This window comes from Hypanus sabinus, chromosome 18, assembly GCF_030144855.1.
Source record: "Hypanus sabinus isolate sHypSab1 chromosome 18, sHypSab1.hap1, whole genome shotgun sequence".
Classification (NCBI taxonomy): Eukaryota; Metazoa; Chordata; class Chondrichthyes; order Myliobatiformes; family Dasyatidae; genus Hypanus; species Hypanus sabinus.
In genome coordinates this window covers 71,503,567-71,637,326 of record NC_082723.1, presented here as the reverse complement: position 1 = coordinate 71,637,326, position 133,760 = coordinate 71,503,567, and the positions used below count along the sequence as shown (strand labels likewise).

Here is a 133,760-nt window from a genome sequence, read left to right as displayed (position 1 = left end):
TGATGGGAACGGCCACAGGGGTGCTCTATTCTTCTTGTCTATTCCCCTTCCCTCTCCTGACAGTCACCCAACTACCTGTCTCCTGACTCCTAGGGGTGACTATCTCCCTGAAACTCCTGTCTATTTCTGCCTCCCGAATGATCCGAAGTTCATCCAGTTCCAGCTCCAGTTCTCTAACACGGTTTGTCAGGAGCTGCAGCTGGATGCACCTTTTACAGGTGTAGTCATCAGGGACAATTGTGCTCGCCCTGACTTCCCACATACTGCAAATGGAGCACTCGACTGCCCTAACAGCTGCCTCCATTACCTACTAAGTTAATTAAATTAATTAAAGGAGCTCACCCGGCCTTACCTCACTTGGAGCAAGCTCGTCTTCAGCCTCTGCTTGCCGAAGCCTCTTGAGCCAAAGCCTCAAAGCTCCACTCCTACCCTGAGCCACTCACACCACTGGACGTTCCTCGCTGGCCACTCCTCTCAGTAACCCATCCTTTTATTTGTCCCTGCCAATGACCTCACAAGCCCTTCACTCCTCCTCTTCCTCTTGCAACGGTTTCTCGATCACACTGTCCCGAGTACCCGCTGTGCACCTTTTTAAAGCACGCTCACCTCAGATGCTTCCCAGCACTCAGCGACCCATGAGCCCTTCACTCTTCCTCTTCCTGCTGCAGCGGTTTCTCAATCATACTGCAGATGTAGTGTATATGGATTTCAGCAAGGCATTTGACAAGGTACCCCATGCAAAGTTTATTGAGAAAGTAAGGAGGCATGGGATCCAAGGGGGCATTGCTTTGTGGATCCAGAAATGGCTTGCTCACAGAGGGGAAAGGGTGGTTGTAGATGGGTCATATTCTGCATGGAGGTCGGTCACCAGTGGAGTGCCTCAGGGATCTGTTCTGGGACCCTTACTCTTCATGATTTTTATAAATAACCTGGATGAGGAAGTGGAGGGATGGGTTAGTAAATTTGTTGATGATACAAAGGTTGGCAGTGTTGTGGATAGTGTGGAGGGCTGTCAGAGGTTACAGTGGGACATCACTAGGATACAAAACTGGGCTGAGAAGAGGCAGATGGAGTTCAACCCAGATAAGTGTGAAGTAGTTCATTTTGGTAGGTCAAATATGATGGCAGAATATTGCATTAATGGTAAGACTCTTGGCAGTGTGGAGGATCAGAGGGATCTTGGGGTCAGAGTCCATTTGACACTCAAAGCTGCTGGACAGGTTGACTCTGTGGTTAGGAAGGCATATGCTGCATTGGCCTTCATCAATCACGGGATTGAGTTTAGGAGCCGAGAGGTAATGTTACAGCTGTATAGGACCCTGGTAAGACCCCATTTGGAGTATGTGCTCAGTTCTGGTCACCTCACTATAGAAAGGACATGGAAACCATGGAAAGGGTGCAGAGATGTTGCCTGGATGTCCTATGAGAATAGGTTGAGTGAACTCAGCTTTTTCTCCTTGGAGTGAAGGAGGATGAGAGGTGACCTGATAGAGGTGTATAAGATGATGAGAGGCATTGATCATGTGGATAGTCAGAGGCTTTTTCCCAGGGCTGAAATGGCTAGCACAAGATGGCACAATTTTAAGGTGCTGGGAAGTAGGCACAGAGGAGATGTCAGGGGTAAGTTTTTTTACGCAGAGAGTGGTGAGTGTGTGGAATGGGCTGCTGGCGACAGTGGTGGAGGCGGATACGACAGGGTCTTTTAAGAGACTCCTGGACAGGTACATGGAGCTCAGAAAAATAGAGGGCTAAGGTAAGGACATGTTTGGCACAGCTTTGTGGGCCAAAGGGCCTGTATTGTGCTGTAGGTTTTCTATGTTTCTAAGTATCAAGAACTTGAGTTTAGAGCCTTTAAAAGTTGTGGAATTAGTTCATTGCTGGGGTGAGTGAAGTTATCCCCTCCAGTTCAAGAGCCTGATGGTTGTGGGGTAATAACTGTCCACCTACATTCCAATCCACGTCGTTAGGATATATCACAAAGACGTCCCAGCACTGAACGCTGGCAAACCCCGCTGGTCGCAGATATCCTTTCAGGAAAAAATGCCCTCAGCCATTTCTCATGGCCCAGCTGGTGTTGGGACCAGTTTACAACTCACCATGGATGTGATGTAGCTGAACCTTCAGGATCAGGCAACTTGTCAAATGCATTTTTTGAATCTGCCCACTGGCCTATCGTCAATTCATCTTTGACACTCTCAAAAAAACTCAAATTTGTAAAATTGAGTTGGTGGGGGGGGGAGTCAGGAAGGAATAAAATGGGAGCTGAGGCCAAAAATTCAATCAGACACAATCTTATCGATTGGAAGAATAGGTTGAGAGTTCAAAGTACATTTATTATCAATGTATACAGTATACAATCTTGAGATTGGTCTTCTTGTAGACAGCCGTGAAATAAAGAAACACTATAGTGTCCTTTAAAAGAAAACCCCCACACTGGACCATCAGACATGGGAAAAATAGAACATAACATGCAAATAACAAAAAGCAAACAACTAACATTAAACATCAAAACAACAGAATCCCCCAAAATGAGACGACAGCCACGATCTACTGTGGTGAGCAAGAGGCTACAGCCGTAGAGTCCCTCAGTTCAGTGCTGTGTTGATGGCTGCAGACCACAAATAGTAAAGCATGTTCAGCACTGAGGACCTTAAACGTCAAACCGCAGCCGAACTCAGTCCACAGCCGTGAGCCACCGAGGGGCCTGGGGCTCCTGCAGGAGGAAGACTGGTCAAACGTAGGCAGCAGCACTGAACACCTCTACATTTTCCACTCTTGCCTTGTCGATTTCAATCTTGATCAAGGCTTCCACTGCTGCAGAATAATGGAGCCAATCACAGGTTTGTGTTCCGCCATTAAGAATCGGTGCAGTGATGGCCGTGGTTGCATTCCATGCCAAACCCCCCAGCAGATTGCACAAGTGCCAGATCATTCAGTCGATCCAAAAATACATTCTTAAAATGGCAATTGCAGGCTGCAATCACTATCCAGTAATATTGTAAACTGTCTGCAAGATATTGCCATCTTGCCGGAAGGTCAGACAGCTGCCTATTCCCGTAACATATGTACATGCATTTACACACATATAATACAAGGCGGCGACATCCATCATTAAGGACCTTTCTCAACCAGGACATGTCTCTTCTCATTGCTACCATTGAAGTGTACAGGTGCACACTCAACGATTCAGGAACAGCATCTTCCCCTCTGCCATCTGATTTCTCAACGGACAATGAACCGATTTTTTCTGACCTCTTTTTACATTACTTACTTAAATGTTTTATTTCTTATTGTAATTTATAATTTTTTATTGCAATGTACTGCTACCACAAAACAAAAACAAATTTCTCAACATACGCTAGTGATAATAAAACCGATTTTTTCATCCATATGCCTACTGAAGAGTCATCGGGTATATTTAAGGCAGAGGTTGATAGGTTCCGGATTGGTCTGGGCATGAAGGTTTACGGACAGAAAGGGATTAAGAGGGAAATGCATCAGCCATGATGAAATGGTAGAGCAGACTTGATGGGCCAAATGGCCTAATTCTGCTTCTCTATCTTACGGTCCTTAAATATCCCTAATTGTATCTGCCTCGACCACAAGTTTTGGTGGTCAGATTTGTCAGTTTACACACAAAATCATGTTCATGGTTTGACATTCTTTGCCTAATGAAATCTCAGGGTGGCACGGTAGTGTAGTGGTTAGCACAAAGGTTTACAGTACCAGTGACGCGGGTTCAATTCCCATCACACGGTAGTGTAGTGGTTAGCACAACGCTTTACTGTACCAGTGACCCGGGTTCAATTCCCATCGCACGGTAGTGTAGTGGTTAGCACAACGGTTTACAGTACCAGTGACCCGGGTTCAATTCCCATCGCACGGTAGTGTAGTGGTTAGCACAACACTTTACTGTACCAGTGACCCAGGTTCAATTCCCATCACACGGTAGTGTAGTGGGTAGCACAACGGTTTACAGTACCAGTGACCCGAGTTCAATTCCCAACACACGGTAGTGTAGTGGTTAGCACAACGCTTTACAGTACCAGTGACCCGGGTTCAATTCCCATCACACGGTAGTGTAGTGGTTAGCACTACACTTTACAGTACCAGTGACCCGAGTTCAATTCCCATCACACGGTAGTGTAGTAGTTAGCACAACACTTTACAGTACCAGTGACCCGGGTTCAATTCCCATCACACGGTAGTGTAGTGGTTAGCACAACACTTTACAGTACCAGTGACCCGGGTTCAATTCCCATCACATGGTAGTGTAGTGGTTAGCACAACGCTTTACAGTACCAGTGACCCGGGTTCGATTCCCATCACACGGTAGTGTACTGGGTAGCACAACGGTTTACAGTACCAGTGACCCGGGTTCAATTCCCATCACATGGTAGTGTAGTGGTTAGCACTACACTTTACGGTACCAGTGACCCAGTTTCAATTCCCATCACACGGTAGTGTAGTGGTTAGCACAACGCTTTACAGTACCAGTGACCAGGGTTCAATTCCCATCACACGGTAGTGTAGTGGTTAGCACTACACTTTACTGTACCAGTGACCCGGGTTCAATTCCCATCACCCGGTAGTGTAGTGGTTAGCACAACACTTTACAGTACCAGTGACCCGGGTTCAATTCCCATCACACGGTAGTGTAGTGGTTAGCACTACACTTTACAGTACCAGTGACCCGGGTTCAATTCCCATCGCACGGTAGTGTAGTGGTTAGCACTACACTTTACAGTACCAGTGACCCGGGTTCAATTCCCATCACACAGTAGTGTAGTGGTTAGCACAACGCTTTACAGTACCAGTGACCCGGGTTCAATTCCCATCACACGGTAGTGTAGTGGTTAGCACAACGCTTTACTGTACCAGTGACCCGGGTTCGATTCCCATCACACGGTAGTGTAGTGGTTAGCACAGCGCTTTACAGTACCAGTGACCCGGGTTCAATTCCCATCGCACGGTAGTGTAGTGGTTAGCACAACGGTTTACAGTACCAGTGACCCGGGTTCAATTCCCATCACACGGTAGTGTAGTGGGTAGCACAACGGTTTACAGTACCAGTGACCCGAGTTCAATTCCCATCACACTGTAGTGTAGTGGTTAGCACAACGCTTTACAGTACCAGTGACCCGGGTTCAATTCCCATCACACGGTAGTGTAGTGGTTAGCACAACACTTTACAGTACCAGTGACCCGGTTTCAATTCCCATCACACGGTAGTGTAGTAGTTAGCACAACACTTTACAGTACCAGTGACCCGGGTTCAATTCCCATCACACGGTAGTGTAGTGGTTAACACTACACTTTACAGTACCAGTGACCCGAGTTCAATTCCCATCACACGGTAGTGTAGTAGTTAGCACAACACTTTACAGTACCAGTGACCCGGGTTCAATTCCCATCACACGGTAGTGTAGTGGTTAGCACAACGGTTTACAGTACCAGTGACCCGGGTTCAATTCCCATCACACGGTAGTGTACTGGGTAGCACAACGGTTTACAGTACCAGTGACCCGGGTTCAATTCCCATCACATGGTAGTGTAGTGGTTAGCACTACACTTTACGGTACCAGTGACCCAGTTTCAATTCCCATCACACGGTAGTGTAGTGGTTAGCACAACGCTTTACAGTACCAGTGACCAGGGTTCAATTCCCATCACACGGTAGTGTAGTGGTTAGCACAACGGTTTACAGTACCAGTGACCCGGGTTCAATTCCCATCACACGGTAGTGTAGTGGTTAGCCCTACACTTTACAGTACCAGTGACCCGGGTTCAATTCCCATCACCCGGTAGTGTAGTGGTTAGCACAACACTTTACAGTACCAGTGACCCGAGTTCAATTCCCATCACACGGTAGTGTAGTGGTTAGCACAACGTTTTACAGTACCAGTGACCCGGGTTCAATTCCCATCACACGGTAGTGTAGTGGTTAGCACTACACTTTACAGTACCAGTGACCCTGGTTCAATTCCCATCACACGGTAGTGTAGTGGTTAGCACTACACTTTACAGTACCAGTGACCCGGGTTCAATTCCCATCACACGGTAGTGTAGTGGTTAGCACTACACTTTACAGTACCAGTGACCCTGGTTCAATTCCCATCACACGGTAGTGTAGTGGTTAGCACTACACTTTACAGTACCAGTGACCCGAGTTCAATTCCCATCACACGGTAGTGTAGTGGTTAGCACAACGTTTTACAGTACCAGTGACCCGGGTTCAATTCCCATCACATGGTAGTGTAGTGGTTAGCACAACGCTTTACAGTACCAGTGACCCGGGTTCGATTCCCATCACACGGTAGTGTAGTGGTTAGCACAACGGTTTACAGTACCAGTGACCCGGGTTCAATTCCCATCACACGGTAGTGTACTGGGTAGCACAACGGTTTACAGTACCAGTGACCCGGGTTCAATTCCCATCACATGGTAGTGTAGTGGTTAGCACTACACTTTACGGTACCAGTGACCCAGTTTCAATTCCCATCACACGGTAGTGTAGTGGTTAGCACAACGCTTTACAGTACCAGTGACCAGGGTTCAATTCCCATCACACGGTAGTGTAGTGGTTAGCACAACGGTTTACAGTACCAGTGACCCGGGTTCAATTCCCATCACACGGTAGTGTAGTGGTTAGCACTACACTTTACAGTACCAGTGACCCGGGTTCAATTCCCATCACCCGGTAGTGTAGTGGTTAGCACAACACTTTACAGTACCAGTGACCCGAGTTCAATTCCCATCACACGGTAGTGTAGTGGTTAGCACAACGTTTTACAGTACCAGTGACCCGGGTTCAATTCCCATCACACGGTAGTGTAGTGGTTAGCACTACACTTTACAGTACCAGTGACCCTGGTTCAATTCCCATCACACGGTAGTGTAGTGGTTAGCACTACACTTTACAGTACCAGTGACCCGGGTTCAATTCCCATCACACGGTAGTGTAGTGGTTAGCACTACACTTTACAGTACCAGTGACCCTGGTTCAATTCCCATCACACGGTAGTGTAGTGGTTAGCACTACACTTTACAGTACCAGTGACCCGAGTTCAATTCCCATCACACGGTAGTGTAGTGGTTAGCACAACGTTTTACAGTACCAGTGACCCGGGTTCAATTCCCATCACATGGTAGTGTAGTGGTTAGCACAACGCTTTACAGTACCAGTGACCCGGGTTCGATTCCCATCACACTGTAGTGTAGTGGGTAGCACAACGGTTTACAGTACCAGTGACCCGGGTTCAATTCCCATCACATGGTAGTGTAGTGGTTAGCACAACACTTTACAGTACCAGTGACCCGAGTTCAATTCCCATCACACAGTAATGTAGTGGGTAGCACAACGGTTTACAGTACCAGTGACCCGGGTTCAATTCCCATCACACGGTAGTGTAGTGGTTAGCACAACGATTTACAGTACCAGTGACCCGGGTTCGATTCCCATCAGACGGTAGTGTAGTGGTTAGTACAACGGTTTACAGTACCAGTGACCCGGGTTCAATTCCCATCACACGGTAGTGTAGTGGTTAGCACAACTCTTTACTGTACCAGTGACCCAGGTTCAATTCCCATCACACGGTAGTGTAGTGGTTAGCACAACGGTTTACAGTACCAGTGACCCGGGTTCAATTCCCATCACACGGTAGTGTAGTGGTTAGCACAACGCTTTACCGTACCAGTGACCCGGGTTCGATTCCCATCACACGGTAGTGTAGTGGTTAGCACAACACTTTACAGTACCAGTGACCCGGGTTCAATTCCCGTCACACGGTAGTGTAGTGGTTAGCACAGCGCTTTACAGTACCAGTGACCCGGGTTCAATTCCCATCACACGGTAGTGTAGTGGTTAGCACCTTGCTTACTGTACTGGTGAAACAGGTTCAATTCAAGCCATTGCCTGTAAGAAGTCTGCACATTCTCCGCCATGACTGTATGGGTTTCCTCCCACAGTCCAAAGGTGTACCTGTTGGTAGGTTAATTGGTCATTGTAAATTGTCCTGTAATTAGGTTACAATTGGGGGTTTTCTGGGCGACGTGGTTCGAAGGACTGGAAGAATAAATGAACCAATAAATAAATTTGTAGATCAAGTTTCAGTCCAAATCCAATTACTGGTTCTCTTCCAAGGTTTCCACAGAGAGGATCAGGCGCATGTAACTGTGCCTCACCTGACAAAAAAGGTCAGCAGCTGCCAACATCTGTGTTTATGCACACACTTGCCTGGTTTAATTAGCATGGCAGTAGGAGATAATTTACTGACAAAATAGGGATGGTGGCTCAAAAGGGCAGTAAAAACACAACAGTATTCTCAGCTTCTGCAACCTCATTAAAAGGAAGTAATGTAAACAACCCTCCATAACAAGCGATCATTTGGTGGCAACCGTTTAATAGAAATAGGCCCATTTGTTAGCGCTGAAGTCCCAGTGAGAATTCTATTATCTTTGTGACCTCATTAAGTAATTCATGACCTACAACTAACAAGGAGATTTTGTTATCGAGGCCACATGATCACCAATTTGTTCTTCAATCCTTAAATGAATCATAATTTACAATCTAAACAAAAGACTTGCTAAGAATAAAAGGACACTCATCTAAATTGCTTGCAAGTAATTATGTCTTAAATAAACACTATTAGACAACTTAATTAACACGCAGCTTAAACTGTTTCTCCGAAGTTCATAATGAGATTTCAAATTAGTGCTGCTGGGTGCTAGTTAATGGGTTTCTACAGAAAACTATTTGAAATTGATCTACAAACAGTAACACTTCCCACCTCCTTATTCTGGCTCCTACCCCCTTCCTTTCCAGTCCTGATGAAGTGTCTCGGCCCCAAACGTCGACTGTTTATTCCTCTCCATAGATGCTGCCTGACCTGCTGAGTTCCTCCAGCGTTTTGTGTGTGTTGCTCTGGATTTCTGAAGCCTGTACTCACTGAAATTCAGATGAATGGGGGTGGGCAGGGAAAGAGGATCTCACTGAAGCCTACCAAGTGTTGAAAGGCCTTGATAGAATGGATGCAGGGAGGATGCTCCCTGTGCTGGGGGAGTCTGGAAGAATTCCTTTATCTACAGAGGGGTGAACCTGTGGAATTCGTTGCCACAGGCGGCTGTGAAGGCCAGGTCAGTGGGTACATTTAAGGCATAGGCAGAGAGATTCTTGATTAGTCAGGTCATGGTTACAGGAAAGCAAGAGATTGGGGCTGAGAGTGAAATGGCAGAGCAGACTCAATGGGCCAAATGGCCAAGTCCTGGTGAGGGTCTCAGCCTGAAACGTCGACTGTACTCTCTTCCATAGATGCTGTCCGGCCTGTTGAGTTCCTCCAGTATTCTGTGCATGTGGCTTGGATTTGCAGCATCTGCAGAATCCCTTGTGACCATGATAAACTGGGCCCTATTTGTCTCTCAATCCACAACACTGCAGATCCCAGGAAATTCCTCAAATCTGTATTCAGAATCAGGTTTAATATCACCAGCGTATGTCACATAATTTGTAAACTTAGTGGCAGCAGTACAATGCAATACATGATTATATAGAAAAAATATAAATAAGTAAATCAACTACTATGTATATATATGTATATTAAATAGTTAAATTTAAAATTGTGCAAAAACAGAAACAAAAATGTGAGGTAGTGTTTATGGGTTCAATGCCCATTCAGGAATCAGATGGAAGAGGGGAAGCTGTTCCTGAATTATTTGAGTGTGTGCCTTTAGGCTCCTGTGCCTCCTTCCTCGTGGTAGCAATGAGAAGAGGGCATGTCCTGGGTGATGGGGGTTTTTAATGATGCATGCTGCCCACCCTTCTGGGGCATCACTATTTGAAGATGTTCTGGATACTTGGATTAGATAGAGCTGACTGGTTTTACAACTTTCTGTGGCTTCTTTCAAGTCTGTGCAGTAACCTCCCTATACCATGCAGTAACCTCCCTATACCAGATAGTAACCTCCCTATACCATGCAGTAACCTCCCTATACCAGACAGTAACCTCCCTATACCATGCAGTTACCTCCCTATACCATGCAGTTACCTCCCTATACCAGACAGTAACCTCCCTATACCATGCAGTTACCTCCCTATACCAGACAGAGATGCAGTCTGTCAGAATGCTCTCCATGGTATATCTGTTGAAGTTTAAGAATTTAGGTGACAAATGAAACCTTATCGAACTCCTAATGAAATATAGCCACTGCCCTGCCCTGCCCTCTTTATAGCTGCATTGATATGTTGGGACCAGTTTGCATCCTCAGAGATATTAACACCCAGGAACTTGAAACTGCTCGCTCTCTCCATTTCTGATCCCTCGATGAGGATTGGTTTGTGCTTCCTTGTCCTACTCTTTCTGAAGTTCACAATCAGCTCTTTGGTCTTACTGACACTGAGTGCAAGGCTGTTGCTGCGACACTATTCAAAACAAGCCCGTAGCTTTGTGAATTCCACATCTACTTCTGGCAGCTTCCTTTCACATTTGCAGTTCAGCTGAAGCATTAATGCGCTGTGCGTATTTAAGTTGGGAGTAACGGCGATGGTCAAAGCGATTAATATTTCCTGCAACACTAACAATTCTTGTAATCCAATTGGAATTCAAGATAGCACTCTGTTGGGAGATGAATGCCCTCTGTTGGGTGAGGTCAACCATGGATGTTGCATCCTAGCTGTCAAAATGGATACCAGGGCAGTACGATATGGAGAGCAAGCTGTTGCTAAATCAGCTGGTTCCCCCCCCCCATCACACCAAAGATTGACAGTTTGGCAGGAGTTGCCAGTCAGCATTGAATTCAGTGTAGCCTTAGACACTCCAGCTCTTTCCTCAGGGTTTCCCCCAGGAGCGGGAATCACCGCAAGGCAGCGGAGGTTTGAGATCAGAGTCTTCCTTCTCCTGGCTTTTTGGGCTAGTTCAAAAATGTCTAATTATCCCAGGGGTTCCCAGCCTGGGGTCCACAGTTAATGGCATTAAGAAAGGTTGTTTTATCCTCATATGGAGTATTGTGTGTAGTTATGCCCACACACTTACAGAAAAGATGTCAATAAGATTGGGAGCTCAGAGGACATTTACAAGATTGATGCTGGGATTTGAGGATCTGAGTTATAAGGAAAGGTTGAATAGGTGAGGTGTTTATTGCTTGGAGCATAGAGGGATGAGGGGTGATTTGATAGAATTGCACAAGATTGAGGGGTATAGACAAAGTAAATGCAGGCAAGCTTTTTCCACTGATGTCGTGTGAGACTAGAAAGAGGTCATAGGTTAAGGGTGAAAGGAGAAATATTTAAGGAGAACCAGAGGTTCTCCTTCACTGAGGGTGGTGAGAGTGTGGAATGAGCTGCTAGGAGTGGTGGATGTGGGATTGATTTCAACACTTAGAGAAATTTGTATAACCACATGATGAGAGAGCTATATTGGAGTATAGTCCAGGTGTGGGTTGATGGGACTAGGTTCAGCACTGACGGGATGGGCCAAAGGGGCTGTTCCTGTGCTGTAGTGCTCGGTGACTATAATATTTCCCTTTTTTAAAATAAATTAGCCATGAATCTGAAGGTAAATGAGTATTTCCCGGCAAAGCTGCAAAAAATTGTTATGTACATTCTTGAACACACTGTACATTCCTTCTACTTACTGTTCTTGGCAGATTTAATGGAGATAATAACCTTAACAGAATTTAGCCTCATTAGCAGTTGTTTCAAGCCAATAAATTAATGCTGCCAAAATCTAGTAAACTGTGGAGAGCATGGAACATAAAAAAGTACAGTGCAGGAAGAGGCCACTTGGCACACTGTGATGAACCAGCTGAAAAGCAAATCAATATCTTCCAAACACTAATCCCGCCAATCTACACTGTGTCCACGTCCTTCCATCTTCCTCACATCCACGTGCCTATCCAAAGGTCTCTTAAAAGCCTCCAATGTATTTGCTTCTACCTCTACATCAGGCAGTGCATTTCTCATTCCTCTTGAACCATTCCCCTCTCACCTTCAATGCATGCCCTCTGGTATCTGTCTTCTAAAAAGCAAGGTAGTAATATTCGTCCTGACGGAAGGTCTCGGCCCGAAACGTCAACAGTGCTTCTCCTATAGATGCTGCCTGGCCTGCTGCGTTCCACCAGCATTTTGTGTGTGTATTGTTTGTAGTAATATTAATTTCATCTGCCATACCTTCCCAAAAGCCACAAGATGGATGGAAAGTTTTGGTGAGGAACTATTGTGTACCAAGTCCATAAACAGATACACCAAGGTGATCAACATTGGGCATATTGGTTAAAAGTACATTATCAAAGTGTGTATATATTGCATAGTTTTGAGATTTATTTCTGATGCACCATCAATAACTCACACTGAGACGTAAGGCAAGATATCGGCTTTTATTGACTGGAAGAAGGAACCAGGAGTGAGTGTCCATCATACTATGTCCTGGAGACTGAGGCCGAGCGTCAGGCCTCAGATCGCCTTTATACAGGGGCCTGTGGGAGGAGCCACAGGAGCAGTCAGCAGGGGGTGTGTCCAGACAGGCACATAGTTCACCACAATTTCCTCACAGGTAGCCACAAAAAGAAACCCCAAAAGAACCCATTATATTAAAAAAAAGTCAAACACCCAATGCACAGACAAGGGAAAAAAACACATAAACTGTGCAAATAAAAGTAAGCAAACAGCAGCCAGAACTGAAGTTTTATGAAAGACACGAAGCCAGGTGTCACCACAGCCAGAATAGGTCACAGCCTCAGTTCACTGCAGAGCCAAACAAATGTCATGGGACCACAGGCATCACCGCAGCCAGAGCGGGCCACAGCCTCAGTTCAGCGCAGAGCTAAGTAAATGTCACAGAAGTGAGCAGAAGTGGCCCATCCCTCACAGGTCCTGACACCCTGACCTTTTCGATCTGGCCCAGCATTTAATCAATCCAAACATCAGGTTATTCCTTGCTCTGGGACCTTGGACCCTGTCGCCCTGATGCGGCCTGTACCCGACCTTTTCAATTCAGCCCAGCACTTAAATCGATCAGCCTTGCTCCCACCTTCATTCACCTCCCTCTCACCTTCTTGCTCCTTTGTTTGTAATGATTGTTATTAATAAAGTGTTTAGTAGTTTTCTTTGTTTTGATAAGTAGTTGCAGGGCATCACTAGTGCCCTCTTAAACCATAAGGGACATTTGAGAAATTCTTAGATAGGCACATAGATAATAGAAAAATAGAGGACTATGTCGGAGGGTAGGGTTAGATTGATCTTGGAGTAGGTTAAAATATCAGCACAACATTGTGGGCTGAAGGGCCTGTACTGCATTGTACTATCTTGATCCATGTTCTAAGACCACTCCGAAAAGACAGCATGCCAGTGACAGTCACTAAATTCACCATTATCCACTTTCATTAAAGAGCCAACTGTAACCAGTAAAGAGTATTTAGCTGAATGATTAAACCCACAAGACAAAGGAGCAGAATTAGGCCATTTGGCCCATCGACTGGGCTCCACCATTTCATCATGGCTGATCCATTTTCCCACTCACCCCGTCTCCAGCCTTCTCTGCATAACCTTACACACTCTGACTAATCAAGAACCTATCAACCTCCACCTTAAATACAACCATTGAATTGGCCTCCACAGTTGCCTATGGTAATGAATTCCAGGTTCACCACCCTGTGGCTAAAGAAATTCCTCATCTCTATTCTAAATGGTCATCCCTCTATTCGGAGGCTGTGCCCTCTCTGGTCCTAGACTCTCCCACTATAAGAAACAACTTCTCAACATCCACACCAATTAGGTCTTTCAACATTCGATCGGATTCAATGCGATTGCCCCTCATTCTTCTGAATTCCAGCAAGTACAGGCCCTGAGCCATCAAACGTTCCTCACACAATAACCCTTTCATTCCTAAGATCATTCTCATGAACCTCCACTGGGCACATACTTTCTTAGATAAGGGACCCAAAACTGCTCGCTATACTGCAAGTGAGGCCTCTCCAGTGCCTTACAGAACATGGATCTGCATGATAATGTGATTAATTGGATCATCAGACTTGCAGATGACACAAAGGTTGGGGGTGTAGTAGACAGCAGGGAAGGCCATCAGAACTTGCTGTGGGATTTCACCCACCCATGGTTTGAAAAATATCAGATGGAATTTAACGTAGACAAGTTCAAGGTGTTGCTCTTGGGTCTTACACAGTGAACGGTAGAACAAAGGGATTTGGGAATACAGGTCCATAATTCTTTGAACGTGGCGTCACAGGTAGATAGGGTTGCAAAGAAAGCTTATCGCACATTGAACTTCATAAATCGAAGCACTGAGTACAGGAGCTGGGATGTTATGTTGAGGTTGTACAAGATGTTGGTGAGGCCTAATTTGGGGTGTTGTGTGCAGTTTTAGTCACCTACCTGCAGGAAGGATGCAAGTAAGGTTGAAAGAGTATAGAGAAAACTGACAAGGATGTTGCTGGGACAGGACTTGAATTACAAGGGAAGATTGAATAGGTTGGGACTTCATTCCTTGAAATGTAGAAGATTGAGAGGAGATTTGATAGAAGTATACAAAATTATGATAGGGTAAATGAAGCAACTTTTTCCTCTGAGGCTGGGAGGGATTACAACCAGAGGTTATGAGTTAAGGGTGAAAGGTGAAAAGTTTAAGGGGAATATACGAATAAACTTCTTCACTCAGAGGGCGGAGAGTGTGGAATGAGCTACCAACACTAGTGGTGCATATGAGCCCAATTTCAATGTTTAAGACAAGTTTGGATAGGTACATGGATGGTAGGGTTATGGTCCTGGTGCAGGTTGATTGGAGTAGGCAGTTTAAATGGTTTGGCACAAACTAGATGGGCCAAAGAGCTTATTTCTGTGCTGTACTTTTCTATGACTAACTCCTGACAACCATGATTTAACCTTCACCTAAGTTACAATAAGCAACTAACCTATCTGGTACGTCTTTGGACTGTGGGAGAAAACTGGAGCACATGGAGAAAACCCATGTGTTCCACAGGCAGGATATACAGGTACCTTTTGTAAGATTTGGTTATTTAATTGATTTTACAAGGTCAATGGCACAGACCATGATATGGATACCCATATCATTTTTATGTTCAGTTGGTGATTTTTTTTTATGCAAAAACTTTGTTTCACAGAGCATCTCACTTCAGTTTATTTATTTAATGAGATATAGCATGGAACAGGCCCGTTCGACCCTTCCAGCCAGCAATCTCCCGATTCAATCCCACTCACGGGACAATTTACAGTGACCAATTAACCTACCAACCAGGTACATCCTTGGACTGCGGGAAGAAACTGAAGCACCCGGAGGAAACCCAAGTGGTCACGGGAAGAATGCACAAACTTTTTACAGGCAGTGGCAGGGATTGAAGCCGTGTCACCTATACTGTAAGGCGCTGTGCTACCCACTGCACTACGAGTCCTTGAAACTAAAAAATTTGAAAGTCACATATTAGATCTAAACAGTACATTACCTATTCAGCTTAAAATAAAGGTAAGTTCTTCCTGCGCCTCATTTGGCTCATCGTAAGACCATAAGATTTAGGAGCAGAAGTAGGCCATTCAATCATGGGCTGATCCACTTCATCCAGTCATCCCCACTCCCCTGCTTTTACCCCATACCCTTTGATGCCCTGGCTAATCAAGAACCTATCTATCTCTGCCTTAAATACACCCAATGACTTTGCCTCCACAGCTGCTCGTGGCAACAAATTCCACAGATTTACCACCCTCTGACTAAATAATTTCTCCACATCTCTGTTCTAAAAGGAGGTCCTTCAATCCTGAAGCCATGCCCTATTGTCCTAAAATCCCCTACCATGGGAAATAACTTTGCCACATCTAATCTGTTCAGGCCTTTTAATATTCAGAATGTTTCTATGAGATCCCCCATCATTCTCCTGAACTCCAGGGAATACAGCCCAAGAGCTGCCAAATATTCCTCATATGGTAACCTTCTCATTCCTGGAATCATTCTCATGAATCTTCTCTGAACCGTCTCCAATGTCAATATATCCGTTCTACAATAAGGAGCCCAAAACTGCACACAATACTCCAAGTGTGGTCTCACCAGTGCCTTACAGAGCCTCAACATCACATCCCAGCTCTTATATTCTATACCTCTAGAAATGAGTGCTAACACTGCATTCTTCACAACCGACTCAACCTGCAGGTTAACCTTTAAGGTATCCTGCACAAGGACTCCCAAGTCTTTCTGCATCTCTGCATTTTGAATTCTCTCCCCATCTAAATAATAGTTTGCTCGTTTATTTCTTCCACCAAAGTGCATGACCATACACTTTCTAACATTGTATTTCATTTGCCACTTCTTTGCCCATTCCCCTAAACTATCTAAGTCACTCTGCAGGATCTCTGTTTCCTCAACAATATGCGCTCCTCCACCTATCTTTGTATCATCAGCAAATTTAGCCACAAATCCTTTAATACCATAGTCCAAATCATTGACATACATGGTAAAATGTAACGGTCCCAACACCGACCCCTGTGGAACTCCACTAGTAACCGGCAGCCAACCAGAATAGGATCCCTTTATTCCCACATTCTGTTTTCTGCCAACCAGCCAATGCTCCACCCACACTAGTAACTTCCCTGCAATTCCATGGGCTCTTATCTTGCTAAGCAGCCTCATATGTGACACCTTGTCAAAGGCCTTCTGAAAATCCAAGTACACCACATCTACTGCATCTCTTTTGTCTACCCTGCTTGTAATTTCCTCAAAGAATTGCAGTAGTTTTGTCAGGCAGGATTTTCCTTTCAGGAAACCATGCTGGCTTTGGCCTATCTTGTCATGTGCCTCCAGCTACACCATAATCTCATCCCTAACAACTGATTCCAACAACTTCCCAACCACTGATGTCAGGCTAACAGGTCTATAGTTTCCTTTCTACTTAAATAGCAGAGTAATATTTGCAATTTTCCAGTGATCCAGTACAATGCCAGAATCTACTGACTCTTGAAAGATCACTGTTAATGCCTCCTCAATGTTTCCAGCTACTTCCTTCAGAACCCAAGGGTGCATTCCATCAGGTCCAGGAAATCTATCCACCCTCAGACCTTTAAGCTTCCTGAGCACCTTCTCAGTCATAATTTTCACTGCACACACTTTAGTTCCCTGACGCTCTTGAAAGTCCAGTATACCGCAGACATCTTCCACTGTGAAGACTGATGCAAAATACACATTCAGTTCCTCTGCCATCTCTGCATCTCTCATTACAATATCTCCAGCGTCATTTTGTATTGGTCCTATACCTACCCTCAACTCTCTTTCACCCTTTAGATACTTAAAAAAACTTTTAGTATCTTCTTTGATATTAGTCGCAGGTTTCGTCTCATAATTCATCTTTTCCTTCCGAATGACCTTCATAGTTTCCTTCTGTTGGTTTTTAAAAGCTCCCCAATACTCTGTCTTCCCACCAGCTTTGGCTTCCTTGTATGCCCTTTCCTTTGCTTTTACTTTGGCTCTGACTTCATTTGTCAGCCACGGTAGTGTCCTTCTTCCCTTCAAAAATTTCTTATTTGGAATATATCTGTCTTGCAGGCAGCAACTTCAGTGTTTCTGTTTTATGAGGCCAAGCAACAAGTTGAATTGAATGCTCAACGCAGCACGGGTGGAACTTGTACAAGAAGCTGCTGGATTTGAACTCACCACCTTTTTGCCAAAAGTCCAGTGTGGATGCCACTAAACCACCGGCACAGACACTTACTCAGAAGCAAGTCAATACCCCGTAGAAGCTGAAGTAAAGACAGGTTCAGAATCTCTCATGAAGTTTATGGTCTTTATTTTATAAATGATTTCTGGTTTTGAGGAGCATTGTTTTGCAGGTACTTACAGAAATAGAAATCACTGACATTTTCAGTTGAAACAACAAGGACAATCTCTTTTGCAAATAAATCACTGAACACATTTCACATTATACAACACGATTTTCAGCTAGTTAGGAGTAACCAGTGAACTCTGGTTCATTTAAAAACCACACAATTTTGCTTTCTAAAAATAATTAATTTTTTCCAGGATTTTATTATTCTGGAACGATCTAATTTATTGTCAAAATTCAACATCCACCTAATCCAGGGGGTTCCCAAGCATGGACCCCTTGCTTAATGATATTGGTCCATGGTATATAAAAAACAAAGGTTGGGAATCCCCTGATCTAACCCCACTCCGAAATCAGTGCCCTTACTTCTACTGTGCTTTAACTAAACAACAATGCATATTTTATTGCAGAAAGTTAACAGCTACATTTCTAGTTCAATTTCTATTTCTACATGGCTGAGAAGATCAGGACATCACTGCCTGAATGTGTGCAACTATTTTGCCTTTATTAAAAAAAAAAGGATCAAGTTATTTAATGTTATTTGCAAACACCCAGCGACCCAATTGTTTTTGTAAATGACTGATTACCATGCCAAATAGACTATATTAATGTGCCTTTGGAACAGTGTACTAGACTGACTGCAAAGGGGAAAGAATGTGCCCTGAGATGCTCTAAGTAGTGAAGCCTTCAAAGACTGCTTCCAGACAGCATCCGATAAAATCCAACACTACTTCCTTTGGTCCAAGAGTTTAAAACAAACCAATCCAGGTTTCCAAAGTAGTTAACATAGAACTATCCTGTAAATGCTACCTCGTAATAAAAGTTCAACGTAATGCAGTGTCCAATTTATTCTGTCTGGATCAGCTGGTATGTTAAGATTGCTTTGTTATAGGCAAAGTTACAGTGCAAGGATTTAAAGACCACCGCAAAAAAAGTGTTAGAAAGAACCCCATCATTCAGATACATGCTCACAATCCTAAAGAGAAGTCCAAATTTAAATTTGGGCTCAGAAAGCAATATTAGTGCGACTGCTTACAACCTAAATCAGGTTGGAACAAGACCCTTAAACTTCTCTCCCAGGGTACCAGCCAGTGCTTTTACAAACACAGTGGATAAAGTGCAAGACACATCCTGGTTTGTTTAACCAAATTATTTCATTCCCAGTCCAATGAAGGGTATAAAGACTGCGATCATTAACGCCTGCTTGCCATGCACCTATGTAAATAAATCAAATTACACATCCCCCCCCCACATCAAATCAATAAATCAAATTATTCATCCCCCAGTTAGAAAAGACCTGTAATTGAATTTTTAAAAAAATGCCAACTTTGTTCAATAACCATTGCATTGAAATAGAATGCTAAGTTTAAAAGGATTAGAATGTGGATGAAGATTTTAGCTCGTACTTAAAATGTATTCCCAATATTTATTTGGGAGCTAATTGTTATATACTATGATTAAATGTCGCTTAAAATGGACATTTCCTTCAGAAAGATGCCTCACAGCTCCAGTAACTGGAATTTAACCCTGATCTTCAGGCTGTGTGGAATTCTCCCAGTGATTCCATGGGTCTCCCCTAAGTGCTTCAGTTTAATTTTTCATTTATTATCAAAGTATGCATCCATATAAAACTCTGAAATTTGTATTTCTCCGGATAGCTATGAAACAAGGAAAGAACATGAAAGTCATTCAAAGAGAAACATCAAATCCCCATGTACAAAAAAAATTGCATCCTGATCAACAACACCCCCCCAAAAAAAACCTACCCCCACACAAAAAAGAGTGATTAAAAATATTTATAAAAACCCCAAGTCTGAAAAAGTCCACAGTCCATAAGCACAGAACCATGACACCATCCTATGATATAACCGACGTTTATCAAAAGAGAGGGACACCACATGAGGCAGAGAGGCCTACCCGCCTGACAGCCAAAGGCTTGTCACAGACTGGCAGTGATCAAAAGGCAGGCTGCTGGTGCCAAACTTCTCACTCGCCTTCTACATTCGACTTGATGTCTCAGTCTTTCTCGATGCTTTAATTGGCAATTAATGGATGCTTTAAACATTGAAAAGGAGTCAAACATCGGCTCATACCCTGTGTCTCAAAGTTTCTTTGCATCGAGGCCACCCAAGTATGCGCTCATTTCCCGAGATCGCGGAGCCAGCAAAGCGCAGGATCACTCAAACGATCTCCAAACTGTAAATCACAGGCTCTAACAGTCCAGAGAAACATTTAAGGTGAAAAATAGACATATAAGTAAAAAAAATCTATTTTTGAAGATGTAGACCAAAGGTATTGCACACTGATGCATCTTGACTGGAGCTCCCTCCATACATCAATAATGTAATAATTAGTTAGTAGCCTGCCGTAAACTTCCCCTAGACTTCCTGCACATCCTTTAAACCTGTAAATTTAATTCTTCAAATCTTTACACTCTAGTACACATATTCATATAAAGGGATAAGAGTAACTATAAAAGTGCTCTGCTTAACTCCCAATTTAACCCTGGATCATTTAATATCAACAAAAAGCAAGACTAAAGGACACGTCCTCAGAATAGAGGGGTGTCCTTTTAGAACAGAGATGAGGAAGAATTTCTTCAGCCAGAGGGTGGTGTATCTATGGAACTTTTTGCTATAGGCGGCTGTGGAGGCCATGTCATTGGGTATATTCAAGGCAGAGGTTGATAGATTCTTGATCGGTTGGGGCATGAAGGGATTCAGGGAGAGGCAGGAGATGGGGGCTGAGAAGGTAAATGGATTAGCCATAATGAAATGGCAGAGCAGACTCAATGAGCCATCTGGTCTAATTCTACTCCTATGTAGAAACTGTGATTCCCTTCATTTAACAGCTCTGGGGTACAAACAACATCCAAGTGTTTGGATTTATTCTGAATTATTTCAGTTAAAAAAATTAACCAAAAATTGAAAATCTGGTTATTATGATTTGAACAACTAGTTCTTTAGTGACATATTTCAAGGAGGTGGAGTATGAAAACCTTATCCAACTGGACAGCAACCTAAAATTATAATTGCATACTGCTTCAAGACCCTCAAGCATATCTAGAGGATAAAATGCTAAATAGTTAGCAATTACAAGTTCCAGGTAGTCACAATTGCATAGGAAGTTACAATGTTATTTCATCTTCAAGTACTTTGAAATAAAGAGGGAGACAGCAAGTTAATATACATGGTAGCACATGGCAGCTAAGAGGCAAATAGCCAATGAACCCTGGAGCTTCCAAGCACAGTTTAAACCAGCCCAACTTGTTCCGAAGTCCCTCACAGCCGTGAATAATAATGCATTATCAATGCGATAATGAAAGAATCAGGATTTAAATCTCAAGACACTCAGTGACATGTCCGTAATTGTTTGAGTTGTTTTGCAGAGCCGAAGGCATTAATCAGTCTGCCGCTGTTGACTGCTGACACTGGAGGTTGGGAGGGTGCCTGGTACTGAAATACCATCCAGACAATGACTCCAAAATTGCTGCCAGGAACCAAGTACTGTCGCCTTCTGTGAACGATTTTATTTTCAGTACTATTGTGGACCGCAACGAATCAGCAGGGAGTACTCGCTCTGAATTTTAAAAAAATACACAACACTGTGTGGCCTTAGTCGACAGCAAGGGCTGCTTTGTGTAACGCTGCTTGTAGCATCAGGGATATCGCTGCTCCATACTGGAGTTTCACATTTAACCCCAATCTCTCCACAAGTTCTCTTCTGCAGTGCTCAGAGGATCCCTGAGAGGCTCTTGTTCCAAAGTATCTCCTGTCACACCAGCTTGCAGTTCTTCAAACAGCATCATTCAAAAACTAACTGGTCAAGCATTTTACAGCCATCTGCCACGTCTGACCACACATTCTGAGGTACTCATCAGTTGCAAAAGAATTCCGAAGAGAGGTGTTGCACTCTGTAGCGTTTTCCAGGTGTGCACACCACATAGAATTTGATACCAAATCCATTTCAGCATATTTCATCAACTTAAATTTTGCTTCATAAAATTATATTTCCATAGTAGTTGATTTGGATTTTGATAGACTGAAATTAGCAAGCCCAAATAAAAAAATCAGAAAACAATTCTCCAAAAGAGTGCAGCTCCAACGAAAGGCAGTCAAATTTTCTTTGCAGAGCCAAGAAGGGTTTTAAGAATGGCCAAGGGACCAAACCAGAACAAAAAGATGATCCTAAGTATACTTCCAGAACTCAAACGTTCATTTATTATCAAAGTATACATGTCTAAAATTCTTCTCCTCCAGATAGCCACAAAACCAAGAAAGTACAGCAGCACTATCATCAACCCCTAAATCCTTCCTCCCCGCACAAAAAAAAACCGAACAGGTACATTGACCCCAAAATCCTTCTCCCCCGCACACAAAAACATGAGAAAGATCGGGCTAAAATCGCAGTATAGCTCAAGTCCATATCCAAAACACAGAAAACCCGGTTAACATTCGCCAGGTACAGTGGCAGCCTCTCCCCTCTCCAGCAACAGAGCAATCCTCCAGTGATCAAAAGACAGGCAACTGGTGCTCACTTCCCACAATCACCTGGATGTTTCTATCTCCTTTGTTGCTTTAATCTGCAGACAATGGAACCTTTAAGCAGCGAAATGGAGTCGAACATCGCTCATGCCCCATCTTGTAGTCTTCTTGCCACAAGGTTCATGCCTCTGACTCCTGGAATCCTCTCGGAGACTGCAGAGTGCTAGAACACCCAAATAATCTCCAAACTGCAAATCATAGGCTTCAATAGGTCCAGAATCACATTCAAGGCAGAAAACAAAAAGACATAAAAGTGGAATATATGGTTTCATGATCTGTCCGGATATTGACCGAAGGAGTGTTGTATGCAGGCGCCATCTTGACCAGGAACTCTCCAGTCTTCTTTGGGGACCTGCAGCTGTTATGAATGCATCTTCTCCCTTTTGGCTTGAAGGTATTACTTTAGCAGTAAATTGTCTGATCTTTGTCTGATTTCACTGAACACAAATATTTTGTTTCCTGAATACTTTTGAGTGCTTCTTATGGATTTATGGCTGTTAATCATGAAAATTACTGAAATTTTCCTACCACCCATGATTTTAAAAAATAGCCTATATTTTGCTATTTCAATTCATAATTCAAATTAGAGTAACTGATGCCAAGATTAGGAAAGGCACTTTTGTTGGTCCACAAATCAAACAGGTCATCAATGACAGGCAATTCATAGAACTTCTTGTAGGACTGGTGAAAATCACATGGAAGGCAATCAAAGATGTTGAAAATTTTCTTGGCAACTACAGTGCACTAAACTACATGTAGCTGATTGACAACATGTTTCAAGCACACAAAACTATGATGTGCAACATGTCACTAGATTCATTTTCTGCATTCCCAATTCTTCCCTGAAAATCTTGGCACTGAGTGATGAACATGACAAAAGGTTTCACCAGGACATTGCAGTCATGGAGAAACGTTATCAGGGCAACTGGAATCCATCAATTCTGGCTGATTATTGCTGGACACTGAAGCAAGAAGCCTCAGATACTGAGTACAAATGAAAATCATCAACAAAACAATTTTTGCTTAATTTAACTTTTGCAACTGTCAGCACCATTATGTAGTTAAGTATATATTCAATAAAAGTTGATTTCTTGTTTCTCCAAATTCCTATGCAATACAAGTAATCTGAAATTATATTTGTGTTCAGCTTCACGCGGTCTATCATCAACAAAAAAAAAAATCTGAGAAAGCAACACTTTCAAAAAAATTTGTTGTCCAGTGTTTCTGATACTTTGTCTTGGAACTTTGAAAGAAAGGTGATGCAGGAAATCTCAGTTTCCAAATGCAGAGCTATAAATATTGGGCTGAAGGGAGAGAGGATTCATAAGATAGCAATGTGACAGAAGGAAAGTGCTCACGGTTGGAAACCATGAATGGGAAGGCTGCTGATCTAGGAAGGGAAGAGACGAGGAGACACATAAGCAAGAATTCTAAATCTAAGATAACGATGGGCAGTGATGCAGCAGAAATTAGTACCAGGCGAGATGATTTTGGATTGATGCTGGCAGAAGATGGAAGAATGGCCTAGGAAACAGGACGAGATGAATCCAGCCAACTACATTCTGGCATCCACATCACTCAAGACAAAGCATTTGAGAGTTTTCTCAGGATACAGTGATACTATTTTCAGAAAGCCTGGTTAAATCAAATCTCAAGTGCATGGCACCAGACAATTTATTGTTAAAGTGGTGACTTCAAGCCAAAATGTAAACTCGATTGGACCTTGGCTGAACATGCATTTATAACAGCTACAGTTTCCCAGAGTTCTGGAAGTGCTGCACTTGACACAATACTAGGACTAAAAAGTCAACACTTGGACAATGGGTTGAATGGTTTTGTGCAATGCCAGATTCTATACTGGAACTGTACCTGTGATTGTTAGAGAATGTTTCCTGCAGTAGGGGAGTCTAGGACCAGAGAGCGCAGCCTTCAGAATAGAAGAGCATCCCTTTAGGACAGGGATGAGGAGAAATTTCTTCAGAGAGTGGTGAATCTGTAGAATTCATTGCCACAGAAGGCTGTGGAAGCCAAGTCATTGAGTGTACTTAAAGCGAAGATTGATAAGTTCTTAATTAGTCAGGATTCAAAGGTTACAGCGAGAAGAAAGGAGAATGGGGTTGAGAGAAGAAATAAATCAACCATGATCAAATGACAGAGCAGACTCGAATAGCTTAATTCTGCTTCTATCGTGGATGGTTACAGCAATTTAGCTCTATCATAAGCTCCTCATATCTAGGAATTCATCAGTATAGAAACAGATCCTGGCACCCATTAACCAGCACCTGACTCATAATTTATACACCGATTCAAGTGCTCGTCCAGATATTGCTTAGGTTTGCCTCTTTACAATATGGCTTAAAATGCACAGAATCCTTATTCACTTAGGAATTGGAATATGCAGCAATCAATATTAAAATTAATAGAAAGTGCTGAGGCAGTCAAATTAGACAGAAACTCACAAAATACTGAAGGAACTCAGCAGGTCAGGCAGTATTTACAGAAATGAATACACACACACATTTCTACTGAGGTACTGTGGTGAGTATTCTAACTGGCTGCATCATTGCCCGGTAATTGGGTAAGGGTGAACACCACACGGATAATAGTCTCCCCAGCATCCAGGATGTCTTCATGGAGCAATGCTTCAAAAAAAAAGAAAAAGAAAAAAGACAGCATCCATCATTAAGGATGCTACCACCCAGTACCTGCCCTTTAGTATTGCTACCATCAGGGAGGTGGTACAGGATCCTGAAGCACACAAAGATTCAGGAACAACTTCTCCCCATCTGCTACCTGATTCCTGAATGGACATTAAACTCATGACCACAACTTCACTATTTTTATTCCCCTCTTTTTGCTTAACTTCTTAAATGTACTGTAATTTACAGTTTTTATTATGTATTGACATGTACTGCTGCCACATAACAAATTTCATAGCATATGCCAATGATATTAAACCTAATTCTGACGGTCGACTTTTTGGGTGGAGACCTTTCTCAGTCATGGCCCAAAAAGTCGACTGTTTATTCCTCTCCGTAGATGTTGCCTGCTGAGTTCCTCCAGCATTTTGTGAGAGTTGCTATGGATTTCCAGCATCTGCAATGTCGCCAGCTTAAAATTAGGCAGCATCTGTGGAGGTACGAGTGGGTAACATTTCTGGTAGATGACCCTTCATTAACATTTCCAGCATTTTACACTATATTTTAGATTTACAGCATTTGATGTATTCTGGTCTTCCTGTTGTAGGTGCATCGTATCTGAATTTTCTGCAATCAGCATTTCTTTTCTATCTCAAGACTTCCAGCTCTCCACATTCTGTTCATTTGGCTTGTGCAGAAGCTTTGAAATCTGTTCAGTGAATATCAAATCAAGTTTAATTATCATTCAACCATACATGGATACAGCCCAACAAGACAGTGTTCCTCTGGGGCCAAGTTGCAAAACATACACAGCACTTTCAAAATAGTGAATAAAAAAAAGTCACTCAAGAAAACATAAATAGTCCAAGACCCTGAGTGACATGTCCCATAAACTGATGACACAGATCCTGGCAATCCAGCCTGTCATTCCACTAATCGACCACTGGAGGGCAGCACCAACAAGAGAGGCCAGCTCCCAACCAAGCACGGATGCCACGCTACACTGCCTCTGGTGTCTACTGACCTAGACTGCAGCAGCAGGCAAGCCTGTGGCTTGAGGCCTAGTCCCTGCTACAACCGAGGCTATGCAACCCCCTTCCTGTCAAGGTATAAACTGAATAAGAACTAACAACCTGTGGGGATTGAAAATTGTGAATTCCTAAGCAGAACACTGGATGTAATGCTCACTTCCACTGAACACCTTGCTCAATCATACTGGATAGTTTTTTTTTAAAACGTAGATTTGAAAATGGATCTCACTTAACTGCTTTTAACAAAAAGCGTAAAGTAAAAGAAGCCAGTCTAGTTGTGTTTATGCAGCATTGAAAAGACACCACAGAGCTTGAAACTTTGCCAATCTGTGCAGCGCTCTGCCAGAAGAATCAACACCTTCATATTCCAGAATGCAGGTTCAAAGGCAAGTCCAGTAACACAAGTGGGCAAATGACTAGGGTGCCAGTGAACATAAGGGGGGTGTAATCAAGGCAAGATTGAACAGCTAAATTGGTGGCCTCTGCTGTTAGAGATGACCAGTGCCAACCTATCAATGGAGATTCATACAATAAGATAATGAAGTGTTTAAATTCTCTCTGAGAGGGCCACAATCTTGTCACGGTTTGGAGGCTTGCATGCCTCAATGATCCAGAGAGCTACGCTGGCCGGAGTCAAACCTTGTCCTTTGACTCTTGGTAGGGTCACTCATGTCAAATAGATCAGACTAAGAGTGGTCCACTGGTTCTCCAAGCTCAGGGCTAACAACCCCGACTGGTCAAAAATAAATGATACCGAAACATAAATGAAAAATCCTTCTACAACTGTGTGCGAAGGTATTCCTGAGTCTCCACTTGCATAACCGACAGTGGCGAAAACCTAGAGGAAGTCACTGATGTGATGAAGAAAACACCGAACACTGCCGGAGATGGAGGATCTTCATTGCTGCCCTACACACCAGCAGTGTAACAGGCAGTAAGAATGCTCGTGGAGGCTGGTTGCTTATGCGTTTATTTGGAGATACAGTGCAGAACAGAAAAGGCCCTTCCAGCCCAACAAGTCGTGCCGCCCAGCAACTCACCTATTTAATCCTTAACCTAATCACAGAACAATTAACCAGTACGTCAACCAGTATTCTTGACTAGTCAGGGTGTGCAGGGATATGAGGAAAAAAGCAGAACATTGAGGCTGAGAAGGAAAATGAATCAGCCATGATGAAATGGCCTGAACACTGCCAAGACCAAGATGCTCCACATGTTCTGGCCAAGAAGACCATTACCCTACTCCTTCACCGTCATCAAGAGGACATGTCATAATCATCGTGAGGGAATGCTGGAGATGGATTGGGCACATGACGAGAAGAGAGGCCAGCTCCGTCATCAAAACAGCACTTCACTGGACCCCGAAGGGTGGAGAAAACGTGGGAGACCAAACACAACTTGGCAAAAATAAGGACCTGAACAGCACATGGGGCACAATAGAGAAGATGGCCAAGGACAGAGAGAGATGGAGGACCTTCATTGTTGCTCTGAATGCCAGTGGCGTAACGGCATTAAGAGTGAAATTCATGAAGGTAACAAACTACAACCTTTGGGACACAAGGGAAGTGTACAAAACTAACAGGAAGTTTGGGAGGAAGCTTAGTGACAATAATCACAAAGAAGGCAGGGATGGATAGAGGCAGAGCAGGCAGATGGAATTTAATGCAAAGAAGTGGAAGAGGATTTATTCTTGAAAGAACAAAATGGTAAAGGAAATATTCGTAACACAATGGAGAGGTGACACAGGACGTCAGTTGTCTTGCAGCTGAAGAATTGCGTTTTTTTAAAATAAAAATTTACAATTTTGTCGCCAATTGTTGTTCCTTTCCACGCCTCGTGGCACGTTGGGCGGCAACCTTGCTGTTTCTTTAGCATTTTTGTCTGTTTTTTTTCCCCCGAGGCCAAAATGCTAGATGGGACCCAGCACAGATGGAAAGTGTGCAAGAAACCAGCCGGATTCAAACCCCGACCTGTGGCCTCCAAGTCCGATGTGGGCAATGGATAAAACAAGGATAAAACTGTAGGAAAAATGTTGGGAATGGGAAGCTCTTTCAAATAACTGGTACAGCCACACTGGGACAAATACACCCCTTTGCTTTATGATACATAAACCATAGGGTTATTCCTTTTCAGGGCTTTGTTAAATAAAACCAATATTGCATTTATGGAACTTCCTCAGAGCCTAGATGGAGGGGAAATCAGACAGATTGGTTCTTCCACAACAACTCCACCATTTACAGTCTCAAACCTGGCTGCCGAAAGGGGGGGGAGGGTTGAGCATGGGCCAGCAACCCCCATTCCAAAAAAAACAGCGCTACAGAAACACCAACAGAAGCTCGGAAGACCCTAATGCTGGGAGAGGAAGGATTACACCAAGAAGATGGGCCAAATCTGGGGTCAATGTGAAAGACTGGTCCAGGAAAGAGGACTCTGGTAAGCTACTGTTAGTGGCCTATGCTCCAGTGGAGGTGACAAGCTTAGTTAAGTTCTTCCATAACGAACCCCCCGCCCCACTATTGTTCTGCCACTTGACACTTGTCTCATTTCTAACTTTACCCAGGTCTGACAAAACGTCATCAGCCTGAAATATTAAAATGATGCTGAAATAGCTCAGAGGTACACTGTACAGAATTCGGTTTCCTCCTGACAGTGACATGCTTTTTTGGGGATCAAGCTCTAGTAACTTAGGCACAAGGTTTTAATGAGGTCTGCTTCAGTTAGGCCACATATGTTGTATTGTGTACAGTTCAGGTTGCCCCACTATAGGAAGGACGTTGAGGCATTGGAGAGGGTGCAGAAGAGGTTTACCGGGATGCTGCTTGGTTTAGAAGGTGTGTGCTGGATAAACTTGGGTTGTTTTCTCTGAAGCGTCAGAGGCTGAGGGGAGATCTAATAGAGGTTAATAAGATTATGAGAGCCATAGGTAGAGTAAACAGGGAGTATCTGTTTCCCAAGGTGGAAATGTCTAGTACCAGAGGGAATGCATTGAAGGTGAGAGGGGGGCATATTTAAGGGAGACATGGGGGTAATTTTTTTTAACTCAGAGTGGTGGATACCCAGAATGTGCTGTCTGGTATGGTGACAGAGGCAAATACATTAGAGGCTTTTAAGAGATGTTTAGACAGGAACATGAACGTGAGGAAGACGGAGGGATACAGACATTGAGTAGGTCAGAGGGATTAGTTTTTGGCCCACAATGTTGTGCCGAAGCAGCTAAAAAGCAAATCAAAAGCCCCCAAAGGGTCTGTCCCTGTAGTGTTCTATGTTTGATGTACTGGTCCATCCTAAGTTAGATCACAGCCAACCCCAAAACTGTTTTTGGACTTGGTGAACAGGATAATTTGCCTTCATTTCCTTGGTTCACAGTAGTGAAATCAACTACAGCTGCAAGTAACCACAATCAGCTCAGATAGGATCCCTCTGAAGATGGCAGAAATTGCGGAGAATGAGGAGTTGATGCAGAGCCTTATGAGTTGGTAAGGACAAGTGCAAATCTGATGAGTGTTAAGGTGGCTGGAAGATGGTTGAGTGCTGAGCGTTTGGAGTGTCCACTGGTAATGGAAATAATGTTTTCTGCCTCTTCAACACTTCTCTTGATCTCTTTACTCTCTCCATATCCTGGACTGGATGAGGAGAGATTTCATCTAACTAAATCTCAGGAAGACTTTAGAATTATAGTGTTCAGTGCTCATTGAAAATTTAATCAACTGCTGTTCAATTTTTCTCTGTACAAGATTTTGGCCACAAGGCCTATGTCACTGATAGATCACTAAAGTTTCTTAAACCGAACAAGTTTATTTGGCAAGTCGCTGAACCTAGTGTGGAATCCTCGTTTTTGGGCTAATTTGGCGATAGCTTGCCACGAATTATTACATCAGAGTAAGACCATTTAGGTTACAGACCATTTGAGGGATATATAGATCTGAGTTAATGTGGAAAGGATTGCAGGAGAATGAGGGGAGATCTGAGACAGGTATACAAAATTATGAAGGGTATAAATAGGGCAAATGCAAGCAGGCTTTTTCCACGAAGGAGGAACTTCTTCACTCATAGCAGGGGCTCCACAGCCCCCTTGGTTAATGGCAAGGCTCCACTGTATACAAAAGGCTGAGATCCCCTGTCTCAGAGTGGTGTGATTCTGGAATGAGCTGCCAGCAGAAGTGGTGGATGTGGGTTCAATTGCAGTGATTAAGAGAAGTTTCAGTAAGTACGTGGAAGGGATAGGAAGGGCTATGGTCCAGGTGTAGGTCAATAGGACTAGGCAGAATAATAGTTCAGCCTGGACTGGATGGGCTGAAGGGTGTTTTCTGTGCTCTATGACTCTCTAATAAACTCCTCTAAAAGTTGTGAACACTTGAGCAACCAGAGCTTTCAAGACCATGATTTATTATTTCTTGCCGAATGCGGCAAGGTAAATAGAATCAATTGTTAGCATTGACATTGTGGGCAGAAGGGTCTGTTGCTGAGCTGCAGGATTCCCATCAGTTATAATCTAGAGTAAGCATGTACTTGATCTGAAATAGCCTCAGCTTTCTCTGTGGTTAGAATCCTGGACGGAGTCAGCCAAGGTTCCCAATCATTCCCAGTGTTAAGATGTCCATCACCCAGGACACGCCTCCTCATTGCTACCGTTCAGCTGGTGGTGCAGGAGCCTGAAGACACACTCAATGTTTTAGGAACAGCTTCTTCCCCACAGCCATCAGATGTCTGAATGAACCGATGTCCTCGAGCTCTTTTTTTTGCTCTCTTTTTGTACTCCTAATTTAAAAAAAAATGTACATTTCTTATTGTAATTTATAGCTTTTAAAAAATTAAGTATTGCAATATACTGCTGCTGCAAAACAACATTTCATGGCATATGCCACTGACACTAAACCTGACTGATTCCAGACATGTTTGAAGCGTAAGAATTTCCAGTTGTATACTGCATACATTCTTTGATATCAAGTTAAACCATTTGAACATCCATGTCAATTGAAGATTCATTCAGATGTGACTACAAGACTCTCATAAAAAGCCCACTGACACTCACTAGCCAGTGGCTCCTTAAAGCATGATCACTCCAACAAGGAGTTGGTGCCTAACACACAAAGGACTAGCTCAACAAGGAGATCTCAAGACAGGATTCTAAACTTGGAAAAACCCTGCAGCAAACAATTCACAATGACTTTCTTATGGAAGCTGTGGGAGAAGTGTGCCTTCAGGGAATGGGTACAAGAGTATCACCTCCCCCACATTAAGTCATAGACCATTCAGCCAATCCATTAAAATGCAATAAAAACAGAAGATTAAGTGCAGCTAGCAGACAAATTCTCCTGCACAGGTTTACTCTAACAACCACAGATCTGACCCCCTTTACCTATGATCGGTGGCCAATATTAATTACCCCGTCAGTGAGCAGTCCCTGGAAATTGAACTTCCGGGGCTGCCAAATTCTAAACATTTAGGATGCCTGCAGGAGAAAGACGAGTGCAGTCAGGAATGAAATCATCTCCCACACAGCAGTCCATGGGAATCTTCCACTTAAAATACTTTGATGAAAATCAAATCTTTACAAGCTCAGTTTCTACAAAAGACGTTGAAGAAGTACTTCTGGGCGGTCACCAGAATGGACATGAAATTATATGTTCTCAGTGCCTTAACTATTTTGTAATGAATATCCCTGGAATCTTGCTCAATAAAAGCAACAATTTTAAAAGATGCATCTCCAGTTCTTCTGTTTTAAATTAAAAAAAATTATATTCTTATATTAACTGCACAGCAGTTTCAAAACAAGAATTAATTTTATGTGGAAAACGTGACATTACAGTACTAGAGTAAATACTTGCAAGCCATACTCTGAAATTGTGTGCTGTGCATCTTTAACGTAACCATTTTCATAGCTCTAAACACTATGTTCCTACCACAGCAGAAAAATGGGTGAATTTTGTACCGGCTGGTCGATATCTTGCCCTTTCATCTTTTAGGTATAAATTTTTACAATGCTCCAGAGCCTCATAAGTTTGTAGAAAAAGTTTTCTAAAGACCATTTTTAAAGTTCAGATTCATTCAATCTTCATTCTCTAGGAGCTGCAATGGCTTTGACATCGAACACCTTCAGTGCTTGAAGCGAGTTTGTTCACAGATGTGGTTAAATTTCCTGGAAGAAGAAAAAAATGAAAATAAAATGGCTGGATTTCACCAAAACGTTTCCCAGTTAATACCAATTCAGATGATACTATTCAATTCATACAAAACAGATAAAGAATTTAAACATGAAAAAATCTGTAGATGCTGGAAATCCAAAGCAACACACAAAATGCTGGAGGAACTCAGCAGGTCAAGCAGCATCTATGGAAATGAAATAAAACTCGCCATTTTGGGCTGAGATCTTTCTTCAGGATGGGAAAGGAAAGGGGAAGATGCCAGAATAAAAAGGTGGGAGGGGAGGCAGCCAGTTAGAAGTGATTGGTGAAGTTAGGTGGGTGGGAACGGTCACAGGCTAGAGAAGGAGGAATCTGATAGAGAAGAGTGAACCACAGGAGAAAGGAAGTAAAACCACAGGAAGGAGGGGACCCAGGGGGAAGTAAAAGACAGGTGAGAAGTACTAGTAAAAGGTCAGAGTGAGGAATAGAGAAAGTGAGAGGGGGAGAGAATTTGTTTACCAGAAAGAGAAATCAACCATTAAACAACACACAAAATGCAGGCTGGGCAGCCTCTATGGAAAAGAGTAAACAGTCGAAGTTTTGGGCTAAGACCCTTCACCAGGACTGGGAAAAAAGACGAGGTCAGGGTTAGAGGAGGGGTGAAGTAAAGAGCTGAGAAGCCGATTGGTGAAAGAGATAAAAGGCTGGAGTAGGGGTATCTGATAGGAGAGGGTAGAAGACTATGGAAGAAAGGGAAGGGGGGAAGACCATTCCAGAGGAGGCTATGGGCAAGTAAGGAGATAAAATGAGGGGGAAACAGGAACGTGGTCGGAGGGAGGGGTGCATTACCAGAAGTTCAAGAAATTGATGCTCACACCATCAAATTGGAGGCCACCCAGATGGAACACAAGTTACTGCTCCCGCATCCTGAGTGTGGCCTCATCACGACAGTAGAGGTGGCCATGGATTGACATGTCAGAACATGAATGGGAAGTGAAAATGAAATGGGTGGCCACTGGGAGATACCGCTTCTTCTGGTAGATGGAGCACAGGCGCTCGATGAAGCAGTCCTCCAATCTAGGCTGGGTCTCACTGATATACAGGAAGCTGCACCGGGAGCACCAGACTCAACAGACTCACAGGTGAAGTGTCGTCTCACCTGGAAGGACTATTTGGGCCCCTGAATGGTAGTGAGGGAGATGGTATAGGGGCTTGTTCTGCTTACAAGTACCAGGAGGGAGATCAGTGGGGAGGGACGAATGGACTATAATCAGATGCCAACTTCAAACATTAAGGGAGTAGTACTGACTGCTCATTTTAACAGATGCTGCCTGACCTGCTGAGTTCACCCAGCTTGTTTGTACGTCTTGATTTGACCAGAGCATCTGCAGTGTACTTTGTGTTCACTGGTGCTACACAAATTGCTGTGAAGTTTCTCAGCCAAAATAACAAACTTATTTTAGACCATTTCTTGTATTCGACAACAGATCATCAAATTTCTGCTTAGGTTCAATAAAAAAAAAATCTGTAGTCCTAAGGACAAGTTACTAAATCCATTCCTCCATGGCTACAGTCAACCCTTCATAAATCAGTTCTTATGAAGACACGCAAGGCTTTAATATATCGATGGGAGGGCACAATGATGCTTTGTAAAGGGAGATCTAACTCACTCTCAGCACTGCTATGGCAGAGCCTCTCAGTTTGTGGCCTTTATTATTCAAATTACTAAGTAACAGTAGCAAATTGTATTGAATTCATGCCAGACGAAAGGCCAACTGGAAAGTGGCAGACAACACGTTCAAAGGATCCACAATTCAAGCAAGGAATTAATTAACCTCTTGTGGTACTTACATAGCATGATGTGCTTTAACCTGTGTTCGACAGTTTCGACCCCAGTAACAGTCTGGACGTGCGGTTACAGAGCCTGCAAGATCAATAAACCGCAATTTAAACTAAAAATTCCTCAATTGAATTCTATTATCCAAATTCTACCAGTCAGAGACTATTCTGACAGGCTGCATCGCCGTCAGATATGGGGGGGGGTGGGGCTGCTACTGCACAGCACTGAAATAAAACTGCAGGGAGTTGTAAAGTTAGTCATCTCCATCACGGGCACTATCCTCTGTAGTATCCAGGACACCTCCAATGAGCAATGTCTCAAAAAGGCAGCGTCCATCATTAAAGACCGCCATCATCCAGATCATGACCTCTTCTCATTGCTACCATGAGGAAGGAGGTACAGAAGTCTGAAGACACACACTCAATGATTCAGGAACAGCTTCTTCCCCTCTGCCATCAGGGAGGAGGTACAGGAGCCTGAAGACACACACTCAATGATTCAGGAACAGCTTCTTCCCCTCTGCCATCAGGGAGGAGGTACAGGAGCCTGAAGACACACACTCAGTGATTCAGGAACAGCTTCTTCCCCTCTGCCATCTGATTTCTTTTTGGATGTCAAACCCATGAACACTATTTTACTACTTTTTTTTGCCCGACTTATTTAACCATTTGATATACATGCATATACTTACTGCAATTAAGATTTTGTCTATTATTATGTACTGCATTGTACTGCTGCTGCAAAGTTAATTTTCATGACAAATGCCAGTGATACTACACCCAATTCTGCAGATCGGTTGTGTAGGAGGGAAGGGCGTGGAGTGAATTTATATAGGTCAGCACAACATTGTGAGCTGAACGGCCTGTACCATGTTCTAGAAGCCATGTTGTATCCACATCAGCGGCATTATGCCTGTTATGCCACTGGCATTAGGAGAAGCAATGAAGGTCCTCCATCTCTGTCTGTCCTTGACCATAGCTTCTCTATTGTGCCCCAGGTGTGGTTCAGGACGCTCATTCTTGCCTCTAAGGTACAGAGCCAAGTTGTCTTTGGTCTTCCACATTTCCTCCACCTTTAGGGGTTCAATGAAGTGCTGTCTTGATGATGGAATTGGCCTCATGGCGCAGCTAATCCATCTCCAACGTTTCCTCATGAAGATTACGGACCTACGCACTTGGTGACACTGAGGGAGCAGGGTGTAGTTAGAGATCCTTCTTGACCAGAAAGATCAGAGGATCTGCTGGAGGCTTGTGATATGGAATGACAACAGCTTGGCAAGGTCATTCTCTGTCATGCACCAGCATTCACACCTGTACAAAAGAGTGGATAGAACAAGCTCTGGTACAGCTTCACCTTGTGGACGCTGTACTTAGATGATCCCCATAGGTTGCTCAATGATTTGAAGATGTTTCTAGCTTTGCCGAGTCCGCACTGGATGTTGTCCTTGGTTCCACCATCCTGCCACCCAGGTGGATGAAACTGCAAGTGCTGTTGTATCCACTTGCTGGATCGTTATTGAAAATGACAGCACTTTTTTTTGTTAAATGAGTAAGATTGGAATTTCTTAACAGTTGATGAAGTGTTACTTATGGCACGGTATTGTAGCGGTTAGCACAAAGCTTTACAGACCCAGTGACCCAGGTTCAATACCCTTTACGGAGTTTGTACGTTTTGCCCATGACTACAAGGGTTTCCTCCCACAGTCCAAAGCAGTACCAGTCGGTAGGTTAACTAATCATTGTAAACTGTCCTGCTGATTAGGCTACCAGGGTTAAATAGGAGGGGAGGTGGGGGGGGGGGGGGTGGAGAGGGGTTTGCCCTGTGGTGTGGCTCGAAGGGCCTGTTTGGTGCTGTACTTCAATAAGTAAATGAAGCCTACCTGGAAAGTCCTCCTTTGGAATGTTCTGCCTGTACTGATAAGCCAGCTCACGGAAGTTATGTAGTCCACAGCAGTAACAGAGGACAGCATTTGACGAAACATTATAATCTGTTTAAAAATATAGGATTGTTTATGCAGTTAAGCTTGTAATAAACAGACTGGAACAATTGTATATGATTTTGATACATGTCCAACTCATAGGCAAGCTTTTTCATTTCCAATTCAAAAAGTTCCCACAAGGTTTATACCATAAAATCATAGGGTATAAGAGCAGATTTGGGCCATTTGGCCTATCATGTCTGATCTGCCATCTCATTATGCTGATCCATTTCCCTCCCAGTAACCCTTCCTGCCCAATTAATCAAGAATCTATCAACCTCCGCCTCAAATATACACAATGACTTGGCCTCCACAGCTGCCTGAGGCAATAAATTACACAGATTCATCACTCTCTGGCTAAAGAAATTCCTGATGAAGGGTCCTGTTCTGGAACCTCAAGTATTTACTCTTTTTCACAGATGCTGCCTGGCCTGCTGAGTTCCCCAACATCTGTGTGCGTTGCTCAACTCCATTCTAAATGGATGCTTCTCTGTTCTGAGGCTGTGTCCTCGGGTCTTAGACTCTCCCAGCACAGGAAACATCCCATGCACAATAAAGTCAGCACTGGAAAGGAGCATTACTAATTGATTGCATGAAATCCATTGTAATATCAAGTGGGTTAAGTAATTAACATTGCTAAAGTAAGAGCACTTGAGAAATTAATGGAATTAAAATGCCAACAAATCCCTTGGACCAGAATGGCCTACATACTAATTGAAGAGACTGAAGACTCATGAATTTACTAGCTCTGAAGTTTCAGGATTTCTTCGACTCTACAACAATCCCAATGCTTCAGTTTAATATCAGAGAATATATAAGGTATACAACCTGAAATCCTTACTCTTCCCAGACATTCACGAAACAGTTGGCAAAAACTCCAAAGAATGAATGACAGGAAAACATTAGAACCCTCCCCCCCTCCCATGCACAAACAGCAGCAAAGTATCAGCCCCCTCCCCCCCCCCCCAATTTGGTCTGGTATCTATAAACAGAACAGAACAGTATCTATACATTGCAAAAAGAACATCCCACAATCCTGATTGAGAAGTTGCAGAACCTGGGCCTCTGCAATTGGACCCTCGACTTTCTAAACGGAAGACTACAGTCTGTGCGGATTGGTGATAATGTATCCTCTTCGCTGATGGTCAACACTGGCACACCTCAGGGGTGTGTGCTTAGCCCACTGCTCTACTCTCTATATACAAGTGACTGTGTGGCTAATCATAGCTCAAATACCATCAATAAATTTGCTGACAATACAACCATTGTTGGTAGAATCTCAGGTGGTGACAAGAGGGCGTACAGGAGTGAGATATGCCAACTAGTGGAATGGTGCCGCAGCAACAACCTGGCACTCAACATCAGTAAGATGAAAGAGCTGATTATGGACTTCAGGAAGGGTAAGGCGAAGAGGCACATACCAATCCTCATAGAGGGATCAGGAGTGGAGAGAGTGAGCAGTTTCAAGTTCCTTGGTGTCAAGATCTCTGAGGATCTAACCTGGTCCCAACATATCGATGTAGTTATAAAGAAGGCAAGACAGCGACTAAACTTTATTAGGAGTTTGAAGAGATTTGGCATGTTAACAAATACACTCGAAAACTTCTATAGTTGTACCTTGGAGAGCATTCTGACAGGCTGCATCATTGTCTGGTACGGAGGGGCTACTGCACAGGACTGAAAGAAGCTGCATCTTGGACACCAGCCTACAAAGTACCCAGGACATCTTTTGGGAGCAGTGTCTCAGAAAGGCAGCATCCATGATTAAGGACCTCCAGCACACAGGGGCCTCCATGCCCTTTTCTCACTGTTACCATCAGGAGGGAGGTACAGAAGCCTGAAGGCACACACTCAGTAATTTAGGAACAGCTTCTTCCCTCTGCCATCAGGGAGGAGGTACAGGAGCCTGAAGACACACACTCAACGATTCAGGAACAGCTTCTTCCCCTCTGCCATCAGGGAGGAGGTACAGGAGCCTGAAGACACACACTCAGTGATTCAGGAACAGCTTCTTCCCCTCTGCCATCAGGGAGGAGGTACAGGAGCCCGAAGACACACACTCAGTGATTCAGGAACAGCTTCTTCCCCTCTGCCATCAGGGAGGAGGTACAGGAGCCTGAAGACACACACTCAGTGATTCAGGAACAGCTTCTTCCCCTCTGCCATCAGGGAGGAGGTACAGGAGCCCGAAGACACACACTCAGTGATTCAGGAACAGCTTCTTCCCCTCTGCCATCAGGGAGGAGGTACAGGAGCCTGAAGACACACACTCAGTGATTCAGGAACAGCTTCTTCCCCTCTGCCATTCGATTCCTAAATGGACATTGAAGCTTTGGACACTATCTCACTTCTTAAAAAATATACAGTATTTTTGTTTTCGAACATTCTTTTATATCTATTCAATATATGTAACTGATTTTGTTATGTTTTATTTCATTTTTTTTTCTCTCTCTGCTAGGTTATGTATTGCATGCATTGAACTGCTGCTGCTAAGTTAACAAATTTCACATCACATGTTGGTGATAATAAACCTGATTCTGATGAAAAACACTGTAGCTTTAAGCATAACACCTTAAGACATGGGAGCAGATTGACGCCATTCAGTCCAAGTCTGCTCTGTCATCCAGTCATGGCTAATTTATTATCCCTCTCATTCTTCTGCTTTCTCACCATAACCTTTGACAACCTTAACAATCAAGTACTGATCAACCCTCGTTTAAAACATACCAAATGATTGGCCTCCACGGCTGTATAAGAATGAATCAAAGACAAAGAATAAACGGCCATTTTCACATTTCACTAAAAGCAAAGACTTAAATGTGATATTTGCTGGTATTAAGTTAGATAGGAAGGTAAATCATGGAAAAGGTAAGCAAATTTAGATTAAATAATGAAGGGGCAGAAGGGGCGAGGTCACACAGTTGGAGGGAGGAGGGAGGTCACGTGAAATCTTTCACTTTGAGGGGAAGAATTTATAAGCAGGAATAAAAAATGTGTAAATGTACAACAAAATGCATTGTCATAATCATAGAAAGGCACAGCACAGAAACAGGCCCCTTGGCCCATCTAGCCCATGCTGAACCATTTAAATTGCCTACTCCCATCAACCTGCACTGAGACTATGGCCCTCAATACCCCCACCATCCATGTATCTATCTCAAACAATGAAAGCAAGCTCGCACACAACACTTGCGCTGGCAGCTCATTTCACACACACGGCCCTCTGAATGAAGCTCCCCCTCATGTTCCCCTTAAACTTTTCACGTTTCACCCTTGACTCATCACTCTGTTGTAGTCCCACCCAACATCAGGGAAAAAAGCCTGTATTTGCCCGATCTATACCCCTCATAATTTTGTATACCCTCTATCAAATCTTCTTTCAATCTTATACGTTTCAAGGAATAAAGTCCTAACCTATTCAATCCTTCCTTATAACTCAGGTCCTCCAGACCCAGCAACCCCCTTGTAAATTTTCTCTGTGCTCTTTCAACCTTGTTTATATCTCTCCTGTGGGTAGGTGACCAAAATTGAACATAATACTCCAAATTAGACCTCACCAACATCTCATACAACTTCAACATAACATCCCATCTTCTGAACTCAATATACTGATTTATGAAGGTCAATGGACCAGAAGCTTTCTTTAATACTCTATCCACCTGTGGCATCATTTTCAATGAATACTGGACCTGTATTCCCAGATCCCTTTGTTCTACCACACTCCTCAGGTCCCTACCGAAGTGCATTAAATTCTATCTGCCATACTTCTGTGACAACCACCAATACAGTCCAAAATGTCACTATGCTTCTGGCGACACATAGTCTGCCCACAATTTACTAACCCTAACCAGTACATCTTTGGAATATGGGAAGAAACCAGAGGATCCCACATAGTCATTGGATCTCATAACCCAAATGGGTGAAAGATACTGGATCAATAAGCACATTCAGACATGGAAATTAAAACCAATGCAAAATTTAAGCCACAATAATACCAGATGACAGCTTTGTGGCCCAAGTGCCCTCCACCTCTGCTTCTTCTATATACAAGACCTTTGTGTAGTTACTTGGGAGGAAAACAACTGTGTGGGTTTATATTTCTACAAGTTTTAAAGTGAACAGAGATTTCTAAAGCTGAAGAGAGCTGGACTATGCACACCTATCCATGTAATATGTCATTCTACAATGCACAGTAGAGAGCATCCTAACATGCTGTCTCACTGCTTGGTATGGCACTGCACTGTGGCACACAGGAAGGCGTTACAACAGGTAGTCAAAACTAGCCTACCCACCGCCAAGGGCATATGTACATAAAGGTGCTGGAAAAGGAGCAGTAATCACAAGGTCGTGACCGTCCTAGCATGCGAAGTTAGCTCTGATGGACTGGGTGGATGAGATCTTTAGTGAGATCCAATGGGCAGGAAGGCGGTACTGCAAAGCTCCATAGAGAGCGAAGGGCATGACAAGGCACAGAGAACGTCATGGTCACTTCCTGCAACCCAGGGAACCCCAGTTTGTGAAGCTTGTTCATACCACCGGACTGGACTTCTGAGGTCGAGAGACTGGAACTACCCCAGTGCAATGGCCTTTTCACTTTAAAAACTCTCTTGTAGAGGTTTCCCATCATCGTTGGACATGATGGACAACCAATGAATACAAGTTGTTCTGATTTTTTATTACGTTCTTCATCTTAATGTGTTTTTTTTTGTGCTGTATCAGAACTGGTGTAATAAAATTATTTGATTCTCCTTTATACCTGTGTACTGGAAATGACAAACAATCTTGAATTGGAAAACTCACTCACAATGAGAGAAACTGGAAGGAAAATATCAGAAATAGGAGCTGGAGTGGGTCACTAGAGTTGCTCCCTCAGTTAAAGACACAGCAAATCATCTAAGTCCAACTTTATTCCATTGCCCCCAAACCATTATTCTCTTAGCACCCAATAATTAGCCAATCTTATTTTATGACTAAGGTCAATAGCTGAATGTATCTACTGACCTCCGAATAGAGTATGAAGGGTATTCTCAGTGGGAATCCTATCTCCCTCAGCCCAGATCTTTTTGGTCTCTTCTATCAGATTCCTCCCTCTTCAGCCCTTTACCATTTGTTACCAACTTCTTGCTCCTTCCCCCCCCCCCCCACCACATTATTGTTTTCTTTATTTTATTGTGGGTTTTTTGGGGCTACATCAGAACCGGAGTAACAATTATTTCATTCTCCTTTTCACTCGAATACTGAAAGTAATATTAAACAGTCTTGAATCCTAAGAAATGCCTGCAAAATCCAGTTTAGTCCTCCAATTCAGAACCAAGGCACTTTCTTTTAGATGAAACATTAACCCAAGTCCATACACTCAGGTATTTTGATGAACAGCTGTCTGGTTTAGAGGGTGTGTGCTATCATGAGAGGCTGGATAGACTTGGGTTGTTTTCTCCGGAGCGCCAGCGGCTGAGGGGAGATCTGATAGAGATTTACAAGATTATGAGAGGCATAGACAGAGTGGAGAGAGAGTATCCATTTCCCAGGGTTGAAATGTCTAATACCAGAGGGCATGCATTAAAGGTGAGGGAATAGGTTCAAGGGGAAGAGGCAAGTTTTTCCAAGGGTGGATGCCTGGTGTGGTGGTAGAGGCAAATACCTCAGAGGCTTTTAAGAGACATTTGGATAGGAACAAGCATATAAGGAAGATGGAAGGATATGGACCTGGTGTGGGTAGAAGGGATTAATGTCCAGGTGTTTTTGATTTGCTTTTTAGCGGACTCAGCACAACACTGTAGGCCAAGCAGCCTGCTCCTGTGTTAAGTTCTATGTTCTAACATTTACCCTTCAGTCAGTGTGGGGAGAAAAGGATTTTATAGATATTTGTGGTACCTTGCCGAGTGTAAACTGGCTGCCTATGTTCAAAGTAAATTTATTACCAAAGTACAAACAAGTACCATATACAACCCCGAGATTTGTTTTCTTGCAGGCAAACCCAGTAAATCCAAGAAACATAACAGAATCAATGAAAGACTGCACAGAACAGGAGGGACAACAAAATCAATACAAATGTACAAAATCAATAAATTGCAAATACAAAAACAAAGAAACGATAATAGGCAATAAGTATCAAGAATATTTGTGGTGGATTTTCTGTTCAAAGGCACTGGTGTTTCCATACCAGGCAGTGATGCAATCAGTCAATATACTCTCCACCACACATCTACAGAACTCTGTCAAAGTTTTAGATGTTATACCAAATCTTTGCAAACATCTAAGGAAGCAAACACTGCTGTGCTTTCTTTTGTAATTGCATTTGTGTTGGGCCCAAGAGAGACCCTCTGTAGTAATAACAACAAGGAATTTAAAGTTGCTGATCTTCTCCACCTCTGAATCACTAATGAGGACTAGCTCTGGTTTCCTTCTCAAGTTAATAATCAGCTCCTTGCTCTTGCTGACATTGAGTGAGAGGTTACTGTCGTGACATCACTCAGCCAGATTTTCAGTCTCCTTCCTATATGTACCTCACCTACTCACAGATTACCAGTGAGTACATTTTGAGAAGTGCTTCAATGCTTCCTTCACGAAGTAAAAAGTTAGTTTTAGCATGATTTTAAGGTTTGAATTGTAATTAAACATACCTGTCAGAGCAAATGTTCCTCTCTGAAGAGCTAAAAGACTTTCCTGCAGCATCTCTTTCCAAGTAAGGCCTCTGGATGCAAGGTAATTCTGAAAAATATCACATCACGAGAGATGTGAGAATAATCACAAGTGAATTTCTGACAACTAGTTCAACTGATGATGTGGTGTTCACTGAGCTTGGCAATTAGTTTGCAGATGTTTCAGCACTAGTCGAGGTGAGATCTCCAAGCTTGCTGTTCGCTTGCCTTGGCCCTGATTCGTAGACGTCAACTTTCCTAAGAGCCAGCGAACCCCTAAGAGCCAACAGAATTCAAAGGTCAATTGAAAGGGGTAGCCAATCAGAACTGAAACAAGAGAATGGGGTGGGGGGGGCCTATGTAAATGTGAGCACTCCCAGAGAGGAACACCAACAAATGTGCACTGAGGATGCCACCTTAACTGGTGATGAAACATCTGTAAGCAGATTACCAAACTTGAAGACCACAACATCAAATTCCGTGCTAATGTTCACCACCATCTTGTTCAAATGTATATTCTGCTCATGTGAACATCAGATCTAATGATTTACTGGGTTAATACTAGCATAACGATTTACAGTAGCCGCCAATAGGGTTCAATTCTTGCCGCTGCCTGTAAGGAGTTTGTATGTCCCCCTCCCCCATGGCTGCGTGGTTTCCTCCCACAGTCCACAGCATACCGGTTGGTAGGTTAATTAGTCATTGGAAACTGTCCTGTGATTTGGCTATGTTTAATTGGGGAATTGCTGGACGACGCTGCTCAAAGGACCAGGAAGTCCATGTTGCATCTCAATAAACAAACAGACTGGTAGACAATTTGTTAAACCATCATAGATGGATTTACTCTTCCCTGATCAAAGGTTAAAAAACTTATTTTTAAAAAGGTGAAGTTTATATTCAAGTTTACAGAAAAGATTTTCTGTTTACACATTACCTTCAGGATATCTGATTCAAACGTGTTGTTGTTCAATATTCCATCCAAACATTTTTCTCCAAAATTTATATCTGCCAAAAAAAGTCACATAATTGATTAGGATCATCTCAACTCTCAGAAAAAAACTTCCAGTCCTGAGATCATATAAGGTACCCTTCACCAGCCCTGTAGCTCAGATCCCTGAACTAACTTAGTGTAACAGGGCTTTGGGAACAATGCAATGAGACCAAATGTGAACCATCCTTTAGGGAAAAAGGCTTTGGGGAGGCAAGAGGCTAGACAATCACTGCTGGAGATCCTACCTCTGAACTGAACTGTTCCTACAACCTATGGACTCACTTCCGAGGACAATATTCCTGATGGTTATTGCTTATTTATTTATTATTTTTTGCTTTTTGTATTTGCACATTGGTTGCTTGTCCATCTTGTTTATGGTCTTCTGTTGATTCTATTTTGTTTCTTTGTATTTACTGTGAATGCCCTCAAGAAAATGAGTCTTGGGAGAGTACATGTACTTCGATATAAATTTAATTTGAACGCTTTTGAACTCTGATCTGCTGTTGGGGCCGGTTTCTTATCAATGGTGACCCTTCCACCAGATTCAAAGTTCAAAGTAAAGTTTATCAGAGTACATGCATGTCACCACATACAACTCTGAGATTCTTTTTCCTGTAGGCAAACTCAGCAAATCTCTGGAATAGTAACTGTACACAGGATCAGAGAAAGATCAAGTAGAGCATAGAAGACAACTGAGCAAATGCAAATATAAATAAATAGTACTGTATCGAATTATCAGAACATGAAATAACAAGATATAGTCCTTAAAGCAAGATCTTTAATTGTGGAAACATCTCAATGGATGGGCAGGTGAGTGTAGTTATTCCCTTTTATTCAACAGCCTGATGGTTGATGGGTAGTAACTGTTCCTGAACCTGGTGGTGCAAGTCCTGAGACACTTGTGAATTCTACCTGATGGTAGCAGCGAGAAGAGATCTTGGCCTGGTTGGTGCGGGGTCTCTGATGATGATGAGAAGAGATCTTGGCCTGGTTGGTGCGGGGTCTCTGATGATGATGAGAAGAGATCTTGGCCTGGTTGGTGCGGGATCTCTGATGATGATGAGAAGAGATCTTGGCCTGGTTGGTGCGGGGTCTCTGTTGTTGATGAGAAGAGATCTTGGCCTGGTTGGTGGGGGATCTCTGATGATGATGAGAAGAGATCTTGGCCTGGTTGGTGGGGGATCTCTGATGATGATAAGAGATTTTGGCCTGGTTGGTGCGGGGTCTCTGTTGTTGATGAGAAGAGATCTTGGCCTGGTTGGTGGGGGGGGGGGTCTCTGATGATGATGAGAAGAGATCTTGGCCTGGTTGGTGGGGGATCTCTGATGATGATGAGAAGAGATCTTGGCCTGGTTGGTGCGGGGTCTCTGATGATGATGAGAAGAGATCTTGGCCTGGTTGGTGCGGGGTCTCTGATGATGATGAGAAGAGATCTTGGCCTGGTTGGTGGGGGATCTCTGATGATGATGAGAAGAGATCTTGGCCTGGTTGGTGCGGGGTCTCTGTTGTTGATGAGAAGAGATCTTGGCCTGGTTGGTGGGGGGTCTCTGATGATGATGAGAAGAGATTTTGGCCTGGTTGGTGGGGGATCTCTGATGATGATGAGAAGAGATCTTGGCCTGGTTGGTGCGGGGTCTCTGATGATGATAAGAGATTTTGGCCTGGTTGGTGCGGGGTCTCTGTTGTTGATGAGAAGAGATCTTGGCCTGGTTGGTGGGGGGTCTCTGATGATGATGATGAGAAGAGATCTTGGCCTGGTTGGTGCGGGGTCTCTGATGATGATAAGAGATTTTGGCCTGGTTGGTGCGGGGTCTCTGTTGTTGATGAGAAGAGATCTTGGCCTGGTTGGTGTGGGGTCTCTGATGATGATGAGAAGAGATCTTGGCCTGGTTGGTGCGGGGTCTCTGATGATGATAAGAGATTTTGGCCTGGTTGGTGCGGGGTCTCTGTTGTTGATGAGAAGAGATCTTGGCCTGGTTGGTGGGGGGTCTCTGATGATGATGAGAAGAGATCTTGGCCTGGTTGGTGGGGGATCTCTGATGATGATGAGAAGAGATCTTGGCCTGGTTGGTGAGGGATCTCTGATGATGATGAGAAGAGATCTTGGCCTGGTTGGTGGGGGATCTCTGATGTTGATGAGAAGAGATCTTGGCCTGGTTGGTGGGGGGGGGTCTCTGATGTTGATGAGAAGAGATCTTGGCCTGGTTGGTGGGGGGTCTCTGATGATGATGAGAAGAGATCTTGGCCTGGTTGGTGCGGGGTCTCTGATGATGATGAGAAGAGATCTTGGCCTGGTTGGTGGGGGGTCTCTGATGATGATAAGAGATTTTGGCCTGGTTGGTGCGGGGTCTCTGTTGTTGATGAGAAGAGATCTTGGCCTGGTTGGTGGGGGGGGGGGTCTCTGATGATGATGAGAAGAGATCTTGGCCTGGTTGGTGCGGGGTCTCTGTTGTTGATGAGAAGAGATCTTGGCCTGGTTGGTGGGGGGTCTCTGATGATGATGAGAAGAGATTTTGGCCTGGTTGGTGGGGGATCTCTGATGATGATGAGAAGAGATCTTGGCCTGGTTGGTGCGGGGTCTCTGATGATGATAAGAGATTTTGGCCTGGTTGGTGCGGGGTCTCTGTTGTTGATGAGAAGAGATCTTGGCCTGGTTGGTGGGGGGTCTCTGATGATGATGATGAGAAGAGATCTTGGCCTGGTTGGTGCGGGGTCTCTGATGATGATAAGAGATTTTGGCCTGGTTGGTGCGGGGTCTCTGTTGTTGATGAGAAGAGATCTTGGCCTGGTTGGTGGGGGGTCTCTGATGATGATGAGAAGAGATCTTGGCCTGGTTGGTGCGGGGTCTCTGATGATGATAAGAGATTTTGGCCTGGTTGGTGCGGGGTCTCTGTTGTTGATGAGAAGAGATCTTGGCCTGGTTGGTGGGGGGTCTCTGATGATGATGAGAAGAGATCTTGGCCTGGTTGGTGGGGGATCTCTGATGATGATGAGAAGAGATCTTGGCCTGGTTGGTGGGGGATCTCTGATGATGATGAGAAGAGATCTTGGCCTGGTTGGTGAGGGATCTCTGATGATGATGAGAAGAGATCTTGGCCTGGTTGGTGGGGGATCTCTGATGTTGATGAGAAGAGATCTTGGCCTGGTTGGTGGGGGGGGGTCTCTGATGTTGATGAGAAGAGATCTTGGCCTGGTTGGTGGGGGGTCTCTGATGATGATGAGAAGAGATCTTGGCCTGGTTGGTGCGGGGTCTCTGATGATGATGAGAAGAGATCTTGGCCTGGTTGGTGGGGGGGGGGGGGGTCTCTGATGTTGATGAGAAGAGATCTTGGCCTGGTTGGTGGGGGGTCTCTGATGATGATGAGAAGAGATCTTGGCCTGGTTGGTGCGGGGTCTCTGATGATGCTGCTTTCCTACAACAGCATTTCACGCAGATGTGCTCAATGATTGAGAGAGTTTTTTTCCCCGTGATGTGAACCCTGGGCTGAATCCACTTCCTATTGTATGACTTTCCATTCAAATTATGATGGGGCTTGTGATGATAACACCATTGGATGAAGGGTTGGTGGATAAACATCTTGTTGGAAAAGTTTTGTCCTGCCACTCCTCAGCTCAATCCTGAATAGTTCTTGCTGCAAGCAGATTCAGTGATTCATTTACCAAGAACTAGAATTTACTAACAAGTGTGTATCTGAATCAAACAGCAAGTGATTTAACACACAAAATGTTGGAGGAACTCAATGGGTCCAACAGCATCTATGGAGGGGGAATAAACAGTCGACATTTTGGGCTGAGATTCTTCATGAGGACTGGAATAGAAGGGAACAGAGCCAGAATAAGGTGGTGGGGGTTGAGTACAAGCTGGCACGTGTTATGCAAGACCAGGTGAGAGATACAAGTGATTTATTTATTTATTGAGAGACAGTCCTTCCAGCTCTTTGCCCAGCATTCCCTGTATTAATCCTAGCCTCTAATCACAGGACAATTTACAATGACCAATTAACCTACCAACCAGTATGTCTCTGGACTGTCGGAGGAAACCCGTGCACCTGGAGGAATTCCACGCAGTCATGGGGAGAATGTAGAAACTCCTTACACGCAGTGGCAGTAATTAAACCCAGATCATCTTCACTATAGACCATTGTGCCAACCTCTGCGCTACCATGCCACCCTTTGATGCCAACGATAACAGAAAGCCTTTTAAGTAGAAATGTTTAACAGAAACTTTGACTTACCACAAAACCTTGCCAAGCATCCTGAACACCCTACTCGAGAGCAGCCCCAGTACATGTGGCAGAAAGGCCGTAAACAAACTGTGCCTGCAATAAATGAGATGTAAAAACACATTACTTCATTTTTACCTGTTGACCAGACTGTTTACCTATAATACTAAAAGGACTAATTAAATAAATAGTCTCTCTAATTCAGGGAACCCCCCTGCTTAATGGTCTATGGCATAAAAAAGGTTGGGAACCTCTGCTCTGATACAGGTGGCTGTGCAGGTCAAGTCATTGGATATATTTAAAGCAAGGGTCGATAGGCTTTATTTGCAGAGATACAGCTTGGAACAGGCCTTCCTGACCCTTCGAGTCACATTGCCCAGTAATCCCTGATTGCTAATCATGGGACAATTTACAATGACCATTTAACCGACAAACTGGTATGTCTTTGGAAACTAGAACTGGAGCACCCCGAGGAAACCCACACATTCACCAGGAGAATGTACAAACTCCTTACAGGTAGCGGTGGGTCGTTGGTACTGTGTGGCTAACCACAACGCTATTGTGCTGCTCCCTTGATTAGTAGGAGCAGCAAAAAATATGGAGAGAAAGCAAGAGACTGGGACTGTGAAGAGAAAAATAAATCAGCCATGATTGGATGTCAGAGCACACTCAACAGGCCGAATGGTCTAACTCCTCACTCTGTCTCACTGTCTTGCTAAGAAATGTAAAAAAGGGTAAAAAGTTACAAGACCTTGGGGATTAAACAGAAACTGACCAGCTCTGAAGAGCTGGTGCTTGCAGCATGAACTGAGTAGCCTTCTGAAGTGTTGTTATATAGGGTTCTCTCAAACTAAAAGCTGAACTCCAGAGCCACCTCATTGAAATCTCACCACTTCTAATTGAAGCATTTGCAGTTCACTGCTTTTCGATCAGATGAAAATTCATTTCTTTAGTGAGCCCCAGTTTTATAATTTTGTACTTAAGTGCTACAGCACAGAATCAGGCTCTTCAGTCCACCTAGTCAATGCTAACTTGCTATTCTGCCTAGTCCCACCAACCTGCAACTGGACCATCGCCCTCCATACCCCTTCCAAGCATGTACCCATCCAAACTGTTCTTAAGCATTGCAATCAAATCTGCATCCACCATTTCTGCTGGCAGCTCTTTCCTCATTTCACACCATCCACTGAGTGAAGACATTCCCCACCAGGTTCCCCACTTGGGGCCTATGGACCCCTTGCTTAATGGTATTGATCCATAGCATAAAAAGATTGGGAACCCCTGCTCTAAATATTTCACCCTTAACCTATAACCTTTAGCTTTAGTCTCACCTAACCTCAGTAGAAAAAGCCTGCTTCCTTTAACCCTATCTATAAATCTCTCATTCTCCTCTACTTCCGGGGAAATAGGTCCTACCCTATTCAACCTTTCCATCTTTACATGCAATATTTTCATTGTGTCTCTTTGTGTCTACCGTGAATGCCTGCAAGAAAATGAATTTCAGAGTAGTATATGGTGAGAGGACCACAACCTTGCCATAGAGTTTAGAGGCTTGCATGTCTCAATGACCCAGAGAGCTACACTGGCTGGATTCAGGGCTTTATGCTTAGGGTCACTCATGCCAAAAAGGACAAAGGGTAGAGGCCAGACTAAGAATGGTGCACTGGTCCTCCAGGTTCAGGGGTTCACTCAGGGCTAGCAACCTTGACTGATCAAAAACAAATTGTTACGGAAACGGCAACGATTTCTCCTACATCCGAGTGCGACGGTATTCTTGATTCTCCAGCCGGGACTTAGGATTGAGTTATGAAAAACAAGAGGAAGCTACTGACGTGAAAAAGCCCTGACCGCCACCAGAGATGGAGGACCTACATTGCTGCCCTGAATGCCAGTGGCTTATTGGGCAGTAAGTAAAATGGTGACATATATGTGCTTTGATAATAAATTTACTTTGAACTCAGGACCTTGAATGAAACCTAAAAGTAGTTAGCCAGTTAGTTCTCCTAATTCACATTAGTCATACAGAAATGGTATAGTGGTGGAGCTGGTAGAACGGCTGTCTCCAAACTCGGCATCAATCCCAACTTCCAGTGCTGTGTCACACTAGAACTGCAAGAAATACAGGATTGACACAGATTTATTGATTGAGATACAGCACGGAGAGGCCTTTCTAGCTCTACAAGCTGCGCCACCCAGCAACCCCCTCAACTGGGGTGGAGTTTGTTAGGTGTGTTCAGGAAGTTTCCTGACACAATATGTAGATAAGCCTGCAGGAGGAGAGCCTGTACTTAATCTGGTATTGGGAAATGAACCTAGTCAGGTGTCAGGTCTCTCAGTGGGAGAGCATTTTGGAGACAGTGATCACAACTCAATCTCCTTTACCATAGCATTGGAGAGGGATAGGAGCAGACAAGTTAGGAAAATGCTTAATTGGAGTAAGGGGATATATGAAGCTATCAGGCAGGAACATGGAAGTATAAATTGGGAGCAGATGTTCTCAGGGAAATATACAGTGCTAATGTGGCAAATGTTCAGGGGATATTTGAGGGGAGTTCTGTAACTTGTGTGGAGTCCAATGAGACAGGGAAAGGATGGTAGGGTATAGGAACCATGGTGTACAAAGGCTGTTGTAAATCTAGTCAAGAAGAAAAGGCTAAAAAAAAATCCAAGTAATGATAGAGATCTAGAAAATTACAAGTTTGCTAGGAAGGAGCTTAAGAATGGAATTAGGAGAGCCAGAAGGGGCCACAAGAAAACCCCAGGGCCTTCGACTAGTATGTAAAAAGCATGAGGATAAGACGTGAGAGAATAGGACCAATCAAATGTGAGAGTGGAAGAGTGTGTATGGAACCAGGGAAGATAGCAGAGGTACTTAATGAATACTTTGCTTCAGCATTCACTACAGAAAAGGATCTTTGCGATTGTAGGGATGACTTGCAGTGGACTGAAAAGCCTGAGCACGTAGATATTAAGGAAGAGGATGTGTTGGAGCATTTGGAAAGCATCAAGTTGGATAATTCACTGGGACCAGACGAGAGATACCCCAGGCTACTGTAGGAGGCGAGGGAGGAGATTGCTGAGCCTCTGGCAATGATTTTTGCATCATCAATGGGGATGGGGGAAGGTTCTGGAGGATTGGAGGATTGTAGATCTTTTTGTTGTTCTGTTATTCAAGAAAGGGAAAATAATCCAGGAAATTATAGACCAGTGAGTCTTACTTCAGTGGTTGGCAATGGAGAAGATCCAGAGAGGCAGGATTTATGAACATTTGGAGAGGCATAATATGATTAGGAATAGTCATCGTGGCTTTGTCAAAGGCAGGTTGTCCCTGGCAAGCCTAACTGAATTTTTTGAGGATGTGACTAAACACATTGACGAAGGTAGAGCAGTAGATGTAGTGTATATGGATTTCAGCAAGGCATTTGATAAGGCTTATTGAGAAAGTAAGGATCCAAGGGGACCTTGCTTTGTGGATCCAGAATTGGCTTGCCCACAGAAGGCGAACAGTGGCTGTCGATGGGTCATATCCTGCATGGATGTGCCTCAGGGATCTGTTCTGACACCCCTTCTCCTTGTGATTTTTATAAATGACCTGGACGAAGAAGTGGAGAAAAGGGTTAGTAAATTTGCTGATGACACAAAGGTTGGGGGTGTTGTGGATAGTGTGGAGGGCTGTCAGAGTTTACAGCGGGACATCGATAGGATACAAAACTGGGCTGAGAAGTGGCAGATGGAGTTCAACCCAGATAGTTCAAATGGTTCATGAGGTGGTTCATTTTGGTAGATCAAATATGGTGGCAGAATATAGTATTAATGGTAAGACTCTTGGCAGTGTGGAGGATCAGAGGGATCTTGGGATCCATAGGACACTCAAAGCTGCTGCACAGGTTGACTCTTTGGTTAAGAAGGCATACGGTGCATTGGCCTTCATCAATCATGGGACTGAGTTTAAGAGCCGAGAGGTAATGTTGCAGCTATACAGGACCCTGATAAGACCCCATTTGGAGTACTGTGCTCAGTTCTGGTCACCTCACTACAGGAAGGATGTGAAAACCACGGAAAGGGTTCAGAGGAGATTTACAAGGATGTTGCTTGGATTGGGCAGCATGCGTTATGAGAATAGGTTGAGTGAACTTGGCCTTTTCTCCTTGCAGCGATGGAAGATGAGAGGTGACCTGATAGAGGTGTGTAAGATGAGGAGAGCTATTAATCATGTGAATAGTCAGAGGCTTTTTCCCAGGGCTGAAATGGTTAACAGGAGGGGGCAGAGAGTGGTGAGTGCGTGGAATGGGCTGCTGGTGACTGTGGTGGAGGTGGATACAATAGGGTCTTTTAAGAGACTCTTGGATAGGTACATGGAGCTTAGAAAAAAAGAGGGCTATGGGTAACCCAAGGTAATTTCTAAAGTACGTGCATGTTTGGCACAGCATTATGGGCCGAAGGGCTTGTATTGTGCTGTAGGTTTTCCACGTTTCTATGATTTAATCCTAGCCTCATTACAAGACAAATTACAATGACCAATTAACCTACCAACTGATAAATCTTTGGACTGTGGGAAGAGACCAGAGCACCCAGAGGAAACCCACGCATTCACGGGGAGAATGCACAAACTCCTTACAGGCAGTGGCAGGAATTAAGCCCAGGTCATCTGTACTGTAAAATTTAGAGCAGGGGTTCCACTATACTACCCACCCATCACTACCATGTAGATAGGTAGCTGATCATTGATACAAACTCAGCGGGTTGGTGGATATGTTACCTTTGCTGTGCAACTGTGGTTGGCCACCTGATTATGGAGGCCAAAATCACAATCACCATTTACAACTAAGAACAGAAAGCACTGAACTTTCAATTGTCTAAAGTGTTAAAAGTTAACTTCAGTTAAGAGCAAATTGAAGTCCTGTTCAAGGCATGTTTAACCTGGACAAAACTTGACAAGGAAATTGTCAGGTACCACAATTGAAGATTAGCTTTATTTGTCACAGGTACATTGAAACATATAGTGAAGTGTGTAGCTGTGTGTTAACAACCCACGGCCTGAGGATTTTCTCAGGGCAGTCTTCAAGTATTACCATGCTTTGGGTGCCAGAGCATGTCTGAACTTCCTAACCCTAAGCCGTACACCTTTGGAATGAGGGAGGGAGTCTGAGCACTTGGAGGAAACCGATACAGTCACGGGGGAGCACACACACAAACATCTTACAAACAGCAGCAAGAATGAAACCATAATCTACTGATCACTGGTGCTGTAACATACTTTCTGCCACTGGCGTTTGGGGCAGCAATGAAGGTCCACCATCTCTGGGGGTGGTCAGGGCTTCCTTCATCATGTCAGTAGCTTCCTCTCGGTTTTCACTAGTCAGTCATAGCTTCCAGGTGGAGACTCAGGAACATTGTCGCACTCAGATGTAGAAGGATTCTTCATTGCTGTTTCCATAACAATTTTGTTTGACCTGAGTCAGGGTTGTTGGTCCTGACCTGAACCCCTGAACCTGGAGACCACTCAGTCTAACCTCTACCCTTTGACCTGTTTGGCATGGCTGATCCTAACAAGAACCGAAGGACAAAGCCCCGACTCCAGCTAACACAGCTCTCCAGGTCATTGAGACATGCAAGTCTCCATACCCAATGACAAAGCTGTGGTCTTCTTGGACAGCTGACACTGTAAAGAGTTACGCTAATTGCCATACTCTGTGCTGCCCCAATTACCAACCTCTAACTCAATTCCTTCTTTACTGAAGAGCAACAAGTGAGTGATGATGCAAAACAAGATTAAACTAGCCACTCGGAACGAGGACTGACAATACTGCAGCTAACCACATACATTGTTGAGGTGTAATGGTTGGATTCTGTTCACGTTCCACCCTCCGGTCAGGCATTGGTTGGAAACAGCAAGTGCAAATCGTATGAGGACCCCGGACAGGGCAGGTGTACTCTTGGGCAGCTTTTTTAAAAAATTTGAGAAACAACAAAGATGGTTAGAACATTTGTACATAAAATTAGTTACACCAAGACCAGAAAACATGGCTTCTCCATACAAATCATTGTTCTGACTGTTGATTATCTGAGGAAAAGTTTGGCACTGCAACTGATCACTCATTTCAGTGCAAGAAATTATTCTTAAATTAAGTATAATCCAAATTGAAGTATTATTTAAATGGTGTAAAAATAAGATAGCAATCTACCATCACTGCAGAACTTGTACAAAGAAATGACAGCAAAAATAATTGCAGACATTACCCACCCTGTAAACTATTTTCCAAAAGCTCCCTTCTGGGAGGCGCTATAGGGCTATTAAACAAAAACTTCACACAGTCAAGTTTCTACCCCCCCCCCAGCAGTTAATCAGATCAACTATTCTAGCAAGAACCCCCCCACAAACCACTGCACTGTCAACACTTTAAACTGCTTTTTCCTAATGCTGTTTACACTGTAAATACATGCTGATATTTGTGTAGTTAAGCAAATTTTATTATTTTTAATTGTTGACTGTTGTTTTTTGTTACATGTTATGCCCAGACCAATGTAGGAGAGAGAGGAAAGAAAAAGCAAATCTTGTAAACAATAAAAAGCATTTAGAATGAAAGTGAATCCTCAGGCACGAAGCCCAGAGCAGCTGCAGCAAGCCCACAGCCTCAGCTCACCACATAGCAGAATAAACATCTCAGAGCAGCAAGTAGAATCTGCACAACTCTCGTGTCTGGTCCTGACACTCTGCCTTTTCAACCCGTCTGACCCAGGATTTAAATTATCCAAACATTGGATCGCTCCTTGTTCAAAGATCCGGGCCCTGTCGCATCAATATACTCTGGACCAGGACCCCGCCGCCATGTGTTGGCATGTACCTGACCTTTCCAAATCGGCCAGACACTTAGATTGATCAAACCTTGCTCTTGGTTTAGGTGGACTAGCTCTGAATCTCCTCCACGTCGACTCAGTCTTGAACATACCTCACTCAACCTTGCTCTTGCACTCAGCCTCTTCATTGTTTGCAGTCATTGTTTACCTTAAGTTTTAAAACAGTGTTATTAATAAATTTAGTTCTATTTCTTGCGTGCGCAGAATGTGTGCGCACATACATACATACACGCTCCACTGGAGGCAGTGTGGCACAGCATCAAGACTGGAGTCAGTGCTGTCCCCAGTGCTCACTCCTAGAAGACAAGCTGTATCGTGTTTGAATGCAAACTGCTGCAACATTCATGCACTCAGACTTGACTATATATTTTACTGATATCTTATACCTGATTGCTGTCTTATGTGCCTTGTGCTGTGCATGACTCCTTGTACTGTTTTGTACCTTGGCCCAGGAGTAATACTATTTTGTTTGGCTATACTCATGGGTATTCATGTATTGTTGAATGAATTATATTTGAACTTGAAATTACTAAAATAACAATTACCTTAACAGCTTAGCTTTTATAGTTCAGTTGTGTCATTTAAGGTAAAATTGGATAGGTATATGGACAGGAAAGGAGTGGAGGGTTATGGGCTGAGTGCGGGTAGGTGGGACTAGGTGAGATTAAGGGTTCGGCACAGACTAGGAGAGCCAAGATGGCCTGTTTCCGTGCAGTGATTGTTATATGGTTATATAATGATAAAATCTTAGTTGTACGCTGAAGGCACAGCCCATGATTGACTCCTCTGCTTCTCTCCAGTTGAGAGGTTGAGCAAGGTAGAGGTTGGCAAAGACAAGAGCGTAGGACAGCTGGATGTTTGGAGCCATCTCTCGCTAGCTGCCGTCACAGGAAAGTGCAGGAGTCTTGGGATCCACATTGCCAGAATTGATTGGCGAGGCAGTGGGGGGCTTTGAGTTTCAAGTTGCATGTGTTTCTGGATTCTGGTTACATTTTTTTTGCTGTTATTGAGTGGTTTGATCGGGCAATCCATGTGAACTGGTGAGCTTTGGCAAAGAATGGTACTGTGGCCTGCATGGGCTAGCATTAGCACTGTGCTGAATGGACTAAACTGAATACCATCGGTTTGATGTTCCACATTGTTTGCTCAATTTTTGCTGCTTGGGAGGACAAGTCTCGGAGCTGTATTCTTCAAACATACAGTCAGCCTTCCTTATCCATGAAGGATTGGTACCGGCACCCCTTGTGGATACCAAAAACACGGATGCTCAAGTCCCTTTTTCAAGCTGTCTCAATTCGGTGGACCTTAGGACCCAGCGGAACCCTAGACCTTACTTAACCTGTCTCCGTGCGGTGGACATTAGGACCCAGCTGCGGAGCTCTGAACCTGCAGTGTTTCTGTTCACGAAAATGATCATGATTGAAAATAAAGTGGAAATAATAAAGCGATTGGAAAGAGGCGAAACAACATCGGTCATTGGAACGCTACGTCGGTCAACAATCGGAACAATTTTAAAGGATAAAGTGAGAAAGGCCCTGCCCCAATGAAAGCTATAATTATTACTAAGCAACACAGTGGTTTAATTATTGGGTTTTGATCCTCCACATCAACCCGACATGGTGAAGAGTGCACTCGAGAGCGGTCCGTCACTGGATCGAACTCAGGAACTTTTGTTCCCGAGCCCGGCGCTGAAACATACGTTCTTAAGCATTTTATATGTATAGAAAGGTAATATACTATATACTACGACAAACATTTGACTAACTGACGCTAAATAATACCAGATGTACTTGTTCCAACTTACTCAGTAAGAGAACTTCCAATTTTTTTCGATCCCAATCGACGATAACCTACGCACATCCTCCCGTATACTTTAAATCATCTCTAGATTACTTATAACACCTTATACAATGTAAATGCTATGTAAAATAGTTGTTATACTTCATTATTTAAGGAACAATGACAAGAAAAAAAGTCTGTACATGCTCGAACAACAAGCGCTGGAAGAGCACTTGTTTGTTCTGGGTTCGCTCGATTCGCGGTTGGTTGAATTCGCGCATGCGGAACTGTATAAGGAGGGCCGACTGTACTGTAATAAATATATTTTGAATCTTGAAATCACTCTAAAATTGATTAATGCATTTCCTCCAAGGAACACAAACCCAAATGCTCAGGTAACACTTAAGAAAAGGGAAATTGAGTTGAGAAAATGACAGACTGTGACTGACAACAGGAAGTTAGTACTGACCAAAAAATCAGCTGCACCAATCTACCCACCAACAATAACATACAGTACTGCGAAAAAGTCTTAGCTTTAATATAAATTTTTTTAAAATGTTTATTTTTTTGTCGTCTGCATTTTTATGTCAGTAGAAAAGAGCAAACTTTAGACTTCCAGACATTCATTTTGCAAAATATTAACATAGAAACATAGAAGACCTACAGCACAATACAGGCCCTTCGGCCCACAAAGCTGTGCCAAACATGTCCTTACCTTAGAAATTACCTGGGGTTACCCATAGCCCTCCATTTTTCTAAGCTCCATGTACCTGTCCAGGAGTCTCTTAAAAGACCCTATCGTATCCACCTCCACCACTGTCGCCGGCAGCCCATTCCATGCATTTACCACATTCACCATTTAAAAAAACTTACCCCTGATATCTCCTCTGTACCTACTTCCAAGCACCTTAAAAACTGTGCCCTCTCCTGCTAGCCGTTTCAGCCCTGGGAAAAAGCCTCTGATTATTCACACGATCAATGCCTCTCATCATCTTACACACCCTTATCAGGTCACCTCTCATCCTCCATCACTCCAAAGAGAAAAGGCCGAGTTCACTCAACCTATTCTCATAAGGCATGCTCCCCAATCCAGGCAACATCCTTGTAAATCTCCTCTGCACCCTTTCTATAGTTTCCACATCCTTCTTGTAGTGAGGCGACCAGAACTAAGCACAGTACTCCAAGAGGGGTCTGATCAGGGTCCTATATAGCTGCAACATAAAGTTGCTATAGCCAGGGGGTGGTAATGGGGACAAGCTCCCACTATCTATTAAATGCTCTAATGACATCGGTCACAAATAGCCTCTGACAACCAATCCACCTCGTGGCCTTCATGTGTGGCTTAGCTACTAAGCCTAGCAGAGCTGTTTCTACTGATCAGAGAAGGGGAAAAGGTAGGTTACTGGCATCTGAAAACCAGGCGCTTGGGGCAGATGGGGTTTGTCAGCTGTGATTAGCAACTGATCTAGAAGAAGATCTCTGATCTCCATGAACGGGTATAGCTGCAAGGCAGTAGAGGTTTGAGAAGGCTTTCGGAGTAAACTCCCAGGGGAAAAGTCTGGAGCTGGAGTCCATAAGACAGATCCTACATTGAGGTCAATGTTGACTGGCAACTCCTGCAACACCGATGGTGCCAAACTGTATCGGTCTCTGCCGTTCCTTAGGGTTCATCAGCTGCGTGGAAAGGGGGAAGCCTGCTCTCCATATCGTACTGCTCTGGCTTGTGTATCTAGACAAGGTCACAATACCCATGGTTGACCCTGACCAACGGAGGCCTCAGATTTCAGCCAGTGCATGATTAAACAAAGATAACAAGCAGGATGCTAATGATCAATGACATAATGAGTTGAATGAACTAAATTGATTCACTAAAACAGAAACAGGTGTCGAAGGAGTCAAACTGGGAGAAGGACAAACAAACTAACAGGCGAAGGTATGGTAGATGTAACAGATTAACCTTCCAATCATCAATTCTTACACTATGGCAAGAGTGAGTACAGCAACAAGACAAGGTGTCATCATGCATCAGCAAGCTCTTTTAAAGCAGAAAGTTAGTGGCAGACAGGAGCTTCAAGATGTGCTGACCAAGGTCTTCAGAAGAAGCAGAAAAAAAAACAGGCAAGTTTGAGGACCAGAAACAGGTCAATCACGAAAACTGAGAACAGCAGATGAGAAATAGGTCAAACTAATATTCCTTCTAAATCTGAAGTCCAGCACAGCTATCAGCTCTGAACTCAGAAACCACTGGACCCAAATAGACATCTCAACAGTCTGGACAAGCCTTGTCAGAGGTAGTTTTTGTCGGAAAGTTGCTGCCAAAAAGCCATTCCTCCAATGAGAAAACAAAGCCAAGTGACTCAGCAATGCAAACATAAAATCCCAATACAGCAAGTGCTCCGGCCTAACGAGTCAAAATTTGAAATTTCTAGCTCAAATAGGTGGCAGTTTATCTGAAGAGCTAGAGTGTTTTGCATGGATGAGCGCCTGCAGCCAACAGTGAAGCACAGCGGAGCTTCCCTGCAGGTCTGCAAAAGGAGTTGGTGATCTGGTTCGAATTAATGGAATCCTCAATGCTGAGAAGTACAAGCAGAATCAGAATCAGGTTTACTATCACCGGCATGTGACGTGAAATTTGTTAACTTAGCCGCAGCGGTTCAATGCAATACATAATTTAGCAGAGAGAAATAAAACATAATAATAAACAAGTAGATCAATTATATATATATATTGAATAGATATTTTTAAAATGTGCAAAAACGGAAACACTGTATATTAAAAAGTGAGGTAGTGTCCAAAACTAGATGTCCATTTAGGAATCGGAATGGCAAAGGGAAAGAAGCTGTTCCTGAATCACTGAGTGTGTGTCTTCAGGCTCCTGTACCTCCTCCCTGATGGCAGAGGGGAAGAAGCTGTTCCTGAATCACTGAGTGTGTGCCTTCAGGCTTCTGTATTTCCTACCTGATGGTAACTGTGAGAAAAGGGCATGCCCTAGGTGCTGGAGGTCCTTAATAATGGACGCTGCCTTTCTGAGACACCGCTCCCTAAAGACGTCCTGGGTACTTTGTAGGCTAGTACCCAAGATGGAGCTGATTACATTTACAACCTTCTGCAATTTCTTTCGGTTCTGTGCAGTAGCCCCTCCATACCAGACAGTGATGCAGCCTGTCAGAATGTTCTCCATGGTACAACTATAGAAATTTTCGATGTACTTATTGACATGTAAAATCTCTTCAAACTCCTAGTAAAGTATAGCCACTGTCTTGCCTTCTTTATGACTACATCAGTATGTTGGAACCAGGTTAGATCCTCAAAGACCTTGACACCCAGGAACTTGAAGCTGCTCACTCTCTCCACTTCTGATCCCTCTGAGGATTGGTATGTGCTCCTTCATCTTAGCCTTCCTGAAATCAACAATCAGCTCTTTCGTCTTACTGGCGTTGAGTGCCAGGTTGATGCTGGGGCACCATTCCACTAGTTGGCATATCCCACTCCTGTACGCCCTCTTGTCACTACCTGAGATTCTACCAACAATGGCTGCATCATCAGTAAATCTGTAGATGGTACTTGAGCTATGCCTAGCCTTGCCATATCCTCATCCATCAACAATACCATCAGGGAGAGGTCTGATCGGTCCCAACTGCATTCTGTACCAGGACAATGACCCCCAAACACACAGCCAAGGTCATAAAGAACTACCTTCAGCAAAAAGAACAAGGAGCTCTGCAACAGATGGTACGGCCTCTATAGGGCCCTGATCTCAACATCATTGAGGCTTGTCTGGGATTACTTGGAAAGACAAGTGAAACTGATCTGGCCTCCACAGCCACCTGTGGGAATGAATTCCACAAAATTCACCACTTTAAAGAAATTCCTCATCTCCATTCTATTCTGAGGCTGTGTTCTCTGGTCTTAAGACTCTCCCCCCCCCCCCCCCCCCACTATAGGAAACATCCTATCTACATCCACTGCTTTGAATTGAATTGACTTTATTACTTACATCCTTCATATAAAAGAGTCATTGTTACGTCTCCATATGAATGTGCAATTTATAGCAATTTGTAATAAATAATATGTACAAAAGGACAGTCAATATAACATGGAAATACAGTTTTGTATTAAGGCTTTCCAACATTTGATAGTTTTTCAACGAGGTCACCCCCCCCCCCCCCGCCCATAGCTCTGAAATCCAGTGAATACAGGCCCAGAGCCAAACATTCTTCATAAGACGAGCCTCCAATCCCAGAATAATTTTTGTGAGCCTCCTTCAAACCCTCTCCAATGTCAGCACATTCTTTCTTAAATAAGGGGCCCAAAACAGCTCACAATACCAAGTGAGGCCTCACCAGTGCTTCATAAAGCTTCATCATTATGTACGTGCATTTATATTCTAGCTCTTTCAAAATGAATGTTGACATCGCATTTTCACTTTACAGAATTTATTTTTACAATTTTTGCACAGTATTGTATATACAGAATGGTGTTGGAAAAAGGCCAGCAATATTCCTATGGACTGTTTGCCCCACTCCCATCAGGGAAAGGGCTACACAGCACCATCAGGACCACTAGACTGCCTTCCCCCACCCCCCAGGCCGTCAGGCTGATCAACACCTCCACCCAAATTCTTTTTTTACTTGTGTCACTTTATGTACAACGTACAGTATATAAACTCATTTATATAAAGCACAGGTGAGGATGATTGAGAGCAGTTTTGGACCCCTTATCTAAGAGAAGATATGCTGACATTGGATAGGGTTCAAAGGTTTACGAAAATGGTTCCAGGATTGAAAGGCTTACCATGAGGAGCGTTTGATGGCTCTGGGCCTGTACTCACCAGAATTCAGAATACTGAGGGGTGACCTCATTGAGACCTAAGAAATGTTGAAAGGCCTTGAGACAGTAGATATGAATAGGATGTTTCCTATGGTGGGGGAGTCTAAGATCACAGGACACAGCCTCAGAATAGAAGGACATGCATTTAGAATGGAGATGGAGGAACTTCTTTAGCCAAAGTGGCTAATCTGTGGAATTCATGGAGGCCAGATCTTTGGGTACATTTAAGGTAGAGGTTGTTTGATTCTTAATTAGTCAGAGCTTGAAGGAATATGGGAAGAAGGAAAGAAATTGGGGCTGAGATGGAAATGGATCAGCCATAATGAAATGGTGGAGCTGTCTCGATGGGCCAAATGGCCTCATTCTACTCTTTTGGTTCAAGAATCTGATGGTTGAGGGGTAATAACTTTTCCTGAATCTGGTGGTGCGAGTCCTGAGGGTTCTGTACCAGCTTCCTGATGGCAGCAGTAAGACAGCATGGACCTGGGTGGTGGGGGTCCCTATTGCTGGATGCTACTTTCTTGGCCATACTCAAGATACTTGTACATTCTGCTTTTATAATTACACTCGTTGTAATTTCATGCCAAGTGTTTTAACACTGCATCAGATCTGGAGTAACAATCATTTTGTTCTCCCTGTACACTTGTTTACTATCAGGGAATTCATACAGTATATAATCTGAAATTCTTACTCTTCACAGACATCCATGAGACAGAAAACCCCAAAGAATGAATGACAGAGAAAAATTATCCCCCCCCCAAACACACAAGCACCAACAAAGTATCAACCCACCCCTCTTGCCCCACCTGTTCCAGCAGAAAGCATCAGCCCACTACCGCCCAGCAAACAAGCATTGGCAAAGCTCCCAAAGACAGACCATGATCTGCAATTGTTTGTCCAAAAGTATGACATGGCCCAGTCTGTTTCCCTCTCCTCTCTCTCTCTCTCACACAAGGACCACTGCAACAAACCTGAAAAACTTAATTGCACGTCATTCCACAGATATCACCCAACCTGCTGATTATTACCCTAAAAGTAATATCGCTCATGCTTCATCTCCTCCTTTGATATCAGACTTGTAAATGCAATATTATCCTAACTGTGACAGCCACTGCGGCTCATGGACACTTACCGACAAGAGTACTGGTAGAGGTTGAGGGGACGTCACCAGTTGCTCTGAAGCCTGGCAACTCACAGGCTCCACTGTGCTGACTTGGTAAGAAAGTAGTCTGATTGTTGTCGGCCCTGTATCCAGGACACTGTCGGCACACAACGTATGGTTGACTGAAAACAGACAAAATGAAAAATGAAGCAGCAAGTGGAATTCTACACAAAGCATTTCAGAATGAGAATCGGGTTTACTATCAGTGGCATACATTGTGAAATTTGTTAACTTTGCAGCAGCAGCACTTAGTATAATGAAAAAACTGTAAATTAAGTATATGCATTTTTAAATTGCAAAATTAAATAAATAGTGCAAAAACTGAAATAAAAAAGTAGTGAGGTGGGGTTCATGGGTTTAAGGTCCAATCGGAAGTCGGATGGCAGAGGGGAAGAAGCTGTTTCTGAATTGCTGAGTGTGCCTTCAGGCTTCTGTACCTCATTCCTAAAGTTAACGAGAAGAGGGTGGTGGGGGTTTTTAATGACGGATGTCGCTTTTCTGAGGCCTAGTGCCTGTGATGGAGCTGACCGAGTTTACAACCCTCTCCAACTTACTTTGATCCTGTGCAGTAGCCCCCCCCCCCCCCCCCACCAACAATACCAGAAGGAGACGCAGCCAATTAGAACGCTCTCCACAACACACTGAAAATGAGCAGTGGTAAAGTTATGCAAAGACGTTTTTTTTAAATCATCGCCGACTACAACCCTGAGCAGCTGGTGCATATCACAAGTACTGGTTATGCGACCTCTGAGGCCAGGCAGACAAGCTCTGAACAGTTTTGATAATTGCTAGGGTCATCCATCTTGTAAAGACACTGTCCAGAGGGCAACGGCAGATCACTTCTGTAGAAAAATTTGCTGAGAACAATCATGGTCACAAGAGACCTTGATCACCTATGTTTGTTGATGATTTAAGTTAACAAGGGAGATCAGTGCATGGAACTACAACACTGGTCATTACAGAGACTTGGCTGTCACAAGATAGTCTGCTGGATGTTCGCTAAGTTCAAAGAACATTTATTATCAAACTATACTTTATACAACCTTGAGATTCGTCTCCTAACAGAGAGCCACAAAGGAACCCAAAAATTACTTGTGTAAAGAAAAACATAGCATGCAAACAATAAACATAAACAAATTAAGTTCTGAATGGAGTCAGTCCCTAGACCGTTAGTTCAGGGCAGAGCAGAGCAGCGAACTGAATTAGCCTGTCACTCACCTCGGGTCCTGACACCCTGAACTTTGCAATCTGGCCCTGCGCCTAAACCATTGTCCAAGCATAGGGTTCTGCCACTTCGAAACACTCTGGGGACAGGAACCGCTGTCTCCATTCTGCCTGTACCTGACCTTTCTGGTTTGGCCTGGCACTTAAATCGATTGAATCTTGGGTCTGGGCTTTAGATGTTTCAAAAGGGACAGGGAGGGAGGTAAAAATTGTCAGGGAGAGGCATTGCTAATCAAGGATAGTATCACAGCTACAGAAAGGGAGAACATTGCAAAGCAATCGTCTACTGAGTCAGAGCGGGTGGAAGTCAGAAATAGGAAGGAGCAATTGGGAGTATTCTCACTCGCAACAGAGACACTGAAGAGCAAATATTGGGGAAGTGCCAAAATAACAAGGCTGCTGTCATGGGTGACTTCAACTTCCACAACATTGATTGGTTCCTACTTAAGAGAAAAGATTTGGACCAGTTGACTAAAGGGTAGGCCACAATGGATCTGGTAAGAGTTAGAATGATCTCAGAGTATAATAGAAGATTGGCACAACAGCATGGTCCAAGGGGCCTGTACGTACTACTCCACATTCTATTACCGCACAGAATTTAATTTTGTCTGCAACTCCTGAAAATTGAGCAACCCACATTTGCATCAGCAAGACCCAGACAATATTCCAGCACAGTTGACATTCAAAGTCATGACCACTAGCCAAATCCATCAACACCTCGGGGGTTACTGTCTTACCCGACGTGGACATCCTCTTCCTACAGATAAAGTACAACACCCACCTAATGTCAGATGATTCACTGTCCACGTCTGACAGTTCCAGAAAATCCTCAGAGCTGACCTCTTCATCGGAGAATGACCGCTTAATCTTTGGCTGTAACATGTCGTGGGTAATTTTATTTCTAGCATCCATGCTTTGGAGTTCATCTCCACTACGACATTTCTCTGAAATAATGAATTGAGTGTAAAAAATATCACAAGTTTGATTATTACAACGCCTACATGGCTCAATGTCACTTTTGATGAATTCCTTTCCATTCCATCTTGGACAAACAAATCTTAAGGCAACTGAAGCAAGTATATAATATTGCAGCAAGATGCATGACATCTAAAACTGTGTCAAACTTCTATAGTTGTGTAATGGAGAGTGTACTGACTGGCTGTATGGAAACATCATTGCCTTCGAATAGAAAATCTCACAGAAGGTAGTGAATTCAGCCCAGTACATCACATGTAAAGCACTCCAAACTATTGAGCACATCTACATAAAACACTGTCATAGGAAAGCAACATCCATCAGAGATGCCCACCATCCAGGTCATGCTCTCTTCTCACTGCTGATATCAGGTAGAAGGTACAAGAGCCCCAGGAGTCACACCAACAGTTACTACCCCTCAAGCATCAGGCTCTTGAACTAAAGGGGATAACTGCATTACTTGCCCATCCATTAAGATGTTCCCACAACCAATGATCTTATTTGTTATTTCATGTTTTCATTAGTTATTGCTATTTATTTATATTTGCACTTGCACGGTTTGTCATCTCTGGCACTTCAGTTGATCCTGTTAAACTTATTATCCTGAAGATTTGCTGAGTATGCCCAGAGGAAAATCCCAGGGGTTGTATGTGATTGTATATATATTACACACACACACAATTCATAAATAAAATGAAATAATTGTTCCAATCTCAGAAAGACCAATATATGCAATTAATGATTAGCTTTTGTGATGTTCTTTGAATTGTACAGTGAAATACATCATTTGTATCAAATCTGAGTTCAAAGTAAATTATTGAAGTGCATACGGTATGTATCACCAATGACAACCCTGAGATTCAACGAGCTGCAGGCATACTCAGTAAATTCATTGACAAGTAACCATAATGAATCAATGACAGACCACACCGACCAGAGTGCAAAAGACAATCCGTGCAAATACAAAAATTAAATAAGCATTAAATACTGAGAACTTGAGATGAAGGGTCCTTTGAAAATTGAGTCCATAGTTGTGGGAACATTTTGGTGAAATTGAGTCAAATTATCCCCTTTTATTCAAGAGCCTGATGGTTGAGGGAGAGTAATTGTTCCTGAACTTGGTGATGAGTCTGACGGCAGCAGCAAGAAGAGAGCATGCGTCGGGTGGTGGGGATGATGATGATGGATGCTGCTTTCTGTTTTGTATAGGAAATGTAAACACAAATGAAACCAGCAAGGATAGTGACGCCACAATTCTGACTAGAACTGTGAGGCAAAATCTTGAATTGACATTTATTTGCCAATGTACAGTTGCAAGAAAAGTTTGTGAACCCTTTTAATTTCCTAGTTTTCTGCATCAATTACTCAGAAATGGGGTCCGATCTTCATCCAAGTCACGATAATAGGCAAACCAAATCTGCCTGAACTAATAACAAATAATTGTAGTTTTCATGTCTTTATTGAACACATTGTTTAATCATTCACAGTCCAGTTTCAAAAAAGTACCTGAATCTCTGGGGTAATGCCTTCTACAAAAGCTATTTGGAGTCAGGTATTCAAATCAATGGGATGAGATTGGAGCTGTGTGCTGTAGAGGCGCTCTGCCCTATAAAAATTACAAAGTCAGGCTACCGACAGAGCCTGCTCTTCTCAAGAAAGATCTGTTTATGTGCACCATGCTTTCATCAAAACAACTTTCAGAGGACTTCAGAAGAAGAATTGTAGAGATGCATGAAGCTGGAAAAGGCTACAAGAACACTTCTAAGAAGCCGAGAAGTCGCCTGCAAATGGAGGAAATTCAGTACAGTTGCTACTTTCCCTAGGAGTAGGCATTCTGCAAAGATCTCGCCAAGAGCACGAAGTGAAAAAGAACCAAAGGTAACAGCAAAAGATCTGCAGAAATATCTAGAACTTGCTAGTTTCTGTTCAAGTGTCCACTTTAAGAAAAACACTGAACAAGGACACCACTGCTCTCCAAAAAAAATGTTGCTGCATGTCATAAATTAGCAAAAGACCATCTGGATGTTCCACAACATTTCTGGGACAAAGTTCTGTGGACAGATGGGACAAAAGTAGAACTTTTTGGTAGAATGCACACCGCTATGTTTGGAGGAAAAAGGGCACCACACACCAATAACTCATTCCAACTGTGAAGTATTGTGGAAGAAGCATCATGGTTTGGGGCTGCTTTGCTACATCAGGGCCTAGACAGCATGTAATCACTGAAGGAACAATGAATTCAAAATTGCATCAAGACATTTTATAGGAGAATGTCAAGGTAGCAGTGTGTCACCTGAAGCTTAATAGAAGTTGGATGATGCAACAAGACAATGATCCAAAGCACAAGAGTAAATCAACAGAATGGTTTAAAAACAATACATTTGTATTTTGGAATGGCCAAGTCAGAGTTTAGACGGTAACCCAATTGAGATGCTGCACCATGACCTGAAGAGGTCTGTTCATGCAAGGTATCCCAGAAAAATTGATGAACTGAAACGGTTTTGTAAAGAGAAATGGTTTAAAGTTCCTCCATGTTATTATGCAAATCTGATCTGCAGCTACAGGAAACATCAGTTATTAAGTATCAGAGTTCGCTTATTTTTTCCAGCCCGGACTGTAAATAATTAAACAATGTGTTCAATAAAGACATGAAAAGTATAATTGCTTATGTATTGTTAGTTTAGGGAGATTGTGTTTGTCTATTATTTTGAATTAGATGAAGATCAGACCACATCTTATGAGTAATTAATGCAGAAAATCAGGTAATTGTAAAGAGCTCATACTCTTTTTTTCTTGCAACTGTATGTCATTTCTAATTAATTGTAACTCCTCCATCACGACCATTGATCATTTCACTTATTCTACCTCAAAGGGAAGAAAGATGAGTTCATATTAGCCATCTTAGTAATATCTGAAGTATTCAATCTTTAAACTCAACAAATAAAAGGCTTCTTAATTTTATGGGAAAATTCCTTAAGACCACAAGACAAAGGAGCAGAATTGGACCATTATGCCCACTGAGTTTGCTCTGCCATTTAATTATTTTTCCTCTCAGCCCCATTCTCCTGTAATCTTTGATGTCCTTACTAATCAAGAACCTATCAACCTCCGCTTTAACTGCACCTAATAACTTGGCCTCCACAGCCATCTGTGGCAATGAATTCCACAGATTCACCACCTTCTAGCTAACGAAATTCCTCATTTCTGTTCTAAAAGGACGTGCTTCTAAGCTGAGGCTGTGCTCTCTGGTCCCATGCTCTCCCACTAAAGAAAACATCCTCTGCACGTCCAGTATCTTGACCTTTCAATATTCAGTCAGTTTCACTGAGATTCCCCCTCCACATTTTTCTGAGTACAAACCCAGGGCCAAAGCCTCCTCGTACACTAAACCTTTCATCCCTGGAATAATTCTCCCAAACCTCCTCTGGGCCCTTTCCAATGCCAGCACATCTTCCAAATTCAAATCAAGCAAATTTGAATTTAAATTCAAAAGGCAAACAACCTTGAAAAAAGCGCAGTTTCATAGTTTGTACCATTCAGTGACAAGGCATCATAAGCGTGCAATCCATAGATTCCTCCTTACCAACCACTATTAATCAGGAACCTATCAACCTCCACTTCAAATATACCCAATAACTTGGCCTCTACAGCCACCTGTGGCAATGAATTCCACAGATTCATAACAGCAAATGATAGAGGAGCAGAATTAGGCCATTTGGTCCATCGGGACTTCTCCATTTCATCATGGCTAATCCACTTTCCCTCTCAACCCCAATCTCCTGCCCTCATCCCATATCCCTTCCTGCCCTGACTAAGCAAGAATCTATCAACCTCTGCCTTAAATATACATAAAGACTTGACCTCCACAGCTCCCTGTGGCAACAAATTTCACAATTTCACCACTCTCTGGCTAAAGAAATTTCTCATCTCCCTTCTAAAAGGACTCTCCTCTATTCTGAAGTTGTGTCCTCTGGTCTTAAGATTCTCCCAGCACAGGAAGCATCCTCTCTACATCCACTTTATTGAAGCCTTTCAACATTTGAATGGTTTCAATGAGATCATCCTTCATTTTTCTGATTTCTAGTAAATACAGGCCCAGAGCCATCACATGCTCTTCATAAGACAAGCTGTTCAATCCTGGAACCATTTTTGTGAATCTCCTATGAACCCTCTCCAATGTCAGCACATCCTTTCTAAGACAAGGGGCCCAAAACTGCTCACAATGCTGTAAGACAGGCTTCAGCAGTGCTTTATAAAGCCTCAACATTTCATCCTTGTCTCTTTTTTTAAAAAAATATTCTAATTCTCTCAAAATGGATGCTAACATTGCATTTGCCTTCCTCAGCACTGACTCAACCTACACATTAACTTTTACAGAATCCTGCACAAGCATTTTGTGGCTAAAGAAATTCTTTAAATCTCTGTTGTAAAAGGATGTGTTTCTATTTGGAATACACAAACATCTTTCTCAGACAGTTGGAATGCTAACACATTTTCTGCTGAAATTTAAAACAGAGCACTGGAACTACTTGCCTGGATGCTGGAGGAGATAAGCTTCCACAAGATTATTCACCATGTGATTCTTGCTAATGCGTTCAACAGGACAACGGCAAGTTGGGCAGAGTGATGACCGCTCCATCCACCCTGAATAACAGGCTGCACAGAAAGAGTGCATGCATGGTTGAAGGCTGAAATATGACAGAGATTGAAATCAGATCCAACTGTTTTAAAATTAAGCCCTGAAGCATTCACATCTTGCACTATGCTTTAGCATTTTATCCAATAATTTATTTCTCACAAACACCACATTTGAAGAAGAGTATTTTCCAATCAACCAGGCAGCCAAACATATCAATGAGATTTATTGGTTAACTCCAGCTTGACATACAGTGCTGTACAAACTTCTTAGGTGGATATATAGATAGATAGATAGATAGATAGCTAGGATGCTTACAACGATTGCACAGTATTTGTCAATGTGGAGCAGAGAATGAGTTTGTGAATTTGGTGTGAGCAAAGGATGCTGGGAATGTTGAGAGTAGAGCACTGCAGGAGGTGTGGGTTGGGTGGCAGAGAAAGAGTGCCAGAGGCCGGGGGGGGGGGGGGGGTGAAGAGGGGGAGTGGGGAGAGATGTCACCACCCTGAGACACCAGGCAAAGTAATCTGATTCCAAACAATTAGTTTATTGATCACTACAGAATATCTCTCTGATGCTTCCCACTCCTTCCCCTCTCCCTTCCACTTTTCCCAACCATGATTCCACTCTTCCTGCCCCCTTCCCACTCAGTCCACAATAGAAACCCATATCAGAATCAGGTTTATCATCACTCATGAAATTTTCAGTGCAATACATAAAATTACTAGAGTGCAAAAGTCTTGGGCACCCTAGCTGTATATATGTGCCTAAGACTTATTCACAGTACATGGAGCTCTTCTTGCTGGAGCCCTGGTTTCTGTGTCAAGATTGTGGTGGTTGTCTATGGTGTCCAATGACAGGAGACCTTTTAAAGGTGAAAAGCCATTGACCCAGGGCAGTTCCACTTTCTTGATCTCAGAAGTCCAGATCCAGTGGTACCAAGTGACAAAAACTGGGGTCTTGGTTGCAGTGGATGACCATGGCATCTCCTGTGCCTTGTCATGCCCTTTGCTCTCCATGACGCTTTGCAGTTGGATCTTACTGTAGATCTCATCAGCCCAGTCTGCAGCATTGATTTCGCATGCTAGGACAGAAATGTTCCCATCTCACTGGGGTAGGAGGCCTGTCTGTCTGCACACGTATACATATGCATATGTCATGCCTATAAGAAGTATTCATCCCCCTTGGAAATTTTCATGTTTTGTTTTACAACATTGAATCACAAATTTGGCTTTTTTTTTAAAACACTGATCAACAGAAAAAGTCTTTGTCAAAGTCAAAAACGATCTCTACAAGGTGATCTTAATTACAGATATAAAACACAAAATAATTGATTGAATAAGTATTCACCCCCTTTAATATGACACACTAAATCATCACTGGTGCAGCCAATTGGTTTTAGAAGTCACATAATTAGTTAAATGGAGATCACCTGTGTGCAGTCAAGGTGTTTCGAATGATTGTAGTAAAAATACACTTGTGTCTGGAAGGTCCAACTGCTGGTGAGTCAGTATCCTGGCAAAAGAACACTCCAAGCAACTCCGTGAAACGGTTTTTGAAAAGTACAAGTCAGGAGATGGATACTAGAAAATTTCCAAGTCACTGAATACCCTTTGGAGTACAGTTAAGTCAATCATCAAAAAATGAAAAGAATCTGCCACGGCTGTGAATCTGCCCAGAGCAGTCACCCTCAAAAACTGAGTGACTGTGCAAGAAGGTGACCAGTGAGGGAGGCTATCAAGAGACCTGTGACATCTCTGGAGGAGCCACAAGTTTCAGTGGCTGAGATGGGAGAGACTGCACATACCACAGCTGTTGCCCGGGTGCTTCACGGGACTGGTTTTACAGGACAGTGGCAAAGAGAAAGCCATTGTTAAAAAAACTCACATGAAATCTCAGCTATAGTTGGCATGTGGGAGACTCTGAACTCAGCTGGAAGGTTCCATGGTCTGATGAAACCAAAAATGAGCTGTTTGACCATCAGATTAAGTGTTATGTTTGGCGTAAGCCAAGCACTGAACGTCATCAAATACACACCTTCGCTACTGTGAAGCACGGTGGTGACTGCATCATACTGTGGGGATGCTTCATTCCAGCAGGCCCTGGAAGGCTTGTAAAGGTAGAGGGTTGAATGAATGCAGCAAAACAATGAACCCCAAGCATAAAACCAAAGCTACACAGGAATGACTTAAAAACAAAGTTAATGTGACCAAGTCAAGAGTCCAGACCTCAATCCAATTGAGAATTTGTGACTACTTGAAAAGGGCTGTTCACCTCTGATCCACATGAAATCTGATAGAGTTTGAGCAGTTTTGTAAAATAACAGGGCGAAAAAATTGCAGTGTCCAGGTGTGCAAAGCTGATAGAGACCTATCCACACAGACTCAAGGCTGTAATTGCTGCCAAAGGTGCATCTACTAAATACGGACTTGAAGGGGATGAATACTTATGCAATCAATTATTTTGTTTTATAATTAATTTAGATCACTTTGTAGAGATCTGTTTTCACTTTGACACCAAAGAGTCTTTTCTGTCGTTCAGTGTTAAAAAAGCTAAATTAAATCCACTGTGATTCAATGTTGCAGAACAACAAAACCTGAAAACTTCCAAGGGAGTAAATACATTTTATAGGCACTGTACATACATACTGTATATATACAGTACTGTGCAAAACTGATTCAGATATGAGTCTCTATTGTGAACTGAGAGTGGGAAGGGGCAGGGAGAGAGGAATCATGATTGGAAAAAGGGGAAGGGAGAGGGGAGGGAGCGGGAAGCATCAGAGAAACATTCTGTAATGATCAATAAACCAATAGTTGGGAATCAAATTATCCTGCGCTATCTGTGCCACACTCCTCCCATTCTCAACAGCCTTTGCTCCTGCCATATTTATGAACTCACTCCTTGTTCCACAGGGGCAAATACAGTACTGTGCAAAAAGACTTTTGTATAGTACTGTATCATGCAAGTTGTCACAAGAGATGGACTATGAAAATCCATGATGTTACAGATTTGAGGTTTTGGAGCTATTGCTCATGCTATGGAAGACTTTTCATACCTGACACAATCGTGCAACAAGTCCTGACAGATGATACAGGTGAGTGTTTCCTCCATCTTGTCTGGCTGTTTTCCCTCCAAGTTCCCTTGATCCTCGTGCCTAACATTTGAACTCTGACCTTCACCGAGCTGAAATGGTTCTGGAGTTCCATCATTCTCTGATTTATTTTTGGAAAAAAAAATAGCAAATTGTCAAACCTACCACCTTTGGTGAAATGAAAAACAGAACAGAATCTGAGAAACAGACTTAATATAGAATACTGAACAACACACACAAAATGTTGGGGAATATTCAGCAAGTCTGGCATCATCTATGGAGCAAAATAATAGTGGACGTTTCAGGCCGAAACCCGTGATCAGATCCAGAAGAGTGCAGAAGTCCCAATGAAGGGTCTCGTTTCAAAACACAGAGAGTTTATTCCCCTCCATTGATAATCGCTGACGAGGAATTCCTCCAGCATGTTCATCTGCAAAGTGTTGTGCTTATAACACAAAAATAGTCTTTCAACATTTGAAAAAAAAACTCTGGTGGAAGCATGACGAGCTGCAGGGTGGCCCTGGGCAGCAAGGTATCAGGATTCTTGGTTAGTGTTTTAGGTTTAAACCTTTGGTAGGAGAGAAACAGAAACAGGCTCTTCCACCCAACATATCCATCCCCATCTCAACTAGTCCCATATCCTTCTAGGCCATGGGTTACCAACCTGGGTTCCACGGTACCCTTGGTTAATGAGAAGGCCCAAAGCACTCCTCTAAGCCATTACTGTCCACGTAGCTCCTCAAATATCTTTTAAATATCATAACTGTACTTGCCTCTATCACTTCCTCTGGCAGCTCATTCCACATACCCACGGGAACAGCTGCCCCTCAGAATGCCTTTACATCATTCACTCTCTCACAATACATCTAAGCCCTCTAGATGTAGACTCCCAAACCGGGGGGGGGGGGAGATGATCAAACAATTTGACCCAACAACATGAAAAGCAGAATTTCCTGGTAGGCACCCTTTTCATTTCTATTTCCCATTCAAACATGTCAATCCATGGCCTCCTCTGCCACCATGAAGAGGCCACGGTCAGTTTGGAGGAGCAACACCTTATATTCTATCTGGTAGCCTTCAACCTGATGGCATGAACATCAATTTCTTTAACTTGCCCCTCCCAACATATCCCATGCTAGTTTCTCTCTCACACTTCTTCTCACTTGCTCATCACCTCCCTCTGTTGCTCTTCCCCCTTCCCTTTCTTCTATGGTCTGTCCTCCTTCAGATTTCCCCTTCGAGCCCTTTATCCCTTTCACCAATCAACTTCCCAGCTCTTTGCTTCACCCCTCCTCCAGTTTCACCCATCATCTACCACCTTGTATTTCCTCCTCCAACTCGCCACCCTCCCCCCACCTTACTTCTCCTCCTCCTGTCCAGTCCTGATGATGGGGTGGGCTCAAATTGTTGACTGTTTACTCTTTTCCATAGATGCTGCCTGGCCTGTTGAGTTCCTCCAGCATTTTGTGTGTTACCCACCTGTCCTTTCACTTCAGACACAGTATATGAACACATTACACTTAATAAAATAGATCGAGTGGAAAGCCTGAAACCATTCCCCAGGCAGGAATACCTAACATGAGGGAGCATTATTTACTTATTTCCTTTTTAAAACAGTGTGCTAGGTGCGTGGAACATGCTGCCAGGGATAGTGGTCGAGGTAGATACATTCAGGAGATTTAAAAGAATGTTAGAGAGGCAGGCACACCGATGAAATCGATGGAGGACTACGTGGGAGGGAGGGATTAGACTGAACTTGGTTAGATATTGCCTGTTATGCTGTTACTGTTTAGGGCAGCAGTGAAGGTCCTCCATCTCTGTTTGTCCCACAGATATAGGATTCTTCATAGCTGTTTCCATAACGATTTTTTTTGACCAGTGATGCACTCAGTCTGACCTCTACCCTTTGACCAGTATGGCATGGATAACGGCCGAGAGTCAAAGCATAAGGCCCTGACTTCAGCCAATGTAACTTTCCGGGTCATCAAAGACAAGCTAACTTTCAAACCCTACAACAATGTTGTGGCCCTCTTGGAGGAGATCAAACATGAGAGTTGGTTAAAAGGCCAACACAACATCATGGGCTCAAGGGTTTGTTCTATGTTCTATGTCAGCCAGAAGTCGTGGTCCATGTGGTCAATGGCATGGGTAAGATGAGAGACGAGGTTCTGCATAGGGAGTTCAGGGAGTTAGGTGCCAAGGGCAGGACTTTCAAGCTGTGATCTTAGGATTGCTACCCATGCTACTTGCTAGTGAGGTCAGAACTATGAATATTATACAGTGTAATGTGTGGCTAGAGAGCTGGTGTAGGGGGGAGGGCATAAGATTCTCTTCCAGGAAAGGTAAGACGTGTATAGAAGGGGCGGTTTGCACCTGAACTGGAGGGAGACTAATATTGTAGCGGGAAGGTTTGTTAATGCTGCATGGTGGGGTTTAGATTTGAGTTGCAGAGGTATGGGAACCAGAGTGTCAGAACAGGTAGTGGAGAGGTTAGTGTCCTGATCTGCATATATTTCAATGCAAGTATCATAGGAAAGGTGGATAATACTGCTGAAGATGAAGTAGCTGATTTTCAAACACAGGCAATGTGTAGTGAGGAGAGGTTGTTGATAGGGCAAAATTGCAGTCAACAAGATGAGCTGCAATGCAAGACAGACAAAATTGAAAAGGGTGAATACAGGACTGAGGATGCTGCACTTGAACGTGTGTAGTCTATGGAATAAGGTCGATGAATTTGCAGCGCAGTTGTAGATTGGCAGATATGATGCTGTAGGCATCACTGAATCATGGCTGAAAGATTACAGCTTGGAGTTTAATGTCCAAAGATACACATTGCATTGAAAGGACAGGCAGGAAGGCAGAGGGGGCTGCATTGCTCTGCTGGTAGAAAAAAAATGAAATCAAATCATTCGAAAGAGGTTCATAGGGTCAGAAGGTATTCAATCATTGTAGAAAGAGTTAAGGAACTGTAAGGTAAAAAGACCCTGATGGGAGTTGCATACAGACCCACAAACATTATAAAGGATGTGGCCTACAATCAGAACAGGAGATAGAAAATGCATGCCAAAAGGGCAATGTTATAATAGTCATGGGGGATTTCAATATGCAAGTAGATTGGGAAAGTCAGGTTGGTGCTGGATTCCAGGAGGGGAATTTCTGGAGTGCCTACAAGACGGCTTTTTAGAGCAGCTCATGGATAAGCCCACAAGGGGATCAGTTATTCTGGATTGGGTGCTGTGCAATGAACCAGAATTGATTAGAGAGCTTAAAGTAAAAGTACCCTTAAGGGAAAGTGATCATAATATGATCAAATTCACCCTAAAATTTGAGAAGGAGAAACAAAACTGAGATGTATCAGTGGAGTAAAGGTGATTACAAAGGCATAAGAGAGGAGTTGGCCAGAATTGATTGGAAAAGAACACTGGCAGGGATGACGGCAGAGCAGCGATGGCTGGAGTTTCTGGAAGCAATTCAGAAGCCACAGGATATATGCATCCCAAAAATGAAGAAATATTCTAAAGGAAAGATAACACAACTATGGCTAACAAGAGAAGTCAAAGTCAACAAAAAAAAAAAAGCCAAAGAGATGGCATATAATAGAACAAAGATTAGTGGTAAGTTAGAGGATTGGGAAGCTTTTAAAAACCAACAGAAGGCACCGAGAAAAGATGGAATACGAAAGCTAGCCAGCCAATAATATTAAAGAGGATACCCAAAAAGTTTCTTCAGATACGCAAATTGTAAAAGAGGCGAGAGTGGATAACAGACCGCTGGAAAATGATGCTGAATAGTAATTGGGACAATGAAATGGCAGACGAACTGAATAAGTACTTTGCATCTGTTTTCCCTGTGGAAGACACTAGCAGTATGGTGGAAGGGGTCATGTAGTGTGTGAAGTTACTATAACCAGAGAGAAGGTTCTTGTGAAACTGAGAAGTCTGATAAGTCATCTGGACAGGTGTATATCCCAGGGTTCTGAAAGAGATGGCTGATCTTTCAAGAAACACTAGATTCTGATATGGTTTAGGAAGTCTGGAAAATTGCAAATGTCACTCCACTCTTCAAGAAGGGAGAGAGGCAGAAGAAAGGAAATTATAGGCCAGGTAGCCTAACATCAGTGGGAAGATGTTGGAGTCGATTATTAAGGAGGCGGTCTCAGGGTACTTGGAGGCACATGATAAAATACTCAGCATGGTTTCCTCAAAGGAAAATCTTGTCTGACCAACCTGTTGGAATTCTTTGAAGAAATAACAAGCAGGATAGACAAAGGAGAATTGGTTGATGTTATGTACTTGGATTTTCAGAAGGCCTTTGACAAGATGCTACACGAGGCTACTTAACAAGCTAGGAGCCCATGGTGTCACAGGAAAGATTATTGCATGGATAGAGCACTGTCTGATTGGCAGGAGGTAAAGAGTGGGAATAAAGGGAGCCTTTTCTGGTTGGCTGCCAGTGAGCAGTGGTGTTCCACAGGGATCTGTGTTGAGACCAATTCTTTTTGTAATATGTCAATGATTTGGATGATGGAATTGATGGCTTTGTTGTAGACAATAAGAGGATAGGTAAAGAAAAAGGCAGTTTTGAGGAAGTAGAGAGGCTACAGAAGGACTTAGATTAGGAAAATGGGTAAAGAAATGGCAGATGGAATACAGTGTTGGGAAATGTATGGTCATGCACTTTGGTAGATGAAAGGAAAAGGTTATGTTCTAAATGAAGAGAAAATACAAAAAGCTGAGGTGCAAAGGGACTTGGGAGTCCTTGTGCAGGTTTCCATAAAGGTTGAGTCTGTGGTGAGGAAGGCAAATGCGACATTAGCATCATTTCAAGAGGATATAAAAGCAAGGATGTAATGTCTAGATTTCATAAAACACTGGTGAGGCCTCACTCGGAGTATTGTGCACAGTTTTGGGCTGCTTATCTTAGAAAGGATTTGCTAAAACTGCAGAAGGTTCAAGAGAGGTTCACAAAAATATTGCAGGATTGAATGGCTTGTCACATGAAGAGTGTTTGATCACTCTGGGCCAATATCACTTGAATTCAGAAGAATAGGGGTGGAGAACCCTCACTGAAATCTATCAAACAATGAAAAGTCATTTCTTGGTAACTGTGCAAGTCTTTATCTACATTTAAGGCAGTGATTCATAGATTCTTGATTGGTCAAAGTATGAAGGGATACAGGGGATTGTGGCTGAGTGGAAAATTCAATCACACATGATGAAATGGTGGAGCAGACTCAATGGGCCAAGTGGCCTAATTCTGCTCCTATATCTTAAGATATTATGGTTTTGTATTAATCTTACCTAAATATTTTAGAAATTGAATTTTTATTCATTCAAATCTGGGACAATCCCTTAACTTCTCCCAGATTTATTTGTTGTACTCATTACTTGTAGCCCACTTATGCAAGCCCTTTTCTTGTGAAGAAAGGGTCTCTGCAATAGTTCAAACATTGGTCAATACCCATGTTACATGCAGGTGATTATTTTCCATACATGGCATTTACACAAACACAAGCCATTCGTGAGCAAATAGAAATTAAAACAATATCTTATGTTTCCACCTTTGCGTAGGCTTCCTGAAAAAAAAACACAAGAAAGACCCAAAGACGTATCTTGGCCAAGAAGGTTCAGTCGCTCACCATTCAAGATGAGGTTGTAAATTGGATTAGACATTGGCTTTGCAGGAGAAGCCACAGAAGGGTAGTAGATAGTTGCCTCTAGGACTGGAGACCTTTTGACTTGTGGAGTACCACAGGGATCGGTGCTGGGTTCACCATTGGCATCTATAACAATCTGGACGATAACTGGTTCAAATTTGCGGAAGGCACGAAGATTGGATTTCCACGGAGCTTGAGTGGATCTACAACTAGAGGTCAAGAGTATGAAAAGTTTAAGGAGAAGTTGAGTGGAAATTTCCTCAGAGGGTCATGAGAGTGTGGAGCATGCTGCTAGTGCAAGGTGAATATGAGAATGAATTCGATGTTTAAGAGAAGTTTGGATAGGTACATGGATGGTGGAGGTATGGAGGGCTCTGGTCAATGGGAGTAGGCAGTTCAAAGACTTGGTAAGGCGTAGATGAGCCAAAGGGCCTGTGTCTGTGCTGTACTTTTCTATGGGATAGGCATCAAATGGGTCAGACTTTTTTCCCCACCTAGTGGTAGATATGGCAAGATACATGGAAGCAACTTTGATCAAGACAGTCAACTCCAGAAATTAAAAGGAAAACCTTTTAGAGAATATATACTTGCCTCTTTTCTGTTTCTTTTTGGCTGGTTCCATGTCCTTTTCTTTGGCCTGGACATCAGAAACAGTGTACTCTAAGGTTTCAAATCCTGGTGCGTTTTCCGTGCCTGCCCAAGTCCGTGAGGTTGCTGGAGGAGGACTGGACGGCCTTGGACATGAAGTCCAAAGCGCTGCCGAGCAGCCAGTTTCTTGTGTGAGTGCAGAAGGCCCGGTGGTGGACACTGGCCCCGTTGAGGAAATGCATGGTTGCAGAGTAGAGGCAGATGGCTGACTAGCAATAGAATCCATTGCAGAGGTACAGAAAGGATTGTAGTTGGATGTGCATGGTTGTGGATCCTCTCGGGAAGGGTGCTCCACTTGCTTGGGACAAAGGGGATTGGCAATTGACGTTTGGTTGGAGCTGCTGTCCAAACTTGAGGTTTCACTGATGATCTGCTTAACCCGATTGCAAGATGATTCTGTCAATTACAATCCAATAAGCAAATACTTCAGATATTAACTCAGTTTATTCCATTACGAAACAAAATTGCACATTACATTTATAGCTCCGATGAAGATGAATGAATAATGCAGGACAAAACTCCAAAATCTTTTAGCACAGTCCAACACATCCATGCTGACTCATGACACAAGAGCTAGCTGTCCACCCATTTCTGCATATGTATTCGACAATCTACATAGGGACTTGATTCTAACCCTTCCTTCATAGAAGTGCAAAGATGATGAGGCATAGATCAACCAGAGACCTTTTACCAGGGTGGAATTGACTAATACAAGGGAGTATAATTTTAAACTGATTGGAGAACAGTACAAGAGGGATGTCAGAGGTAATTTTTTGGAGAAGTAACACCCGATGGCATAAATATAGATTTCCTGAACTTCCGGTAATTGCCCCCACAACAATTGTTGTTCCCACCCCCCCCCCCCCCATACTTCATTTCCCGTTCCTGTTTCCTTATCTCCTTACCTCTGGTGCTCCTCCCTCTTCCCTTTCTTCCATGGTCTTCTATCCTCTATCAGATTTCCCCCTTCTCCAACCCTTTATTTCTTTCACCAACTTCCCAGCTCTTTATTTCACGCCCTTCCATCTCCCAGTTTCACCAATCACCTACCACCTTGTACTTCTTCCCCACCCCCACCTTCTTACTCTGACCTCTCCTTCCTGTTCAGTCCTGAAGATAGGCCTCGGCTCAAAAAGTTGACTGTTTACACTTTTCCACAGATGCTGCCTGGCCTGCTGATTTTATCCAGCATTTTGTGTGTCACTTTGGATTTCCAGCATCTTCAAATTTTTTTTAAAAAACAAGAGTATTCAGGTTCTTGAACCAAAGAAGGTAACTCCACTTTACTTCACTTGCCTCATAATTGAAATGTTCACACAACCAACAGATTCACTTTCAAAGACTCTTCACCTCATGTTCTCTATTTATTGCTTTTTTTCCCCTTAAAATTGTTTGTTCCTTTCCTATTTGTACAATTTGTCGTCTTCTGCACTCTGGTTGAACGCCAGAGTTGGGTGGTCTTTCATTGATTCTGTTATAGTTACTCTATAGACTAGTTGAGTACGCTAACAAGAAAATGAACCAGGGTTGTATATGTAGCTTGATCATAACATTTATTTGGTGGGTGCATTGAACGACACTGCGGTGGTGGTAGTGGGAGATACATGAGGGATATTTAAGAAAACCTTAGACAGAGATGGATGATAGAAAATGGAGGGAACTGATGAGACTCAGCTGGGAGTATTATGAGCAGTTTTGGGCCCCTTATCTTAGGAAAGATGTGCTTGAATGTGGAGAGTGTTCAAAGGAGGTTCACAGAAATGACTCTGGAATTGAAAGGCTTGTCAAATGAAGAACATTTGATGGTTCTGGATCTCTACTCACTGAAATTCAGGAGACAAAGGAAAGGATTTCATTGAATCCTACTGAATGTTGAAAGGCATCAACAGAGTGGATGTGCAGAGGATGTTTCTTATGGTGGGGGAGCCTAGGACCAGAGGACACAGCCTCACAATAGAGGGGTGTCCTTTTAGATGAGGAGGAATTTCTTTAGCCAGAAAATGATGAATCTGTGGAATTTGTTGCCACAGGCAACTGTAGAAGCCAAGTCATTGAGTATATTTAAGGGAGAGGTTGAGAGATTCTTGATTGGTCAAGACGAAGGGATATGGGGAGATAGGGTTGAAAAAGGAAAATGGATCAGCCATAATGAAATGGCAGAGCAAACTCGATGGGTCAAATGGCCTAATTATGCTTCAATACCTTATGTAAGGGTTACATTCATTTTAGAGTATACTAAAAGGTCAGCAAACGTCACAGGCCAAAAAGCCATAACTGTGTTGTTATTTTATGTTCCATCCCTTAGGTGGAAGGGAAGAGTTGTGCTGGTGGTGGGGGGGAGCTTCAAATATTTCTGAGTTCTTAAATTTGTATATTTGAGTTGCTCCCTGACCCTAACATTTACATTAATGTACATAAACCAAACTCACCATCCTGAATACCTTCAATGGATTCCCTTTTAATCAAATGCTAATGAAAGAAAGTTATTCATTCAAGAAACACTACAGCGCCACACAGAAAATGGCTTCTCAGTCCCATCCACCCATGCTGAACAAGACATCCACTAGGCCAGTCCTATTTGCCCACATTTGACCCATATTCCTCTAGACCAGGGTTCCCAGCCTGGAGTCCACGGACCCTTCCGTTAATAGTATTGGTTCATGGCATAAAACATTGGGAACCCCTGCTCTAAACCTTTCCTAGCCACATAGCTGTCCAAGTGACTTTTAAATGTTAATGAACCTATCGCTCTCCTTTGGGTTCACGAGATTTCCCAATGTATTAAATCAATTCCTAGCTCTGTTGGCTACATCAGTGGTAGTCACTCCCTTCACTGAAGCCCTATCAGCATTCTCTCCTTAAAATTTTACAGTTGGCCCTCCTTATCCGCGAATTCCGCATGCGCAAATTCAACCAACCACGAATCGCAAAAACCCTGAAGTGCTCTTCCAGCACTTGTTGTTCGAGCATGTACAGACATTTTTTCTTGTCATTATTCCATAAACAATGCAGTATAACAACAATTTTACATAGCATTTACATTGTATTAGGCATTATAAGTAATCCAGAGATGATTTAAAGTATACAGGAGGATGTGTGTGGGTTACCGTGGATCGGGATCGAAAAAATCCGAAGTTCTCTTACTAAAAGTAAGTCAGAACAGGTACATCCAGTATTATTTAGTGTCAGTCAGTCAAACATTTGTCTTAGTATATAGTATATATTTTACCTTTCTATGCATATAAAACACTTAAGAACATATGTTTCAGGGCTGGGCGCAAGTTTGATCGAGTGACAGATTGCTCCCGAGTGCGCTCTCCATCTGCGCCGGGTTGATGTGGAGGATCAAAAACCCAAAACCCAATAATTAAACCACTGCGTTGCTTAGTAATAATTGTAGCTTTCATCGGGGCAGAGCCTTTCTCACTTTATCCTTTAAAATTGCTCCAATCGTCGACTAACGTAGCCTAGTGCTTTTCCCATGACCGATGGCGTTTCACCTCTTTCAGATCGCTTTATTATTTCCACTTTATTTTCAATCGTGATTATGTTCGTGAACAGAAACACTGCGGGTTCAGAGTTCCGGTGCCAGGACCTAAAGACCACTGCACTGAGACAGGTTAAATAACGTCTGGGGTTCTGCTGGGTCCTAAGGTCCACCGCATTGAGACAGGTTGAATAAGGGACTTGAGCATCCATGAATTTTGTTATCCGCGAGGGGTCCTGGAACCAATCCCTCACAGATAAGGAGGGCCAACTGTATAAAATTAAGAGTCACAGGTCAATCAAAAGCACCGAGCCAGATTGAAAAGGTCAGGGTGTTGAGGCTCTAGGAGAGGTATGGCCAGTGCAGAACTCTGTAGGAAGGTGTAGGACCTTCTCGCGGACTTTAGTTCAGAAAAACTATTTTGTTTGAGGTTACTAACTGCACGATTTTGTTTCAGTGCATGTTGGCTGTTTGGCAGTAGTTTTTTATGTGTTACTTTTTTCTTTTATTTTTTATGTATTTATTCTGGCCACGATGTGGTTTTTAATTCTCTGCACATTGGGTGTTAGACAGTCTACTTTATGTGGGTTTTTGGTTGGGGGGATTGTTTCATGGCTGCGACGAATCTCTGGGTTGTATAATGCATACACACTTCAATAATAAAAGTACTTTGAACTTTGAAAAGCTTGTTTTTATTTTACATCTTTTGCACCTTCAATCCACTGCTAGAAAAAACAAGTCAAATACAATCAATGGTCCAATGGTTTCATTTAATATCAGAGAATGTATAGAGTACACAGCCTGAAATTCCTTTTCTTCACAAACATCCATGAAAACATAAGACCTCAAAGAATGAATGACAGTAAAATGTTAGAACCCCAAAGCATCCACCTACCCCCTCCCACTTATTTCTAAAGTAATAGACATTGAAATAATTACCCAAAGTATCCTCCACACTCTCCTCTTCAGAATTCAGTGCTTTGTATAAATAGGCAACATCTGAAAATACAAACAGAAAAATTGTTTTCTTTCACTACAAAATATAACACCAATGAGCAAAAAGTATACACAAAATTTAACAGCAGCTCTTTCAATTCACTTCAGAATCTGCCTCCAAATTGCAGTGGAGAGTTTATCCAAATAAAGTACCAGGGGAAATAAGTCAAGATACGCCTTTACCAGATGTGTAAAGCACTCCTTTCCTCCACTAACCTACAAGTCACCCCTGAGCAAGGTGTAGCACCTGCTTAGCCTCCCCATCCCTGATTGGGGTCATGTGAAGCCATGGGAACAACATATCACCATGCATATCAACAAGTTCTCGTTATGCGACCGCTGATGCCAGACAATCTTTGAAGAGTATTGATAATGGCTGGGGTCACCCATCTTGTAAAGAAGTTCATACATGTGACCATATACTAACCTGAGATTCATTTACTTATAGGCATTTACAGGAAAATAAAATACAATAGAATCTATGAAAAACCATACATAAATGACTAACAATGTGCAAAAGACAAATTATACAAATAAAAAAATACAGAATAGTAAGAATTCTGTTTCAGTTGCCTTGGGGAAAGGATTGTGCATTCACCCCCATCTATGCTCCTCATGATTTTATATATTACCCTCAGTCTCCAACACTCCAAAGAATAAAGTCTAGCCCCTCCAACCTCTTCCAACAACTCAGGCTGGAGTCCTCACAATGTTCTCATAAATCTCAAAGATTCAAAATATAGTTCGTTATTAAAATAGATATGCAGTACAACCCTGAGATCTGTCTTCCCCAAACAGCCACGGAACAAAGAAATCCATGGAATCCATTCCAAGAAAAACATCAACACCCCCTCCACGTGCAAAAACAAACACAGGCTGTGCAAACAGCAATTAAAAAAAGTGAGAAACATCGAAAAAAACATTAAAATCAAATTTCATTCTCATTTCAGCATTCAGTATCTGCAGACCATCCCATTTCAAAATCACCCAAAATAGCAACAAGAAAAAAGGAACAACCAGAAACTAGAAACACATAACATGAACTAGAGTCCAATCCACAAAGCAGGTCAATTAAACCTTGTTCAAGACTCAACACTCTGGCACCATTGAGGGAGGAAGAGACAACCCGAATAACAGCAAGCTTCTTTGCAGCCTTCTTATAACGGCTAGATAAAAATGTACATAACACTCCGCGTCTAGCACAACTGGAAGTGACAAGCTGAAAGTTAACAAAAGCAAGGATCAGCTCAGCATTTGTACACATCCAGTTTAACCCAATCCCATCACAGCACAGTAGTGTAACAGTTAGTGTAACATTTTTCAATTCCCACCAGTTTATAAGGAGTTTGTATGTTCTCCCTATAAACAAGTGGGTTTACTCCCACATCTAAACATGTATGGGTTAGTAAATTGTGTGCAAGCTAAGTTGTCACAGGACTGTAGTATCTGTATGTACTGCACTGTATTGCTGCCACAAAAATAATCAAATTTCATGGGTCTCTCCTGTGAACTGAGAGTGGGAAGGGGCCAGGAAGAGGGGAAATCTTGGTCAGGAAAAAGGGAAGCAAGAAGAGAGGGAGCGGGAAACAGAGAGACATTCTGTGATGATCAATAAAACAATTGTTTGGAATCAAATCACCCTTCCTGGTGTCTCAGGGCTGGGTGTATCTGCACTCGTGCCACCACCCACCACAGCACTCCTCCTCTGCCACCTGCTCCACACACCCTTACCGCGGTGCTCAAACCTCGCTATTCCCAGCATCCTTTGCTCCTACTAGATCTACAAACTCACTTTCCGCTCCACATTGACAAATACAGTATTGTGCTAAAGTCTTAGGCTCATTAGCTATACGTATGTACGTGTAACAAATAGTCAAAAAGCTAATCTCTTATTTACTGATTTATGACAGGAACCAAAAACAACAGATTATCAAGCACATGCAGTACTTTTCTGAGCAATATCCTTACTCTGATCTGGCTCATTCTTCCTGTAGACAACGTAAATTGCATCTCCATTTTGCAATGGATAGGTCTGTTTCTTCACCACTTTGGATTTGTTGATGACTGTTCCATTAGTACTGCAAAATTGAAGCAACAAGAACATGTTAGTCTGCATAAACAATCACTGGAGGCAAATTAATGATTCGCCAGAAGTACCAACTGAAAATGAAACACTCCAAAGTTTAAGGCATTTAGCTTACTAAAGAGGACCAATTTAGAGTAAAAACTCAAGTATAATGCAAAATTTTATTGCCTGACACCCTCAACAGCCACCAGAGCACCACCAATAAGCTCCAAGACCTTGGCCTCAATACCGCTTGTGCAATTGGATCCTGAATTTCCTCACTTGCAGATCCCAGTCAGTTTGAATTACCAACATCTCCTCCACAAACTCCATCAGCACAGGTGCACTACAAGGTTTGTGTGCTTAGCCCCCTGCTCAACTCGCTTTATACTTATGACTGACTGTGTGACTTAGTTCAGCTCCAATGCTATATTAAAGTTTATTGATGATACCACTGTCATGGGTTGAATCAAAGGTGGTGATGAATCAGCATTTAGGAGGAGACTAAAAATTTGGCTGAGTGCTGACATAACAACAAATGTCAGTAAAACTGAACAGCTGATTATTGACTTCAGGAGATTCAACAGCCAGTCCTCCTCGGCGGATCAGAGGTATAGAGGGTCAGCGACTTTAAATTCCTCGATGGTGTTATTTCAGAAGATCTGTCCTGGTCCAAGTACAAAGTGCAATGTCAAAGGAAAACACAGCAGCACCTCTACTTCCTTAGGAGTTAGCTGAAATTCAACATGATATCTGAAACTTTAACAAGCTTCTATAGATGTATAGTGGAGAGTACACCAAATGACTGCATCACAGCCTGGTATGGAAACACCAGCGCCCCTGAACGAAAAACAATACAAAGAGTAGTGGATTCAGCTTTGTCCATCGTGGGTAAGCTCTCACAACCACTGAGCACATCTACATGAAATGTTGTCGCAGGAAAGCAGCATCCATCATTGGGGCACCCCACCATCCAGGCCATGCTCTCTTCTTGCTGCTGTCATCAAGCTGGTGGTACCCATACTACCAGGTTTAGGAACAGTCATTATCCCTCAACCATCAGGCTCGTGAACAAAAGGAGATAACTTCCCCCATCATTGAAATGTTCCCACAACGAACAGATTCACTTTCAAGTTCTCTTCATCTCATATTCAATGTTTATTATTTTTTCTTTTTTTATTTGCAGTTTGTTGTCTTCTGTGCTCTGCAAGGGGTGATTGATAAGCTTGTGGCCTAAAGTAGGATTCAATTTTATAAAAACGAACACATTTATTTTTCAACATAATCCCCTCCTACATGTACACGCTTAGTCCAGCGGTCGTGGAGCATACAGGTCCCGTCTTTGTAGAAGTGGTCCACAGCAGGGGCGACTGATAAGTTCATGTCCTAAGGCAGAAGGAGATGAGTTATTAACTTCAAGCTTTCTGCATTCTCACTCAAAGAATTGAACTGTACGTGCATGTAACGAGAGCATCTTAGACCTCCAGGTGGTCCACAGCAGGGGTGATTGATAAGTTCGTGGCCTAAGGTAGATGAGTTATACAGCTCTCATTACATGCACATGCAGTTCAACTCTGACTGAAAATGCAGAAAGTTTGAAGTTAATAACTCATCTCCTACCTCAGGCCACGAACTTATCAATCATCCCATGCTGTGGACCACTTCTGGAGGTCCAAGATGCCAACTTCTACAAAGAAGGGACCCGTATGCTCCACGACCGCTGGACTACGTGTATAAATGTAGGAAAAATAAATGTGCTAGGTTTTCTAAAATTGACTCCTACCTTAGGCCACGAAATTATCAATCACCCCTCGTAGTTGAATGCCCTAGTTGGGTGTTCTTTCATTGATTTTGTTTTGGTTATTATTCTATAGACTTATTGAGTATGCCCACAAGAAAATGAATCTCAGGGTTGTATACTGTGACATATGCACTTTGATAGTACATTTACTTTGAACTTTGAGCATTTCAACTGGCTATTGCTTGTGCCTCGCTGCAGGATTGATGTTGTTTCATTGTTAATGGCATATAAACAACCTAGGCACAGGAACACAAGAGATTTTGCTGATGCTGGAAATCCAGAGCAACACACACAAAATGATGGAGGAACTCAGCAGGTCAGGCAGCAGGACCTAAATAAATAAACATAAAAAAAATAAAGTAGCTCAATAAATAAAAAGGGAAGGATAGGCAGTTAAGAAGAGGTAAGTGGCAAGAATGGAGAAGAGAAGAAAGGGGGAAGGAAAAAAATTAGCAGAAGGAGAAATCAATGTTCAGGTTGGAAGCTACCTAAATGCAACCTAGTTGGGTATTACAGATTTTCAGCTATATACGTCTGTAAAGTTATCAGCTATAGGAGCTCTGCAGCCACCTACTGTCAAAATGCTGCAATTACAATAAAAGAGCAGTCTCAAAAGAGCCTATTAGGCCTGCCAGCAAGTTATTATGATGCAAGTTGTGAAATCTGTTGTCTTGTGGCAGCAGGACAATAATTTTTTTAAAAAAAAGTAGGGCAAAAAGAATGTAAAATAGTGAGCAACACAAGATGCTGGAGGATTTGGTGAGGAAGTGTTCATGGACCATTCAGAAAGCTGATGGCGGTGGGAAAGAAGCTGTTCCTGAAACTGAGTGTTTCTCTTCAGGCTCCTGTACCTTCTCCATGACGGTAGCAACGAGAACAGATTGGTGAGGATCCTTAATGATGGATGTCGCCATCCTGAGGCATCATCGTTGAAGGTCACAAACATGAAAAATCTGCAGATGCTGGAAATCCATAGCAACACACACACAATGCTGGAAGAACTTAGCAGACCAGGCAACATCTATAGAAACAGTTGACAATTCGGGCTGAATCCCTTCATCTTCGTCCTAATGAAGGGTCTTGGCCTGAAACTTTTACCATTTACTCTTTCCCATAGATGCTGCCTGGGCTGTTGATTCCCCTTTCCAATCACTGCCAGATTCTCACCAAAAAAAAAATCACAAAAACTGCTGTCATCATAAATGCTGGTTACTGATGAGTGGTTAGAACTTACTAATGGCAAGTTACCCCCCCCCAACTTTGAAGAAAGAAGGAGCTATTCAGAAAATTAACATTACTTCTTACCTTGTGTCTTCTAACCACACCTGCCCAGTATGCTCACGAATTATTTTACAGTGGTCTCCTGAAACAAGCTTATTGCCAGGAAATGATAAATCACAACCTAAAAATAACAAGAAGCACAAGTTAAGAGTCAATGAATTTTGACAAAAGCACCATTTATTTTATCACTTAGCTAATATGCTTTTTGGGGCCAATTAGTTAAAACACTTCTTTTAAATATATTGTCTGACCCCAAGTAAGACTTTACTCAATGAGCCGTCTATTAAGGTGATGAATGCTTGTGCAGAAGGACATGGCTGCAAGGGGAGAAACAAGGTTAAACTTTCTTTTAGCTGGGACTTGTATTGACTTTCCTATTAGTGGCTTAAATCAAATAGCTGGACAGCAGCTCCTCACCACTGGGACTGCACTTCCTCACAGGGCCACAACTCAGGAAAGAAAAGTGGACATTTTCCCTACCAAATCCAAATTTTACCAATTTCATTTATAACTGTGATTTTATAAAAACACGAGGTTATTACAGTCGTGGGTGACAATGGGGAAAAGCTCCCACTACCTATTAAATGCTTCCAATGGCGTGTGTCTCAATTAGCCTCTGACAAACAAGTCCAGCTCCTGGTCTTCACATGTGGCTTAGCTACTAAGCCCAGTGGAACCATTTCTACTGACAGGAAAAGGGGCAAAGGTGGGTTACTGGTGCCTCAGAACCAGTTGCTTCGGGTAGATGGGGCTTGTCAGCCATGATTGGCAGCTCATCCAACTCCAATCAAAAACCTCAGCTACTTTGCGGCTCCACACACTCAGAGGGAAGGCTTCCGGAGCAAACCCAAACCCAACGACAGAAATAACAAATGGTGAGGCTCTACTTGGAATATTCTGAGCAGTTTTTGGCTCCTTATTAAAGGAAAGAGGAGGTTCACAAAAATGATTGTGCAATTTGCTCACTTTTTTCCGCAATTGTTCTTTTTTTTGTGCATTGAATGTTGCTTTTCTTTGAATAGCTTCCATGGTTTTCTTTGTTTGGTGACTGTGTGTGGGAAGACAAATCTCAGGTTTGTATACTGCATACATTGACAATAAATGTACTTTGAATCTTCGAGGAATTATTTTCTTTCAAATTTCTCTACAGAGATCTGTAGGAATCAGCATCATTAAACATTCAGTATTAAGACTTCACTCTACCTCCCCTCCCCATTATAGAGTAACAGTTATAGTCCACAGACAAGAAGAGGGAGTTCAGGCCAAGATCAGAGAAGTCAGGATGTCAGTTCATTCACTGGACCACACAGAGCTTGAAAGTGTGCGACAGAAACACCAGTTTTCTTTAACAGGTTCCCATAAGACAAGGAATGGAGATGAATAATAGTTGGGAGAAAAATCTCTTAATAAGTGCTCATTCGTATTACAGTGAAAAGGACTGAACAATCTTGGCATTGTGTATTCAGGAAATATCTTGTATTGCAAGTCCCTCAAATCTCTCTGGGGACATTAGTTTGGCAATTGTAGAATAAATAGCGCAGTGCAAACACCTCCCCGGGGAGAGGAGATGCACTCCATTAACTTTAATGACTGGTTTCCACAAAATCTGGAGGCTGACACCTGAGTGATTCTGCACAAAGACTTCATTTACAACAGGCTTGTAAGAGTGGAAAAGTCACAAAAGTGTCCTTTAAAAAGAGCAGTCCATTATACAGCAGCCTGGGAAGACAGACAGATAGCTACTTTATTGATTCCAAAGGAAATTACAATGTCACAGTAACATTACAAGTGCACAGATATGCAAAGAGTCTCCTCTAACAGGAGGGGTGTCACCACTTTCCCAGGTATAGGTTGACTCATTATAGGTCTGAAGCATGGACCTTGGGGGATCAAATCGAGCATCTGAAGAACGACGCTGGTGCACAGTTGAAACTGTGGTATTTGCGTGTGGATGCAGCACACTAAAATCAGTCACCTACAGCAATCGGTGAGAATGAAAATGTCAACATCTGTCAAACAAAACTAAAAGTTCCTCCCCTCAATAAAGTTGGAAATTCCATCCCACTGGGAACAAATTAATTTCCTCCTCCAATTAAACAAAAAAGGCAATTCCCAATTTCCAAACATCATGTCTACCTGAGCAACTCCACAGCTTCACTATTTCAGCCCTAGCTGTAACTAAACACAACTCCACACCCTACGAACCCATTAGAGAACAGGATTGTCTTAAGGAAAAAGATTTGCTTTGTTACATGTACATCGAAACACTGAGTGAAATGTGCTGTTTGAGTCAATCAGCAATACAATCCAAATGCATACGGGGGACAGCTGGTTGCCATACTTCCAGCACCAACATAGAAAGCCCCCGATCTACTAACCCAAGTATTTAGAATGTGCGAGGAAACTAATGCAAAGAGGGAACATACAGTAACTCTATGCATTGCACAGTACTGCTGCTGCAAGAAAAACAAATTTTATGACATATGTGAGTGATGATAAACCTGATTCTGATATGGGTCTCTATTGTGGACTGAGAGTGGGAAGGGGGAAGGGGGCAGGGAGAGGGGAATCATGGTTGGGAAAAGAGAGGGGAGGAAGCAGGAAGCACCAGAGTGACATTCTGTAATGATCAATAAACCAACTGATCAAATAAATCAAATGACCTTGCCTGGTGTCTCAGGGCTGGGTGTGTCTGCACCCACAACAACCAACCCCCCCCCCCCCCCCACCCTGGCTCTCCTCCGCTTAGAAATTTGCAATAGAAGCCATACTCACTAAATGGATAGAAGTTACTCAGAGTATTCTATTTATACACAATCTATGGCAAAGGTGATATGAAGAGTTATAAATAGAATATACATTTTATATACTTGAATAGCTTTGTAATAGCAAATACCCCAAGATTTTGTTCTACATCTTGTTAATCTTGCAGCTGGGAAGATCACAGAGTTGGGTCACATAAATTTAGCCCAACATTTTTGTTCAACTACCGAGTTCAATGTAAGAAAGTTTCTGACGGGACAACAGTGTGGTGCCTAAGTTACATTTAGCACTCAAATGAGTAATTCAAAGATGAGAGCTCAAATTTCACCATGACTGCTTAAGTTTAGACTAAAAAAAATCGTGAACAATTGGACTTCTATAAAACTACAATTATTAAAACCTACGGAAAGGAAATCCACTAAGCTTATCTGGTTTGGCTTGCATATAACTTTAGACCCACAAGAATTTAAGTCTGAAATGCCCTTAGGTAGCCCTGCAAGCCTTTTTGTTCAAAGGCAGGTAGAGATTGCCAGTAAGTGCTGGTGGTTCCAGCAATACCCACAGACAATGAATAAAACACAGCTCAGATAGGCACATGGATGAAAGAAAAGTGGATGGCTATGTGAGAGGAAAATGTTAGATTGTTCTTGCAGTACGTTAAAGGTCGGCACAATATCATGGGCTAAAGGGTCTGTACTGATCTGTTCTACATAAAACACCCACAAATGCTGCAATTCATTGAGTGTTCTTTCTTGTAAGATAATTATCAGCAAATGTTTGTCTGTTATGTTAATATCTGAAGTTTGCCAATAATTTCTGCCAAGTCTGTTAATCCCAAATGAGAGAGAAAATTTGTAGATGGAAAAGGGCTTGACTATGAGAGACTAAATTATTGTACTGGCAACTAGATTTGTAAACAAGACATGAATTTGAATCCTATTACAACAGCTAATGATTATACAGTCAAGCAGTAAAAATGGAATTAGAAATAGTCTCAGTAGTTGTGCCCAGGTTAAAACTAAAACTCCATTTGGTTCTTCAACAAAAGGAAATCTGCACCCTTCATAGGTTCAGAATTGAAGGACATCCCTTCAGAAGAGATGAGGAGAAATTTCTTTAGCCAGAGGGTAGTGAAGCTGTGGAATTCATTGCCACAGGCATCTTGCAAAGGCCAAGTAACCAGGGAGGTTGGTAGTTTCTTAATTGGTCAAGGTGTCAAAGGTCACAGGGAGAAGGCAGGAAATAGAACTGAGAGGAATAATAAACTAGCCCTGACAGAATGGCAGAGCACTTAATGGTCCGAATGGCCTAATTGTACTCCTACGTCAAATGGTCTTATATCTGGGGTGGGTGGCCCAGTGATGCTGAATGTTTACCGAGGCAGCGAGCAGTGTAGGCAGCATCCATGACAGAGAGGTACTTGGTTTCTATGAAATGCCAAGCTGAGTCCACAACTCCCTACAATTTCTTGTGGTCACAGACAGCAGCTGCCAATGATGTGTCCAGATAGAATACTTTCAATGGTGCATTCATAAAATTTGGTGAGGTTTTCTGGCCACAGTGTCTACATGTTAGGGCCAGGTCTTTGGCAATATTCACTTCTAGGAACTTGTATTTTGCTGACATTGAGGAAAGGGCTGTTGTTATGCTGCCAAGCTCTTGAACTCCTTGCATTTCAACTCATCATTACCTGAGATGTGACCCACAAAAGTTGTATCATCTGCAAACTTGTAGATCAGGAGTCCCCAACCTCGGTTAATGGTAGGGGTCCAGAGCATAAAAAGTGTTTGGGAGCCCCTGTTGTAGATGGAGTTACAGCAGAATCTGAACGAAAACCAACATGCAAGCCAAACACTGCAAGGGAAGTACATACCCTTCTGCAAAAGACCGCAGAATTATTAAAAGTAATTAAAAATCTAAAGCTTTTCCCTATGACTAGTCTGCCTCCTACAGGACTACTTAAGCCCATTCGCCCTACTGGGGCGTAGGTCACTGACAGCAGCTTGACTGAGTACTCCATCCTGGGCCAGTCTTTCAAATCCAGCTGTAGCCCATCTGTACAGGGTTCCCAACATGGGATCCATGGGCCTCTTGCTTAATGGTATTGGCCCCTGACATTAAAAAGGTTGTGAATCCCTGTTCTAGACAAAGCTCCTTCGAGGGATGAAGTCTTTGGAGCTTCTGCTGGTATTTCTGTATCACTGTGTTTTTATAGGATGGGGTTGCTAGCCCCATGCTCAACTACTTCTTTTGCAATTGGGCTTGGGAACATCCATGGCAGAGTTACTACACAGTTTGAATCACATTTCACAACAAGCCATATTATACTTTGAACCAACACACACAAAATGCTGGAACTCAGGAGGCCAGGCAGCATCTATGGAAAAAAGTACAGCTGCCACTTTGGGCCAAAACCCTTCAGCAGGACTGGAGGGAAAAAAGATGAGGAGTAGATTTAAAAGGTGGGGGAGGGGAGAGAGAAACACAAGGTGATAAGTGAAACCAGGAGGGGGAGGGATGAAGTAAAGAGCTAAGAAGCTGATTGATGAAAGAGATACAGGAATGGAGAAAGGGGAGTCTGATAGGACAGGGAAGAGGGTCATGGAGAAGAGGGGGGAGCACCAGGGGAGATGATGGACAGGCAAGGAGATAAGATGAGACAAGGAAACAGGGATGGGAAATGGTGAAAGTGGGGGAGGTCATTACCGGAAGTTTAAAACATCAATGTTCATGCCATCAGGATGGAGGCTTTTGCCCAGAATAAATACAAGATGCTGTTCCTCCAACCTGTGTGTGGCCTCATCGTAACAGTAAAGGAGGCAATGGATTGACTATTGGAATGGGAATGGGAAGAGGAATTAAAATGGCTGCCCACTGGGAGATCCTGCTTTCTCTAGTGGACAGAATGTAAATGTTGGTGAAATGGTCTCCCAATCACTGATATAATGGAGACTGCACTGGGTGCCCAGACACAGTATATGACCCCAATGGACCCACAGGTGAAGTGTCGCCTCACCTAGATGGAGGCTTTGAATCAATGGCTTTTGCTATTTTAGAACAAATAACACCAAAATGCTATACCTAATTTGGCTTAACTTGCAGACACATAATTCTAAGATGAATACATTGAAAAGAAGAAAATAAATTGTTCATAAGTTCAGGGAAAGGGACACAGCAGCTTTCAGAATCATGAATAAAGAAGAACTTAGAAACAAGGAAATGGGAATGACCACATATGGAAGTTACATACAGCACAAAATAACCTTACAAGACTCAAAATGAGTAATCTCATTCAAAAAACGTTTTAATAATCATCCAACCATGGGGGAGTGTGGTGCAAATTTTTACATATACCATGGAGAGCATTCCAACTGGTTGCATTGCTGTCTGGCACGAAGAGGCCTACGCACAGGATTGGAAAAAGCTGCGGCAGCATGTAGACCCAGCTGGCTCCATGAGCTCAGGCCCAGGCCATGGAGCCCCATGACTCAGGCCATGCCCTCTTCTTATCGCTACCATCGAGGTACAGAAGATACACTCACTGTTTTGGAAAGAGCTTCATCCATTCCACCAGATTTCTGAACGAGCAATGAATCCATATACACCATTTCACTTCACAAAAAAACTTATTATTAAAATTTGCTCATTTCGTTTTAATTTTTTTTATACAGAGGATTTTGGTTAATTGGGACAGCCGCTTATTTGGGACAAGTCTTAAAAAAACCAGATCGAGAAAGTAGCCAGGAATCCCTTCATTTATTTGGGACACTATGCCACTTAATTGGGACAGGAGACTATTGCCAAATAGTTTCTAATTAGTATCATCATGTGCCTGTCCTGTGGCTGTTAGATACTGTACTGAGCTTGAGCAAACAGTTTTTAAATAGGGTCACTTGCTTGTGTTTGTGTTCAAAAAGCAGCGATTTTTGTCACTGATCGTTGGCGACAAATAAGCAGCACGACAATTCAAACTGTTTTGCTCATTGTAGTTTCAAGTATTCAGGCTTGGAGATGCAAGAAATGGCCATTCGTGAAAATGAAACGATTTCACTACTTCAAGTTAGGAACTACAAAGAATTTGAAGGTATCAGCAATCATCTTGAATGTTACAATGAACATGAAGATTTGGAGGATGCAATCACCAAAAGTATTGTTTGAAGGCAGTCCATTATCTGCACTAGATTTTGTTCATTTACAGTCAATCAAAAGAACACGGTAGTGTATACTAAATTAATTCCTCTGATAACTATTAGAAACTAAGTTTTATAGTACCACAGTAGAATGGACATTTTCTAATTTGTTCTGCATTTCATTTAAATATATTTGTTACTCAGTTAAATGTTTGCCTTTTTTATACATTTTTAACTATTTCCATGAAACTTTGGTTTATTAGGTCTGTTTAATTGAGTCAAAATGTACTGGTCCTGCTGTGTCCCAAATAATGGACATTTATTGTAGTTCATGTTTTAAACCATATATTGCACTGTATTACTGCTGCAAGGCAATCTTATGATATATGCCAGCGATTAAACTGGATTGATTCATTTTTGGGTTAAGACTGTAAATCAAGTCCAGACTTGGGCTCTTGGATACTATGGTATGATTTTGGCATATGGGCAAGAAATCTCTGGTGAATTGGCTAATACTTCCCTTTAGTCAACATTATCAAAACTGCTATCTGGCCAAAATCACCATGCTAAGCACTTCCTACCTCACCACATTGAAAACAGCATCATGACCTGATGTTTCAAACGTGGCTATTTTCTGCTTTGACTGATTTACTCAAAGGACATTGCAAACATAATTCATAAACAAGAGAAAATCTGCAGATACAAAGCAATACAGCCAAAATGGAGGAACTCGGCAGGCCAGACAGCATCTATGGAAAAAATTAAACAGTCAACATTTTGGGCTGAGACCCTTCACCCAGACCTGATGTAGGGTCTCAGCCTGAAACATCAACTGTTAACTCTTTTCCATGGATGCTACCTGATGTGCTGAGTTCCGCCAGCATTTTGTGTGTAGTGTAAAGCTCCTCACTGAACGGGCTTGAACTGACGAAGCAGTTTTGAGTCAGCCATGTCAGAGTCTGGAGTAACACTGGATAAGGATGATGCTTTTTCTTTCCTGAATGATATAAAAAAACCATACGCTGGGGCAAGATTAGGCCAATTTTCATCCTGCTCTGCCATTTCATCATGGTTGACCCATTTCTCTCCCAGCCTTGGTCTCCTGCCTTTTCCCCGTAACCCTTTATGCCCTGACCATCAAGAATCTACAAAACCTCTGCCTTAAATATACCCAATGATTTGGCCTCTACAGCCAAATGTGGCAGCAAATTCCATAGATTCACTCTCTGGCTAAAGAAATTTCTCTTATTCTTCGTAAATGGACGTTACTCTATTCTGAGGCTGTTTTCTAGATTCCCCCATCATAAGAAACATCTTCTCCACATCCACTCTATCGAGGCCTTTCAACATTGAATGGGTTTCAATGAAATACCCTCATTTTCTGAATTCCAGAGAGTACAGGACCAGAGCCAATTACTCCTCATATAATCATGTGCCATTTCATGTTACATGGGTGACCATGGTCTAAGACCATTATGGTTCTTGGCAAATTTTTCTACAGATGTAGCTTGCAGTCCCTTCAGTGTTTTTACAAAAAAGGTGACCCAAGCCATAATCAATCCTCTTCAGAGATTGTCTGCCTGGTGTCAGTAGTCACATAACTAAAGCTTGTGTTGTGCACCAGTTGCTCATACGGCCATCCACCCCCGGCTCCCATGGCTTCACCTGATCCAAGGGCAACCTGCAGGCTGCAGTGGAAAGGAGTGCCTTATACATCTCCACCCCTTTCATTCCCGAGATCATTCTCATGAACCTCCTCTAACTGCTCTCAAATGTCAGCATATCCTTTCCCAGATAGCGGGCCCAAAACTGCCCACAATATTCCAAGTGAGACCTCACCAGTGCCTTATAAAGCCTTGACACTGCACCCTTGCTTTCATATTCTAGTCCCCTTGAAATGAATGCCAACATGAATCAATTGAAAAGTTTCACATTCTATAATTTAACAATAAAAAAAGAAATTGTGGTATTTAAGTTCACCAACTGCTAGTTAAATTCAAACTGGATCAATTATCTAGAAGTCTAGTGGCCAGTCCACTAACATCTACTCCATTGTACCAACTCATCTTTCTTCAGAGAGAATCAAGCTCAGATCTAGACCAAAATATGCATGGCAGTCTTTGTTGTTTTTTTTTGTGGATTTTATTGGTTTTTTTTGTGACTGTCAGCAAGAAGATGAATCTCCAGTCTGTATATGGTGGTGTTTTTGGGCTGAATGAGCTATTTGGTATTCCGAGCAAGTCTGGTGAGGTTGCAAGCCCACCATCAATTCCATTTCTTGTCAATCTCTCTGATTAAACCACTGAGGAAGACTGAAATAAATGAATATGACAGAGAAAGGCAGGCGTTCATCGCCATCTATCCGTGTGTGACTGGTCTTCCTCTGGTCCGCTGCTCCTGGATGAAACTGCTTGTGTACAAACATTCTCTCTCACCCCCTCCCCCGATGCTGCTGAAGTCCTGGGCCTTGGGCAGTTTAATTGACACGGTCTGTGAATTGGACATTCAACGTTCACGTTGTGATGTGTTTTTGGTTGCTCCTTTTCTGGACGCTATTTTGATTAGGACTGGCTCTGTGCCAGTAGTGTTTTATATTCCGTGTGTTTTTTTTGCTTGTTTTTTGTTTGCGTTATTTGGTTTTCTCGCATATTATTTGAACTTTACAAGGTTGAATAGGTCATTAATACTTATTGTGTTTAACTGCAGAACTCTTTGACAAAGTTAGAGTTGAAAGAGGCCAAGAGATCGTACAGCAACAAGAAATGCATTAGAGCAGTCTTTCTGTCATGCATTTCACTGCATTATGCTCCAAACTGCTTTACAGGCAATGAAATATATTTGAAGTATTCTCACAAATGAGATGTGGAAACTGCAGCAGCCATTTTGTATGCCGCAAGCTTCTGATATTTCATCATGAACAAAACATTTTTTAAAATATGATATCGGTTGATGGCACTAGGGTAAATCCACCGTTCTTAATTGAAAAGGTGTCGTGTAGTCTTTCATACTCACCTGGGAGAACAGGTCACTTGTGCAACATCTCACCTGGATGATGACATTCCCCACTGGGGGGAACTCTCTTTGCATCATCATGAGAGTGTCAGCATAGATTGCATGCTTGAACCTCGTGTGGGATTCACAATAAGGAGAGGGAATTACTCAATAAGCTAAACCTGACAACTTGAGAGGCATTGAAAAGGAAATTTGTACACCAACAGTCTGGAAAACAATTCATTTCCTCCTTCAAGAGCATCAAAATTAGAATGAAAGAAATTTAAAAGGCAAACACGAGGAAATCTGCAGATGCTGGAAATTCAAGCAACACACACAAAATGCTGGTGGAACGCAGCAGGTCAGGCAGCATCTACAGGGAGTTGCTGCCTGACCTGCTGCGTCCCACCAGCATTTTATGAAAGAAATTTAAATATTTACTAATGGTGATATCCTGCAGACAATTCACAAAACTACTTCCTTTACTTTTGAATTGGAGTGGTCAGGTACAGGCCAGGTCAAAACAGTGGGGTCCAGGCCCCAAAGCATAAAAAAGCAACTGAACCCAATGTTTGTATGACCATTTGAGCACCCATTAAGATTGAAAAGGATGGGCTGGTTCAGCTCACTGCTCCACAATGTTTGCTTAGCTCTGCACTGAACTGTGGGACTGTGCACGGACTCTTTCATAGACTTCAGTTCTAAACCCTATATTTTGCTTTTATTATTTCCATAACGTTCTTTTTCTCTCTGCGCATTGGGTATTTGATGGTCTTTTTCTTAAATGGGCTTTCTTGTGTTTCTTTCTTTCGTGACTGCTTGTAAGGAGACAAATCTCAAGGTTGTTTGATGTATTTTGAACTTTGAACTTTTCCTTTTTCAAATGTGATTCCACTACTAAGCTGTGTGCAATTGGAGCTTGAGATTTACATTTTGACAGTGTTTTTTGGACCAACTGAGCTATCTAGCTTAGTTGAAGGGAGTATGGTGAGGTTTGAAGAAGGGTGTGTGGCCTGGAGACGGGGCATGAATCCATGACCAACCTCATTGCTTCTCTCCAATTGAGGCATCTAGGCTACAAATCTCAGAGTTGTATTCTGTATACATACTTTGATAATAATGTGTACTTTATTTAAATACACCCTACCCTCGTTATATGCATCTTCAGACAGTGGATTATGTGAGGAGCACCGCTCCTCTCGCATATAACCAAGTAGGAAGTATGTGCCTAACTAAGGGCCTCTTAAATGTCACAATTTAAAGGCACCTGGACACACATTTGGATAGAAAAGGTTCAGAGGACTGACCTGCTAAGCAGCTAGAGCTCAAAAGTTCAAAGTAAATTTGTTAAAGTACATACATGTCACCATACGCTATCCTGAGGTTCATTTTCTTGCGGCATTCACAGTAAATACAAAGAAGCACAATAGAATCAACGAAAACATGCACAAATATGGGCAAACAAATGTGCAAAAAACAAACTGTACAAATATAGTACAGTGCAAAAGTCTTAGAATATATAAATAGATACATATATAGAGCTAGGATGCCTAAGACTTTTGCACAGTACTGTATTTGACGATGTTGAGGGTGGACACCACAGGAAGGGTATGGGACAGGTGGCAAAGGAGTGCCAGGGACAGGGGGTGGTGTGGGTGCAGACTCACCCAGCCCTAAGACACCAGGCAAGGTTATTTGATTCCAAACAATTAATTTATTAATCATTACAGAATGCATCTCTGGTGCTTCCTGCTCCGTTCCCTCTCCCTCCCCCTTCCCACTCAGTTCACAACAGAGATCCACACCAGAATCATTACACTACTCACATCATAAAATGTTTGTTTTTTTGCAGCAGCAGTAGTGCAATACATAAAATTACGACAGAAATCAATGGTGGAGAGGGCTTTACCTGTGACAGACTGCAATGCAGCACTAGGGACGTCATGGGCGACAGATTCAACTGTACAAGTCAAAAGATCTGGTTAAGTGAGCAATGGAAAAGAGGATGGGAGTCGAACTCACTGTGTAGAGTTAGTACAAATTCAACAGTCTGAATAGCCGTCATGCTGTAATAATTCTGTTACAGATCCAACATACCAATGCAGTTACAAAGGCAGCAGATGTATTTCATTAGGAGTTTGAGGAGGCTTGGTATGTCAAAGACACTCACAACCTTCTACAGATGTACTCTGGAGAGCATTCTAACTGGCTGTACCACCAACTGGTATGGGATGGGGGTGCTACTGATCAAAGTAAGCTGCAGAGTTGTACACTTAAGTCAGCTCCATCGGGGCTCTAACCTCTGTAGTATCCAGGACATCTTCAAAGAACAAAGCCTCAGGAAGCTGGCACCCATCAATAAGGACCATCACCTAGGCCGTGCCCTTTTTCTTCATTGCTACCATTAGGAAGGAGATACTGAAACCTGAAGGTACAAACTCAGTGATTCAGGAATAGTTTTATCTCCTCTGCCATCAGATTTCTGAATGGACACTGAACCCATAAACACTACTTCACTACTTTTTTTAAATTTCTATGTTTCCAGTACTTATTTTACAGTTGCAAGAAAAAAAATAATGAACCCTTTGCAATTACCAGGTTTTCAGCATTACTCACCTTTAAAATGTGGTCTGATCTTCATCCAAGTCACAATAATAACAAACATAATCTGTCAAAACTCAATACACTAACAATTGTACTTTTCATGAATTTATTGAATGCATTGTTTAATCATTAACAGTCCAGGCTGAACAAAGTATGTGAATCCTTGTAATTAATAACTGGTAGAACCTCCTTTTATAGCAATAACCTCCACTAAATGTTTCCTGTAGCTGCTGATCAGATTTGCACAATTGCGAAGAGGAATTTTCAACCATTCCTCCATAAAAAACGGTTTCAGTTCATCAATATTTCTGGGATACCTTGCATGAACAGCCCTCTTCAGATCATGCCACGGTGTCTCAATTGGGTTACGGTCTAGACTCTAACATGGCCATTCCAAAACATGGATTTCTTTTTAAACAATTCTGTTGTTGATTTGTTCATGTTTTGGATCATTGTCTTGTTGCATCATCTTCTATTAAGCTTCAGGTGACAGACCATTACCCTGACATTTCTCCAGTAAAATGTTTTCATACAAGTTTGAATCCATTGCTCCTCAATGACTGCAGCTGTCCAGCTGCAGCAAAGCAGCCCCCAACCACGATGCTCCTTCCACCACGCCTCAGTCGGGATGAGGTTTTGATGTTGATATGCAGCGTACCCTTTTTCCTCCAAACACAGTGGTGTGCTTTTCTGCCAGAAAACTTCTGTCTCATCTGTCCACAGAACATTGTCCCAGTGGTGTTGTGGAACATCCAGGTGGCCTTTTGCAAACTTGAGATGTGCAGCAATGTTTTTTTTTGGAGATCAGTGGTTTCCTCTGGTGTCCTTCCACGAACACCATTCTTGTTCCGTGCTTTTCTTATAGTGGACACATGAATAGAGACTTCAGCAATTTCTAGATTTCTGCAGGCCTCCTGCTGTAACCCTTGGGTTATTTTTCTCTTTCAGCATGGCATGCTGGGCTCTTGGGAGAGTAGCAACAGTACTGAATATCCTCCATTAGTAGACAATTTCTCCTTCTGTGGACTGATGAACACTCAGGTCTTCAGAAATGGTTTTGTAGCCTTTTCCAACTTGATGCATCTCTACAATTCTTCTAAGGTCCTCTGAAAGTTGCTTTGATTGAGACACAGTGCATATACAGAGATCTTTCTTGAGAAGAGCAAGCTCCGTCAGTAACCTGACTTTGTGTGTCTTTTTTATAGGGAAGGGCACCTCTGCAACCCACATCTCATTGACTGGAACACTTAACTCCAAATAGCTTTTGCAGAAGGCATTATCCTGAGGTACACATAATTTTTTTAAATGTGGACTGTGAATGATTAAACAATATGTTTAATAAAGACGTGAAAAGTACAATCGGCTGTTGTTTTTAGTTTACATAGAATTTGTTTGTTATTATTGTGATGTTGATGAAGATCAGACCAAGTTTTATGAGTAATCAATGCAGAAAACCAGGTAATTGCAAACAGTTAACATTTTCTTGCAATTATATACATTTACTTACTGCAATTCAGTTTCTTTTCTCTATTTTTATAAAACGAATTTCATGACATATGCTGGCGATATCAATCCTGATTCTAAAAAGTAACATTTAATTGAAACAATAATTTTAAGAAAACAGAATCCCTATAATACTGAAGAATGTTTCTCCTTTTGGAGGAATTCTCAAATAATATTTTTTTATATAAAGATACAGCACAGTAACCATCCCTTCCGGCCCAATGAGCTTACACCACCCGTTTACACTCATGTGACCAACTAACCTATTAACCAGTACATCTTTGGACTGTGGGAGGAAACAGGGAGAACATACAAACTCCTTACAGGCAGCAGCAGGAATTGAACCCAAGTCTCTCACAATGTAATAGCGCTATGCAAACTGTGCCCTCCATAACAGCTTGTAAAAGCATAGACTATACAGACAAGAGTGAGCAAACCTGAAATCCAGTAACCCTTCTGACCTACATACCAAAGCTCAGCCATACCAACCAATGCTACTTACTTCTAAAGGGTCATTGACCTAAAACATTCACAAAATGCTGGAGGAACTCAGCTGGTCAGGCAGCATCTATGAAAAGTAACAGACAGTTGATTGGGCCAAGACCCTTCTTCAGGACCCACCCAAACTGGTTTCCTTTCCACGGATGATACTTGACTGGCTGAGTAATCCAAGCATTTCTCTCTGTTGCAGGGATTTCCAACCCCACCCCCCCAAGCCTGCTCAGTACACAATCCACCCAACCCACAAAGCGATTCCTCTTTGTCCAAACACTCAAGTTCACCTTCCTAATTAACTCACCAATTATCAAGTACATAAATCAGCACATACAACTCTGAGATTCATTTTCCTGCAGGCAAACTCAGCAACTCATACATATATAGTAATTACAACAGGATCAATGAAAGATCAACTGGAGTGCAGAAGACAACTAATTGTGCAAATGCAAATATAAATAAATAGTAATAAATAATGAGAACATGAAATAATGAGATAAATAGTCCTTAAAGTGACATCGTTGTGTTTGGGAATATTTCAATGGAGAGGCAAATGAGTGTAGTCATCCTCTATTGATCAGGAGCCTGATGGATTGAAGGGGAGCAGGTGTTCTTTAACCTGGTGGTGCCAGCACTCTGCTTACCACGATGACCTCCAAATAAATGACCATCAGCCGCTCCTCATACCCCCACCATCACTTTCCCCAATCAGAAACTCTTTAACCTCCCCCCTCCTCTCCCCGTCCCCCGGAGCTCCCCCCTCCCCTCGTCCCCCAGAGCTCCCCCACTCCTCTCCCCTCGTCCCCCCGGAGCTCCCCCCTCCTCTCCCCTCGTCCCCCCGGAGCTCCCCCACTCCTCTCCCCTCGTCCCCCCGGAGCTCCCCCCTCCTCTCCCCTCGTCCCCCAGAGCTCCCTCCTCCTCTCCCCTCGTCCCCCGGAGCTCCCTCCTCCTCTCCCCTTGTCCCCTGGAGCTCCCTTCTCCTCTCCCCTCGTCCCCCCGGAGCTCCCTCCTCCTCTCCCCTTGTCCCCCGGAGCTCCCTCCTCCTCTCCCCTTGTCCCCCGGAGCTCCCTTCTCCTCTCCCCTTGTCCCTCCTCCTCTCCCCTCGTCCCCCAGAGCTCCCTTCTCCTCTCCCCTTGTCCCTCCTCCTCTCCCCTCGTCCCCCTCTTCTCCCCTTGTCCCCCGGAGCTCCCTTCTCCTCTCCCCTCGTCCCCCCGGAGCTCCCTCCTCCTCTCCCCTTGTCCCCCGGAGCTCCCTCCTCCTCTCCCCTTGTCCCCCGGAGCTCCCTTCTCCTCTCCCCTTGTCCCTCCTCCTCTCCCCTCGTCCCCCTCTTCTCCCCTTGTCCCCCGGAGCTCCCTTCTCCTCTCCCCTTGTCCCTCCTCCTCTCCCCTCATCCCCCGGAGCTCCCTCCTCCTCTCCCCTCGTCCCCCTCCTCTCCCCTTGTCCCCCGGAGCTCCCTCCTCCTCTCCCCTCGTCCCCCCTCCTCTCCCCTCGTCCCCCTCCTCTCCCCTCGTCCCCCCTCCTCTCCCTCCTCCTCTCCCCTCGTCCCCCCTCCTCTCCCCTCGTCCCCCCTCCTCTCCCTCCTCCTCTCCCTCCTCCTCTCCCCTCGTCCCCCGGAGCTCCCTCCTCCTCTCCCCTCGTCCCCCGGAGCTCCCTCCTCCTCTCCCCTTCCCACCCTAGCGCAGTGCCCAGGACGTTTCCCTCCCCTCGCCGGCGGCCCACTCATACCCTTCCTCCTGCCGATGGTCCACTCGCTGTTCACCAGCAGGATGTGACTGTCGCTCTCTCGGTCGATGCGGCTGAGGCGGCCCCAGGCCTGGCTTTGCAGTGGCTGCATGGCGGCTTCGGGGCCTATAGGCTCCGGAACCCGGGGAGGCGAGAGCCTCGGCACCAGGCTCCTCCGCTCAGTGAACTGCAGGGACACCGCCTCCGATCACAACATCTCGCCCTCGAACTCCTAGCCAGCCCCTTCCCACCGCCACCGCCGCCGCACCCCTCCTCCTCCTCCGGAAGCCAACAGCTGACAGGGCGGAGCGGGACGTCCCAGGCCAGGCCACCCCGCTACCATCGAGGGCCCGCCTCCACCGCGCTCCCATTGGCCGTGATGACAAACAGCCCGACTGCTGTCTAGTCGTGTCCGCCGTCAATCATCCTGGGGCGGGGCTCCACGATCACGTGACAGGCCCGTGTCTCTGCGGCCGCCTTTGGTCCCCCGGGGAAGCTGGAGCCGGCATCGTCCCTCTCCATAGACGCTGCCCGACCTGCTGAGCTCGTCAGGATGTTGCGGGCGTTGCTCTGGATTTCCAGCATCTGCAGACTTTCTCGTGTTTCTGATTATGTTTATTAAAATACCTGATGCCAGTAGAGGGTAGGGCCCACAGCAAACAAAATCTGCAGTTCAAATTATGGATGTTGCTGGCAAGACCAGACTTTATTGCACATGACGGTCTCTCACCCTCTCATCCGCTACTCCCAGAGAAAGGTGTAAACGTGCTCACCCTCCCTCTCGATTGATGCTGCCAGAGTCCTAGTTCTTGGGGCAAGGTTTAATCAACGTGGTTTATGGATTGGACTTCCTAGTCCATGTTTCTGGTTTCTGGTCATTTCCCTCTTTTGTTGCTATTTTCTGCAATTTTGACTGAGGAGGACTGGCTTTGTGGCCTGAAGTAACAAAGGACACAGATTGAATTGAGCTGGTTGGATGATTGGCAATTTGGTGTTTAATACTCTGTGTATTTCACTTATTTTTATTTGACTATTTGTGTGATTTTTTTGCATGTAGGGGATTTGATGTTTTACTTTGAATGTTTTATTTCGGAAACTTTTTTGCTTTCGTGTGTTACGAAACCCCGTAACTGGGTCACTTACTAGCAAAGATAGGTCCGTTGAAGTCTGATGGTACTATTTTTAACAGTATTTAGTACAGAGTCTTACAGGATTGTAGAATCTAACACAATACAAAAGCTTTTCCTTTTCACTACAGAGTAATACAGTTATACATGCAATTCATCATCTAAACAGTTAACGATTACAGTGTCACTTCCTTTAATATCTTAACATCTTGTACCTTACTAAAGTCTTGTAGCATCAGACTTCAATTTAATAACCACCTATTTTTATTTCTTTCCTTCAGCAAACAAAACTAAGGAGTTGGGATCTTAGCTTATGTGTATCTACAAAAGTTCATGCAAATATTAATCTTTCTGTTGCTTTCAAACTTAACAGGCAGGCTTCCATGGGGTTGTCTTTATTATTCACACGCTTTGTCGAAATCCCGTACAACCGGCTTTTGCTATTTAAAAATGGCGTCCCCATTAACCCTCGCCTCTTTTCCGGTTAGTTCCCACGTGGGGAGCTTGGGTACCCTGGCAAAAGAAGCTCTCGCCCGCTTCTTTCATAGGAGTTATTTTATCAACACCGTGTCCCAAACTTAGACCATCTTCTGAATTTCCACCCAATTCTTTAATTTTACACAAGTGGCTAGCCCTCTCTTCAGGACCCTTCAGGCTGTGAGTTTTCAGTTTGAACTATTTGTTCAAGCAGCATTTCAAATTCTGCCTTTTCACCCCACCCTCTGGAATAACAATAGCGCGGGGGCCCCGTCATCTTCCGACTTAATCTGTAAGCGATCCGCAGGTTTTAAATTTTCTTCATTCGATTTGGGAACTACATATTTCCCGTTTCCTTCTATAATAATATTTATCTCCCCATTTTTGAGCTCTGCATTAACTTTTAACACACCTTCGCGCACAGACACCAGGGAACTCTCACTTCCCACTAGTACCAAGGTTAACCCTTTCTTCACTGAACCAAGTCTATCTGACCCACAAGGACAGCCGTCCCTTTCAACTGAATCAAATACCTCAGACTTTTTCTGAGCTCCGTTACTAGGTTCAGTACCACGTGCATCCCCATCTTGGACACACTCAAACTGGACATTGGCCTCTTTCAGGCTTCAAATAACCGTACCCGGTCCAAATTCTAAATTCCCCTGATTCTCCCAGCTACTCTCTGGGCAAATCCCTTCTGGAGTAAACTCAACCCTGCGGGCTGAAACAACCTCATCTGCCAACCCAGCAGACATCTTCAAGGTAAGGGCACCCTTTTCATCTAGGACTGCCCTCATTTCATTATCGAGAACACCTCTAGCATTTTCAACTTCTTCAAACAGTTTTGCCAACCCAGACAGATCATCCAGGTCCAACCCTGGACCTTTTAACAGCTCTAGCTGTTTCTCATCTTTATCTTCTGCCTCTAAAACTTTTCTCCTCGCTAAGGGCAGGTCTACCTCCTCTCCCTTACCCTCTTTCACTTTACTACTCTTCGTTTTACCACCCTCTAAACCCTCGTGGTACAGGGTCGGTAAAAACGTCTCGGCCAAATCGAAACTGGCCGGATTTAAACTTCTCCCTTTCTCGACATGCTGCAAGTGATCGCGCATGCGGGATAGATCTTGGAATCTAGGGGCGGGGCCGCAGCACTCACCAGCCGGCTTGTCATCGTTATTGCTGCCCAAACCTTACCACCTGCTAAATCATTACCAAGAAGGACGTCCGCTCAATTCTTGGGAAGTCTGATCGTACCCCTATTTCAACTGGTCCAGACGCCAGCTCACAATCCATAATGACCTTATGTAAGGGCACCATTTCTGTCCCTTTGCTTATTCCTTTCACAGCTACCATTCTCATCTTGCGACCAAAATCTAGTACCTTACTGCTGATCAATGACAGCTCAGCCCCTGTGTCTCTCCAGATCCGTACTGGAACTGGTGTGTCTCCCTCCCTCACAGACACGGTTCCGTTTGACAGACAAGTCTCAGACCCTTCTCGTACTCTGTCTACCCGGGGCTCTCTTGTCGATTTACTGATTACTACAGCACATCCGATAAGGACTGCTGCTTTCCCTTTTCCTGTCTCTTTCCTCGGAGCAAAGCACCTAGATGCAATATGCCCCCCCTTTCCACAATTAAAACAGGTCAAGCCCGGAAATCTCTGGCCATCTGGCCTTTCCCCCTCAACCTTACCACTAGCTCCTAGCAGGACCTCTGCCTCAGCCGGCGGGCTTTCTCGATCGTTCCCTCAGTCTCTTTGGGAACTTTTATTTGAGGAAAACTTTGTCTTGTGGGTTAGGGCATATTCATCTGCAAACCTAGCAAATTTTGAGATGGACTTATTCGGCTTCTCATTCAAATACATCCGGATATCCTCCAAAACACAACCTTTAAATTCCTCAATCAGAATTAACTCCCTGAGACGCCAATAATCCTCCCCCACTATCTCTGCTGTGCACCACCAGTCCAAGAGCACACCCTTCTCATGGGCAAACTCGGTATACGTCTGATTCCACCCTTTCTTTAAAGTTCTGAATTTTTGTCTATACGCTTCCGGTACTAGCTCATAACTCCAGAGAATGGCCGCCTTTACTTTGTCATAACTCTCTTCCTCTCCCTCCTCCATGGCCAACGCCGTATATGCCCGCTGTGCCTTCCCTTTTAACACACTTTGTAACAGCGCCACCCACTGATCGCTGGGCCACTTCTGATTCACTGCCACCTTTTCAAAAAGCAATAAATAACTATCAACATCCGTCTCCTCGAACGGAGGTACTAGCCTCAACTCTCGACTAACATTGAACCGCTCCTCTCGGTCTGACCCCGGAACTCGTGGCTCCTGCCGTAACTTCTCCATCTCCAAGTCATGTTTCCTCAGTTTCTCTGCCTCCCTCTCCTTCTCAGCTCTTTCTTTCTCTTTCTCAGCTGCTTCCAGCTGTTTTAACTGAATTTCATGCTCTCTTTGTTTCTCAGCTCTTTCCTGCTCCCGTTTCACCTCTAACTCCTTTAGCTGGAGCGCATGCTCCCTCTCTTTCTCTCTCTCGGCCCTTTCATTCTCCTTCTCAGCTGCCTCTATCTGCTTTAGCTTAATTGCATGTTCCAACTTTAATTTCTCCAACTCTAACTGAGCCGTCCCACTAGCTGGTACCTTTTCAGGGATATTTTCCAATACCTCAGCTGCAAGCACATTCTTCCCAATATAATACTGAGTTATTGCCCTTCACACCTCCCGCTTTTTCACCTCTGCGAGGTTTAACCTCTTCGCTAAATTTATCACGTCCGATTTGGTGGCCGCTTCTAGCGCCTCCAGAGTCGGGTTTTCTATAAATTCACCCACATCCATCTTTGTTGGTTTCCCGTCTGGCTACCCGTGTAACCAGATCCAAGTTTGAACTTACAAGCCTGATTCGCTGGCCTCCCAATTTGGAGTCAAATCTCGAGACAAGAACCCCAACTTTGTTATGAAACCCCATAACTGGGTCACTTACCCGCAAGGATAGAGAGGTCCGTTGAAGTCTGATGGTACTATTTTTAACAGTATTTATTGATAAAGGGGTACAAAAATAAGATCAATGCAAACATACAGATAATATATGTCATCAACACCAAATCTAAAAGCGCGGGTATAGTAATAATCAATAAGAAATAGCTCTATTGTTGTCTAGGGGATAATGTATTGTCCGATGGAAATATAGAAGTCACTGTTAGTTCATTCAAGCTGCAGCATTTTGGGTTTTGAGAGAGAGATGGGTTAAATTTGCCCAGTTCTTTTATGATGCCAATCCTAAGAATCGTGGGGAGTTGGTTTCCCCGTTGTTAGCTAAAAGCCATTTTTCCGTGGTAAAAGCCACCGGTTCCAGGGCAAATGGAACCGAACACATGTGGCCTCCTCCCAATGGCTTCCGCTATTACGGGATCACTAGCATTTCTTCTGGTGCATCTGAAGGGGCTGTTCCCACAGACCCTCTTTTATCCTGACTCACAGGGTCTCAGATGTCAATCAGGTTGGGGTGAGGCAATCCCTCCCTCAACCAGCCCACTTTGCCTGAGGGCTTCCACGAAGCACAGTATTGCAATACACAAGTTCATCTCCAAGAGACAATGGCCATGTCCCGTAGCTTTATATCGCTGGGGAACGAGACATTCCGCACTTCTCTCTCTCATTTCCTGGGTCTCCTGACCCAAATCCATAGTGATCTTGCGATTCTCACAAAAGAGGGGGCTGCAGGCGTAACACGTGGCTGTGGGAAGACGAATCTCAGGGTTGTAAACTGCATACATACTTTGAATCTTAGAATCTCTGATCTCACTTGTTATTAGTTTATTATTGTCACCTGTACAGTGAAAAGCATTCTGTTTGTACAGATAAAATCATTACACAGTGCATTGTGCTAGAATAAGGTAAGAAAATAACAATGTGCAATGCAGGTAAACAATAGAGTGCAAGAACATAACAGAGTAGGTTGTGAGGCCAAGATTCCGCCTTGTAATACAAGAGGTCCATTCAATGTTTTATAACAGTGGGGTAGAAGTTGTCCTTGAGCCTGTTGGTGGGTGCGTTCAGGTTTTTGTATCTTCTGCCCAATGGGAGAGAATGTCCGAGGTGAGTGGGGTTTTTGATTATGTCAGCTACGTTTCCTGAGGTAGCGAGAAGTAGACCATGGAGTTCATGGAGGGGAGGCTTGTTTCCATGATATCTGAAACTCACTGCAGCTTCTCACGGTCACCAAAGAAAGCACAGGGGGTCTCTACTTCCTTAGGAGTCTGTGGAAATTCGGCATGACATCTAAAACTTTGACAAACTCTATAGATGTGTAGTGAGGAGTATATTGACGGCTGCATCACAGCCTGGTATGGAAACACTAATGCATTTGAACAGGAAATCTGACCAAAGGTAATGGATTTGGCCCTGTAGATCACAGTTAAAGCCCTTCTAACCACTAAGCACATCTGTATGTCGTAGGAAAGGAGCATCCATCATCAGAGATCCTCAGCACCCAGGCCATGACCTTTTCTCTCAGCTGCCATCAGGTAAAAAGTACAAGAGCCTTAGGACTTGCACACCAGGTTCAAGAACAGTTACTACCCCTCAACCATCAGACTCTTGAACACTCACTTTCCCATCCATTGAGATGTCCCAACAACTGATGATCTCACTTTAAGGACATCCTCAAAATTCAAATCCCAAGTTGAACAGTCATGGGTAACAACCTCATCCTGCACATAAAGCTTTTTAGCCATAGCTCGAGTTACAACACAGGAGGAATCTGTGTTAGAAACTATCCATGGTTCCTCTGACTCTATTGTCAAATGCACTTCAGGAAAAACTTGTCCACCTGTCAAGTCATTCCCTAACAATAGAGAAACATCATTCGCAGGTAAGCTGGGTCCTACTTTAACTAACCCTGACCTTAAATTTACTCTATGCAAATGTACAGGCATAAGGGCACTCCCAACACCTCGTATATAGTTTACCTCACCATTGTCAGACTCATCACTAAACTTTAACACACTGTCTAACATCAGTGATTGAGTAGCTCCAGTATCCCTAAGGATTTTTATTGGCACCAGAGTGGATCCCTCTTTCAAGGATACAAATCCTTAGGTTATAAAATGATCATATCCCCCCCCCCCCTTATAACTTGGTCAGACTCTGACAAAGCTCCATTTCTATTAATCGAACCCTGTGGATTTACAGTTGTTTCAATATGTTGCACACAAGCATCTTGGACTGCTTCCTTCTTCTTTTTCAATCAGAAACAGTTAGCTATTACGTGACCAGGTTTCTTACAATAATTACAAATGGGACCAAACTGTCTTTCTTTCACATGTTTTCCTTCCTCCTTACCTTTCTCACTAACTTCTGATTTAATTTCTAGTTTACCTTGACTCTCTGTGCTATTTTCCTTTTAAAAGTTCTATCCTGAGGAAATTTACTCTTATGGATTAAAGGATACTCATCAGCTAATTTAGCAGACTCCTGCAATGTAGTAGTGTCCCTCTCATTTAAGTAGGTTCTTACTTCAACAGGGATGCTCCTTTTAAATTCCTCCATTAAAGTCAACTCTTTCAATTTATTATACTCCCCATTCATATTTTTAGAGGAAACGCATCTTTCAAAACAAATTCCACATAAGTTTTTTCCACAGATTTCTTCAAATTTCTCAGTCTTTCTCTATAAGCTTCTGGAACCAGTTCATATGCTTTCAGTATCTGCTGCTTCACAATATCTTAATCAATTGCTTGCTCAGCAGTTAAAGCTGTATAAACTTGTTGTGCCTTGCCTTTAGTTACACTCTGTAACATCACTGGCCATTTCTCTTTTGGCCACTCTGAAATCTGAGCAACAGTTTCAAAATGTTGGAAGTATTTATCTACTTTTGTTTCATTAAATGGAGGAGCTAATATAACTTCTTGACCAGCAACAAACTGTTTCCTAGAACCAGAGGACTGTTTCTTGGACTTTAATTTCTCCATCACTAGCTCAAACTCCCTCTTTCTCTCAGCTTCTTTAGCTTCAAATTCTCTCTTTTCATTTGCTTCTCTTTCTTCAAATTCCCTCTGTTTATTTGAAGCTTCTAACTGACTTCGTTCCAAGTCCGCTTTGCATTGTTCTAACTTCATTTGTTCGATTTGTAACTGCACCTCTATATTACTTATTGGAAACATATCTAAAACCACTTCATCAAAATCACCCGACTCTACAAAGTGTGATGCGATTTTTCTTTGAATTACAGGCTTTGAATTGTAGACTTCAAAACACCTTTAAGTTCCAACCAGCTAGCAATCTCAGATACATCACTCTTTTTCGCCTTCGCTAATAACACCGGGTCTGGCGATGCCAGAAAGTCATCAATATTCATTGTTGCCAAATATCACCCACACACCAATCAAAAATAAAAGAATTGGTAGTTACCCTTTTCCAAATCAGATCAATAATTAAACTTAAGCTCAAAATCGGAGCATTTCCCAGATGAGCCCCCAATTATTATAGTACATCTCCGGCAACAATGAATATCAAATTGAGACAGATTTTTTAATAAACAAATAAAAGTTTATTAAACTCTGCTCAATAAAAATTAAAAATTAACAAACAACTAACTTAACCAGAAATTAACTGCTATACGGCAACTCAAACAGTTCTAAAAGCGATAAATGCGAACACAGTTCTTAAAGTGGTAAATGCGAAAGTCCAAATAATTTATACAGTCAATTAGGAGAGACTTTCCTGAAGTAACAACTTTTTCAACAATGTGACTTTACTGCTGATCCCAGCCGAAATATACCTTGCCAAAAGACTCATGATGAAGGAAATAAAAACGGCTTAAAGGAACTGACCATTTCCTTGGCAAATACACTGCCCCAATCCTTTCTGCTCTTACAAGGCAGGGGTTATCTTGGATGCAGGTTACTATTTCCTGAACGAAGATCCAATAAGGTCGATCCTGTATTAAACCACCGACGACACCAACTTTACTCGATCCTTCGGGTTTCCATACTTCGATAAATTCTTCACTCTCCAACTGAATTGTAAAGGTAGATCAAACCAAAACTGGCAGCATTTGGCAAAACTGCTGGTAATAACCTTTGAGACTTAAGATAGAAAATAAAGCTCCAGTTTCAAACAAAACTGCGTCATGAAACCAAATATGCAGCATAACGGAGCAACTGACGATTTAAACGACATCTCAACACAAAAACTGCATCACAGCAGGCTTTCCCTGTTTTATACCTGTTGGAACAGGCCATCACATTACCTCACACTGGCGGGAAAATACATCACCCCACCATCACAAGACCATTACATCATGCTCACCAGATACTCAATTACATCATGGTCATAAGACAGTCACAAGATACCCACGGGGTATGTAACAATTGATCCTGTTATAGTTATTATTCCACAGAATTGCAGAGCATGCCTGCAGGAAAATGAGTCTCAGGGTGACTGATATATGTACTTTGCTAACGCTGGACAACAAACATTTGGATATATCTTATGGATTTTGGGCTGTTCATCATGAAAATCACCATGGAATTTCCATATCACACACCATTTTTTAAAAAATCAGTTAATTTTTTTAATTTCAATTCATGATTCAGGTCAGAATAACTGATGCCAAGATTAAGGAAGGCATTTTTGTTTCTTTTTGCAGTACTTAATCTTTTGTTAAGTTACTGAAAGCACATTTGTTTTTGAATACAAAAAATGAACGTTTGACTCATGGGTACAATTTCAATTGTGGATTCACATAGCGACATGGTCAGACTAGATATCAATTGAATATAAATGCTGGTGCTCAGTTCATAAGCAGCATAAAAAAGTGAGAAGGGCCTTGCTAGCAATTGCTGGTGTGGCCCACAATGACCTTCAGCTGCTATTAAAGTGTCCTTTACACTGCTTACAAGATAGCAATAGTCTTTTACAACTTGCATGTGCACTTGTTGTCATAATTATTATTTGTGTAACTTGCAGCAGGCAAAAAATGAACAATCTTAAAAATAGTTAAAACTGTACATTGCTCCATTCCCCCCCCACTTAAAGACTCCGTGAGGTAGCCGTGATTCTTAACAAACACTGCAGCATTTGTCTTGCCTTTACAGCAAGTCAACTTCTCATTAAAGGGTCATTTCCGAAATGCAAGTTTTTTTAAAAAAGCAATAGTTCAAATCTTTAATAGAACACAAACACATTTAAATTTCCTTTTTCTTTAAAAGCATTCTCACTTCCCTCTGACACAGAGGCTATGGGAACAAAACATGGATGTTTTATCTACAAAAATATTCACATGAAAAAACTTCTAACTTACAAAAACAAAAAAACCAGGGAAAGTACAATGATAAGGGGGCATTAGACGACAATTAATCTTTTACAATGCTTAACAAGAGTACTTTTTGTAAATATTATATGTGTGTGTGTGTGTGTGTGGTCTGTTCCACGGCTTCACTTGTATTATCTTCTGGTGCTTGTTGATTTTGAGGTTTTCTTTGAAGGTGTTGGGATCTTTGAAGGTTTTGTGGAACCCCTTCGTGATCTTGCTTGGGATCCTTCTGTGCTGGATTCAGAAATATCAGAACACATTGATTGTGTCTCCAGGACATCAAAATTAGAAGCTTCACTGCCTCGCCGACTGTTCGCTCTGCTACCGGCATGACTTCCTGCCCGACTTATCAGCATTTTTGTTGGTAAAAACTCAAACAGGTCATCAATGATAGGCAATTTGAAGAACTTCTAGTGGGGCTGGAAAAAAATCACATGGAAGGCATTCAAGGATGTTGAAAAATTTCTTGGCAACTACAGACACCGAACTACATGCAGCTGGTTGACAACATGCTTCAAGCATACAAAACCATGAAGTACAACATATCCCTTAAGGTTCATTTTATACATTCCCATTTGGACTTCTCCCCTGCAAATCTTTAGTGCTGTCAGTGACAAGCACAGTGAAAGCTTTCACCAAGACATTGTGCTCCTGAAGAAATGGTCTCAGGCAACTGGAATCCATCAATGCTGGCTGATTAGTGTTGGACACTTAAGCAAGAAGCCTCAGATGCTGAACATAGAACGTAGAAATCTACAGCACATTACAGGTCCTTCAGCACACCATATAACTTGCTCTAGAAACTGCTAGAATTTCCCTACCACTTAGCCCTTTATTTTTCCAAGTTCCATGTACTCATCTTTTAAAAGACCCTATTGTGTCTGCTTCTACCACCCTTGCTGGCAGCACATACCTCGCACTCACCACACTCAGTGTGAAAAACTTACCTCTGACCTCCTTCGTGTACCTACTTCCAAGCACCTTAAAATCATGCCCCCTCGTGTTAGCTATTTCAGCCCTGGGGAAAAAGCCTCTGGCTATCCATGCGATACAAACAAAAGTCATCAACAAAACACTTTCAGCCTAGTTGAACTATTGCAAAGCATCAGCACCGTTATGCAATTGAACACATGATATCCAATAAAAGTTAATTTCTTGTTTCTCCAAATTCCTATGTGATACAAGTAGTCTGAAGTTACATTTGTGTTCAGCTTCACGCGATCTATCATAAACAAAAACCTATTTCTGAGAAACAACACCTGAGGGGACGTCACGTGATGAAGTAGGGTCGAGACGTTGGGAATCCAGCTCCCTCGTAAAAAGTAATGAAATAGGGTTTAAATGAAGAAGAATTAATAAATACCTACTAGAAACTATTTATAAGTAACTCAGGATTATTTTTGGATATGGCTCCTAAACCGAAACAGAAGAAAGCTACTACTTTGAAGACTGCGCAAATCGGTGGGGAAAAGGCCTAACCGTCTCGGCGAAGCCTTGGACTCAAGTTGGATCTTCTCCCGGCGAAGTGCATGGCACTTCTGATGATGCGGGACAGGAAGTTGCAGCAATGTCGGCGGTCTCTAAGAAGAAACGGCAAGAAAAACGCATGCGCGAAGAAACAAGTATGCACAAACAGATATTAACAAAACTACAAATCCCAACTACGGCTGGAAGTGAATCAGAAGTGGAATCAGACTCTTTGGGAGGATGAAGATGAGGAAAAGAAGAAAGAGATTAAAGGAGACATAAGAGATATCCTGATATATATGATGAATGAATTAAAAGCTATAAGAACAGATATAAGAAGGATGCAGAATACACTCGATAATGTGGTGGGAAAACAAAAGATGGATAATAAAGTTAAAGAGATGGAAGTAAAAATGGAAGAAAATACTGAAAGAATAGATAAGATGGAAGACAATAATCTTGCCTGAACAATAGAAAGAAAAAATGTTGGAAAAAATAGATGCGCTTGAAAACTCTAGTAGACGAAATAATATTAAAATTGTAGGTCTTATGGAAGGTACAGAGGGAGAAAATCCAATAAAATTCTTTCAAGAATGGATTCTGAAAATTTTGGAAATGAAAGAAGGAAGCCAAGTAATTGAAATTGAAAGAGCACACGGAGCTTTAAGACCAAGACCTCAACAAGATCAAAATCCAAGATCAATTTTGATAAAATGCTTAAGGTATTAAGATAAAGAAATGATCTTGAAGGCAGCTACTCAAGGTGCTAAAAAGAGAAATGGGCCATTGATAATAGAAGGGAAAAGAGTTTTTTATCCAGGCATAAGTTACGATCTTCTGAAGAGGCAGAAGGAATTTAATCCAGTGAAAAAATCTTTATGGGAAAAGGGCTTTAAATTTTTATTGAGCTACCCAGCAAAATTGATAATTTTCCTGGATAACGAAGAAAGAAGATCTTTTGTTGATTACCGTAAAGTGGAGAAATTTGTACAAGAATTATTTGATGTCCACAAAGAGGACTAAAGAATTATAGAAATGAAGTGGACTAATGATGAAGACTGAAATAAGGTTGGACTTGATGGACATTTATAAGGAAAACAAAAATAGTTGAGGAGTATTAATTGGGAGTAGAGACATTAATTATTTTCTTTTTTTTCTTCACTAATATATTTTCTTTCTCTTTTTTTTTGCGGGGGAGCTGGAGGAGCTCCTGATCGATGGCTGCGAGTTTTGCATGTACACTCATGGCGATTGCCATGACCCATAAAATGGGGGGGGGGGTAATGTTGTGTTCTTTTTATTCACAACATTAGTGGGGGGGTATTTTGTTGTTTTTTTTCTTATATATTAGTTACCTTTTTTCTATTTTTCTTCTTTTTTGCCTGGATGGTTGGGGAGAGACTCATAGCAACATGGAGAATTTCAAAGAGTTCCCAAGGTATTATGAATGATTAATTTACTTAATTTTTTAAGTTTTAATGTTAATAGACTTAATGGACCTGTGAAAAGAAAAAGAGTTTTAACATATATTAAGAAAATGAAAGGAGATATAGCTTTTTTACAAGAAACACATTTAACAGAAACAGAACATAAGAAATTAAAGAGAGATTGGGTTGGAAATGTCATTGCAGCTTCATTTAATTCAAAATCGAGAGGAGTTGCAATTTGGTTAATAAAACTTTACCAATTAAAATATAAAATGTAGTAATTGATTCTGTGGGGAGTTATGTGATTATACATTGTCAAATTTTTTCAGAATTATGGACTTTTATGAACATTTATGCACCAAATGAAAATGATGTAAAATTCATACAAGAAGTTTTTTTGAATTTGGCTGATGCACATGATAAAATATTAATAGGTGGAGATTTTAATTTTTGTTTAGATCCAGTTTTGGATAGGTCAACTAAAGTTGCTACAAAATCAAAAGTAATAAAACTAACTTTATCATTAATGAAAGATTTAAACCTGATTGATATATGGAGAAAAATTAATTCAAGAGAAAGAGATTATTCATTTTATTCAAATAGACATAAAACTTACTCAAGGATTGATTTTTTTATTATCAAAAAATATTCAGGATAGAGTGAAAAGTGTGGAATATAAAGCAAGAATACTGTCAGATCATTCCCCCTTGATAATGACAATGATAATGATGGATAAGGAGGAATCGATCTATAGATGGAGATTTAATTCAATTTTATTAAAATGTCAAGATTTTTGTGATTTTATGAAAAAACAGATTCAATTTTTTTTGGATACAAATTTACATTCAGTTGAAGATAAAATTGTATTATGGGAAGCAATGAAAGCATATTTAAGGGGTCAGATTATAAGTTATACATCTAAAATTAAGAAGGAATACATGGCAGAAATAGATCAATTGGAAAAAGATATCATAAAGTTAGAAAAAGAATCTCAAAGATATATGACAGAAGAAAAATGAAGACAACTTGTTAATAAAAAATTACAATATTATACACTCCAGACATATCGTACAGAAAAAGTAATTATGAGAACTAAACAGAAATATTACGAATTAGGTGAAAGATCACATAAGATTCTTGCTTGGCAGTTGAAAACAGAACAGGCTTCTAAAACAATAAATGCAATTAGAACAAATGTAAATAAGGTTACTTACAAATCTTTAAAAATTAATGAAACTTTAAAAAAATTTTATACTGAACTATATCAATTAGAATCACAAAATAAGATTGTTGAGATAGATAGATTTTTATCACAAATAACCCTTCCAAAATTAAATTTGGAAGAACAGAAAGGATTAGATATGCCCTTCACATTAAAAGAGGTTGAAGAAGCTTTAGGATCACTTCAGAGTAATACATCCCCAGGAGAAGATGGTTTTCCTCCTGAATTTTATAAAAAATTTAAAGATTTATTAATTCCTCCTTTTTATGGAATTAATATATCAAGTGGAAAGAATGCATAAACTCCCACAATCTTTTTTAACAACGATCATAACTGTATTGCCAAAAAAAGATAGAGATCCTTTAAATCCAACATCATATAGACCTATATCTTTGTTGAATACATTATAAAATAAAGCAAAAATTTTATCTAATAGAATATCTAAATATTTACCAAAATTAATACATATGGATCAAACAGGTTTTATTAAAAACAGACAATCAATGGATAATATAACCTGATTACTTAGTATAATTCATTTGGCACAAAAAAGAGAGGAAATGAGTGTGGCAGTTGCTTTGGATGCAGAAAAAGCATTTGATAGATTGGAATGGGATTTTTTATTTAAGGTATTGGAAAAATATGAGTTAGGGAAATCTTTTATACAATGGATTAAAACTTTAAATACTAATCCTCAAGCTAAAGTAGTTACAAATGGTCACATTTCAACACCATTTTGCTTAACGAGGTCAACTAGACAAGGCTGCCCATTATCACCTGCTTTATTTGTATTGGCAATAGAACCATTAGCTGAATTAATTAGAACAGATTCAGACATTCAGACAGATTCAGGCTTTAGAGTTAATCAAGAAGAATATAAGATTCATTTATTTGCTGATGACGTTTTGATTTATTTAACAAACCCATTGCAATCTTTGCAAAGATTATCTTTTACATTGGAAGAATATGGGAAAGTATCAGGGTATAAAGTAAATTGGGATAAAAGTGAAATTTTACCCCTTAGCAAAGGAAATTATAATCAATGTCGATTAGTAACTCAATTTCGATGGTCAATAAATGGGATAAAATATTTAGGTATTAGAATTGATAATGATGTAAAAAATTCATATGAACAAAATTATTTGCCATTATTAAAAAATATAAAAGAGGATCTTGATAAATGGATGATGTTACCAATAACATTAATAGGTAGAGTTAATGCTGTAAAAATGAATATATTTCCTAGATCACAATATTTATTCCAAACTTTACCAATACAATTACCTCAGAAGTTTTTTCAAGAAGGAAATTTCTTTGGAAAGGAAAAATGTCAAGAATATGATTGGAAAAATTGACGTGTAAATTTGATTTAGGAGGGTTACAACTTCCAAATTTTAAGAATTATTATAAAGCAAATCAACTTAGATTTATTGCATCTTTTTTTGATGGAAAAAAAACCGGCATGGATTAGAATAGAATTAGATAAGATAGGAGAAAACATACCAGAAGATTTTATATATAAATGGGAATCCAAATGGATACGGGAAAAAAAGAATCTCCTATATTAAGACACTTGATTGATTTATGGAATAAGGTAAATATGGATGATGAGATAAAGAAATCTTTATTAGCAAAAAGAACTTTAATTCAAAATAAGCTTATTCCTTTTACAATGGATAATAAACTTTTACATAATTGGTTCCAAAAGGGGATTAAATATATAGGTGATTGTTTTGAAGGAGGTTTATTGATGTTGTTTGATCAATTAAAAACAAATATAATATATCAAACAATACTCTTTTCTGTTATTTTCAATTAAAGGCTTATTTATGAGTAAAGCTGGGTCAAACAATGTTGATGCCAAAACCTAGTGAAATAGAAATATTAATTCAAAAAGGAAAAATTAAAAAATTTACATCTTGTATGTACAATTTGATTCAAAAACAGACTATTGATTCTTGAATTCATAAATCAAGACAAAAATGGGAATCTGATTTGAATGTTAAAATTGATGGAAAAAGTTGGTCAAAATTATGTTCTGATAGGATGATAAATGCAATAAATGTTCGACTTAGATTAATACAATATAATTTTTTACATCAATTATATATAACACCACAGAAAATAAATAGATTAAATTCAAATATGTCTGACCAATGTTTTCGATGTAATCAAGAAATTGGTACTTTTTTACATTCTACTTGGTCTTGTTTTAAAATTCAACCATTTTGGATAAATTTAAGACTTTTATTGGAACAAATTACTGGAGTACAACTCCCACATAGTCCAATATTATTTTTATTAGGAGATATTGAAGGGACAATACTGAAACTTAAATTGAATAAGCATCAGAAAAAAATTTATAAAAATTGCATTGGCAGTAGCTAAAAAAGTTATCGCAGTTACTTGGAAATCTGATTTATATTTAACTATGGATCGTTGGAATAATGAAATACATAGTTGTATTCCACTTGAAAAAATTACATACAATCTAAGAAATGAATATGATATATTTTTGAAAATTTGGCTCTCATACCTACAAAAGATGGGATTAAATACATAGGTCCTTTGAAGATAAAATTATAAAATAATTGGGGAAAGTAAAAATAAATATTAAAATTATTTTGAACTCCATGGAGCATGTGGGGATCCTCCGATATCCAGGCAATCTTTCTCTTCTTTCTTTCTTTCTTTTTTTTTCTTTAGATAAGGGTTAAGGGGGGGAGGGTTAAGGGGAGGGGGAGGATCAATATTATTTTTCTTTTTTTTTCATTATGTTTATTCTTTGTAATTTTCTAATAAATAAATAAATAAATAAATAGAAAGAAACAGCACTTTTGAAAAATGTTGTTGTCCAGTTGAATTTTACTTTGAGCTTCGAGCAGTTGTCATACGAAGCCGTTACATATCCAGACAGATTCCTTTCGACTGTGTATTGCTGTTCGAGTCGATGGGGACGTGACAAATTTCTTCAGCTCACTGAGGAAGTAGATGTGTTGATGAGCTTTCTATGCTGTGACATCAATGTCGTTGGACCAGACCATTTCTTATTTTTATCCTTTTCTTTGACATTTTCCTGCAAAGGCAATAGTTCCCTTCCTTTCTCCCACTCGTCCTTTGAGAACGTAGTGGTGAGTCACCCTGTGGACCTAAAGATGGTGAGAGGGCAGGAGTACAAATGCAGAGAGACAAGTGAGGACAAAAGGTGGGGAGAGGTGTTGGCACGGAGGACAAAAGAGAGGGATCAAAGCCAGAAGTGAGTGGTAACTGAACACTACAGTACAGCTGCTGCCTCATGCCTCCTGAAATCCACGTTCACTCCTGACTTTAGGAATGCTGTCCGTGTGGAGTTTGCGCGCTTTATCTTTGATCCTGCAGGTTTACCCTCAATGCAGCATTCCCCCCCCCCCCACCATATCCCAAAGGGATGCAAGCTGTTAGATTAATTGTCCAATGTATAAATTTCCCCCTAATATGCAAATGAGTGGCAACATAAGATGTGCTGACATTAGAGATGGTTCAGAGGAAGTTCACAAGAATCAATCCGGGAAGGAAAGAATCACTGTATGAGAAATGTTTGATGGCTCTGGCCCTGTATTCTCTGGAATTTAAAAGAATGGAGGGGGGTGTAGGAGCCATGTATCTTTTTTTTGTCTGTAGTGTATTTTGTGTTGTACATTTACTCATTTAATTTATGTGTTTGTTTACATTTTTTTATCGATTGAGATACAGAGCAGAACAGATCATTCAGGCCCTTCGAGTGGTGCTGCCTAGCAACCCTCCAGTTTAACCCCAGCCTAATCACGGGAGAATTTACAATGACCAATTAACCTACCAACCAGTATGTCTTTAAACCAGAGCACCTGGAGGAAACCCACATGATCACAGGGAGAACAGACAAAGTCCTTACAGCGGCGGAAATTGAACCCGGGCCGTTGGTACTGTAAAGCATGCTGCTAACCACTACACGATGTTTATTATGGGTCATGTGGATTGGTGTGTGACAGAAGGGAAAAGTTTAGTTATGAATTCATGCTTTGTCTTTGGTTCAGTCTAGTTTGGGTAGAGGTAGGGGATCAGCTGTGCTGGACTGGGTGTTTTGCAATGATCCAGAAGTGATGGGGAGCTTAAGGTTAAGGAACCCTTAGGGAACAGTGATTACAATATGATCAAGTTCACTTTGAAATTTGAGAAGGAGAAACTAAATTCCAATGTGTCAATATTTTAATGGAATAAAGGAAATTACAATGGCATGAGAGGGGAACTGGCCAAAGTTGACTGGAAAGGGACACTAGCAGAAAGGACAGCAGAGCAGAAATGGCTGGATTTTCTGAGAAAAATGAGGGGAGTGCAAGACAGATATATTCCAATTAAGAAGAAATTTTCAAATAGAAGAAGGACACTACCGTGGCTGACAAATGAAGTCAGAGCCAAAGTTAAATCAAAAGAGAGGCCACACAAGGAAGCCAAAGCTAGTGGAAAGATAGAGGATTGGGAAGTTTATAAAAACTTGCAGAAGGAAACTAAGAAGGTCATTAGGAAGGAAGAGATGAATTATGAAAGGAAGCTGGCGACTAAAATCAAAGCAGATACTAAAAGCTTTTTTAAGTATATAAAGAGTAAAAGAGACTTGAGAGTAGATATAGGACCAATAGAAAATGACGCTGGCGATATTACAATGAGAGATGCAGAGATGGCAGAGGAACTAAGTGCGTATTTTGTATCAGTCTTCACAGTGTCAGGGAAGTGAAATAAGTGCAGTGAAAATTACGACTGAGAAGGTGCCCAGGAAGCTGAATGGTCTGAGGGTGGATAAATCTCCTGGACCTGATGGAATGCATCCTCGGGTTCTGGAGGAAGTAGCTGGAGAGATTGCTCTTGAGAAATTGATCTCAAGAATCAGTAGATTTTGGCATTGTACCAGATAACTGGAAAATTGCAAATGTTACTCCTCTACTTAAGAAGGGTGGGAGGCAGCAGAAAGGAAACTATAGACCTGTTAGCCTGATGTCAATGGTCGGGAAGTTGTTGGAATTGATTGTTAGGGATGAGATTACGGAGTATTTGGAGACACGTAACAAGATAGGCCAAAGCCAGCATGGTTTCCTGAAGGGAAAATCCTGCCTGACTAACCTACTACAATTTTTTGAGGAAATTACAAGCAGGGTAGACGAAGAAGATGCAGTCGATGTGCTGTACTTGGATTTTTAGATGGCCTTTGACAAGGTGCCGCACATGAGGCTGCTTAGAAATATGAGAGCCCATGGAATTACAGGAAAGTTACTAGCGTGGGTGGAGCATTGGCTGATCGGCAGAAAACAGAGAGTGGGAATAGAGGGATCCTATCCTAGCTGACTGCCGGTTACCAGTGCAGCTCCACAGGGGTTGACCATTGATTTTTACAATGTATATCAATGATTTGGACTATGGGATTAATGGATTTGTGGCTAAGTTTGCCAATGATACCAAGATAGGTGGAGGAGCGGGTAGTGTTGAGGAAACAGAGAGCCTGCAGAGAGACTTAGATAGTTTAGGCCAATAGGCAAAGAAGTGGCAAATGAATTACCTTGTTGGAAAACGTATTGTCATGCACTTTGGTGGACGAAATAAACAGGCAGATTATTATTTAGATGAGAAGAGAATTCAAAATGCAGAGATGCAAAGTGACTTGGGGGCCCTTGTGCAGGATACCCTAAGGGTTAAACTCCAGGTTGAGTTAGTGATGAAGAAGGTGATTGCAATGTTGGCATTCATTTCTATACATATAGAATATAACAGCAGGGATGTGATGTTGAGGCTCTATAAGTTACTTGTGAGGCCACACTTGGAGTATTGTGTGCAGTTTTGGGCACCATAGTTTAGACAGGATATACTGACATTGGAGATTCATGAGAATGATTTCAGGAATGAAAGAATGTCTATGAGGAACATCTGGCAGCTCTTGGGCTGTATTCCCTGGAGTTCAGGAGAATGAGTGGGGATCTCATAGAAATATTCTGAATGTTAAAAGATCTGAACAACTTAAATATGGCAAAGTTCTTTCCCATGGTAGGGAAGTCTAGGACAAGAGGGCATGACTTCAGGATTGTAGAACATCCATTTAGAACAGAGATGTGGAGAAATTACTTTAGTCAAAGGGTGGTAAATCTGTGGAATTTGTTGCCACGAGTGGCTGTGGAGGCCAAGTCATTGGGTGTATTTAAGGTAGAGATAGATAGTTCTTGATTAACCAGGGCATCAAAGAGTATGGGGAGAAGGCAGGGGAGTGGGGATGACTGGAAGAATTGGATCAGCCCATGATTGAATGGCAGAGCAGACTGATTAGGCTGAATGGCCTACTGCTCCTATATCTTATGGTCTTATGGTCTAACTGTTACATGCTTGTTCTTGCAGAAACGTGGCTCCAGGGCAATGTCCCACGCACCATCAGTCTACAGGAGTGTTGACACTCAAGGACGTGAGCTAGATTATTTTTGTGACAGTATGTTTTTCTGCTTTCATAATTATATGAGCTGTGTGTGACCGTTGGTACTGTGTTTTGCATCTTAGCCCCGGAGGAATGCTGTTTCATTTGCCTTACTTCATGTGTACGGTTGAATGACAATTAAAATTAAATTTGAATTTGATCTTGTAGTTACAAAATAAAAAATACAACACAATACAGGCCTTTCGACTCATGATGTTGTACCGACCTTATAACCAACTCCAAGATCAATCTAACCCTCACCTCCCACATAGCCCTCTAATTTTCTTTCATCCATGTGCCTAAGCATCTCTTAAATGTCTCTAAAGTATCTGTCTCAACCACCAGCCTGGCAGCATTTTCCATTTACCCACTACTCTGTGTAAAAACCTTACCTCTTACATCCCTCCTGTACTTTCTTCCACTCTGAGGAAAAGTCTGTGTTGTCCACTATCTGTATGCCTCTCTTTATCTTATGCCCCTCATTCAATTCACCTCTCATCCTCATTCGCTCCAAAAAGAAAAGCCCTAGCTCAGTCAACGTAAGCCATGCTCTGTAATCCAGGCAGTGTCCTGGTCAATCTCATTTCCAAAGCTTCCATATGCTTTGTACAATGAGGTGACCAGAACTGAACGTAAAGTGTGATCTAACCAGAGTTTTATCGAACTGCAATATTACCTCAACCCAACCCCTGACTAATGAAGGCCAACACAACATTTGCTATCTTAACCGCTCTGACAACATTGAGGGATCTATGAATGTGAAGCCCAAGATTCTTTGGTTCCTCCATATTGCCCAGGTTTGCTTACTTACTGCCCATTACACCACTGGCACTTACGGCAGCAATGAAGGTCCTCCATCTCTGTCTGTCCTTGGCCATCTTTCTCTGTTCTGCCTCAGGTGTGGCTCAGGGTCCTCATTTCTGTCTCTCCAGTATGAAGCCAAGTTGCCTTTGTTCTCCTGCATTTCCTCTACCCTTCAGTGCTGTCTCAAAGATGGAGCTGGCCTCTCTTCTCATCACGCATCTCCAACGTTTCCTCATGATGATTGTGGCCATGTCCTCTTGGTGACACTGAAGGAGTAGGGTGTGCTTGGAGATCTTTCTTTGTCAGAAAACATGGAGGATATTCCAGAGGCTCACAGTGTGGAATGACAACAGCTTGACAAGATCGCTCTCTATCATATGCCAGCATTCTGACTCGTACAAGAGTGTGGACAGATCACAGCTCTGGGTCACTGCGAAGAACTCTGTCTTCAAGTTGCAGAACATAGAACATATGAACACAGAAGAGTACAGCAGAGGGACAGGCCCTTTGGCCCAGAGAGCTGCAGTGAACCAGCTAAAAAATAAACCAGAAAATAATCCCTCCCACCTACACTATGCTCATATCCCTCCACCTTCCTCACATCCACGTACCTATCCAAACATCTCTTCAAAGCCTCTTAACGTCTCCTAAGAGAGGCAGGGCATTCTGAGTAAAAATTTGCCCCCTCACTTCCCCTTTGAACCTACCTCCATTCATCTTCAGTGCACGCCCTCTGGTATTAGACATTCCAACCATGGGAATCAGATACTCCCTGTCTACTCTATCTATCCCTTTCATAACCTTATAAACCTCTATCGGATCTCCCCTCAGCCTCCGGTGCTCCAGAGAAAACAACCCAAGTTTATCCAGCCTCTCCTGATAGCAGACGACCTTTAAACCAGGCAGCATCCTGGTAAATCTGACATGATGAACTATAGGCCCCAGTAAGAAATCTGCTGCTCCAGCCTATACTGTAATAATGAGTGGCCATGAACGTAGTTCTGCCTGAGTGACAGATCGAATGACAAGAATGCAGGGAATTGTCACTTTCCTAATACCCGTGTGAAGTGTCAGCGAGGAGTGGTGACTGAAGACACCTGGTTACTTCTTTTCAAGCAACAGAGTTGTGTTTAACACTGTGGTGCTCTGCGGTCAGGGTCAACAGCTTGTCCCCAGCATTCCTCCCGGCCAGCACTGCTCATTGTTCTTGTTTTAAAATACGTTTGTGGAATTACGGTGAGATATTCAAGTTGATTTATTGTTACATTCTAGCTCAGGTGAGACAGTTGTTTGCTTGTGTGTTTGTGGTTCACCATGACCGTAACCGAGGTGTGGAATAATTGTTATGTCAAAAAATACACCTAAAAACTTCTATAGATGTACCATGGAGAGCATTCTGACAGGCTGCATCACTGTCTGGTATGGAGGGGCTACTGCACAGAACTGAAAGAAGCTGCAGAAGGTTGTTAATTCAGTCAGTTCCATCTTGGGTACTAGCCTACAAAGTACCCAGGGCATCTTCAAGGAACGGTGTCTCACAAAGGCAGCGTCCATTATTAAGAACCTCCAGCACCCAGGGCATGCCCTTTTCTCACTGTTACCATCAGGGAGGAGGTACAGGAGTCTGAAGGCACACACTCAGTGATTCAGGAACAGCTTCTTCCCCTCTGCCATCAGGGAGGAGGTACAGGAGCCTGAAGACACACACTCAGCGATTCAGGAACAGCTTCTTCCCCTCTGCCATCAGATTTCTGAATGGATGTTGAACCCATGAACACTACCTCACTTTTTTAATACAGTATATATTATCTCTGTTTTTGCATGATTTTTAATCTATTCAATACACATACTGTAATTGATTTACTTATCTATTTACAATTTTTTCCTCTTCTGTGTTACGTGGTGCATTGAACTGTTGCTGCTAAGTTAATAAATTTCACGACACAATGCTGTGTGATAACAAACCTGATTCTGATTCTGACAATAATCACCTCCCCTGTCTGTAAATGGCTGAGTAGTTCTATCCCTGGGTCAAAGCGCTCGGTCAGTTTTTGTTCTTGTTGCAATAAAAATGGCAGCAGAGATGAATGAGCTTTTCTTGTCTGTCATCATAGACCGATACAATCATAGACTCGCTACAATATTTTAGTAGCATTTCAGTAATATTGTAAATCATTTGTTTGATTAAGCATTCTTGTTCATTTAAGTAATTCATTTCGGGTTATATGTAAATGTACGTGTTGCAGATGTCATGCTGGTACATGTCAATGAGTATGCCTCGCTTAAAGTTTTAAAAAAAACAAAGCACTGTCCACAGGTTTTCCTGGACTCCTGTCTTTTTGCTTTTGATTAATTTAATGTTTTGGAGTTACAAAATACAACAAACAGTATCACTTGCTCTTAATTAATAAACCACAGACAATTCTGGACAAGATTTACATGGATGGAGAGGAAGGGGTTTGAAAGAAAAAGTAGATATAATTTGCTTTAAGTCCCTTTTTAGACATTGTGCAATGTTTTGGAATTGGTGAAATGCTTTTTGCCAAAACATAAAACTGCTGGAAATCTGGTTTAGTTTCCTCGTTCTGTGCGAGTGCAGCTGTCAATGTATCAGAAACCGTTGTCAAATCTGTTAACAGGCACCAGCACAGTTCAAGACATAAATAATCACTGTAGGTTACAAAAGATAGAAAGAGAGAGGGAATGAAGGTGAGAAAGAGAGAAAGGAAGCAAGCAATAGAAAGAACAAGACAGGAAGAAAGAGAGGGAGAGAAAAGGAGAGAAATAAAGAGAGGGAGAAAATTAGAGAAAGAAAAAGGGAGAGAAGGGGAGAAAGAAAGAGAGGGAGAGAAAGTGAGGGAGAAAAAGAGGGAGAGAACAAAGAGAAAGAAGGAGATAGAAAAAGAGAAAGAGGTGAGGAAGAGAATGAGAGAAAGAAAGAGGCATAAAAAGAAAGAGATGGGGAGAAAGTGGGAGAGAAAGAGAGAGATAAAAAGAGAGAACAAAACAGACTGAGAGATTGTAAAGAGAGCAAGGTGTGAAATAGTGTTTAAACAACAGAAGAAAATCTAAAATGTGACAGCTGTAAGTGGGAAGGGACTGAGTTGGGGGATAAAGTCCTTTCTGATCTTTGAAAACAGTTGTACGAGAAGCAAAAATGAAATGAACATGTGCAGAAAAATCCAAAGAGAGCTCTGAGATGTACAAGTAGAGAGTCTGTTTCTGAAACATTATTCAAGAGAAGTACCTTGGAAACAATGCTCACTCGGAAAAAATTCTAGCATTTGAGCTTCAATCAGTCTTTGAAAATGTAAATGTTGGCAGGCACGTTGTGAAAATAGTAATGACTACAACATTGATCTGCCAACTGCACCAGACACTGGGCTGATTTCACATTACAGAGTTGACTTCTGGTCCAGTCATCACAGATCGGCTGGGAACAGAAATAGATTGTTACAACAGTTCAGGGAAGGGTCAAACAACAGAACCGTTGAAGACCAAGAACTACATAGAGCATCTCCACACAGTACAGGCCCTTCAGCCACTATGTAGTGCCAATATTTTAACCTACCCTAAGACCAATCTAACCCTTCCCTCCCACATAACCCTCCATTTTCTATCATCCATTTGTCTATCTAAGACATTAAATGTCCCTAATGTATCTGCCTCCACCACCAACCCTGGCAGAGCATTCCACACACCCACCACTCTGTGAAACTCTGATATCCCCCTATACTTACCTCCAATCACCTTTAAAATACGCCCCTTGTAATTACGATTGTCACCTTAGGACAAGGTCTCTGGCTGCCCACTTGATTTAATGTGAATAACTAATGTTGTTCTGCTGTTTAAGAAAGGCTCAAAGAAATAAATCAGGAAATTATAGGCTGGTGAGCCTGACATCAGTGGTGGGAAAGTACTCTAAGGGACCAGATATATGAGTACTTAGACAGATAGGGACTGATTAGGGATATTCAGCACGTCTAACCAACCTTACAGAGTTTTTCAAGGATGTTACCAGGAAAATTGTTGAAAACTAGGCAGTGAATGTTGTCTACATGGACTACAGTGAGGCATTTGACAAGGTCCTGCATGGGAGGCTGGTCAAGAAGTTCAGTAACTTGGCATTCAAGATGAGGTAGTAAATTGGATTAGACATTGGCTTTGTGGGAGAAGCCGGAGAGTGGTAGTAGATGGTTCCCTCCGACAGGAGGCCTGCGACTAGCGGAGTGCCACAGGGATCAGTGCTGGATCTGTTGTTGTTTATCATCCATATCAATGATCTGGATGATAATGTGGATCAGCAAATTTGTGGATGACACCAAGGTTAGGGGTGCAGTGGACAGTGAGGAAGATCATCAGAGCTGGCAGCGGGATCTGGTCCTGCTGGAAAAATGGACTGACAAATGGTAGATGGAATTTACTGCAGACAAGTGCAAGGTTTTGGACTTCGGTAGGATTTACACAGTGAACAGTAGGGCACTGAGAAGTATGGTAGAACAAAGGGATCTGGGAAAGCAGGTCCGTAGTTCACTGGAAGTGGTGGCACAGATAGATAGGATCATCGTGGAAGAAAATTAAATTTTGTTGTCAAGCTTGACTAGCTAAGTATTGCCCAAGACTTGGGTCATGGGGGAGACAGGATAGAATGTATGAGCTAACAGTGGGTCATGCCAATAATGAGGCATTGCTCACCTTTGCCTGAGTCCGTCTGGCTAATTGGGGAAGTGAACGTGGACGTGCTGTTGTAATTCTGTGTACTCTGCAGAAACGTGTGTAGACTGGCTGAAACCTAACAAGTGCTTCTTGAAAGCACTGACCAAGTATGTTTAGCTGTTGGCTATTGCTCAAAATTTACTGTATGAATTTAAGAGCCTTGGAACGGTTCTCCGTGATCGAGTATTGAAGGGTTAACCATATACCGAGGTCTGTGTCTTTATTTCTATTTGATACCGGGTTAAATCACATACAGAAAATTAGTGACGAGATTCTTCGACAACCATAAAGAAAGTCCTTGAGATTTTAGCTTTCACAAATCAAAGTACTGGGTATAGAAGTTGGGATGTTATGTTGAAGTTGTATAAGACATTGGCGAGGCCTAATTTGGAGTATTGTGTGCATTTTTGGTCACCTACCTGCAGGAAAGATATGGATAAGATTGAAAGAGTACAGAGAAAATGTACAAGGATTTTTGCTGAGTCTGGAGGACCTGAGTTACAGGGAAAGACTGAATAGGTTAGGACTTTATTCCTTGGAACATAGAAGATTGAGGGGAGATTTGATAGAGGTATACAGAATTATGAGGGTATAGACAGAGTAAATGGAAGCAGGCTTTTTCCACTGGGGTTGGGGGTGTGCCTACGACTAGAGGTCATGGGTCAAGGGTAAAAGATGAAAAGTTTAAAGGGAACATGAAGGGAAACGTCTTCATTCAGAGGGTGTTGAGAGTGTGAACAAGCTGCCAGAGCGAGTAGTGGATCTGATTTTGATTTCAACCTTTAAGAGACATTTGGACGGGTACATGGATGGGAGGGGTACGGAGGGTGCAGGTCGATGGGAGTAGGCAGTTTAAATGGTTCAGCGGAGGCCAGTTGGGCCGAAGGGCCTGTTTCTGTGCTGTACTCTTCTATGACTCCATCTATGCTTCTTATCATCTTGTACGCCACTACCAATTCACCCCCATTCCCTTTGCTCCAGAGAGAAAAGCCTTCTTCCAGACAGAAAACGAAAAGGCAAAGATTTCCTAACCCACTTGGAGCAGCAAGATTGGAACGTTCTCTTCTTTAGACTGCACAAAGTATTTTAGTAACTCTTATGGGAAGCACATTGGCTTGGTCTCACAGCATCCAAAACCAGGGTTCGATCCTAACCTTGGATGCTGTCCTTGTGGAGTTTGCATGCTTTCCATGTGACTGTGCTTGTGGACTTCAGAAAAGGTAAGATGAGGGAACGCACCAGTCCTCATAGAGGCATCTGGTGGACAGAGTGAGCAATTTCAAGTTCCTGGGTGTCAATATCTTTGAAGATCTACTGTATCTTGGGCTCAGCATATTAATGCAGCTACAAGGAAGACATGACAGTGGCTATATTTCATTTGGAGTTTGAGGCACTGAAGGCACTTGCTAATTTCTAAAGAGCATTCTAACTGGCTGCATCACCGTCTGGTGTGGGGATGGGGGGCCACTAGCCTCTGTAATATCCGGCACATCTTCAAAGAGCGATGCCTCAAAAAGGTGGCATCCATCGTTAAGGACCCCCATCACCCACACCCTCTTCTCAGTGCGACCATTAGAAAAAAGGTACTGGAGCCTGAATTCGATGATTCAGGAACAGCTTTTTCCACTTTGCCACCAGAATTCTGAATGGACATTGAACCCATGAACAAAACCTCACTACTTTTTTAATTCCATTTTGCACTATTTATTTAATTTAACTATTTAATATCTACATATACTTTCTGTAATTTCTGTTTTTTTCTATTATTATGTATTGCATTGTAGTGCTGCTACAAAGACAACAAATTTCACAACAGATGCTGGTGATATTAAACCTGATTCCTACTCCGTGCAGGTTCTCCTGGAAATCTCTTCTCACAACTGAATTTCGAGTATCTTCACCTGGAGTCCACTGTTGGGTATGCAAATGGTATGTCCTACCACCAGAAGGAGCTGATTGAGATTAATTGGGGCTTCAGTCCTGGAACTAGTGGCCTAGGTAAGAACACTGATGTTGGTTCAATTATCTTGTCAGTGGACTTAGAAATTATGTTGGTGGTACTGTATGTCTCAGCTTCTCAAAGCTGTACATCCCTGTCGTGAGAGGTGGGCATGGGGAAGGGCTCTGGTGAAGCTGTATGGACCAATCCCCTGTACAGTGGAGAGAACTGATGAACTCTGACCATACCATTGACTACAGAAGATGATGGAGATGGAAGGTCATCAATGACCCATGTTCTACTGCGAGCTAATGGCTCAAGAAGAAGAAGATTGTATCTCTGTAAAGTTGGAGTTAAGTTTATCACTGAAGTGTGTACATGTCACCATGTACAAACTTGAGATCCATTTTCTTGCAGGAATTCCCAGTAAGTACAAAGAAACATGATAAAAATCAATGAAAAACTACACACCAAGGCTGACAAACAGCAAAGTGTAACAGAGGACAAACCGCAGAAACGTTAAGTAAGTACAATATTGAGAATACGAGTTCGCGTCCTTGAAAGTGAGTCCATGGCTGGTAGACCACGAGCTTTATGGAAGTTTGTGGACTCAATCTTCAAAGTATGCAATGCGGAGGCTTTGTAAGCCATTGCTTGAGGTTCTGTGAGCAGTTTGGGCCCCATATCTAAGAAAGGAAGTGCTGACATTGGAATGGAAGGGTTTATATCTGAGGAGTGTTTGCTGCCTCCTGGCCTGTACTCGCTGAAGTTTAGATCTCAGTGAAAACATACCAACCAGTGAAATGCCTGGATAGAATGGACATGGAGAGGATATTTCCCTTAGTGGGGCAGTCTAGGACAAGAAGGCACAGCCTGGAATAGATATTAGAAAGTTAGATATGGCCCTTGTGGCTAAAGGGATCAGGGGGTATGGAGAGAAAGCAGGTACAGGGTTCTGAGTTGGATGATCAGCCATGATCATACTGAATGGCGGTGCAGGCTCGAAGGGCCGAATGGCCTACTCCTGCACCTATTTTCCATGTTTCTATGTTTCTAATATAAGGGTGTTTATTTAGAAAGGGGATGAAGTGGAAATTTTTTAGCCGCAGTGTGGTGAATCTCTGGAATTCATTGTCACAGATGGCTGTGGAGGCCATGTCATTGAGTGTATTTAAAGTGGAGGATCATTAGTAAGGGTGTCAAAGGTTATGGGAGAAGGCAGAAGAATGGGGCTGAGAGTAAATTCATCAGCCA

At 42.4% G+C, this 133,760-nt stretch overlaps 1 protein-coding gene across 4 annotated transcripts; it reads right to left on the bottom strand.

Annotated features, from left to right (window-relative positions):
• Nucleotides 1–17,773: 17,773 nt before the first annotated feature.
• On the bottom strand, nucleotides 17,774–104,869 carry chfr (checkpoint with forkhead and ring finger domains, E3 ubiquitin protein ligase). 4 transcript variants are annotated; one of them, XR_009516567.1, is made up of 18 exons: nucleotides 104,542–104,869; nucleotides 88,355–88,451; nucleotides 85,152–85,261; nucleotides 83,127–83,186; nucleotides 78,644–79,096; nucleotides 72,361–72,517; nucleotides 69,200–69,354; nucleotides 64,473–64,635; nucleotides 62,438–62,589; nucleotides 53,663–53,782; nucleotides 47,851–47,934; nucleotides 43,559–43,629; nucleotides 42,607–42,694; nucleotides 35,885–35,992; nucleotides 34,017–34,089; nucleotides 31,973–32,179; nucleotides 30,550–30,798; nucleotides 17,774–25,718 (listed from the first exon to the last, which is right to left on the bottom strand). XR_009516567.1 is itself a non-coding variant. In XM_059994632.1 (16 exons), exons 1-16 carry the CDS (start codon nucleotides 104,648–104,650, stop codon nucleotides 32,137–32,139), a joined length of 2,043 nt encoding a protein of 680 aa, XP_059850615.1. In that variant the 5' UTR covers nucleotides 104,651–104,869; the 3' UTR covers nucleotides 31,801–32,136. The 4 variants fall into 4 exon arrangements, 1 of the variants encoding a protein (XP_059850615.1); XR_009516566.1 differs by having other exon boundaries at nucleotides 17,774–30,798; XR_009516568.1 differs by lacking the exon at nucleotides 30,550–30,798.
• Between the last annotated feature and the right edge of the window lie 28,891 nt (nucleotides 104,870–133,760).

Excerpts from the sequence above, each read along its gene's own strand:
- chfr (XM_059994632.1), bottom strand. The coding sequence starts at position 104,650 with ATGCAGCCACTGCAAAGCCAGGCCTGGGGCCGCCTCAGCCGCATCGAC. Across the intron at positions 47,935-53,662 it reads AACCATTACACCTCAACAAT|GCACAGTTTGTTTACGGCCT; the intron begins GTATGTGGTTAG and ends CATTTATTGCAG. Across the intron at positions 43,630-47,850 it reads ATGCTTGGCAAGGTTTTGTG|ATATAAATTTTGGAGAAAAA; the intron begins GTAAGTCAAAGT and ends TTTTTTTGGCAG.